Raw genomic sequence first — 134,117 nt, forward strand, 5'->3', positions numbered from 1 at the left:
CTTTTCCTCTTTTGAGGGGATTTTGTTGAAGAAAAGCTGGTATGCCTTAAACATTTGTTTGCTTGGGTATTGCTTTGTGCTCTGCTGTATCACTGAGTTGTCGAGAAGGTGATAGTACTTCTTACAGGCTTGCCTCTCATCTGTTAGGACACTGGTGCTACAGCAACATTACCTCATTAATATAACATTACATTACAAACAAAACACAGAATGAAATGTTCAGCCCTGCTAGTGTCAAGACCAAGGGTCAAGTAGGCTTTTCACATACAGCTTTTAACCCTCATTTTTTACATACTTGGGGCCTGCTCAAAATATAAGCAAACTGACTGGGAGCCAGGACTCAGGGGGAGCTCAGTGACTTCTGAACTCAGTTATACAGATACAAGGGAGGGGTAGCTGTAAGGCATAAAGATGATCCTCTTCCTATTGTCTGAAAACAAAGATGTAACAGAAGATTAAAAGTGTAAGAGCTGAATCGAAGACCAACTTAAGTTTCCAGAGGCAGTCTTAATTTCAGCATTTCCTATCTATGAATGCTTAAATATATAAATAATCTTGTAATACAGTAATTTTTTGTATGCAATTGCCTAGGCTAAGAAGCAAACGAACACTTCTACTTCTGTGTAATTATATTACCCCTGAAGATTATCACATTTTTGTCTCTACCCCATAGACCTTTGCTACTTGAGCAAATAACGTACCTGTGAGATGTCATAAAATCATAGAATTACAGTAGAATCACAGAATCACAGACTGGCTTGGGCTGGAAGGCCATCTAGTTCCAAGTGTCTCTGTGTGCAGGGTTGCCACCCACTAGATCAGGCTGCCCAGGGGCCCACCCAACCTGGCCTTGAACACCTCCTGTGATGAGATGTGTCTCAGCATCAGCAGGCCATGCTCTGGCCTGGGTTTCAGAGGTGTTTGGTGGTAGATGTGTGGTGACAGCATCGATTTCCATCCGTACCCCACATCCAGAGGACTTCCCTTCAGCAAGATCTTTGCATGTTCATTCCCCACCTGTTCCAGCCTTCACCACAGAATATCACGGCACAGATATCTGAACCTTTTCAGAGCTGAGGATTCAGCTCTTTTGTTTCAAACTTATTTTGCCTTACGCACTTATTGCCAAGTAAAACAATGCTCATTTTTGTGATGGCTTCCAGCATGCCCTGCAGAGCCATGCTCACTCTGATGTCCCCTCACAGTGTGCCACACTCTGTCACTGCTGCCTCCCTGCTCTGTCCTTGCCAGGCCGGCCTGAGCCTGAGTAGGCAGCAGGACACCTCCCTTGTACCCACTGCCTGTGGCCACAGAGGTCCAAATGGGCATTTGCAGCTCTTCTTTCCAGGAATTTGGAGCTGGTTGCTATAGTGATAAACAAGTTGGCTTATTAGGGGAAGGAACAAAGCACTAGAGAAAATGATTTCAAAATGGCCTACGTGCATACATAAACATGCAATCTCGTCCTTCATTATCAGCCCAGGCAGCTGGGTTCTTGTTTATGGAACAGCACAGACACCTTATCTGTTATTTTAGCACATCCAGCCTGGTTTCTACTGTCTGTTTTTTTCTGCAATATCTTGTGTGTGAGTGTTGGGGTCCTTCAATTCTGAATTGGAGAATGACATTTCTTGGGGAGTTCGACAACTGGACACCACAGGGAAACGCAATCTGTTAAAGAAAGAGCTGGGTGAAAGATCTAATCTTTCAGAATAAGGCTGAAAGAAATGCAGAGGAACAGATGTGGACAGAAGGAATTACATTTTTGCTGCATCCTGTGCTGTTTCCCCCGTGTTTTTTTTCTTCCCCTCCTGCTGACACCAAGACACCTCTGAGCAGACATACGGGGTGCTGATTTGAACCTGTCAGATGGCAAAACATTACATTCTCTGTAGGAAGTCTGGCTTCAGTGCTGGTCTTCTGGGCCTTTGCTGAAGTGTAATAAACCTGCTCTGATTTAAATGCCTGAGTAGCAACGAGATCAGCCTCGCGCCCTTGGATATGTGGCAGACAGTGTACGCTCTTTGACATTCCTGTGAGGTGCAGCCCTGATGTTCTTTTTTGGCTAATCATGCATTTTGATTGACTGAGCAGTGCCAAAAGGTACAAGTTCAAACACTAAAAATCACACCGCATATATTTAATTTAGATAGGTAGGCCACTTGCATTGCCTGCTACGATTTGAGTCACCTCGTATCTGGTTTTAACTGTCACAGAAACCAAGCTGATGAGCCACCTCTGCATGCCAGAGCTGATTATCCATTTTCATTTATCATCAGTCAACGCTGTTGAAAAACCCCAAAACATTCCAGAGAAATGAACCATCCTTGATTTTAGTCTATTCTATTACAGACATGTGGAATAGGAGCTATTTCACTATATAGGAGCTATATCATGTTTTATCCACGAGTTAAAAATAATGGCCTGTTTTGATATGTTTATCCAACTGTTTTCACTTCTGTTCCTGCAGGACTATAACAGTTGATCAGCTGCAGAACCTACGAAACAATCAATTTTAATAGCCTTGTTTCAAATACTACCCATAACTCTGACTGTCTTTCCAATATCTGAAGAACAGCCTGCAATGTTGTACCTAGCTTGTGCAAATCCTGCTGCTCAGAAATCAAGGAGAAATCCAGATGCTTTGAGCCAGAAGAAGGTTCAGGCAGACAGAAGATTCTGCAGCATGCTCTAATAATTTAGAAAAAAAAAAAAATAAATCAAAAGCCTGTTTGCTCCTGTAAAATAAGATTTCTTCTGTATGCCCATGCATATGGACACAGATACAAACACTGCTTTCTGTCACTGTCAGGCATTCCTCTGCCAGAGCCAGGCATCCTCCGCTGGTAAGAACAGTGCACAAAGTGAGGCAGAGATAGTTTTTATCAAAACAAAAGAAAAATTGCGTGCCAAGTCCTGACACATCTCTGACAAGAATCTTTGGAGAACTGGGGCAGCAGTCAGCAATGTCATAATAGACAAGCCCAGCAATAGAGCACTGCAAACAAACAATACTGGACTGGATCCTGGAGGGACACACCTGCCTCCACGCCATCACACAGCCCAGAATATGCTCTGCACTGCATGTTGTGTGTGAAACCATAGGAACAGCCTGAGTCACACACAGAGATTGGTACCATCCATCACAACTTAGAAACTTGTCCTTTGTTTCAGATTTGCACCTGAGGCCTCAAATTAGATGTGACAATTTTTATATCAACCTGTGCTAAGATGTTCTGCAGAAAAACCTATCTTTGTAGACAGCTTGTCTCCACAAATGGGGTGGTTATTTGATTGGGTTCCTCCAGTTGCCAAAGGAAGAACGTTTTCTTTGCTCATCAAAAACCAAGAGTTAAATAAATAGCAGTTAGCTCATATATAGTACTTGATTATAGCTTACCTGCCCCTCTGATACAATCTGCAGACAAAGCTAACAGAACGATGCTGCTTTATTTGATCTCATACCTGACGTGATTGAATCATGACCTCTGAGTGTCCTGTGGCACACAAAAACATCTCACAGTGGTTCTGGGGTATAAATACCATTGTTGCAATTTGTTATAGGACAGGTGCACATCTCAGATCATCCTGCTACTGATTTGTGCACGGTTAGAAACAGTAAATACATACTAACAAGTGCATGGATGCATACGGCTGCCAGCTCTCAGCAACACAATTAGAGAGATGGGGGAATCAAAGAGTTCATCGGGAATCTGATGAACTACGAAGACAGGCTGAAGGAGCTGGGCTTGTTCAGCCTGGAGAAAAGAAGGCTGCAGGGTGACCTCATTGCAGCATTTCAGTACCTAAAGGGAGCCTCAAACAGGAGGGGAATCAACTCTTTGAAAGGGTAGATAACTGCAGGACGAGGGGAAATGGTTTTAAGTTGAGGGAGAGAAGATTTAGGTTGGATGTCAGGGGGAAGTTCTTTACAGAGAGAGTGGTGAGGTGCTGGAACAGGCTGCCCAGGGAGGCTGTGGATGCCCCGTCCCTGGAGGTGTTCAAGGCCAGGTTGGATGGGGCCCTGGGCAGCCTGGTCTAGTATTAAATGGGGAGGTTGGTGGCCCTGCCTGTAGCAGGGGGGTTGGAGCTTCATGATCCTTGAGGTCCATTCCAACCCTGGCCATTCTGTGATTCTGTGAACCTGCCTGGTGCTGAGTTGGTGTCAGCACTCCTTCCTAACCACCACAATCACACTTGTCTGTCCTTACTGCTACCTTCACTCAGGCTATAAGCCACTAACCATCACACATTCCTGCTAGCCTAAGCTCCAAGTGCATACATGAAGTCCACCAAAGACAGTATTTCTGGCTGAACTGAGAAGAACCTACACACCCTGCGAGGAACATCAGTTACATGCATCCATTTGCACCCTTACTTCCTATGTTCTGACTCAACAGGTTTTTGGGGTGCTGACGCTGTATCTAACAGTTCCTGGCTTTGGATTAACTTTTCCAAATGAGAACAAACAGCAGCTCACTGGTATGTAGCTTTGATACATACACTGTGTTACTTAAATAATTTCTCTCTGTAAATAGGATATTTGAGCAAATGAGAAAACAAGGGTATGCTCAGTCATTGGGGAAAGATGGTATTTAGATTTTTGTCCTTTAGATAAAATGCATCAGAACAACACGGGCGACTGTAATTTCATATCTGAGGTGGTTTTGATTCGGATATATTGAACTATTTATGCTGGCTGCACTGTGCTGCGTTACTCCATAAATCACACAGCGACCCTTCCATCTCCCCACAAACACACTAACTCCCATTACCTCTCAGCCACACAGATGCTCCCTGATTGAGATACTCAGTGCGTGGCCGTGTGCCACCCTCACTTTTGCATGGATTTCAGCCTACGTTACGTCACGTCAGCGCCCTTTGTGTGTGTGAGCCCTGTGGGTTCATACGTCCTTCTGAATAACAAATGGATCGCTCCGTGGGTACGAGGGATTGATGTGCTGCTCTGTCTGTGGTTGTTACACACGTGCCGATGTGAAGGATGCACACAGAGCAGAAAGGAAAGGAGCAGTTTAAAAGGAGGAGGCTGTGTGAAGATGTGATCAACGTCTCTAACCCACACCATTCCCACTGAATATTCAGTGATGAATCACCCCGTTTCTGAACCCAAACAGTCCCCGGGTCGGTGAGCCCACGATTCAGCCTGTGAAAGGGTGAATGTTTTACTCAGAAAATGAAGGAGAACTCGGAAATTGGTAAATACAGGCGCCGTGCCTCTGTGTTGTCGTGCAACACTCAGGTGCTCGGTTCGAGTTGCGCGCAGCTCTTCAGCTATGGCAGCAGAGCGCTCAGAATGCATTGGAAACTTCCTCGGTGAGAAAGCTTTGGTCTGACACGCGCATTCCACGCGCGGCATAACAGTTAATGAACGCTTTCTCCCGAGCAAGGCAAAGGCAGGTGCGTTACTAGCAAATCCTCACGCATTAATGCTTCTGAAAGGAGCTCTCACGCCATTCTGATCCCAGAGAAGCAGCGGTGCTCGGGACGGCGATCCGGGAGCGGGAGGTGCGCGCGGGGTTCCCGGTGCCGCTCCATCGGGCGGCGGCGGAGCGGAGGGCGGCAGCCAGAGCCCCAGACACGCGGATATTTACAACTTCGCACTTCTGCAGCGCTCCGAAATATTCCTCCTCTGGGAATAAAAAAAGAGAAAACGGGGCCGGTTCGCGCGGGCGGAGGTGAGCGGCGCGAGCGCCGCGAACACCCGGGGCCGTCGGGGCGGGATGGAGCGGCGGGCAGCCCGGAGAGGAGCGGGGCGGGGCGGAGCGGGGCGGGACCCCCGGAGCCGCCCGCGGGGACCCTCCCTCCGCCCGCCTCCCGCCTCCGCGCCGCCAGGGGAAGCGGCGGGGAGGAAAGCGGCCGCTCCCCAGAGCCCCCCCCGGCCATGCCGAGGGAGGAGGAGGAAGAGGAGGAGGAGGGAGCGCGGCCGCTGGCGGGATAGAGGCGGGCGGCGGCGGTGCCCCGCGCGGGGCGAGGCGGAGCGGCGGCCCCGCGCCCGTCCATGGGGCGGCGCTGAGGGGCGTTGCGGCGCGGCGGGGCAGCATGAAGGCGCTGCTCCTCAGCCGCTTCCTTCTGCTGCTGCCCTGGGTGCTCGTCGTCGTCATCGTGCTGGACATCGACAGCAGCCGCGCGCCGCCGCCCGCGCCGGGACCCCGCGGCGGAGGGAGCGGCGGCAGCGGCGGCAGCGGCGGCGGAGGGTCCCGGCCGGCGGCGGAGCGGGCGTCCCCCCCGCGGCGCCCCGAGGCCGCGCTGCCCACCATCTATGCCATCACGCCCACGTACAGCCGCCCGGTGCAGAAGGCCGAGCTGACCCGGCTGGCCAACACCCTCCGGCAGGTGGCGCGGCTCCACTGGATCCTGGTGGAGGACGCGGCGACGCGCAGCGAGCTGGTGAGCCGCTTCGTGGCGGGCGCCGGGCTGCCCTGCACGCACCTGCACGTCCCCACGCCGCGCCGCTACAAACGGCCCGGGCTGCCCCGCGCCACCGAGCAGCGCAACGCCGGCCTGGCCTGGCTGAGGCAGCGGCACCAGCACCTGCCGGCCCCCCAGCCCGGCGTGCTCTTCTTCGCCGACGACGACAACACCTACAGCCTGGAGCTCTTCCACGAGGTGCGTGCGGGCGGGCCGCGGGCTCCCCTCAGCGCCGGCCGTCGGCGCTTCCCTCCGGCGCCCGAGCTCGGTCCGGGCGGGCACCCCGCGACGTCCCGGTCCCCGCCCCGCCGGGATGCGGCGCCTCGCTGGGGTTCCCCGCAGCCCTGCGGACTTGTGACGGCTTTCCCGTTTCCCTGCCGAGCGAGGCGGGTTTGGGGATTATGTAACGGGTGAGAGCCGCGACGGACCGCGCTGACCGCCCCGCCTATGCCAGGCTGAGCCCCGCGCTCCTTCGGGTGACGCCCCGGCCGCTTTTCCATGGCTCCTCGTGGAGCTGCCCGGGCTGCGCGAAGCCCTCGGTTCCGAGAAGCGGCGGATCGGATCGGATCGCTCCCGCAGCGAGCGAGCAGCCTTCCGGCAGTCCCTCGGTGCGGGGACGCGCTGTGTCTTTACTTCAGCCCCGTGCTGAGGCGCTCCAGTAAGTGAGGCTCTCTGTTCTCTTTGTGGCCCCCCTCGGCAGGGAGGAGGGCTGTACGATGAGTGGGCCGCCAACAGCAGAAGATGACTGCTGGGGGTGTAACCTCGGCAGGGACACAGCGGGGTCGACGGGCAGATAGGAGCAGGAGGCTGGTGGTGACCAGCGTCCTTCACTGAGGGGAAGGAACTTCGATGCTCGGAAGTCACAAGGGTTCTTTGGATGCCTTAGGACATCACATGAAATTCCCTAGAGCTGGTTGATTTAGAAGAAGCACTTTTGTTTGCTCGTGTTTAGGTGGTAGCGCATCCGTTCCTGTTTTCATCATGCTGGCAGTTATGCGGTCCTGCTGAGCAGGGTGCCCCGCTTGCTTTCTCAGTTTGGCATTCAGCACTGATGCTGCCAGTTTGAGGACCTCGGCCTGGAGACACAATTCCTGTTGTGAGTGATGTCCTGAAAGTCTCATGGCTGTGCTGACAGTGTTGTAATGTCCCAGACCTCCATGGGTGGAAGCGTCTGTTTCTGCTCAAAGATACAAACTAACCTAAGGGGCTCTGTAAATTGATACAGAAAATGCACTAAGAATGGTTTGAGTTGGAATGGACCCAGAATGGTCACATAGTGCAGCTCCCCTGCAGTGAGCAGGAACAACCACAGCTAGATCAAGTTGCTCAGAGCCCTCTCCAGCCTGACTGTGAATGTCTCCAGGGATGGAGCACCCACCACTTATCTGGGCAATCTGTTCCAGTGCTTCACTTAACATAAAAAACCTTTTCCTTATTTCCAGTCTGTGTATCCCCTCTTTTAGTTTGAAACCATTTCCCCATTCCTATTGCAACAAACTGCTTAGAAGTCTGTCCCCTTCTTTCTTACAGCCTCGCTTCAGGTACTGAAAGGCTACTCTCATGTTTCCCTGCAGCCTTCTCTTCTCCAGGCTGAACAGCCCCAGCTCTCTCAGCCAATCCTTGCAGGAGAGGTGTTCCATCCCTTGGATCAGTTTTCTGGCCCTCCTTTGGCTGTGCCCTGACAGGTCCTCGTGTGCTGAGGACTCTACATCAGGGTGTAGTACTCCAGGTGAGGTCTTATCAGAACAGAGCAGAGGGGCAGGATCCCCTCCGTCAGCCTGTTGACCACTCTTCTTTTAGTGTAGCTCAGGTTGCAGTTGCCTTTCTGGGCTGTGAGGGCACATTTGCATGAAAGCAAAGGAATGAAGGTGTGTGGGGCTAACCTAAAGAATTACAGGCATGGCAGAGGATCTATGCTTCCTCTCATTCACAGGAGCAGTGACCTTGCACCTGCAGCCACTCACCCCTGAGACCTCCCTTTCACCAGGCTTAGCTGGTGGGGAAGAGCTGTTTATTTTGTGCCCTGTATTTGCAGGCTGGCCCACGTGCATGAGTGTGTTCTCCCTTGAGATGTAGCAGCTGGAAACCTTCAGTGCAGGAGCAGAGAAAGAGCTTGAGAGAGAGCTTTTTTGCTTCAGGTTCTACCAACTGTTCCCATGGCTGTTTTCTGGCGTCACTGGTGTGTATAGGACAGTCTCTGGGATGCCACCAATAGTCCCACTGGGAGCACCTCATCCACCTGGCAGAGCTAGTGGAAGTCCCCTGGCAGGGTTTGCTGGAGGGTTGTGCCTTCACAGCAAGTGGGAGGTGCGTGAGCAGGGAGATAACAGTCTTGTTGTCAGCAAAGGCACTGCTTGAAATTTTATTTCTTGTTCAAAAAAACCTCTGTGGTTACAGATTCTGACTTGACAGCTTTGTAGTAAATCCTGCTTTCTCCTTCAGGAATTGATTGATTTATGAGGGTAAACTGAGCTTCTCTTTTCCAAGCACGAAGAGAACACTTCAGAATGTGTTGCATGCAGAAGGAATCCAGTAGTAATTCTGCCTGCAAGTGGCACTGAAGGTGCCTGAGAGGGAGGTTTTCTCTGCCTGTTATATGGTACTGTACCAGGAGCCGTCTTCCAGCTCTGCAACTGCCTAATTCCACGTCTGGTCATCTCTCACCCACTGAGGGGAGCAGCATGAATGTGAACAAGGAGAGAGGAGCTCTCAGTTCTGGTCTGAGCTCTGCCCTGTGCTGGCTGAGCAGCCCTCTGCAGGTCATGCCACAGGCCAAGGGACACGAGGGTGGGTTTGAGGTGTGCATTTTGCTGCTAAGTCCTGCAGTCAGAGGGTGTTACTGCAGAGCAGATGTGCCAGGGAGCTGTATGCCAGTGTAAGATTGTGTTCGTGGCAGCTCCTCTGCTGTGGGTTTCCGTGGTGCTGCAGTAGAAGGCAGAGCCTTTTAGCAGAGCCCGCTGTGAGCAGTGGTGTATGAGCAATAGGGCACAATAAAAAAGGAGTGTGCTTTGACATAGGATGCCATGGCACGTTGCTGAGAGCTTTCGATGAGGAAATTCTGATCTTTGTCCAAAGTACTCCTATCTGGTACTTACAGGAATGAGTGCGTTATATTTGATAGGGAGTGAACTATGCAGTGTGTTATGTGGAAATGAGGGGAATAGAAAACAGGAAGAAAAATAACTCTGCAGAGGTGTTTTGCTGAGAAACACTATCTGTGGTATAAAAACTGGAGCTCTCTGTTGCTTTTATAAATGTTTGTGGGGTTGTTTTTTCTTTTTTTTTTTTTTTTTTTGTAGGACGTATAATGGATCATGTGTATAGCTTAGTTTTTTGCTGGCAAGATTATGTCCTGGAAGTCAAACTGGACAGGGGATGAGCAGGTTTAGCAGTAGTTCCTAGGGCATGGTGGAGAGCCTGGGTTGTCTTACTGCTGTTCCAGTGCATTGGTCATCTGCTCAGCTGAACGTTTTGTTGATGAGGTCCCATCTTCCTTATAAAGGCTTTGGAGGAGGACCAGTTGTTCCAGGATGGTAACATTCCTTGGAAGGCTCAAGAAACAGTTGCAGGAGTGGAAGTGTGGCCTTTGAATTATTCCCAGCTCTTTCCACCTGAGAGTATAACAATGCTCAGGTGAAAAATCATGCTTTTAGTTCAGTGCTGCTGGTTCTGGCATATTGTTTTGTCATTTATTCTTTCGGGATGCAGACCTCAGAAGTGATTTATTTTTTCCATGCTCACACATGATGCGTTTGCCTGGAGGTGTCCGTCTGCATCAAAACCAGCAGTCCACTTTCTGAAAACGTCTTTTATCAGCTGAACCTCAGCTGCATTCATAACAAAGCCACCACCAGGCCTGAAATCCCCAATTCAATGCGTGATATGCTTTACGGATGTTTCTATATAAATCATCATAACTTCTGTTTTGTACTGTAGGTCGTTCTTCTTGGAGTGACTCTGTTATAGTTTGTTGCCTTTGTGCTTCATCCTATTCCTGAATGCAAGTTATTGGAATATTGTGACTGATTCATAGCAACTGCTGATTTTATATTTTCAGACATTCTGGAGGAAAATTTAGGTAAGACTCACATTCCACTTTCCTACAGAGGTGTTAGAAACAAGACTCCAGCCCAAGTGCTGGGAACTGCAGATAGACATGGTTGAAATTTCCCTACCCTGAACTCTTCCCCAAACTCTTAGCGAATGTCTTCAGTGTGCCAAAATGTGAGCTTGCTGTAATAAGAAATGCATTGACTTCCGCAGATTCCTCTCTGGATTCTGTCTGCCAGTTTTGCTTGTGTTTTGCTCAGACACTTAAAATGAGATATATTTGAAATGAAAGTGCTTATGTCTAAAGCCATGACCTCCCTTGCTGCCACCCCTGGCCCTTTGGTCACTGCTGTTTAAGATTTCATAGCAAGGTTCACTAGATGCCTAAGGAATGCCAGCACAGCACATACTGGACCAGGCTGCCCAGAGAGGCTGTGGATACCCCATCCCTGGAGCTGTTCAAGGCCAGGTTGGATGAAGCCCTGGGCAGCCTGGTCTAGTATTACATGTGGAGGTTAGCAGCCCTGCCTGCAGCAGGGGGTTGGAGCTTCATGATCCTTGAGGTCCCTTCCAACCCTGGCCATTCTATGACACCGCTGTCATGCCTGAATGTGAGCTTAGGGTTCCTTTAGAGGAACTCATGCTCTACTATGTGTTCTGAATACAGCCCTGCAGAATGGAGTTCAAAGTAAATCACAGCATTAATTCTCATTTCTAAGGAAAAACAAATCCTTTTATTTAGTAGCTCAGCATTTAGCCTAGTTGCTCACTGAGCTGGGGAGCAGAATTCAAATTGCTGTATCTGTTGCCTGCACAAGGGTGCCCTGACTATTATGCTGGAAGGGAAGGAGGGGAAGAGAAAGACCTCCACCCTTTTAGCTTGAATTTGAGGATGTCTTTACAGATAATTCAAAGTTCACAGAGCCACAGAAAATATGAGAATCTGATCAGTGCTTTCTGACTCAGTCAGCAGGGTTGTTCTACACAGGAATAATTTAAACAAACGTTGAATTAACCACAAAATTTCTGGTATTCAGAAAGTATGATAATGCTTAGGTAGTGGCCTAAGTTGTCCAGGCAAGGATCATCCTCAAATCAATCAGATGGGAATGAATCTGATGGCAGGGGGGTTGGAGCTTCATGATCCTTGAGGTCCCTTCCAACCCTGGCAATTCTGTGATTCTGTGAATCATGAAGAAGAGATGAAAAATAATGAAGATTTCTTCTTTGCTAGTAGACATTGATAATTCTCATAGTGGCACTGTAGAGTGGAGTTGTGTGAGTGGTTCAGAACAAAGGGCAAGGAGAAGAAAATGTTTTCATTCTCTCAGGAGGTTTGCATGAAGGTAGCAGACATTCTAACTGTTGCTAGCAGTTAGCAGCTGGAAAAAAAATCCTTATTAGTGAAAGCAGAACCTGTACACATGCAGACACTGTGTGTCACGTAGACATCTGATGGCCAGTACAGGTGTCTGTCAGCCACCATTGGATTCCTTCCTTTCTTGGTGGCTCTCTGTGATGCTGTAGCTTTCTGCTTTGCACTACTGGGGCAGGGTTTCTTCAGTTCATAGCATCATAGCATGGCCTGGGTTGAAAAGGACCATAATGATCATCTAGTTTCAACTCCCTGTGGTGTGCAGGGTCGCCAAGCACCAGACCAGGCTGCCCAGAGCCACATCCAGCCTGGCCTTGAATGCCTCCAGGGATGGGGCATCCACAGCCTCCTTGGGCAACCTGTTCCAGTGTGTCACCACCCTCTGTGTGAAAAACTTCCTCCTAATATCTAACCTAAACCTACTCTGTCTCCTAGATAATGCAGATGGTAGCTCTTTTCAGAGTTAATTTTATACACATTTCAGGGGATGGTTTGTTCTTTGTTAATGGCTTACATTGGTTTGGTTTTGTATAGATGTGGGAGATGGCAGTTTTTGTTTGCTACATTATTCATAGACTTAAACTAGCACCAAAAATTCCAGGGACTTTTGATCTGTTACAACAATCAGAGAAACCTATTTGAGGTTTCTCAAAGAAACCTCAGAGAATTCTCAGAGAATCCTGATTTGAATAGTTTCTGGTTAAAACATAAGTGAAAAGTGACACTGATGTTTGATTTGTCAAAAAATCTCAGTAAAATATTTTGAAAGCAAGGATTAAAATTTCTGCATCTCTGACTCTGTTCACGACTTTTATTCTCTATTAGCAAAAGGTTCTACATATTTTTTTGATTCCTTTTTCTTCTGTTGTTTTTTTTCCCCCTATCAAGGAGACTTCTCACATTAGATAGGGCTTTTATAGGAGTGAACAGTAGGAAACTGAACTTACGCTTTAGTTTTCCCATGATCTTCTTTGTAAAACAGTTTGAAAGCAACTCAGAATAGACAGAAGAGGTGATTATTTCCTACTTATTTCAAATTTAACGAGGGAACGGTTTGTGCTCCTTTGATAGCTTAGTATGGTGGATTAAGAGTAGGACATTTATGTAAAAGTTGACTTCCAGGTAGTTCTTAATGGATATGGTTATGCAAAAGATTTAAAAGTAGTCAAAGTGAATCTGGTTCTCTTTGAAAACACGGAGATCTTCTGTTGGCAAATCAGATTTTTGCCGTCGTCTTAAAAATAACGCTCAGTAGCACAGACAGAATTAAATATTAGCTGGCTGTCATTAGTTATTTGCCTCATAATAAAAAAAAGATCTAAATAAGAGTTAGCAGTGCATTAAATACCTTTCTGGGATATAAATTATTTAAGAATACATGGCAGGTTTTAAATGCACACTGACATTCCCCTTGCACATAGACATGTAATACCTACGCTAAAAAGGTTGAATTAGAAGATACTGGTAGAGAAACAATGACATGGCTTAAAAAATGAGAGGAAACAGTGCCAAAAAGGTTATTTGAAGCGGATTTATCCAAGTGAGGGTCTGTGGATTACAAGGTACCAAACGCTCTCTGTTTCTGTACTTTGACAGCGATCTTCTCCTTCTTACCTGCAGAACTAATACTGTTGCTATGAAATTAATTATGAATTGTCAGCCTCTCTTTAGAGGTGCGTAGCATGATGCAAGAGCACAGCTGAGTGGAATGACAGAAAATGGGATAAGAAAAAGAATTAGTAAGTAGGAGAGCTGAAAGTGTTGTGTTTTGGAAGTCTTCCCAGTGCAGAGATTGGCTCCTAGCTGCAGTAGTTAGGGGTTGGTACAGTTTTCTCCTGTAGGGAAGCAGTGCTGACATTTTACCCAAGGATGCTGATGTCATTTAGGAGCATTAATCAATGTATCCAATATGTAAGATGTTGCTTGAGAGAGGGGAAGTTAATCTGTCTTCCCTATGTGGTGTGGACTGCAAAAACCAGTGGAGGCAATGTAAGGAAAGGTAAATGGAAGAGTATGATGAAGTATGATGAAGCACTGAGTCTCATCACCTGTAAGGGCTGTGGAGCTTCTGTGGAGCTTGATGTTTAAAAACAGATGAGACAAATATTGGTCAGGTTGTATTGAAGTGCCATCTCCCCAGCTGCAGGGCTGGCTAGGGAAGTGACTGCTTTGTGGGCCCTCCCTGTGCATTGTCCAGTGGAGGCACAGACCCTTTGTAGTCAAGTTCACTGACATCACACTTGCTTTTTGAAGGTCCTTTCCCCACAACGTCATAGGCACAGTTTTTCTGTGACTCAGTACCCCTTTGAAGTAGTGTTAGGAGTAGGAGCTCCGTTTCGTGCCTAAGTGAATGGGGAGCAGAGGAGCTGTCCTTCTGACAATGTAAGTTTTGTTGAAACAAATTGGCTGTATGTGACCTGAGAGGAATGCATGATGCCTGTTTTGAGAACTGATAGGGTTGCTGGCTGTGCTCATGTAACCTGTAGCATTTATTTTCTGGGAGAGCTGGAGGAACTCTTTGCCTCTTTGATAACAGTAAATTGGAGTTTTGCATATAGGTGTATTTGAAACTCACTGGAATGGAGTTTGATCCATTCATTCCAACAGCCTGAAGACAGACCAGGATGGATCACACAAGGGCTGAAGCAGTAGGGGACAGAACAGTGCTTACTGCTTGCAGCAGCCAGGTTTGCTTTGCTGGAAACATTGAATCCCAAATAGGAACACATCAACATCAGGCTGCAATAACACTAGGATGGTTGTTTCAGCACTGAAGCCTTTTCGCTGTAAAGAAGTAGGAGTCTACTTCCTTCTCTCTGTCATTTACCTTCTTTCCCCTAAGGCTTCTTTATTTTCTCACTGGCTTGACGTCTTACCCCATCCATCAGTCCAGCACATCCCATTAAGTAGCTTTCCTTGATTGACTGAGATGCTTTTTTTAGCAATGCTTTTAACACTATCTCTTTTATTACTCAGCTACATTTTCTGCATTTTCACTTGTTATTCTTTAGCGGTTCCTGTGTTACTACTATGTCAGCTGCCATGTTGCCATCACCTCGTTGGGATTTCTGCTGTCAGTTGTTAATGCTCTCTCTGTCATTTCCTTACCTACTCCTTCCTAGTTCTCCTCTGCTTCATTTTGGCTTATTCTACCATCTTAGTGTCCTTTTCTCCACCTTCCCCCACCCAGAACTCTGTGTCCCAACCAAATTAAGGGTAGGAAAAAGCATTTCCAGAAGGAGATTCATCCTACCTTAAGGCAGCTGTCTAAGCCAGGTGGGATGAATCACATTGGCACATTTGTATCTCTGCTTGTTAACTATCAAAGTTGAACTAGGATAAACTAGATGCCTGACTTACAGAGAGTTCCCTGTAAGTACGATGAATCTCATTCTTGTACACTGCCAGGACTTAAAAGCACTCAATGATAAGAGAGCATGTGACGCCACATTAAAATGACAGCTAGAAGAGTAATTTGGGAAGCTGTTTGTCATTTATAGGATTTGGATAGTTGTGTAACCCACAGCAGCAAAGCTGTTTAGAATTAGCATGTTTCTGAATCACCTTTTCATTTAATAGTGTCAAATTCCAACTGCAAGCTGACCTTTTAATCCAAATATGGCTTTCACAGAATCATACATAAATACAGCCATAATGCATCAGTATGTTAAATGCAGTAATGCTATTCTCAGAAGATTGAAAGAAATATTCCCACTTCCATCTGCCTAGCACATCCCGAGGCTGCCAGGTATTTCAGAATTAGCATAAATAGTGGTCTAGATGTGCTCTGGCTGTTTGTACTGAAAGGGATTGTTGCATTCTTGACACACGCTTATTTCATTCTCCACAAATGGAACCTGTGAGAATAAGGGAAGTAACACAAGGGCAAAATAAAAAGCTCTGTAAACGTTTACCTATTTTCTTCTGATGTATGGTGGCTTTACTGGCTTAACTTGCAGAAACAGAGACAGACCCAAGGCTATAATAATTCTTGGGTCATTTCGTGCTGATTTCATGAGGTCAGTGAGATACTCTGGAGTAACAAGGTTTTGCTACACTCTTTGTAAGGTGAGATATTAATGTAAATCTGTCTGGCTCTGTTAGCACGAGTGCTGTAGCCAGTATTCACCCAGTGCAGAAGTGTTGTGTGACCTGGCTCAGTTTGCAGCATAGCTACACAAATGTGGGAGAAGACCGAGCTTGGGCTTACTGTGCATGAGCTGCCCTGGTGTAGCTGGGGGCAGTGCTTAGCTGGGGGCACTCCATGCTTGCTGTGGGTGTGGACAGGCAGCTGGCACAGAGCAGCTGGAGCAGTGTAAATCAGTACAGTGATAAGTTGGTCCTGCAGCCATATGCTCAAGTACGCGTTGGTGCTGATAGATAAGAGGTGAGGGGATATCTGTGTTCATCCTGCAGATAGCACCAGCTTAGTGTAGGAGGATGTGTGGCTTGATCATGCCCTGCAAACTTACTGGGAAGTTGGCTGTATAGACAAACCCCACAGGATCATGCATTTTGTCCATATCCCATGGCTTTTGGATGTTACTGTCCATATACCATTAGAAAAAATTGCAGTGTGGATGTATCATTGAAACCAGAGCTAAAATCACGAAGATGCACTGACCCTGACATAGTGGAATTCAGCATCTTACATTGAAGAAACAAGGCAGTAAGTAGGATTGCAACCCTGGACTTGATGAGAGCCAAATTGGACCTCTTCAAGGACCTGCTTGGAGGTATCCCATGGGTTGGAGGTAAGGAAGCCCAAGAGAGTTGGTTGACATTCAAGCACCAGTTCCTCCAGGCTCAAAATTGGTGCATCCCTAACAGTAAGAAATCAGGCGAAGGTGGCAGGAGACCCACATGGATGAGCAGGGAGCTCCCGGGAAAAACTCAAATGGAAGAAGAAAGTCTATGGAATGTAGAAAAGGTTTCTAGCCACTTGAGAGGAACATGGCAGCCTGGTGAGGCCACATTTGGACTACTGTGTCCAATGCTGCGCTCCTCAGTTCAAGAAAGAATGGGAACTTCTAGAGTCCAGCAGAGGGCCACAAAGGTGATGATTGGGCTGAAGCATTTCCTTTATGAGGAAAGGCTGAGGGACCTAGGACTGTTCAGCCTGGAGAAGAGAAAACTGCAAGGGGGTACTATCAATGCTTATAAATATCTAATAGGTCACAGTCAAGTAGATGCAGCCAGGCTCTTTTCAGTTGTGCCCAGTAATGGGAAGAGGGGCAGTGGGCACAAACTGAAACTTCCATGTGTTCTTCAGGCAAAACATCTTTACTTGTAAAGGTGACAGAGCACTGGAACAAGCTGCCCAGAGATGTTGTGGAGTCTGGAGATATCTTCCCTGGAGATATTCAAAACCCACATGGATGCTTTCCCATGTAACCTATTCTAGGAAACCTACTTTGGCAGGAGGGTTGGACTCGGTGCTCTCCAGGGGTTCCTTCCAACCACTATGATTCTGTGAGGTTTGACTGATTTCTGTATCAGAACAGTTGATTGCTAATTTTCCATTTTCTAAATGGAAAAGCGGGAGAGATGGGAAAAATAATCTGAAGCAGGCAGGAGCAATAAAACTGTCAGTGGTTTGGACAAAGAAGATGCACAAAGAGTTGGAAGGAGAGGAGGTGTACAGCTCTCTTCTGTGTGTGCATACATAGCTGATTTCTAAATATATATTTTATGTGCTCCCTATATTCGCTTAAAAATCTGCTAATGTTTCTGACTTAAAAATGCGACCCAGAGTGAAGTGCTTTCTTTGTTGTTGTTTTTTTTTTTTTCTGGTGGATCTCCTGGGAGTCTAGATGATACATATGATAAATCTTTCACCTTGACAGAAAGAGAGGCAAATGTTTAATATTTAACCAAGGTTATCTTTCACTTGAACATCTATCTATAGGGGAGGGCATTACAAATAAGTAAAATGGTATTTGTTTTTGCAAAGATGAGTGCTTGAGAGGAGAAAGGGATCACATTTCCCTAAGGAACAGGCTTCAACTACTCTAGAAGATGAGATTGTTTTAAAAATCAATCAAATTAAGCCTGTGTTACAGTGGGATAGCTTGATACTTGCTTAAAAAGAACCATATTTAAGCACAGTAATTAAGCCAATGTGGTACAGCTGGATAAATTGCAGTGCCTGCGCTGTCCGTTCTGCGCCTGGCTCCTCAGGCCTCACTGCAGGGCAGCACATCAGCGTTTAAGTCATGTTCCCTTCCCATTCACTGCAGAAATCGGGCTGCTAACCAGCGTGCTGAATTCGAAGAACCCCAGTCTGACACACTTGTTGCTAAAGAGTCATTTTCCACTCTCTGCAATCTCCTGAGGGATGGATGAGGCCAGCGTTTATAGAATTACTTCTAGTTATATTGGGAGCAAACTCCCACACTGTCCATGCCATGCCCAGAAACTCAGCAGTTCTTTCTGAAACAACATGTAAATGTTTAAAGGCATGGCCCAAACTTTTTTTTTTTTTTTAATTTTGTATGAGCCTTTAATAAATGTAACCTCTTTTGTACAGATCTGGTGTAGTGCAGGCAGGGGGAGAGTTGCGTGTCACAGTTTAATTGTACATGTCTTAATGAAGTGTGCATTTGCTAATCATTCCTATAATAGTCTATCTCACCGTGCTCCTACACTACATAAGCAATCTATAGAAATATGCTTACTGAAAGAGTGCTGAAAAGAATGATCTCTTACACCACACACCTTTAAAACAAACATGAAAGCAAGTATGGTTTTTTCCATGTCTTTAATTTTTTTTTCTTATGAAAACATGAACAGAGTATTTCTGGTAGGGTGGAGGTGCCTATTGGAAGAGAGCTGAAACTCACAGAAAATGAGTAGGCCTTTGCAGCCTCCAAATGCTTACCCTGTTGGGCTGAAATCTGCAAGCAACCATTGCTTTTAAATGACTCTTACAGAGGATTAACGCGTAGGCTTTCCACCAACACTTACAGAAAAGCTTTCTAGGAATACTGCAGGAAATCACGCTCTGCTCCCCTCTTGCAGATGCGCACAACCCGTAAGGTGTCGGTGTGGCCTGTGGGGCTGGTCGGGGGACGGCGGTACGAGCGCCCGGTCGTGGAGAACGGCAAGGTCGTCGGGTGGTACACAGGATGGAGAGCTGACAGGCCCTTCGCCATCGACATGGCCGGTAAGTGCTAAGCTTCATGCTGTACGAATGATGGAAAGCTCATCGTGCCTATTCTTACATTTTTTTTGTGAGTGGGACAGGAACATACATCCCCGGAGGCATTCAAGGCCAGGCTGGATGTGGCTCTGGGCAGCCTGGTCTGGTGGTTGGCCACCTTGCACATAGCGGGGGGGGTTGAAACTAGGTGATCATTGCGGTCCTTTTCAACCCGGGCCATTCTATGATCTCAGCGTAAGCAGATTTTAAAGCTTCTCAAGCATATCTGCTGTTCATAGTGCAGTAGCATTAAATATCCTAGAAGTCTTTGTTTGCACACCTCATTTAATTAAGTTGCTTCTTGGTGATGGCGCGGCTTACTTTCACTTGCTTGTAATTGCATGTGGCAACTTGGCTTTTATGTTGAATGAATTGTTTTTCTGGAATGAGTTAATTGTAAATCAATTCATCCAGTTAATTTTTGCAGGGAGCCTTGCCTTGCCTTGAGTCATCCATCTACAGCAGGCAGTATAAATGGAGACCCTTCTTAGACCTCATGTTGTAAAACGCTACTTTATCATGACATAATTCATTGTTTTATTGGCTATTTGGAGTGATGGTGATAACTGTAGATGGATATAGTATGAAATGCTGGGCTTAGGGGGAAAAAAATCACTGACAGCTATAGCGTAGCAGAAGGCAGAAAAGCTTCAAAATTGATCTAATCAATCTTCCACTGGGAAGTTAGCACACCATGCAGCTCTGTCTTGCTGTCAGTCCATGCTTAGGCACTCTTTCCTGTATATTCACAACTGCCACATGAATCATCACTGTGCCAGATTTTGATTTCTAGTGCAGCAGCAGCTGGTTTCCCAGCGTGATACAGTATTTGCACTTCAGCAGTTTTGACATAGGTTGCTCTGAAAGTAATGCCTCCTATTTATTTCCATGGAAACTGTAACAGCTGGGAAGAGCACAATAATGCTGTTTGACAGAGTAAATTCTCTGCTGCAAAACAATATTTTTCAACATAGTCACTATCATTAGCTATGCATTTTTGCCAGTGATGAACAAGAGCCTGCATGCTGCACTCACAAACATCTGCGTGGCCAAACAGAATGTGGTTTGTCTTTCATGTTGCTGTCACCACTGCTGAAACGCACCACCCACTTCCTCACTATAGTCACATCCATATTTGGTCTCCATAAATGTTCAGCAGGTGTCAGTGAATGTCACTGGGTGCCATTTTTCCATATGGAGGAATTCAGTGATGCACCTTTGCTTCGTAGGCACTTCCATGTCAGATTCCATGTTTGCTGCTGTCACATGGCAACAACGTGAAACAGAATACTGGTGGGAAGGGTCAACCTCCACTGCCATGCCACCAACATCCACCTCTGACATTGTGGGCTAACATAATAAAATAGGAGGTATTACTTCTGGAGCAGTCTCTGGATATTCATGGAGAAGAGGGATGGGGGAAAATACAGGGACAAGAATGGGATAGAATTAGCCAGCAGTTTTCATTTTTTTGAGACCTTTATGTCTTGGGACAGTGCTTTCCCATCTTGAGGGTTTTCTTTCTTAGCGGGTTGAGGTGTTCGATGAAAAGTGGTAGAAGTATCAGCAGGTGAATTTTTCTACACTGTAGAAACCATTCAGGTTACTGGTATACCTGGCATGGGAACATTGCAGCGTAGAGGTAGAGGTAGTCCTTGGGGGGAGATTGAATTCTGCCTGTCCATACAATCATGCTGCTGTGAGAATAGTCTGCATGTGGATACAGATCCTGTGCTGCAGAAAGGCATTATAAGGATGATAGCACAGTTCATAATTTATTAGCAGCAGGCAAAAAGCCATTATGCTACATTAGCCAAGGGACAAACCCTGATAGGAGGAGATGTGTGGAAAGCTCATGTCATCTTTGCTTAAAGCTTGCAGTTGCTGCTGCAACACTGGCACGAGGGAGGGGCAGCTCCATGAGCATTACCTGCTCCTGTACCTACAGAGGTCTTGTAAGGGAGGGACTACAGAGACAGAGGTACAAGGGCTGAGGGTATCAGAGATCTCTGTAGAACCACAAATAAGGAGGTGCTGCTTTGGAGAGAACTTTATTAGTCCAACAAGTATAACACAAACATTTGAATTACATTTTAGTATCATTATTTCAGTAAAAAGGGAAAATGCATGAAGTTCTAATTCTAGACTTGAAGGTATGGGGCCAAATTTGTATCTCCCATGGGTCATGTGGGGCAGGTTCTGCAGATTTCATGGGGATCAGCTGAGACCTTTGCTAGCCAACTTCTAGATTCTTCTTTGAAATGTCACATTTTATCAGTGAAGAAAACATAGGTTGTTTCTTTCTAGAACTTTGTGGCTGACACAGTTATTCCCCAGTGCTAAATTGCATTCAGAAAGCAGAGTAGCTGTTTCCTGTGTTCCTTATTGTCAGGCAACCACCGGAGCATACAGATTAGTTCTGGTGTTTTTAAAATACCGCCTGAGTTTTAACAGTAGGTGGTTTGCAGAGTGTGAGGAGGAAGGGAGGAAAAGGGAAAGAGATTTGGGTGTTGTAAGCAAAACATAACACGGAGTCTGAGCTAGTAGGAAAAGGGGGTAAGAAATGACTGCAGATGTGTTGAGAGCAATTGGATTTTAGAGCAGAGGGAGTGTGGCCAAGGGGAAGGAGAAGAAAATGAACAGTTTGCCTGGAAAACAGATGTCTGAGTGCACACTCAGAAGAGGAGGAAGGGGAGTGAATAACTTTTTTTGTTGTTGTTCCTCTCAGCTCTGCCCACCAGAAGCAGGGGAGAGAAGGGCTGAAGGGAACAGGATGGAGCTGCAGTTTGCTCTTGCTCCCTGCGAGCCTGACGTCCCCAGAACTCTGGTACCATAAGCACCCCTTGTTTTCCACAACACAGTTAAATGTTTCCTTGCTCAAGCCTGAGTACCAGGGCTGTGTGTCCATGTTTTCAGTTCTGGCTGCAGAAAGCGGGGCTCAGCATCTGCAGCATGAGCTGCTGTCTCTCATCTCTGTGCATCCTCTGCAGCTGATTTAAGGAGCGTCTTCAGTTATATAAAACACAAACCTTAAGTAGGGAGGTTGGTGTGGCAGCAAAGTCAAAGCTATTTTTGAATTCCTAAGGTAAATTCTACCTATTTATTTGTTTTCAAGAGAATGGTAAGCGGTATTTCTTTTTGGCTGAAATTCAACCTTACTTATTGCTTTGGAAACATATTACCTAGATCTGCTGAAGAAATGTTTTTGTAGTTCTCAGTGAAGACAGCACTTGGCTGGATTCTGCAATAAATATTATTGGTGCTTTTAGCTAGGCTATGATAATATTTTATTAAACAGAGCTAAGCAAATTCCGTATCCATTACATGAAAGTAATAGGAGTTGGGCTCTTGTATAACACAAAGAAATTCATTTAAGAAAATGTTCTTTTAGATATAGACAAATATTGCCCAAAGGTTAGAAAGGGAAACAAACTGTCTATTCAAATGTGCAGTCCTAAGGCTTTAAAAGTATTATTAAAATATGTGTTAAACGTGAACTGAGGAAAACTATTAAAAAAAAAAAAAAAGTTTGTTTACTCCCATGTCAGAAAGTAAGAAGAATGGCAGTGAATCATCACTCTGGGCAGATCTTGCTTTGATCTAAGCAAAACATACCTCGAGACACCTTTTCTCACTGCAATTTCTGTCACAGACTGATCAGAATCTGACTCTGATAGCAGTGAAGCATTTTGTTCCTGGTGACTCTAGCCAAGGTGCTCATATTATAGTAGACTGACTAAAAAATAACGTGTCAGACCCCAGCTCAATCCCCTTTTTATGGGAGTGTCATAGTAAAGGAAATGGAACCAACAATAGTTGGTTGCCTTGATGTAGAACTACCTGACAAGGTTAAGCAGATGGAAGATGAATAACTTTAAGCAACAGTTGTTTTCATTGTTTGTTTGGTTAAAAATACACTATACAAATATGGCCAGATAAGTTCATAGAATCATGAGTGGCTTGGGTTGGAAGGGACCTCTAGGATCATCAAGCTCCAACCCCCTGCCACAAGTAGGGCTGCCAACCGCTAGATCAAGTACTAGATCACATTGCCCAGGGCCCCATCCAAATGACCTCAACCACCTTGTTAAATGGGAGTGGTGTATCCCATTTTCCAGTCCCCAGGGATTTTGCCTGACAGCTACGACTTTTCAAATAAGATGGAGAACAGCTTGACAACCAGCTCAGCCAGCTCCCTTAGGATGCTGGGATATGTGTCATACAGTCCCATAGACTTGCACACATTCAGTCTTGTAAGTCAGTCTCTGCTCTGCCCTTACGGTGGGGGGAGAGGGGGAGTTTGCTCCCAGTTCCCAACTGAAGTCAGCCTGCCTATGCTTGTCTTAACCTCAAGCTCTGCAAACACTTACAGTGCCACAAGAACATACAGGAACTCCTTTAGACAGATTCTGGACCTAAACAGCCTGATGCAGATATGAACTCACTCTAATCTGTCATTACACTTTGATATCTGAAGGAATGCAGCCCATAACAAGAACACTTGTAGGCTTTTGGAGAATTTGAAAAATCTCAATGGAGTGTCACACACAGAAACAAAAATGTTCAGGTTATCAGTAGCCACTTGGGCAATTGAAGTGAGTGCACTGTGTTGTTTATTATAGACCTGATTTTAAATCTTCTGTGACACTTATCGATTTACTTATGGCTTGTTCCCAGTGCAAGAATTGTTTCTTTTCTTACCACCCATGAGAACTAGTTGGATCATGAATCTCATAACGTCAGGACTGTTCAAGGAAAAGAGATGTGTGCTTTATATTAGCATTCCAGCAGCTGCTTCAGGCATACAGATTAATCTATACCTGTGAATCACTGGGCAAGCACATTTTGGAGTCATTCATTGTGCTCTGAGTCCCTCTGCTAGGGCCCAAGCAACCACCCGTTCCTTGGATTTAGCAGTAGTATGCCATCTGTATTACATCTCATCTTTCTCATGATTCTTCTCAGAAAAGAAGCTGTCTATTAATGACACTGGAAAACATGGCATATTTTGTCTGAAAAAGCTGCAAGATGGAAGTACAAAGATATTTTGACTGGCTGTGGCAGATGATAAACTCAAAGCCCCCACCCTGACATCAAAGGATGTAAGAACTTCTTCAGAGATTGCTGGGTTTAACATAGACAGTCTCTTTCATGGTAAATTAATTGTCAGCAGAGTCCTCTGTTCTGACATATAAAAACATGTGGCTGAGCACCTCTACTGCACTGCAACTCAAATGGTGCATTACCTGAAGAGGACGGAAGCAGACTTCAAGTCATGGTATGGTTAAGAAGTCAAAGGCAGTATCTTAAACTGCATGGAAACCAGCATATCTGTGTCACCATCAGCACTAAGCGTTAGCGTTTATTCACTCTGGAAATGATAAAGACTCAGTTTCTGGCTTGCCTTCAGCTACTATGCTATCTGGAGCATTCAGGAGGCAAAGCTATTAATCGCAGCAACTAAATTTTGAAAGGCGGTCTAACCGGGTAAAGAAAAATGTTTCCATCATTTAACAGAAGCTGTTAATCCAACACAAATCAAAGTGTGAATTAACAGGTTCCAGAGAAAGCAGCACAGATGTAATCTTTGCTGTGTCTTCGATGCCTCATCCTCCAACAAATTCATTCTTATCTAGGTGGTCATCAGCCAATTAGATTTCATTTACAGCTTTGCATCAAACAGAAACAGCAAAACACTGTGTTACACTTTGGCTATAAACTTGTCCTGTGGTATTTCACGTGATTAAGCTTAGTATGACTTTGTAGAAATAGTGTGTGTAGCACTGTCTGGTTATGCTATACTGGAGACATTACTTCCACCAAGGAATTATGTGAGATTAGAATTCCAAAGTAGCAGTGGCTACCGTCACTGGCCTATTACCATGGGATAATTATCTACTAGGGGAAGTAACTAGTGCTACTGTGGTTAAACCCTTCACCATCTCACCTCTTGTTGATGCCATAATGTTCTGCCTGTGATGGAGTGAACTGGAAGTTGGCACTAGAAAATGGTTTTCATTCAAGTGCTTTGAAAGTTTATCTACATAAATACGTCAATATGTGAAACTGAAGCAGTTGTAAAGCAGAGCTGAAGAACCAGATAGCCAAGGGGAGAGGTCTCCTTGAACTTTTTTTTCAAGTTGCTACTTATTGAAAACCCTAAAGATACACAAAGAATGCATGACCACTGGTTAGGGAAACAAACCTCAGGCCTCAGGCCAGTCAGCGTGCAGTACTCCATGTCCTCATGTACAACAGCTTAATAATTTGACTTTGTTCTGTGCCTGAAAAATGGGGGGATTTTTGGAACCCACATTGTGCCCCTCACAGCCATGTGACAAAGACCTAGACAGCATTGAGGGCCTGTAGCCTGCTGAAGACAAACCCCACTGAGGAAGGGAAGTCCAAATAGCCATTATTCTTCTCCCTGCTGGCCCCTGCTCAGGCACAGAATAGAATCGTACAATCTCAAAGGCTGGATAAGACCCACCGGATCACCCAGTCCAACCATCCACCAATAACTCTCACTTAAACCATGTCTCTCAACACAACGTCCAAATGTTCCTTGAATGCCTCCAGGATCGGTGACTCCACCTCCTCCCTGGTCAGCCCATTCCAGTGCCTAACAGAGAACTGCTGGGTGCAGCACTGCTTCTAGCAGGTGGGGCAGCCTACACTCTATTAGAGGAAGTTATGCTCCTTTTTAATGAGAAAAATCTTAATACTGGCTTTAGAATTAAGTACTCCTGCAGTTTTCCAGAACAGATGTCAAAACTATTGCAAAGGGACAGCTGGAACCACTGTGAACTGACAAAAAAACATTTATTTGGTAGACTTGCTCTTAGATACAAGGCTATACAAATGTAATTTTCCTTTACAAGTGCATCAGGCTGACTTTTGAGTCATCCTTAAAGAAGTTTACACGTGACTGAATCCTGCTGAATAACAACTTCAAATTTCTATAACCAGTGGCAAATTGGAGATTCACAAGAGCTGCTTCAGAAAGGGTGAGCTTGTTCAAATCACTGATTTCTCAATTTAGCTCCCTTTGAGGGACCTAATGTATATTATTTATTAGGGAGAATGCATTGCAAACAAGCACTGATGAGATCCTTTGATACGCTGTGCGACACCCAGATCAGCTACAGACTATCCTGCAGGTGGCCATTTAGATGAATGGTTCAGAAGTCCCCAGTAGCCACAGGGTGTAGAAGGCCACCGTACACCATGTATGAATTGCCTTTCATCAGCAACGTTAAAAATCTCTAGAGACAACAGTTGCTTTGTCTAAGTAACATTCTAATCCTTCTTCTTCCTGATTCTCACCCTAAAACCAAGAAATACTTTCTCAGTGTGGATTCCATACATCTTATTTTAGTTAAAATTCAGTTTTATTTCTTAATTAGAAGGAGAAAGGGAAGATTAAGAAAAATTCTCTTGATGATAGGAAATTCGTAAAATGTTGAAAATCTGAGTGCATCTTCAGGGTAAAAGAAAACAATGCAGGCTGTCCTATCCTACCAAACGCTGCCTACTCATATAATCAAACTTAAACATTTTTAAAAGGTGCGTAGAGTTTCGTAGGCTAAGTGTAACTTGCCTACAAAAAAACTATGCTTTTTCTTAACCATTTTGTTCTTCTTTTCTTCAAGGATTTGCTGTGAGCCTTCAGGTGATTCTGTCACATCCAAAGGCTGTATTCAAGCGTCGCGGTTCTCAGCCAGGAATGCAAGAATCTGATTTTCTGAAACAGATAACAACAGTGGAGGAACTGGAGCCAAAAGCAAGTAACTGCACAAAGGTACCCATTTATTTTCTAAAAAGGTTCTCAATGGTCTTTGTAGATGACCGTACTAACAAAGTGTTATTTTGTAGGTTCTTGTATGGCACACACGAACAGAAAAGGTCAATCTAGCTAATGAGCCAAAATATCATCTGGACACAGTCAACATTGAGGTATGATCCTGAGACGAGTCACACAGTGCAGCGGATGTGTTTGCAAAGTGCTCCAATTCAGCCTCTGTAACAGCCTACAGGTGTGAGATTTTTAGCTTACCCGGTGGACTTCTGTGGAAACAAAAGAAAGTTGTCAGATATTCTATTAAGCAAATCAAATGGGTGTGCTTTGTTCTAACTTGTTTGCATGCATTTCTGAACTCATCTTAATAAACTGACACTTACCTTTGCTGTAAGGCTGTTTCCACATAGTAAAAACAATCAATCAATCAATCGAAACATGACTGCAATGGAATATTGTCAAAATCATCATGTATGTATATAGTTTTTGTATTTATCCAGCTTAGTGGTATAATTATAAACTGATTTTCAATCATGAACTGTTGATCTAAATATTTGCATAAATAGATCCTCCAAATGCTTTCCTTCATTAAAATCAGACTTAAAGAAACAGCTGTCAAATAGTTATGCAATAATGAAATAAAAACCCACAATCATTTACGGATTCATCTTTTTAATATAGGGAAATAACATTTTATCATTATGAGGCACCATAAAATGTAAACACAATCACTGTCATAAACCTGGATATTTCTGCAAGGAAGATAGATCTGTTCACACCAAGTTATCTTGTATGCATACCAGTTCTCAGCATTAATACTGCGTACATGCCTCGTGAGCCCGCTTGGGTGCTTTAGCACAGGAAACTCAAATGGATCAAATGCTCATTTTTAAAAGAATAGACTATTAATTTGTAGGACTAGAGTAACATCCAGGTTTATCTTCCTTTCAATGATCATATTCCCTGTTATGCACACCATAATAACATCACAGTGAAATGCATGATGAAACAAAATCTGTTTGGTACACTAGAAAACATTGCTGTGATACATTTACATTCTATTTATATATGATTAAATATTTGTTCATACAGTACCTTCTACAGGATTACTGGGTAATTTTGGGGGGGATCGGGGTTTATATTTTTGGATATTACTAACATGATAGCTACGTCCCTTAAATGCAAACCATTTGATCTAGAATTTTGAGGGGAAAAAAACAATACGTGGTTAAGCAGCTTCTTAAATACATGGTCTATGAAATCATATGCATTGTATGAAAACGTTGCCAGTGATATATAAATGTGTTCTTGATCTGCTTTTCACTACATCAAATTTAAATCAATACAGACCACAACACGGTCAGTCAGTTATATTCTTAATCTGAACAGCCTGGGAAAAAGAAAAAGTATGTACATGGAGAGAACAGCGGAAGTAAATGCATTTGGACAAGGAATGTTAGGTGGCTCTTCTGGGTTAAACTTCTATTGCAACGTTCATTTCCACAGTTGTGTGCTGAGAGTCTGACCCGAGGAGCTTCCAGTCCATCCCGCCACTGTGCTGGGGGGCTGCCCAAAGCCCATCACGTTGCTGGAGCTGCTGAGGTTCATTCCAGCCATCTGCTGATTCATCTGTGAAGCATACAAGAGTCTAGTGAGCACCGGAGCTGAGAGGCAACACTGTTAGCCAAAAAGCAGTACTACCTCCTAAACCAGCAACTCAGTTAAAAGATACTGTCCTAAAATTAGTATTTCTTATTAAATAAAAATATTGACTCTAGGAAGACATCTAAATATCTTTCAGGGTACCAGCTCTTCTAGATCCAGTTTCTGTTCAGGTGATCGCTGTGATACAGCAGCTGACTGGCAGTCTATGAGAAGGCTGTATCAGCATTCAACTAGTGAATTCTACTAGTGAATACAGAGCTTGTGACAAGGGAGCCTGATGTACTTCTGCTGATAGGAGCTCTCTTTCAACTTTCAAAGGTAACCAACAGAATTTTGGCAATTATACTGAAGAAACATCCAAGCAAGTAGCAAAGCCTTGTCTACATTTGCAACTCCAGATGATAGTTTTTGTTTCAGCAGTATTTCTTTGGAGACCTCAATATCTTGACTGCACCACTATTTTGTGTTGTTTTGTTTTATATTAATTGTCCATTTAGTCAGTAACCAGTGACACAGACTTATAAACTTGACTACTATCTATAAATAGAGGCATATTTTGCTAAAGAAGCTGCTCAAGATACTGTAACTTTTTAAAATGAGTCAAACAGTTCACATGAAATTAAGAAAGATAACTAATTAAAGTTTGGAAACAGTTCAGAATTCACGTTCATTTTAAGGAGGATGCTAAAATACTTTTGCTCTCAGAAAACATTATGAATTTGCTGTAAATTTCAGTGCTCAGCATAAAAATCTTAAAATAACTGCCTGTTATCTTCTAAAACACAAATGCAGATAAGCCAAAAACCAATCTGCATAGACAGAATAAAGATGTCCAAATTCTTAAGGAATCTGAGAGTGAAATCAGTTGGCAAACACAGATGTTCCAGTTGTATAGGCAATATTAGATTGAAGATTGCATTAGCTAAAAACGAGAATTCATCTAAACAGGATTGCACGATACCAGGGTACAAAAGGAAACTGTGAAACAACTAGTGAAAAAGTTGTTAAATGACCTGCAAAGTAATATTTCAGAATCAACACTGTGCTTTCATACATGTGAAAAGGCTGCACTAATGACAGCCACAGCCTGGACATGGAGATTAAAAATGCTTCACCTAGTTGTTTATCTCTTCTGGAGCAAAATTCTGAAGGAGCAGAGTACATAAAGCAAGCTGTTCTGGGAAGTAAATACACTCTCCCACCTAAGAATTGAAGCATGCTTCCCCTAGCAACTGTGGGATAGCAGCATAATTATAATGTTATCTGATATGCAAGTAGTACAGAAATGTTTAAGAGTTTGTCTTATGAGCCAGCTTTTAATATACACATAACAAGCAAGATTTTTATTTATGGGACCTTTTTAAAGTTAGACACCTTTAAAAAGATCTGTGGACTACTGTCCACAGATATTTTTCATGTGACGTTTTGAAATTCTCACCTTTAAGAAACTACTTTCCAAAGTGGATGACAGTCTGTGTTTTGAAAGAGAGGGTAATTTATCTATGTAAGAACCCACACAACTGCTCACACCACAAGTCTTAATTAGTATAGTTAAATCTAAGTAAGTCATTAAGGTACATTTCATGAATCACTAGAGTAAGCAGCATGCAATTATTGTGTGGTTCTTCTAATGAAAAAATATGAAGAAAATCATTGCTCAAGTTAACTTTTTAAAAAATAAGCTCCCAACTACATGATTTTAGGATCTTTCCTTGGATAATGTATCAATATAGTACTAAGCATACACTAACGCTTCTAGAGAACCTTTTAAACATGTTTAAGAAATAAAAGCGTGGAAATGCTACAGATAAATAATAGATGACTCCAAGCAGATTATCTACAGTAGCACATCACAGTGCAGAAAACTGCACATTCCACTGAAATTTATCTTGAAGCTTGGAAATGAAAGTATTAATTGTTAATAGCTATCCTCGAGCCATTCAATTCTGCTCTTAGTTACACTGCTGTGTTTACACTTTGGTGTGGCATAACTAAAGCATAGCTGTTTCTTTACCTAATTCAGATGCCAGGATAAGACTGGCTACAGCAGCAGAAAACTGAGTTTGGTCTCTCTCAGCAGAGTTTATTCTGTGCTTATATGTTGGTTATCTTTAATTTATTTCTTCATTGATTTTCTTCCTTGCGTGTCTGAGCAATTCATAGTCCAGCAGTCTGTAACTTGGCTCCACTGCAGCTTTCCTCCTACAGCTAAGCAGTTTGTATCTGAAAAGGAGATGTTTTTTCAAACACCCTGATCTGAGAATAACGAGCATTTACCTGGGTGAGGCTCCACTGAGCTTGCTGATTTTGTTGCAATCCATACTTATTTTGTGGAGTAACCATTTGTCCCACCATTCCACCTTGAGGTCCAACGACATTCTGAGGAAGTCCCATCACACCAGTTTGTGTCGTACCAGTAAATCCATTGGGCATTCCCATTCCTACCATCACCCCTGTGCTCTGCCCCATGACTGGCACCGATTGTCCCATCATGCTTCCCATCATCCCGGTGGCTGCAGGCACAGGAACTCCCATGGCTGGGAAACCTTGAAAATGAGTCGATGGCTGTGTGGTAAATGGCATAGAGGAGGAGCCCATGAACATACCTGGATCAGAAAAAGGAAGACTTCAGAGAAAGTGCTTTGTGATCTTCTCCCTCCGCCCCAAAAGCATTAGGTGTATCAAAACAACTGTAAAGGATAACTTTGTCCAGCTGTATGTCAGTGCTGTTAGTTTAGTTCCTGTATAATCTCTCACAGGAAAAGGACTCACCACCATAGAGAGAGTTTGGCAAATCCCTGAGATGAGTGGGTCTTTAATCACTGTACTAGAAGTCTGTTTTCCTACAAACACCACAGAAATCAAACCTGACAGCTCTGCACTCACCCCAGCAGCCTGCTGCAGAAGCTCAGACCCTAAGCAATGAGTCAGACAGCAGGAGCTGAATTCACAGATCTGTCAGTCAAATGCACACTTGATTAAATAATCACACACCGTTTTGTTCTATAGCTTTGGTATTAACGTTTCAGTAACCTTCCCATGTTTGTAACGGTAAAAATACAGTTCCTCATTTGAATACAGTGGCAGGGTGCCCCACCTTTGTCTTACACTTGTAGGAGATGATGGTATGCTGGGTGAAGCTCAAAATAGAATTGCATCATAAACATGTGCCAAATGATTTACCTGGTGCACTCTGCTGTTGCATGGTTCCTGTGCCATACAGTGACAAGATGGAGTCCTTAGAGAGCTGTTTCTTTGCCGACTCTTCTGATTTTGTTGTTTGCTCAGTGAACAGATCGAGATCTCCTGCTGCTGCAGACAAGGTGGCAGCTGCTGGTTTGGCAGAAGTGCTCTGGGAATTAAAGGTCAGGACAGAAAGCTGAGGGAAACCAGCAACATTGTTACGTTAAGTATTTACTGTACACCTCATTCCAGAACCACACAAAAACCCATTCATTTACTGAAAATAAATTTAAGTGGATGAGGATCTACCAAGATGCAGTATCACCTAAGACAGCAGCACATACAATAGGGAAAGAACAGAACACTGGGCTGAGGTTACAGAACCAAATTAAAGCCCTGACCAACTCCAGGGACTACATACAGGTTGTTCCTTCCTGCTGCTCCTACATCTTTTATCAGTGAGCAGCAAAAATCCTGAGCTGTAGCCAGATTATGGAAAATAATTAGGAAATCAACAAGGAGATTACAATTCACATCTCATTAATCCTCTCATAAGCAGAATAAATGAGAGAGGAGCTAACACAAAAGATGCAGTGTTTTAGACACTTCAGCTAAGTGGATAATATTTTTGGAGAAAAGGCAGAAGTAAAATTTCAGCTGATAAAGTAAACAACTTCTAAAATACAATGTAATTGGCTTAGAGGTCTGTAAGCACACTTGTTTTATTAGGAAAACGTGATGATCTCCAGCTTACTGCTGCTGCCAGGACTGAGCAACTACAATACACTCAGGCTGTCAGGATCTCTATTGCTCTTTCAGCACTTGTTTTATAACCAAACTGCATCCAACATTTGTCTGCTGCTGATACACATACACTTTCATAGTGCTTAGATAAAGAAGCAGTACACTGTATTCCTGTGATATTCCTTGAAACAAATGAGTCTTGTTACCCGTGGGAACTTCCAATACAAACCAACCTGAGGTGCAGGGAGAGTTATGGCCTACCTAAACAGTGCCACCTGGCTGGGGACATGGTTAGTGGGCATGGTGGTGTTTAGGTTAACAACAGAGGAGAAAACTCTGCATGAAACCACAATGAGGAGTCTGGCTCTACAGCCAGATCCACCTCTTTGCTGCCATCCTACAGCAATGCCATCAGACCAAAAGCCACCCCGAAACACACAGCTCTCTAGCACACCTCTGCTCCTGCTTACAGCAACAGCCTCGCTGCTCTGTTTGGTTCACATGCTCAGAAAGCTACTGCCTCTTGCTTAGTACTGACAAAAATTCTGATTGCAAATGGAAAAGAATTGGTTTTAGCGGGTAGTAGGAAGCCCACTCAAACTGAGAGAACTCTCATTCTGGCAGAATCTTTTTGAAAATAGCAGAGATGGATTTCAATTCATATTCAGGTAAAAGCCCACCCTTGGTGCTTAGATTTGTTTTTTCCATAGCTACACCCAGAAGTCCCAGTACTGAACTGTTATACATTCTCCTAGTAATGCATCAGCCACTGTACAACAGATGTGTTCAGAGAAAGACACTGAAACAGCAGAAGTGAGCTAAGACAGGCAGCTCCTCTCTGCTGCTCATATTGCAGTAAGGAGGAGGTTTGATTTTTCTAGAAGGGATAACAGTAGATGTGTCTGTGGGTTTTTTTTTTCCTGTTTTTGTTCTTTTTTTTTTTTTTTTTCCCTTGTTCTGTTTTCATGTATGGTTGGTTTGTTTTCTAAATTAACAGCATCAGACTGCTCTTCTCTGGATACATGAAATGCTGTTACCTTTAGGTGCATTAGTGAAATAAAGCACATCATACTTGCACGTACTTCACAAAGAAGAAGGGGCAGCTGAAGGCCCAGGGGACAGATGATAAACAGTTACCATGTTTACGTCATGACATTAAACGTCCATTTAATATCTGTTAATTCAGTTTATTTTAGGAATATTCTAAGAAGATTCAAAGGCACCGAAGAAAGCACTCCCTCAAGTGTTCAACAGCTAAATAAATGGCAGATAATGCAAACTGCATGGCAAGAAAACAGAGGGTGGCATTCAAGTTAAAGACGGACATGATTTTCACATGCCTCCAATTCTCATGCTATCCAAGACGCTGTGAAAGTATGTCTTGAATACAAACAACATTATGCCCTTAAGAAAAAGCTGTGTGCAATGCCCTCCATCACTGCACCAAAGCTCAACACTCATCGGGTAGTTAGGAAATATGAAACAGTTCAGCAGCGTATAATGGAACTTATCAGAACTACTAGCAGTTATCTCAAATATGTTTCATGTTTGAACATACATTGGTTTCATCACTGACAGCTTATTTATTGCCTGTAAAGCATAATACCTAAGAAAAAGAAATTTTTACCATAAATTATCAGCCATATGTGCCAGGGCCATAAATATGGTGGTTGAATCCATCACATTTAACCATCTGGCCATAACAACTGCACATGGCTGACAGCAGAAGTTTAGGTTAACACAGGAGACTAAAAATTACTATTTTGATTTTGGCTTTAAATTCCCTAAATATTACAAAATAGTAAATAAAGTTCATGGCATCCTGAATATTTTAAGTTAGTCTTAAAACACTGCTGTAGCAGTCCAGATGGCCTTTGGAAATCTTTGAGGAGGTGATTCCACAATGTCTCTGGGCAGTGTATGCCAGTGCTCCGTCACCCACACAGTACAGAAGTGCTCTTGGTGATCAGAGCATTCCAGTTTGTGCCCACTGCCTCCTGTCCTGGCACTGTCCTTTTGTACCCTTCCTTCAGGTATTCACGGGCACAGATGAGATCTCTCTGAGCCTCCTCTTTTCCAGGCTCTCAGCCTCTCCTACTAGCAGAGATGCTACAGTCTGTTAAATCAACATACTGGCCCCATTGCTGGACTCTCTCTAGTCTGTCTGTCCGTGTCTCTTTTGTACTGGGGAGCCCTGAACTGGACACAGTATTCACAGTGCGGCCTTACCAATGCTGAGCAGAGGTGAAGGATCACCTCCCTAGACCTGGCAATGTTCTACCTAATGAATTCCAGAATCCATTCGTTTTCTTGGTAGCATGGGCCCACTGCTGGCTCAAGTTCACCTTGGTGCCCACCAGGACACCCAGGACCTTTTCTGCCAGACCGCTTTCTAGTGGCACCAACCACGTCCTGGTGCCTGGGATTGCTGCTCCCCAGGTGCAGGACTCTGAAATTCCCCTTGTTGAACCTCATAAAGATTCCGCCAGCCCAGCTCTCCAGCCTGTCCAGGTTCTTCTGAATGGCAGCACAGCCTTCTGATGTGCCAGCCACTCCTCCCAGCTTTATGTTATTTCCAAACTTGCTGAGGGTGCACTCTGCCCCATCATCCAGATCGTATGAAGATGTTCAAGAGGACTGAATTTTCTCTCTGCTTTGGTTTCCAAGGTTTTGAACAAATCAAATACTTCTGAAGTCTAGCAAGTACACAGCTGTTTTTGTCTCAGTTCTTTGGCTAACTCTCAGCTGAATCCTTCCACCAGCTTTAACATCCACCTTAAATTCTTTCAAATACTACTCCTTTTGATCATCCTGAAACTTTCCTTTCATCCTTGTTAACTTTGCTCTCCAGGAAGACTGTTCGTATGAAGCAGTTGGACAAATAAGCTCCATCTGTCCCCAGCTTTTCAGGCAGAGGACAGAATTTTCTCCTTACCTTAATAAATTCACATTTTTCAGTAATGGGTTAGGAGAAACAAAACAACTAAGAGCAGAGCACACAACTGACCTGTATGGAGACCAAAACAAATTATGTGCTATTTTGTCACATCTACATAATTCATCCATCAGACCGTAAGCCTCTTAGCACTGTCACCTCCACTCCAAACTCTGTGAGCATTCATACTATTAGAACAGCTTTTTAAGAGCTGTTTTAGATTCTTTCTCTTCCACCAGTCTCAGAGTGATGCAGATCCCAGTACTGCAACATCAACCATATTTACATTTCAGCTCTTTTCAGCATTAGCCTGTTCTGGCTTCTGCAATACACAATGTCTTTACTCACTATGGTCCAGTTATGGCAGTCTGGAGAAACTTCCTAATGCTTACAAATTTTTAGCATGCAGAAATAGTTCCTATAGAACACCTTCTACTTTTCACTCCCTCTGTCAAGCCTCTTTATCTGGACCACATCTTTAGGAAACATAGATGAACGTGGATGAAGATTCTAGTTTGTATATTACAGCCAAGGAAGACAGTGCAATGCATCTTAAAATGCACAGATTGCAGTATTACAGAAACCATCATTCTGGAAGCTCCCCAGGAAGAAGAGACATCACACTACTGCAGACTGTCTTCTCTGAAGCACTACGTTCTTTAGAAGTAATACCACAGAAGCACAGGGAGTACTTACAACTGAATGTCTCCATATAGCTTGAAGCAATCTTTTTCATCAAGAATCTAACATATAATAAGAGAAAGCACACTCTTGCCACTCAGTGTGAGAAAAATCGAGACTCATATCAGAAGTTACAAGAATTTAAAACTGAAAGAGGCCCCAGAACTGAAAAAAGGCCTACACCAAAGAGGAGAAATTCAACACTTGGGAGATGTCAAAACAATTAAAATCTTGTGCATCAGTGATTCCAGCAATATTTGAATTACCACAACTTGCACACATATGAAAAAAAGGAACATAGGACCAGAATTAACCAATGTTAAAACACACTGAACTTATTCTAAACTATGCAGAAGTCCTCTTCAGCTTCTTCAAGAGGTAAGGAAGCAGCCACTGATCAAAAACAAATAGTTTAATAATTTACCAATCACTGAACCCCTTCTAAGTTCCACAGTCTCAACACTGACACCAAATTCTGAACAATGTGGTGAAGCAGGTCCAGGAGCAGTGCAGCACTGGGGAATTCCAATGACCGACTCCCAAACCTGAGCAGCTTCCATTTGTGCATACAGTTGGAAATACAGAGGATGGCTGCTCTGGATACTGAGTGGAAGTGTACAGTGACTACCTGAATAAGAAGTTTCAATGTGACCCCTATGCCCAGCCTGCCACCAAATCCTGGCATTTGTCCACAGACTTCCCAGGCTCTCAGACTGTCTCAATGATGATAAACTGAGCAAATCCAAGCAGACAAGTCATTAGGAAACGAGAACACTTCCTACGATTAGGAGATAGATTTGATAAGCTTGGCAGTAACCAATTACAGTTACCATGAACAGAGTCAATCCACGTCCTCTACATTCAGATGAAGGAATAAACTTATCTTTCACATGCCTCAAAATCTAAAAAGGGATAAAATAAACACAAGAAGAAGCTATAAACAACTCAATGGATCACATAAAAATAGGACTCAATAGCTCCCCAGCAAGACCCCACATAGATAACACTCACAGCACAGCAAGCTTTTGAACAAATCATTTTTTTGCACAAAAACTAAGGACCTGGAAACATTCTCATCACCACAGCTTGTTGAAAAGCTGAAGTTCATCTGCTGATCTACAGCAGTCACATAGGTACATACACCTCTGGGAAAAATGAGTATCTGAGAACATGGAGTTATCTAAAACATATTACTGCTTTAAATGAAAGTTTGTCTTGAAACAGATGTGATAATATAAAGCATCTGTACCAAAGTGTATTTTTGTAGCCCCCAAACCAACTCTCAGTTCCCAATACAATGCAAAACACGCATACAAAAAAAAAAAAAAAAACAAAAACATTGAAGTGTAATCTCAGTGGATTTTAACATCCTGCCTTTGGAAAGCATCAGTGCTTCAGTGAATAAGTACTTTCAAATTTCATACCTCACTGTTCCCCCCTTCTCTCCTTCCCTGCAAGTTTCAGCAGAGAATGAAGATCACTTTTTTTGCTGGAAGATACACCCATACAAAATCTGAAACTAATATCTGTCCAAAATAATTTAGGAAATTGGTTAATTACAGCTAAGAATTACACACCTTTGTTTGGTTCCTATACAATGTTTGGTAACAAAAAACATAGTACTAATACTTACAGTTTAGCTATGCTCACTTCAATTTTAAAAGTGTACACTCACTAAATACAGAAATGCATCATTTTTTCCTTCTTCTTGTCCATGAACACTGCATAACTGGTCATTTTCTAGCATATGCCCTTTCTCTAGCTTTACAGTAAGAGCTGGTTAAGGTACTTTTAAACCCCTGGAACTTGCTAATAGGCAAAATTCTAGAAAAAGCATGCAATTCCATTGTTTTTTAGCAGTCCTTTACAAACGCAACATTTTTGTTAGTATCCTGCAATAGAGAATAATAAGAAGAAATATTTGAAGTATTTTTGAAAACCGTAATGAAGACATCTGAAAGGAGAGCTAAAAAATCAACAGAATGCTGAATGCTCAAGTCACCTTTGAGAATGAAAAATAAATACTTCTCTTTTCATTTAAAATCATGTATTGGCTACATCAGCTGTCATGATTCCTAAGGTTTTTGGATATCACTGCCCTTCATCCTCATAACAAAACATTCAAATAGTACACCTCTGTGCTCCACAGAATACGAATCCTAACCTAATATTAAATCCTATTCTGAAGGCTTAAACTGAAAAAGAAAAACAATCCTGTGAGCAATGAACAATTTAGGGTTGTTTCTGCCAATCTATTTGAGGAACAGCATCAAATTCCCTTCTCTTTTGATGTTCACAAATCTACTGTGTTTATCCCCACTTTCCCATTTGCTTTCTCATAGAAAATAATGAAAGAACATGATCATATAACTTCTTTACTTCAGTAAGTTAAACAGAGTGAATCCTTAAAATCTCTCATTACCAAGAATGGTTTCCAGTCTCCAGTATCTTCCTGACTCTTTTCTGAATCCCATCCAACTTGTATCTGGATTATAAGTGAAAGATAATGCAAACTACTCATGTCACTGACAAATGAGAGGCACCATCAACTACCTTCCTGAAGTGGAGCCCAGACCAGGTACCACCATCCAGATCTACAAGGCTGCTTTGGATGTAGAAGAAAAAGGAATATTAACTCTGTCCCAGTTTGCAAAGCAACCTATTTAATCATCACTCCCTGCTACCTCCATTTCCCTGTGTCTAAACTGGGAAAATTATCTATTTACATTACATATTCTTTGAAATTACTGATTAAAAAAGGAACATAGCCAAGAATTCTATCTTGCATGATGCTGTATCTTTGATAAAAATTCTATTCACCACTCCTGATTATGGCACTGAGAAAAAAGCAAATTATCAACACAAATCTTGACTGGTTTGTTAACTGCAAGTAAAGTTCAGGCTTTAGAGAACACAATCAAGGTGATACCAAATATTGAGATTAATATTTTCCATTTTTTTAATGGTTCCTTTTGTATTTACTTAGTGCTACACCTGTTCTAGAAACTTGTACAATAAACGATAAACTACACATTTCAGAACATTTCACCCACACACAGAAGTCCCAGGGCCAATCTTTATCACAGAAATGTATTTTAGACAATTTGTTTTGTTCAACTACTAATACGTACCATTCAGTTCACTGTAGCCATCCCACTATTTAATCCATGAGCAATCATCACCACCCAGACAATTATGTCAACAAGTGATTGGCTGGGTGGTGCTGAGCTGCTGGCCAGGTTAAACCACAACACCTTTTCGATTCCCTGTACTCTCCAGCTAAATCACTTGTTTAGCCAGCAGGTCACATCACTTGCTCACAGAATCGAATCAAGAGAAAGCTGACATTCTGAAAGCTCTCTGAAAAGATTGATTGGGCAACATGGACTGTACCCCCAGAGCCTTTTGTCCTGAACCAACAGTAACCACATTCAGAGAGAACCACTTTCAGTATCAGAAAGGGAGGAAAAAGTGAAAACCAGAAGTCAATCTTTTCCACTACATGTGTTACTATCACCGGTCCATTTATTATAGGGTTGAGTGGAAACCTCATGATTCTAGATTTCAATTTACCCAATCTACAATAAAATTGGATACATTAAACAGTTCAGTGAAGCTGGAAATGGCTTACTGCTTTTCACATCTAGCTCTATAGGTGGATTTATCTAGATCAATTTTGACATAAAGCAGTAGAATAGTAGGACAACATGCACTTAGTGTTCTTTCTGGTACTTTGAACACAGACATCCACAAGAGCCAAGAAAATCCATACCAACAATTTCCTTTGCAATCTTAGCTAACACACTCGAACCACTCATTTCCCTCATCATTTACAAGTGGCTGAAGGCATGCAGGGAAGCTTGCCTTATGTGTAGCTTTTATGTTTAAAAAGAGGTGTGATTTCAGTCCCTACCTAGCATTTTTCACAAAGTTGGTCCTCAGAAGCCAGTAGGTAAGAGGAGAGTAAAAGATAAAGAATAAAAACTGCAGTCAAATCTTGCAACAATGGCAATATGCCTTGAGTTGACCGCAGTGATAAATTGAACACTTGAAACAAAATTACGATACGCCAGTTGAATTAGAATTACTTTCTATCATCATCCCTTCCGTTTTTTACATCAGAACTGCTGGATAAGGAAAAATCAGTACAGATCATAGGTCCCAAGCCATAAATTCAAGAATGCATAAGGTCCTTCCTACTTCAACTGGGCGAGACAGAAAGCCTTCTGCAAGTGTAAGCCTCAAAACTACCTTAAAAGGGCTCCACAGGTGGGACAAAGCCTCCCTCTCAGAAGCTGCTCTGAGGATGAAAGTCAGTGCAAGTGCGTTCTCATCTGTATCAGCCAAGTTCAGCACCAATACATTATTCTCTCAGGCTGAAAGTTGCCCTTCTTAGCTACAGCAGACCGGGCAATGGGGCCTCTTTCAAACTGTCATCACTCTATGAAAGAGAGTGGGCCACGTGCAGGGTTATGCTACCTCTTCTTCGAGGAAGGTATGACATACAAGTTTCCAAGATGAAACAAAAGCCAGATCAGCCCCAGAAAAAATATTAGATTTTCTAGATACTCATTCCTGATTTTGAATAAGGTTTTCTTTGAATAAGGAATCTGCTTGAGATTCCAAATCTCCAGGAGGTCTAAGAAAGAAGCATCTGCTGTATTATGTCCTAACTATTAGTATTACAATGCAATAATAATCATAGAAACATAGAATGGTTTGGGTTGGAAGGGATGTTTAATATCATCTAGTTCCAATCCCCCTGCTATTAGCAAGGGCAAGAAGTCCAGAAATAGTATTACTTAAAGCTCAATGATCTGAGGACAAGTAGTAAAAAATACATTGAGAATACTTAAAAAAAAAAAAAAAAACAGAGAGAGAGAGAGAAGAAAAAGAAGACAACATAAACTAGAAGAAACTACGACTACCATCAAACAAGGAAAAGACAGAAAATAATTCAGCTGAGTAATCAGGAGGAATCAGAAAAGAAGACCAGAGTACATCCAAGTATCAGAGATACTACATCCAAGTATCAGAGTCCTACATCCAAGTATCAGAGAAGCCCAATGAGATGAGAAAAATATAGGCATTACAGCTGGAGTCTCTAGACGCAAGCATTTAGAAGCATGGTTTTTTTCTCTCTAAATCCCCACATGAACAGTTTCTTGAAGGGAAATATGTGCATGCACATGCATATTTACACAAAGATATAACTAAATAACATTTACCTGAGCGGGAGGTACAGCAGCTGCTGGTAAAGGATTAGAGATCATTGGGCCAAAGATATCCAAGTCATCATTCAATGCTGTGGCGGCAGCAGCAGTGCCTCCATTTGCAACTGATGTTTCAGCTGGACCATCTTGAAAAGACAACAGAATTGTATTTAAAAATGAAAACTGGAAGGTGTTTTATGAGTAATAAATAATTAAAAAATAATTTATGCTGCCTACCACACCACCACCACCTTCATATTCCATTTCTAATAAATGATTGTTCTCATTATTCAAAGTTTCTGTAAAGTAAATTTTAACTTACCTAGGATTCTAATTAAAAAAACAAATGATAATCAAATCGTTTAAATCACCCATACACGTGCAGCTAATTTCAAATATATCTGTAAGAATTAAGAATCTGTAAGAAGCTTCCAAAATACATTTACAGACTAACATACTAGTATATTCCAAATCTAAAACAAAGAATACAGATCATCATTTCTCAACTTCAAAAAGCATCAAGGATCTTCAAAAACAGCTGATTAATATTAAAGAAAAAACAATCACTTCTTTCTTGTATTAAGCTATAAGAACTTATTTTCCAGTGTTTGATGAACACTTAATGAAAGGATCTATTTCCAGAGCAGAGGTTGATCATTAACAGCCATGCATGAACATTCTAGTAATAACACACTAAACATTCATTACTACCACTGAGGAAAGTGTGAGGCATAGACAGATGTGAGGTTTTAGTAACTAAAACATTCTGGAACTCTAACTGGAACAGAGAAGTGGTCTGATTAGTAAAGATCATGGCTGAGATGCAAAGTTTAATTAAATGCAAATCATAAGAATCTTCCAACATTTATAATACAATAATACAATACAATTCTATCTCTGAAACAACTGCAGCATTCTATACTGTCTGGCAAAGAACAAACACAGAAGAACTTCTATTTATATTTTATTTAAGGAAAAAACACAGAAGAGTAAATGTATTACTTAGAAGTAAGATCTTCCTTTTGCTTCTCTACTTTTCTATTTAAGAACGCAACTAACTGGCAGACTATAGCAAGATCTGTCAGCTTGCATGTAGAATATTATCATTTTTCATTACTTTGTTCAGTCACATGTAAACTCACTGCAGTTCCAGCAGCTGGAGACTGCCCTTCCCGGTAGCCCAGGATACTGACAGGTTGGAACAAAAGAGCCTCACAGCACCACCAGACACTTCATCAGCTTGGAAATCACTTGACTGAGGAAACCATCACAGAAGATCTGCCAGGACTTTCAGCTGTTGGCTCATACCAGAAGGCACTGCACTCTGAAACAATCAGTCCAAAACATCCCCACCCAAAAATGCCTTCTTATTTTATCCTTCCACCACACTGTGATGGAAATTGAACCCCTCCACTTTGGCTGCCTTGAATGTATTTATTCTAAAGACACAGGCTGCTACTACTATAAACTTGAAAAGTTAACACCGACGTCATGAAAGTCAAAATCTGATAATGTGGTACATATCAGAAGTAATGATACTTGTATTGTCTTACTGTATAGATACTAACCCATGTGCCTTAGGAGGCACAACTATAGTTCCTATAGAAACTGCAATTCTGAATTGATTTTGGTATACATAAAACCCCAGAAGGTTTTTACAGCATCTTTTTCATACAGAGAATTAAGAAACAGCCAGGTGGAAGGGTGCTGGTCTGCAAGTCTTTAGAGACTTCTTCAGACACACAAAATGATTTTGTAATTTGATTTAGCATCAGTCAGGATCACAAGTAGCTTGGTATTCGCCAACTCACAAATCCTCTCCCTGTCAATGTGAAATGCAGACCAAACTGTGCACACTAGCAAAGGCATGCAGATCCAGTGACAAAACACCTTGAAGGCAGGGATACAAAGACAGACGCACGTAGCATTCACAAGAAATGAAACCTCAGCATGTGTGTTTCTTGCTTCAAGTTCCCCAAAGCTTGTCAGGATAATTATACTGTCTGCAAGGACTAAGACAGACCAAGGAACTCCACAAAGGCAAAATGGCCAGAGGAACGGCTTCAAATTATTAGATCTCATATGCTAAAAGTAAACAATGAACTGAACAATGACAAGGATTAAAGCAATTTGTCCAGCTCTGCTCAGCACTGGTGCAGCCTCACCTTGAGTACCACGTGCATTGCTGGGCGCCACAACATAAGAATGTCATAAAACAGTTAGAAAGTGTTCAAAGGAGGGTTACAAAGATGGTGAAGGTTCTAGAGTGCAAGGTGGCTGAGGAGTGGCTGAGGTCCCTGTGTTTGCTCAGCACAGAGCAGAGGAGCTGAGGAGAGGCCCGATGGCGGCTGCAGCTCCTCACAGGAAGCGGAGGACAGCGCTGAGCTCTGCTCTGTGTGACAGCGGCAGGGCCCGAGGGAACGGCATGGAGCTGTCAGGGGAGGGCAGCTGGGGGTTCGCAAAATGTTCTTCACCAGATGGCTGTGGGCATGGAACAGGGTGCCCATGGCAGTGGACAAGGCCCTGAGCTGCCAGAGTTCATAGAGCGTTTGGACAGCGCTCTCAGACACAGCGTTTGAACTGAAGTTGGACTTGTGATCCTCATGGGCACCTTCTAACTGGGGATATTCTGTGATTCTATGATTTTAAAAGCCACATCAGTCAATTTAATTCCTATGTCAGCATTTGACTTTTCTGGGAGATTTTCAACAGTATTGAAGAACGAGGTCATCTACGATTATGGCATATCTGTTTATACCTTAGCTATGAAGGTCTCCTCCTTCTCCTATTTCTGTTCTGATGACTTGAAGCCAGTGGACACTGTAAGTATAATCTGATCCATCATTCTGCCCGCAACAGTGCTTTAAGATGCATGCAAATAAGTGTATTGTCAAGCAAGTAATGAGCTTCTGGTAGTTCAAAGTACTCTATTCATTTGAGGTCATTCTGCAGGCAGGCAGTTCCAAAAACATCTCCCAAAAGGTTGGCTGCTTCAGATAAATTTAGGAATGAATAGTGCATAATTTTCATGCAAATGGATTGTCTGGAATTAATAATTTAATGTTTTCATTTTCTCAGGGAGTCATATGGATTAGAAAAAGTCTTACATTCCAAAAGTGGTTCAGGTTCCCTCAATCTAAAAATGTTTATCATCTAAGACTTTAAATATACACATAATAATTTAGTAAAACAAGCATTTCTCATATGTAAAACATTCACGGTAGAACACAATTGTTATAAGAGAATGGAATTTTTCAAGCAGTTAATATGCTGGTTATAAATTAATATTATGAAACCCGGGTTTTTGCTAGATCAGTCCAAAGCTGTTTTAACAGCTATACGTATTCTCTAAGAATAACACTTGATAATGCTTTCAACCTTTTACTAAATTCTACATTAAAAATTTCTGCCTGCATCAGGGCAGAAATGAGACATTCTGAATGACTCCTTACAACACAGTTTCAGCTCTGCAGGAGTAATATTAATAGGAGATCCTGTCTTACTCCTTTCTCAAAAATGCTGCAGTTGGAATATTAGGCAAATCCTGCAACATTTTTTTTCCACCATGAAACTGGAAGATTCCAGAACAAGATAAATTTCAGAATGTAGAAAAAAAAACCTGTTTTCAATCTTGTTTATCACTTGTAGAAATGTTAGTATAGTTATAAAAATGTAAGTGTGCAGGCATACACAAACTTGTGTTTCAGTGTAATTGTTTACACATTTATAGAGATCATGGATATTCCCAACTACAGCATACCAAGCCACTGATTAGAAGCATTTCCTCTTTTCTCTCCTTCTTTACTTTTTTAGCCTATGAAAGATGCTCCAGATGAGTTCTGAATTCTAATATTCTAAAAATGTTACTTTTCATTCAGCTTTTACTGTCTACCAATAAAAACTGACAACAAGAAAGAGAAATAAACATGCCTGCAGTCTTTCTGGCAATTAGCCAAAACCAGATGAAGTTATACATATATTTTGAGAAATGTATAGCTTTAACCAACATATGTGTTAGGAAGATGATCACAGAGTTACTCTGAAACTATTTCTAATGAACAGTACTACCATCACCTTAGGAGAGAATACACCAGTAGCTAAGGATGAAGGACAAGATGGGCACAACCCCTGCAACATGAGCATATCACAGGCAGAAGTGTCACACGAAGGTGGAAAAGGTCATGAAGAAAGTCATCAGGTGCTGGCTTTTGTTGCTCTTCCTATATCCAGAAGTCCTAAACCCTTACTTTTTACCCTTACAGTGATATGACAGGTAAATATGCAACTTCTATCTGCCATACTATGCAACAGCAGATATTGCTTATGCTTTCATTACAAGAAATCCTTTTTAAATTTGTTAGCAGAAACAAAAGGTATTTTACCAGGATATGCGTAGTAAGTAAAGAGTTCTAGTAATGTTTACCATTATAGCTTTTCTGCGTATAGTTTATTAATTTCTGACAATACAATTTCTAATTCAGTGCTTCCTTTTGTTGTGAAAACTTTAATACACAGCATTAATATGTGGTACATTTCTCTGCACTAGTGGTGAGTGACCAATATAAGAGATGTAAAGGCATGGCAAGAAAGAGAAGCAGTAAGAAAGACCTATTCCTTGTATTACATTTCTGAAATTAATTGTAAAGGAGCAAACTATTTACAAGACTTAGCATCTAAGCTGTGTTTTTATACACATGGCAGTCACACTAAAACTTGCAGTAGAGGAGATATTTTGAATATGTAAGTATTTACTGCACCAAATTACTAAAAAGACAGAACAAAGAAAAACAGTTGAACACTTTAAACAAAATCTGTGACAGAGATACAAACAAGAATCCAAATGATGGAATAATTATTTACTGCATTACCAAAATTTTACTTACTGCCAAAATCTTTGTAGAACTACTCATTTGAAGGTCTTTGCTGCATAAAATTTCTAAAATAAAATCTGGGGAACCAGAAAGCTAGCAAAGCTACATGCACCAAGTGGTTATGTATATTTTCATTTGGGATGGACACACTGTATACCAACCTAAGCACAATCAATATATCAGCAATACTATATAATTCCTACTATCCTACATAAATACGATTTCTTTTTTACAAATGTTTTTTAAAGCTATCTTTCCTTCATCAGTCTGACATAAGTGGAATCACATAACTTGTAAGAGAAAACCCCAAGCTACCAAGCAGCACAGAGGATTAGCAGGATTAACACTGCCGAGACGGAGAGAGCCCTGACAATGACTTAAATGGCAAAGAACTTTGGTTCACATGCTGTGACTTTCAAACAGAAAAAAGTTTCTTATAATACCCCCATTAAAAATTAATGTTATAAAATCCCATATTACCAATTTTTGCATTAACATCCTCACATTCTCAGCAGTACACTCTCTCAGTATGGGGAAGATCCAACTAATTGTAGAGATCATTAAAAAACAGCGTTGTCAGTGTTAGCCTAAAGAAATAAACTGTGATTTCTCATAGCTTGGGAAGCGAGGGAAAAATGTGGGGCCTCACAGTATGAACATTAAGTAACACCACTGTTTGTGGAGAACAGAAGAATATTTAGCTTGTGCACATTTGTTTCCCAAATTTTTGTATCTGTGGATTATTGAACTAAAAGGTACTCTGAAAAAGAAGGCCAAAAAGCACAAATATTTACGTAGCTTGACCACGAAAAAAATGAATTTCCAAACACTACCTCAGTAACAACCACTCTGCAAAGGAACCCAAAGGAACTATACATATCAATTTTCAAAGGCTCAGCAGAAACTCTAACATGGCAGCACAGTCACCAATGACAGCCTCTGCTACTATTACAAGTTTTGAAGATACAAATTGTTAAACATACTACTTTGAGAATGTTGCATTTAGTAGAGAAAAATAAAAAACAATTTATTTTCAGAAAATCACTGAGTCCAGTTACAAGTGCTACTTGTTTTTTAAGGGTAAGTCTTGTTTCACAGTTCATTTACCTTCTGATGAGGTCAATATTAAAACCCAGCAGAGACACATACACACAAAAGGTTATGTTAAATTCATACCCCAAAAAAGTTAACTTCATACTCAAAGCTAGCACAGATGTATTCTAAAGAAAACAAGAGGCTGGGCTGTTTAAAAAGCCAGAATTCTTCCAGCATGAGTTGCAATCCATTAAAATTACCTAATTTGCTATTACAAATGACTCTGATCCACCCTCGTAAAAACTACCGTTGTTCTCAATTTGCAGAAATGAAGACCTGAGAATGAATTATTGTCATTAGAAATACGTCCACTCAGTAAGAAGAATGAGCCATACCATCATATCCATTCTAAAATTGTTTGATATGGCATATATATAGCATTGAAGAGATCTTTCTTTTAAAACTATCTGAATCAACAAAGTAATAACAAGCAGCCCTACCGCGAGAATTAATTACAAGATAACTCCAAATGAATTATGCAGGTCTGGTCTCATTAATCCATCTCGTTTGCAGCTCAGTGGATTCCAAGTGATGCTAGCTCATTACACTGCCTTTCAATTTATTTTGAAGTTCTTAACACTCCCTCCTCTAACATCATTTTTTGCTACAATTATAAACTTTGCCCTTTGTATATCCCACCCTGTTTATTTACACTGAAGAACCTCAAACGTTGAACACAATTATAATCTTTCTATTGTACATTATATTTTGACATAATCCGAGTTCATTATCATATCATAAAATGGTATTACCAAGATTTTTTTTCAAACCATAACTAACAAACTATGGAAGTCTGACAATTTCAGAACCACATACTGATTAAATCTCAATGCTTAATTAGGATGTCAGTCAGGTAAAGGAAAATAAGAAAGAACTGGCCTTCCATGAAGCTTGAGTTACTTTTGTTTTTAACAGGTTCATTCTATATCCACGATCTAACTTTTCCTGTTAATTAAGTTTTGCTTGCCTATGGTAACATACTGCTTGAGATATGGACTGCGACACATACACAGCCAGTATTTTACAGCCATTTTGCATACAGAGGGAAAATAAATTGCATTCTGACTGACAGCATGAATTGTGAAACAGGGACAATACTATTTGCCCTGCTGCAACATTATCATCTTAAAATGAAAACAAAACAAATCATTTTCAGACAAATTCCAATTGGTACTACGGGCTAAAAAAGTACATTTAAAAGACTTATCTGCCTCCTTCAATGAACTGTCAATACTATGGCAAAATCTAGAATAACCAGTGTATCAATAAGCATTCTAATATCCACTCCCAATATGTAGAGAAACTTTCTAACGTTACACAATAAAAGAGATTAAAAATAATTATTGCAATATTTTGTTTTCCTATCTTCTGTTTCTATCCAATGGGCAAACACACTTGTAGATTATACAAACATAAACTTCAACAAGCAAAGAAAAAGTATAATAACACTACTGTATAGGCAGATGGTGCAAATGAAATGACTGGAGTCCAAAACAGTTTATTTACACAACAAATAGATGGTTACCTGCCAGAGAAGAAAACAAAATGTGCAGAAGGTAAAACTGAATGACTGTCACAGTCAGTTCACAAGACTGCAACACTCAGTGTTTACATTTTACAAGATATTGGTCAGCTACAGTCAGACACTTCGTTGTTCTTTTAACTAAAATAGAGATTTTATCATATAAGGCATTTTAGAGAAATACAATTCAGATTACCTCCGCATTTCAACTAAAAAATATGCCAGTACCATAAACATTGAAATATCACAATCCACAAGCCCTTTGAAGATCACTTTGATAACTTCCCCTTCCCACAGGAGCTCATTACTCTCCCTAGCAAAATGCAAGTATTGATATACACAGATCCCCATGGCATTTTCCTTTGTAGTTTTAAATTCATAGACTCAGTGTCATGGTTTTCAAATTCAGCTAACAATGTCAGTAAGCACAGAGAAAATGAAAACATATTTATTAAAATTTAAAATGATGTGCACAAGTTCCATAGAAAAACAGGTAATTATTTATTGCTTACCAAGCCCTAAGAGGTCAATAGTGGGTTCTGATGACTTTTTTGGACTTCCTTTGGCTTCTAATTGCTGATCCTCTTTCTTCTGCGGCTTTAGAGGGAAAAAAAAAAAAAAATCACAGTTAACTTTTTTGAAAAGGATATGAGGCTTAAAAAATTCCCATTACAGATGCTAAGCCAACATCAAAAATAAAAGCCCTTTTCTGTATTTGCTTATTGTAATGAATTTGATTTGTAACGAGACAAATTGCAGTTGTGATCATAAAGGACGAGGCATATTACTGTAAAACATAATCCTTAATCCTTTGCTGATATGTAATCAATTTTTAAATGAGAGTTGCAGAATAAATTAGAAAAAAAAGTTGAAATCTTATACTGAGCCACTGCTTATCACGCACTAGGCAGAAATCCGTCTGTAATCTGATTGACTAGCTTCAGCCTCCAAACTATACTGTTCTGCAGCATTAAGAAGGTTCAGGTTTTCAAAAGCTTGCATTAAAAAATGAGCAGCAGACTAGTGACACAATTTACCCTTCTTGAAAACAGTATCAGCAGAACGTGCAGACTTTGTGGATGCTAAGCACAGAAGGACATAATCGGTTTTTTTGGTCTTTCTTTCTAGCCTGAAGGCAAGGGGCATTGACATGAAATCTAATTATGAAAATGACTTCATAAATCTATTTATAGTTCATGTCACACCAATATCTGGTTGGTCATCCTAACTCATCTGAACATCATGTTTTAAAATAAACTGGTTTACAACATTGACACGGCAAACATATTCTCTTTTGCACGTGCACAAGACATGCATTTACTCCAGAAAATCACAGACAGGTGAAGTGGACTGGTCGACCAGTGAGCACAGCAGTTAAGTAGAAGTGACGACTGAGTAATGGTAGAAGAGCACTGTCAGGCTGGGCACTGGGCTGAGACCAAGAGAATCTACTTTACTCCCACCATTATCATTCCTATAACCTGGCTTTCACAGTTCCTGAGGTTGCTCTAGTCACTAAATCTTAGTATTAAGAGAATTTTACGCAACATACTTCAGCATGTGGGTATGAAGTTATTAAGCAGTCCCTTACTTTCTTCTACTGCAAACTCAGGACAGAGTCATGAGATTGGTGTTTGTGAAAGCACTTGAAAGCACTGACAAAACTCAAGAGTACTCAAAGATGGCTCTAGTGAACAGCCTAATTTACCAACACCCCTCTTAGATGAGAAAGCACCCATTGATATCCTCTGGGAAATATCTGCAATGAAAGAAACTCCATTTCTGCAGTGACGGGGAATGGGAACCTGAACACTTAAACTCATCTTTGTTCATCTTTTAGAGACATATTTCCTCGCGCTTGCAAAAAATCCTTTTGTTGACTCTGTGCACTTCGCTCAAGAATAAATGGGAAGCTGCTGCTGGAAAAATATTCCATGGCTTCTCCAATTCGAAAGTGTCTTACAAGTACCGTGTTTGAACACATTATTTGAAGAACAGCAAACATTTTGAACACTTCTCAATACTGCAGATAAGTATTTCTGGTTATGAGAAAAAAGTATTTCTGAAAGCAAACTTTTGCACATCAGTGATTTTTAAGAACTGATCATTCAAAAACAAGGTTTTCTACAGCTGAGCATATGTCTGAAAAGATACCACAGAACTTAAATTACTGTCACAAATATTAATCAGATTTTACAAAAAATATTTCAGAACAGAGTTTATCATAGAAATTTGTCCACTTTGTTCTCCTCCAACTCCGTACAGAACACCATGGATCACTGAGGATGTAAAAAAAAGTGTTTCTGACTTTTTGCCTGAATTCATAAGACTGATTTTTTCTTTGAACAGTTTAACATTTCTGAGTATAGAACAACAGCTTCTTTAAACTGAAAAGCAAAAGTGTTAGAATTACACTAAATATGTAAGTTCTCATAACTCCAGATGAGGTTTATGGTAACTATTTGATTGTGTAAGTTTGTAATAAATTAAAGCTTAACAGGGTTGGTTTAGAGGGCAAACTTCTCACAGAAAACAAATCAGCTTTGCATACGTTAGTAAATCCGAACAGATGGCATTGAAATAGCAGTTTCTTTTGTTTAGTACTTATTATTGTAGCAAAATAATCTTTTAATAAATCTAAATATAAAAAATACAGTACTAATCATGTACTTGAGTCATCTTCTTTGTTAAATGAACTTTCTCAATAATCATTAATTGCCTATTTAGAATCTGATAAGACAATGAATGTACAATGTATAGAAATTATGTAAGATTCTCTAAGGCACCTTTTCCCAGTATTGTTCTATTTCTTGATCAGCAATTTCTTTCTTATTTTACTCCCTCACCAATATCTAAAGAATAGGTTTTCAGATTACTTCATAGCTAGCTACACTAGGAGACTGCTAAGTTATTCGCATGCTTGTTAATACTGCAAATATTTATTGTAATTTCTTTGAGGGAGATTCTCAAAGCGTTATTCAGTTTCTCCTGTATATATATATATAGCCAGTTTTCACCAAGACTAACTTTCAGTCTGAAGAAAAAACCCACCCCTATCCATCAACTTACATTTTATCAATACTCACTAGCAATACTCAGCAGCAATCTAGAATAATAACACTATTTCATCTGAACATTCTCCTATTCTTAATTTTAGCAGCGATGCTACATCGCTTCCTCCTCTTCCTACCCTCCATTCCCTGACCACAACAAACGCCAGCTGCTGGAGTTTACTATTCTCCTGTTTGAGAGTTTTTTTTTTTTTTTTTTAAATAAAATAACCTCCAAAACAAAAATTAAAGTATAAGACGCTGCATGCCATAAGGGCTCTTGTGCAAATTCAGAAGACATTTAGTTTGGTGCATAACGTCTACCATGACTGGAAGAGGACCTATCTGAAATAACCTATGCTTAGGCATAAATTAAGCAAGGATGGCACTGCTGGGCAGAAAGGGAAAAAAGAAACCTGCATACACACAATTACTCTTAAGAATACCTAAATAAAATGCTCTTTGATGGCCTGAGACAGTTCTCTCTTTGCCCCCTGGATTTTGGGCTGCCTGACTGCACTGTGATCTACCCAAAGAAGGTACAATGAAAATACAATGAAAAGCAGTACCTTACTAAAGTGATCTACAGGAGAGATATTGGCATATTTCTGAGGCTGGAGCAGAAGACCAGCACAGATCCCTTCCAACCTATATAATTCTGGCACAGATAGGCATTGAAATTTCCAGAAAAGAACAATCACATCAGAGCCATTTGAAAGTTTTATTCCAAATCCTCAAGGGAAATGTGATGTTTAATTTCTGTTTAGTAGCTTTGATCCAACAGGACTCACACATGACTAAGCTTTATGTAGAGAGTGCTATTCAGAGATGTTAAAGCTAAATGCTGCGCACAGCGAGCACAGAAGCATGCAAAAAAAAACAAACCCTACATAACAAGGCAGTGACATTTTGTTAACTTACTGTTTAATTCAGTGCTTTATCTAAAAATTACTGTATTTTGCAGCAGTGCTATGCTGCAATAGTACTGACAAAGTACTATGACAAAAATCCGCTTGTGATTTCTGCTGCACTAAGATTCCTTTTGGTTTCTGTCCTAAGAAAAACTAAGCCTGTTTTAGAGAGTGCTAGAATAATCCCACTGAAGTTATCACATCTTCAGCTAGGTACTGCATTCCTTTATACAGCTCTTCAGATTGGCAAATCTTGGAAGTTCTTGTATTTTCACTAATAAGGTAAGCCTCCTAAGCAGTAAAGCAGGAAAATACTTTCTCATTACCAAGCCCCAGAATGGACATCATCATTGCACAGATGATACCTAGTTCAAACACAGTCACTTTTAATTGCTTTTTCCCCACCAAAGCTATCCTTTTAACCTTTTATTTAAGTATTTCTCCTGAGCCTGGAGAGAAGGGGAGGCTCAAGAGAAGCTCATCTGTGTCCATAAATACCTGAAAGAACGGTAACAGAGGACAGAGTCAGACTCTGTCCAGTGATGGCCAGTGTGAGACCAGGAGGCAATAAGCACGAACTGGAGCACAGGAGGTTCCCTCTGAACAGCAGGTGGAATTCTGTGTTGTGTGGGTAATGGAGTACTGGCACGGGCTGCCTAGAGAGGCTGTGGAGTCTCCCAGCTTAGAGAAGGTGAAAACTATCTGGAGTGACTCTTGAACCACAGGCTGAGCAAGATGACCTCCAGAGGTCCCTTTCAACCTCAATCATTCTGTGATTCTGCCAAGTGATACAGCACATAGAAATTGTTAGCTACAGCATTCAGGCTGAATTTAGCATTCAAGGCTGAAGAACTTCCATACTTTCAGGTACACTAACAATGTTTTAACTTTTCAGTGGAAGGGGCTGAAGCAGTCTACTATGGAAGACTGTGGGCAATGCAGTTCCAGCACCAAACACTGAGTAATTTTTAAGGCACTCATCTATCTTGACTGCTTATAACATCAAATGCATGGAAATCACTGTTAAGAATTGGTTTATAGCCTATTCTTGAAGCTCTGAGAGATAATTTTAGTAACATTTCTTATGATTGCTTCAGAAGTAAAAGCATCTACTGTAGAAATATTATGTGATGTTCATATTCCATACGTTAAAGAAAACTGGGAAAAAACAAGGTTCTACTGCAGCAGAGGCTACAGTTATGAGCATCCCTACAGACATGCCAGTGTGTATGGGATGGCATGGAAAGGCACATACTTAACAGGACCTAAATAACAATAGACTAAGAGTAGCTGTTTTTTCTCCATTGTCTAAATAGAATTTCCCTATATTATTTTTCTAAGAAGAATATGTGTGTTATGCGAGACTAATACAAATTCAACTCCTTCATAAAATATCTGAACAGAAAGCAGACTAATTGCCAGAACCTTAATCGCAAGAGCCGTAGAGTCTGCATTTTATTAAAGTAAGATAAACAAACTTGTGTAATTAAAATTGATAAAAGTTGCTGTCATGGAAACAATTCCCTCTTTAAGTTTTTGCTCTGGTTCTATTTTCTATTTACTACCCAGTGATATCTCACTGAATCCTAATTTTATACCCCATTGAAGCTCCACAATACAATAAAACATACTGTGACAACATAACACTAAAACCTCATCCATAAGAAGTACTTAGATAATATGATATATTATAGGATTTAAAGAGAAGACATTTAAAAGTAGAAACCTCTCCTAACTTTAACAAATGAAATGAACAGGTCAGAGAGTATCTTCTACAAATAGGAAGAAACACCTCTTTCCTTGTAACGTGAAATGGAAATACAGAAATGATTATATGAATTTTAATTTCCTCACACCTTTACTGGAAGTTAATTGTCTTAAATTCAGCAGACGAGCATTAAATGCTGGCAATCTGCACATACCTGTACACTGTAACTTGGTCAATGTTAACATTTTGTGCTAAGAAGCCATCCAAACAGAATTCTTGCCCTAACTGCTGTAAAAAGCAATCAACTGTGGATAAAATCAGGCCATCTGTAATATATTACACTCTTTAAGCAAGTACATAAGCCTGCTTAAATAGTTTTATGTAATGTAATTTTTCTAAAGGCCCACACTGAGTTTATGTTTTCATTATGATGAGTGCACTCACCAGTCTGCTTCTAATCCACTAGGTATTACATAGTCAAAAACCACTTACTGATCTTGTTCATTTCCCAACATTTCATGGTTAAGATAATTTTTAAAATTTGAATATAAGGCAAAGATTTGATTTTTATTTTGTTCAAATTCTGACTACATTCTTCCAGAATTAAAATAGCATAATTCTAGAAAACCAATTTCTCTATTTTCATAGGATGTGCAAGTTTGCCACTGCGTCATGAAAGACTAACTTATAATTCAACAAGCTACATTTAATGTTGCACTGCTGTTTTCTTTCCTGTTTCTTTACTCATTGTGTGAGATAATAAAAGTGATCTGAGATTTAATTTGAAAAACAGGATTTGTAAGAATACTAGTTTAGACCAGCCAAAAATAAAGGTTTTATTTGTCCCTACTAAGTTTCAATTAAAAAAAAAAAAAACAATGCTCAATATTACTCTCACAATTAATTGCTTTAGATATAACACCATTCTGGTTCAATCTAATTTATGTGAAACACTTCTTAAATCAGTTAAAACCAAATAAATCAGCAAGTAACAACCTTAATTACTCTATTTACACATCAAGGTGTATGGTTGATTTTATAGATTTGTTTCTCCCTCACACGTTCATCTAAAGCAAATCTCCTAGAAATTAAGAATGCGCCTTTGACAAGGACAAGAGAACTGAACCACAGAATACTCAGAGTAGGAAGGGACCTCTGAAGGCCATCTAGTCCAACTCCCCTGCAATGAACAGGGAACATCCACAGCTAGATCAGGTTGCCCAAGGCCTGATCCAGCCTCACCCTGAAAGCCTCCAGGGACGGGGCATCAACTACATCTCTCCAGGCAACCTGTTCCAGTGCCTCATCACCCACACTGTAAAAGACTTTTTCATTATATTCAACTTAAACCTACCATCTTTAAACTTGAAACTATTTCCCCTTGTTCTATCACAACAGACCCTGCTAAAGAGTCTGTCCTCTTCTTTCCTGTAGCTCTCCCTTTTAGATACTCAAACATTTCTGTGAGGTCATCATGGAGCGTTCTCCTCTCCAGGCTGAACAGCTACAGCTCTCTCAGCCTGTCCTTGTAGAAGAGACATTCCATTCCATGGATCATTTTTCTGGCCTTCCTCTGAACGCACTCCAACAAGTTGATGTCTCTCCTGTACTGAAGACTCAACATCTGGGTGCAGTTCTCTGGGTGAGGTCTCATCAGCACAGAGCAGAGGGGCAGGATCACCTGCTGGCCACGCTTCTTTTTATGCAGTCCAGGATACGGCTGGTTTTCTGGGCTACAAAGGCACACTGCTGGCTCATGTCCAGCTTCCCATCCACCAGTACTCCAGGCCTTTTTTGGCAGGGCCGTGCTCAAGCTTTTCATCCCCCAGCTTGTACTAGTAGTGGATGTTGCCATGACCAAGGTGCAAGGCCTTGCGCTTGGATTTGTTAAACCTCATGAGTTTCACCGATCTTTTGTCCCCCATTTTGCTCATCCAGCCATTAGGCTTGGGGTAGGCGAGATGCTAAGAGGGGACACAGATGGGGCAGCTTACTGAAATGACCATATGATGTCCTGTTTTGAATTTCACCCCATCAGCATAGGTAATAACTACCTAATATTCCCTGTCTCTATCATGCTACAGACTTTGTCAAGCAGATACAAGGAGCAATTTTGGTCACATAAATCTCCTGCTTCTGGAACTCAGCCTACAAGTCACAGTGAAATCTCAAGTTCTGTTCTCCCATTGAAGCTCAGTATATATAAAACCCTTAAATCCCTGAATCACAGCATTACAGTTTTGCAGCAGACTCAACCAGAAGTCCACTCCTTCTTCCCTGGAATGGGTAGCCATGCTTTCTTCCAGAGTTTTACAAAGCAAGTCTGCAATGCCTGAAGCATAAGCTGCATGCTGTAGAGAGTCCAGTGTCCCAGTCAGGCATTTCATCAGATTTTGTTCAGCCAGCTATTTCTGAAGATAACCGCTGAATGAATAATTCATTGTCTCATCAGAGAAAAGAGAAATAATGAAAGCATTGCCAAGTCAATCCTCTTCCTTCCTCTGCACAAAGATTACGGAACAGCGCCTATGATGTTGTCTACACGGGATACAGTTATCTCATGGACAAGACAAGAAGGAAGGTCAAGGCCACCATGACTGACAGCCACACATCTACTAAATTCACATGCATAAGAGGATACTATGAGGTCTGCTGCTGATGTTATCCATGCCACCAGCTTGTGTTTCCCTGACTCTCAGCACAGTGCCCACACACGCTTGGTTACAAGATGCAGAAGACAAGTAGAGGAACGGGAAATGGCAAGTTGGATATACAGACAACATGAGGCCCTCCAACATCAGTTAAATGAAAAAAAACAAACATTAATATTCAGATGTAGCGGCAATTCCATAATCTCCAGTTATATTCATCCTTTCCTTTTTAATCATTACTGTAATAACACAGGAAATTAATCCAAGCTTGTGAAGTGATTTAAGAACACTACCCATATGCTGCAGTCCTTTCAGACCATTTTCAAATATCACCATGCACTCCAGAGTCTACAGGCCAGTCTGAGCTCTGCATTTATGAGACACTTGTTTGTACCTTCCCATCTACCAGATAACCCTCCTGTGACAGAGGCAGCTGGGGACATTTTGCCCAGGAAATGACAATGATGAAACAAACTTGTTTGGTAAGGGTAGGTTCAGAAGTGTCAGCATGCAGAGAACATACTGAGGTTATTTTTCATTATAAATGAGTGACTCTGGGACAAAAGAATAATGCTAGCTAATTCAAGTGCCGATTTTCTGCTTTTCTAACATTATGCCAGTAATCTATGTATGTACAAACTATGGGTTTAACAGTTCTAGAAGGCAAAGGATATCCAACATAAATGCAAAACAAAATACTTTAAAAAAAACAAGCGGAACTTCTGCTAATTCACTACCATAAGATGCTCGTGCAAACGATTGAGGAGATTTCAGCAACAGCATTTAAGATTAACATTAGGGTTGGACTTGATCTCTTAAGGTCCCTCCCTTTCAACCCATGCAATTCTGTGATTCTGTTTACCTTATTCTTTTTGCATTAGCTGTGAATTAGTAGGAGGAGTAGCATACATGGTTCAAGACATGACCAGTAGCTCTCAAGTTTCAAGTAGGAGCATTTGTAAATTACTATCATGAATACCTCTCCTACTCTGGAGTAATCAATCACTGTCAAAGATCTGTTCCATCAGCTGTCCAATCCAACTATCTGCTTCTATTTTCATACTGAAATATTATACAGAAAAAATGCCTCTCTGAACATTTTCCTCAATTTCATACTTGAATGAAAAATTCACATGAATCTATAATTTAGTCTGTTTCACACACATCAGATCTACTCAAGCATTTATTTCTTTACCGTACTGTAGCTCCAAGAAGCTTTATGAAAGCTAGAAGATCCATCAAATAATGTAGTGAAAATCATTCCTAACCTACTTAAAAGCAATTTCCAGTTTACTCACTAGAGCTTACAGATGCTTCTGTGCTTACTGAAGTCCTTCTCTGCTCTTTATTAGGTAGGGACTTCATGCGTTGTGCATAAAGTAATTGGATTCCTTCCCTCTTCATTACCTGCTTGCAATATAACTTTTGAGGGCAGCATAAACAGTGGAGAATTCCCATATGAGAAATTAATGTTAGTCATTTACCATAAGATTGCAGTAGGTCTATAGATATGATTTTTCCTGACAGCTTATATACTTTCACTACACAAGTTAGTTTAGTTTAGCTAGTATCTATTTAAAGCATTATTCACAGGTGTTATAGAATTTTTAAAGAACATTTTTCAGCTCTAGGACCTGACAGGTAAATAAATTAAAACTAATTCTTCCATAGTAATAAATTTGATTCAAGTTAAAGAAAATGTGTTGTTCTGCTTACCTTCCTGTAAGATATTAGTACTTTTCTCAAGCTTTTAACTAAATGTAAAAAAATGCAGATTGATTCTTTAAAACTCAGGATATTTTCAGCAAAAGATGAACTTCCATTTCACCTAAATTGCAAAAAGAGCCAGAAAAGTAGCATACTGCATCGAACCACAAGATACCCAACTGTAAGAGATTATTATTTTGCATCATCATTGTCTCAAAGCTTGCTGAGGACACAGACGAACAAGTTCAGGCAAGTCCTGGTCAGGGGTTGAGAGACCTTTTGTCTGGAGAAGTTTGATGGACAAGTCTTGGGCAAGGATTGCGAAATCTTTTGTCCGAGGGTGACAGATGGACTGGGCCGGGGGCAACGAGAGAGAGATAAGCTGCAGATTAATAGCTGTGAAGTGGTCTTTTGTGTGGGCTTATCTCAAGGAAGATGGCCATCTCGGGAAGTACTCGCAGGACTCCTGCTCAAGCACCCAGGGATGTCACGTAGGCAGGAGAAGGAGAAGGATAAAAAGAGGAATCGAAAACCATGAGAGGTTGAAGGTTTTCTGCCATCAGATTCCTCACCACGGAACTCCTGCATGCTGACGGACTCTCCTGGGCCTGCTACCTGAATCCTGCTGCTGCTTCCTCCTGGATTGGCTCTGCGACTTCTTCCTGCTACCTGTTGCTGCCCCAGGCCTTCCATGCTGCTGCTCTCCCCCCCGCTGCTTCTGCCTCGGACCTTCGGAACGTCGTGCAACGGGACCGCCGCTGGATCCTGGTGGTGACTATCCCCGCTTCACGGCATTCTTGCTTTTTCCTAGCTTTTCTATCGCACTCCTTCCGTTCCCCGTCTCCCTAATTAGACTTGTAATAAACTGGTTGGACTAACATATGAACCGTTGTTTCTTAATCTCACACCGGGTATACAGATATTAAAAGAACCACAGCTCCCTCCTATAAATTGGAGCATGACACCAACAGCGATATCGCTATGAGGCCGTACCGATTACAGTATCTCAGCATGCAAAATCTGATGCATTTCTAATCAAGACAAAAAACACTGCACATCAACAAAAAAAAAAGCTGCAACTCTTATTGAAACTAGAGTTACCTCAAACAAGCAGCTCACATCAGGGGGAAAATTTAAATTTGTTATTTAAGAATCTACTGCAATTATTCTAATTAATCACTCTCTGACACTGAACTGCTCACACTGATGTACATAAATTAAATTAGGCCATTTATACCAAACAAATCAACAATACAGAATCAATTTTTTTTTAAATAGGTATCTGTACACAAAAAGCCATTTAGTTCAAACGTTTCTAAAGGCAAACATTTTTAAGGTATCCTCAATCTAAACTTTCACTCTAAATACCAAAGTATTTGGATTTCATTAAATGTTCACAGCTAAGGCAAAGCACTTGCCCTGGTTTTGGCCAAGAGAATTTTCTCCAAAGTAGCTGGAATGGTGCTGTGTTTTGGATTTTTGATGAAAATAATGTTGGTAACAGCAATTTTCAGTTGTTGCAGAACAGTGCTCACACTAAGACAGGTATGTTTCAAGTTCTCGTGCTGTCCTGCCATCAAGGAGCTGGGTGAGCACAAAGAGCTGGGAGGGGACAGAACCAGGACAGCTGACCCAAATGAACTAAAGGGATATCCCACACCATGTACAAATACACAACAGTGTCTGAAATAAAGGGATGAGTTCTTTATCCTAAGAGTTTGGCACATGCAATCTTTTGGTGCTTTCCTCCACGTCCAGTAGGTAACAGTCACAACAAGAAGCAGGAAACTGGAGCTAGAGATGACAAGACTGCTGAGAAGGACAGGCCTGCAGCCTGCATGCAGAGGTAACAATATTTGCTACAGATTCTGGAGGTAAAGATTCGAGCAGAGCTTGCTGCAGCTGAGAATCCTTAAAATGACTGCATTTGAATCTCGAAGCAAGGACCCACTTACAAGGACACAACAGGAACAAGGGAAAAGCTGTTTATCAACCCTTTTCCTATTTTGTCTTATCTGGTCATGAAAATTGATCAGATAAAACCAAAGTATTCTACTTCTAATCCAATAAAGCCTGTTTTTAAAATCCTAGAGAAGTCATTTTAGAGGAGAAAAATCTAGACATTTCCATCTTAAAGCTATGCTCATGCAGCATCCCATTACAGTGCAGCTCCATTTGCAAGCTGCGAAATGCAATACATGTGGTTTGTATTTCTGCAAAGTTGTCTTAAACATCTTCAGTGTTAGAATCACAGAAGCTGAGTTCATAAAACAAGAATAAGTATTTCTCCTATGCTTACACTCAGCTAATTAGCCTGGACAATATGACAGTAATACAGCTACGTTTGCTCCAGTTCTTTAGCACATTTACAACCATGTGGCACTGCAATATGTTTTGAAAACACATCCTGGAAAGGATAACAAGACCCTACACACACAGGTAGTCACAGGCTCGGAGCATGGATCTTTCCAGATGCTGGTATCCTATTCATTGGCTAATTCAGCTCAAAATGTACTGTTACACACACATGCGAGCACACCGTGGGTGCCTCCAATAGCTGGTCATAGATATGCTGCCTTTGCAATAAGCAGCTTCTAGATGCTCATCTCTCCACCTGCTGACCCACAGGCTCCTCTGACCTCTTTCCTTCCAGTGATTGGCACAAACCTCTTATCCTACTCGTCTGATACTTTGTTATGTACCTACCCTGTAAACTGAGGATTTAAATATTTAAGACAAAATCTACACGTTCTCTTGAACGAAAGTTACATTTATACACAGTATAAAATGCACTATTTGCCTAGTAGACAAGCCTGCAGTAACTTATTTTGACACAAACTACAACATCCTCGAGATGAGAAATGCACTTGCTGAACAATGAGATGCAGAGATTTATTTTGCAACAGTACACTGACAGCCAGGATGAGGACCAACTGCAGAATGGTCCCATTTTCTAGCTGTGGATGCCAACTTTATAAAGGCAAAATTTCAGGTAAGACAGACAGATTTATCCAGCTGTAATCTTTTTGTTATCAGAGATGGAAGGCAACTGATTGCAGATGGGTTAACAGTGTTGACTGTCATAAAAGGAATTCAGCATTAAAAAGACATTTTATATCTGAACAGCTAGTTAACGAGTGACTCAACTTCAGGAAATTTTGCAAGATTCACAGTATGAAGTGAGAAACTTGTCCATTTCCTTCAAATTGCATTAAAAACTCCTGTCTCTGCCTTGTCCTGCTTATATCACTTAGAGTGATATCTCCCAAAAGCCTTTCAATGAATTGTGAAAAAATAATAAGGTAATAGGATTGACATCAGAGCAGTAAGGATTTTTACACATTGTTCTACTGCAATGAGCAACTACCAAAACACAATGATCAACATTTTAAATACTCTAATTCTTCTAATAAAAAGACACAGAATCAACATCTATGTCAGTTAAACTGTAAGACACTGAAAGTTTCACGACAGCCTGAATTTGAAAGCTACCAAACATTTTTTCTTTCTTTTTTTAAAGAAATTACTAACAGCTTAAACTAATGCTGGAGGTTTTACAATTGCCTGTAGCATCTGAAATTATCTTTCACGAAAAATGAATCTTTACTCTTAAGTACCATTTGTACATGTGACAGTTATTGCTGCTATCCAGCTGCTATATCTTGATGCTCACACACTGAAGTGGGGTACCTCTCCTGAGGGGTTTAAGCACGTTCTAGCCTAACCATGGTAAAATGAAAGGGAACGCACAAAGACCCCTGACTGCTTTGCTCTTGATCCAATAAATGTAATTATGTTATGCTTCCTTTGTTTTCATATTATTCAAAATGTGGTAAGATTATTATTTTGAGCAACATTACTTAAATTTCTTGCTCCTGTTCTCAACTTCATATCCGTATCCTTCTTCATATTCAACTCCATATATCAGTACGACTTCTGTAAAGATATCATACTATTTTGTTCTTGCACATTTCATTGATTGTTTACAATCTAACTAGTGCTGTAATTTTTATAAAATCTTTTATTTGAGATTGCATATATGTGCTTTCAATCATGTGTGTTCCTATTTTTTCAAAGGCCTCAAAATGCTTAAGTCTTGGCCTCTGATTAAAACTGATTTAGTTCAAAACAATTTCAATGCACCCACTTTTCATTTTATTAAATATGTAACTATATATTGTTGTAGGAGTCAAATTCTATAAACAGACTAAAAGCAGAACTAACATACCTCAGCACAGATATTAACATTTTAAAATGAAGCATAGAAATGAAAGCTGTAGCATAACTTACTCTGGCAACTCCGCAGAGTTGCCTACTCAATTTTTTCAAATTCATGTGGGAAAAAGCTGATTCTTATCAGATGTAAGCAGGAGAAATCTGAAAATACCATTTGTTAGTAGCTATTACCAACTCAAAAAGCAGGTCTGATTTAGTATTTGACTCTGTACAGAGGAAAAACATAACTGAGGTTCATGTAGAACTAAGCACACCTAACAACACCTTTTTGTTAAAGATAGTTTAGCAAGTAAAACAAAGACAAATTTAACCAAAGCAACCCAAACCCAAGCTTGTTTTCATAGGTTTAAGATTCCATTTATTTAGAATTAATAAAAAACAAACCTGAAAATAATATTCTGACACAGAGCACAGTTGATAGAATCAAGCAGATACAGAGAATGCAGACTGGACTGGGGAAAAAAAATGTGATACCGTTCTTACGGCCTCACTCTTTTTCTGAAACTTAAAAGACAAATATCCTTTTTCCTCCCATCTAACAAATAAGGTTTTCTATTACTTCTACCTGCAATATTTATTTCCTAATATCTTTGTCTACAGCTCTAATAGGTAATAAGACCCACGGCAGATTACTTTCATGAGATTAGAAGTTTCAAAGCAACCCCTAAACACAAGGAATCCTTTGTTACCTGCACAAAGAATGAATTACACAGCTCTGGGAAGGAGAATCTCACTTCTTATGCTAATCTGTAGAAGGGCATAGGACAAAACCTCAAAAATAATCTGGTCTCTTCCAAAACATGGAAAAGATAGTATTAGAAACAGAAAACCAGGCTGCACAGGTCTGTAAGAAGCAAATTAAAAGAACAAGCCTGAAATACACCCTTGACGGAGGTAGGAGGCAAGGAAACAGGCTGTCCTATATTTTAATCACATAGTCCTGAATGCTGAGCTTTAACTCAGATCTACTTCCCATTAATTTATGCAAACAAGGACTAAGTATATAAATAAGATTATGTATGCAATCACAGTGAAAAACTTATTTTTCAGTTCCTCTGGTAAATACTCAATTATATATTAACATCAAATTTTTATAACATTTTATGTAAGATTATAAGAAAAAAAACATTAAAAATGAAATCATTCAGGAAAGTAAAATTATGCTTACAGTTTTAAGAGAACATGCACATGATCTCATGTGATTTAGCAGACCTCATCAATCATAAAACAATCAAATATAGAATTACATTACAGATATTCTAAATGTTGAACTTATAATTCAGGTCTGCATTTGCTGAGTCGACTTATTCTTACAGTTTAAAAGTAAAACACCTCAGTAAACCATTTCCAAACTGGTGCTTAAGTATACGCCAAAATTTTAGCTACTTTTCTTTCTTCCAACCAATAGAGACCAATGCTCCTTTTGCCTCACTTGCCCAGACAGGTTGATCTTTTGTAGGAGTTTACTTCTTAAGTTCTTTACAGAGAGAGTGGTGAGGTGCTGGAACAGGCTGCCCAAAGAGATTGTGGATGCCCTGTCCCTGGAGGTGTTCAAGGCCAGGCTGGATGGGGCCCTGGGCAGCCTGGTCTGGTATTAAATGGGGAGGTTGGTGGCCCTGCATGTGGAAGGGGGGTTGGAGCTTCATGATCCTTGAGGTTCCTTCCAACCCTGGCCATTCTGTGATTCTCTTTAGGGGCAAAGAGAACATCACAGCAATTTCTTCATCTTTGGTAAATGAATGTTAGACACTGTTTTGTCTACAGGAAAAGCTGCTAATATAAAGTCCCCACTTCTACTTGAGGGGTTTGCTAGTACTTTCTAAAAGGGCAAATAAATTTATGTCAGTACCTCCATAACACTGGCCATCTGGTGCAGGTTGGTAACAATGTGGACAGAGTCAGCACATCACTGTTATCACTGAGTTTAAGCGGGCAATTTAGTCCACAGTTTGAGGAAGAAAAACAGCCTTTGATATACTGCCACTGGAAGATAACCTCTAACTGACCCATTCCTGTCACCTAAATCAACTTTATACATAAACAAGAGCCAGTTTCAAATTCAAGATGCAATATAATAAAACAAATTCAACTTACAGTGTCAAAGAGTACTTCAGTTAATCAAGTTAACTGCTGCACTCCTTTAAAAACATTCATCATCCTGATATGTTCAGGAGAAAAATCTTAACTTTGAATGTCAAAATTAGTTTGCAAAAGCACAGATAGTTCGTGAAGACAAAAAACAGCTTGCTCTTTACATCCCGACCATTTAACTTTACTGTCCAAATACAACAAAGTCTGTTTTTGCAGGGCCCATTTAAAAAAAGAAAAAGGAGATGTAGTTTCATGGTAATTACAACGCTTAGTAAGCAATATTTTACAGTGGAACTATCAGAACGAACCATGAAAGTCTTCAACTTTCAAAGTCTTCCAAGTCCCTAAGGTAAACACCATAAAAAGCTATACAATGCTGAATGAAAACACTTCCAAAGCATTACGTGCCCAGGACTTATCTGAACTTTCTAATTTTACAATCAGAAATACATGTTAAGTTCACTGAGGATGGCTTTCTAAATCACTTCTGGCTTAATTCCGGATTACTAGCACATCAGATTTCCTATATTTAACAGCTAAAGCTATATATAGAACTGAATCCTGCCACATCTGAACATTTTAGGCATATGGGTTTTCTCCTCCCTACTTCTCCAAGTGATGCAGAAGCAATTGCTCACCACCTCTCGACTAATGTCTACCAAGCCCCCTGAGCAGTGGAGGACAGCAAGATTCACTCCCACCCCATTCAAAACTCCCTTCATATAATAACATATGGCATGGAATACCCCTTTAGCCACTTTAAGTCAGTCATCCTCATTCTGTTCCCTCTCAGCTCCTTGGGGACCTCACTGAGAATAGTCTTAGCTCTATACAACATTGCTTAGCAGGCAACTATAAACGCTGGTGTGCTATCAACATTGTTTTTCTCCTAGAACAAAACCACAGCATCATACCAGACACTCTGAAGAAAACAATTCCATCCCAGCTGAAACTAAGACATGCTGTGCAGCTTTAACGATCAAACTGCATCCCATCCTTTCCTTCGGTGGAAAACTGGTATAAGACTGACAGGGTGCACATTGCATGGAGCAACTTACCTGAGTGCTCCTTTGTGCAAGGAGCAGACACTCTACACAAAAAGAATGAACAGCTTAAGTTTGAATTCCAGAAACTACCGTAAGGCTTTGCTAACTCCCTTACGCAGTAGTAGAATATGTAGGCTACATGTTCTTTTGAAAGTTGCCAAACGACTGTAAATTGAGCACATTCAATTTCCTGAGGAGTAAGAGGTCTTTCTCAGTAGAAATACTAGAAATAAATAGGAGTTCAGTGTTTCACTTTGCTCTTGAATGAAGAACCAGTTCAATCAGTCTTAGCAGAAAACAAAAACATAGAAAATCATGTCTGATTTGGGAAAGTTCACCAACCTCAACTATGCAAAGGACTAATAAGAAAGAAAAACTACTCAGCAGTTGATGAGAGGGTGGGCAGGGTGACGAATCTTTTAAGATGGTTGTTGAAATTTTATCCATTTTTTCTTGCCAAGAATTTAATAATTTTCAGATGTAATCATCAATGAAATAGACAGGAGGCGGCAGACTATAGACTCCCCCTCCCCACAACCCCAAACTCGTTATAAGCATCAGAGTTTTGGGTTGTTTTTTACCAAATTTAAAATCTTAGTTGTAATTGTGTGTACAAAACATCTAAAAATTGCCTAGATTGCATGATAGTCTCTCTTGCATTATTACTCTTCCTGTTGGCCCTTAGGAAGCATTATGAAGCATGTGAGTGGCCTCACTTGTTTATTTTTGCAACTCAACACATTATGTATTCCTAGAATTGTATTTCAGTTGTTTGCGAACTACCTGGGCTTTGGCTCCAATTTTCATGTTGTAAAAATCTGTCTAGTAATTGTTCCAGCAGTTCTCATGCAATCTTTTCTCAAAGTAACTCTAAATGTAAGGTTATCTTAAGCATGAGAAAAAAAAGAAAACAAGATCTGTAATTGTGGAAATGGCACAAAGAAGTACCCTGGGTTTCTCAGAGACGAGGGCTTTCACTTAATGAGTGCTGTTGGTGCACTGGAGATGCTGGAGTCTGGTCCCTGCCAACTCCAGAAAATGTTAATGGGGGACCTCAAAACTGAAAATTGATGAGTGCCTGAAGACCTTTCAAGGAAGACCTTGAAAATATGAGTTACTGAATACTGAGAGTAATGCGGCTCTCGGTAATGAGTGCGATAATTCTACTTTAGAATCATAGAGTCACAAGGTTGGAAAGGACCTACAAGATCATCTAGTCCAACCGTCCTCCCACCACACTGCTGCCACAAGCAATCTTTTATCCTTATGGTATTGTCTTACTTATTCTGAGCAGGATTAAGGAGACAGTGTAGGAAAGAAAAAGAGAATGCAAGAATATCTGCAGAATTCAGACCTCACTAGGTCAATTGCTCCTAGAATAAGCTGGCAGATTCCTGAAGAGAATTCCTTTGGTAGCTTAGGTCCCTGTATGCTTACTAGGCATTTAATTATTGCATTCTTCTAGAGAATTTGCTTTTTTCAAACAAAATGGGGAGATTTTACTTCCCCATTCCTTACAAATGTTAGTTCAAGAGCTTTATTCCTCATGCTCCAATTCTCTGTCCATTCTGATACAGAAGGATTACTTCCCCTTAACATTTACCTAAAATCGGGATCTGAATTTATGAAATGAATGTGCTGAAAAAGCAGCACCCATCTCAGTCTAATAGTATGATCTGTCAATAGTTATAAGCTTACAAGAACTTCAAGTCACTTGTAATTTCCTATTTTAAACTTATGTAAGAGTCTTCTGTGCTTTAGAGGCTCTAGCTCTCAATTACTAACTTAAAATATGAAAATATTTAATTGAAAATTAAGATAATTTGTTCTTGGAAGGTGTCATCTTAAAGTAAAAAAAAATGCTTGAAATGTAAACAGATTCACCCACATTTCATCTTTCATCTTCCCAAAGGGCACTAAGAATTCTATTTTAACTGTTTATGTAAGAGTTTCTCAAGAAATGTAGTTTGTCAAACCTTGTGCAGATGACCTAAAAGAGGCAACAAAACCCCACAATCTGTAGTTCTGATATCCAAGGAAATAAATGCATCCATTTTACTGGTTAATTTGCTATAATTTAAAGTACAACTCTGAATCCTGACAGATTCCCATACCAGCCCTATTATAAATATTCAGCCCACAGTAGAAAGTCTAAAATGAAATATGAAATTCTAGTTTTCTGACATGATATGTTAATGATATTTTAACAAGATATGTTAATATATAATTATGTGCTCACTGAGCATTTAGTATACCATTTATTATACTGTTTTCCTGGAAAAACTGAAGCACGTTGACACTGAATGCTCCATAGTCTGATCTGGTAGCTGGTTATATTATGGCAACTCTTACATGTCATCTTGTAATGGCACAAGCTACTAGTGAATCAATGAAATCTTCAATACATATTTTCTTATCTAAAGGTTACAAGAAACTTGCTGCACATATGTAGGAACAGTTTTATCAGCCGAGATCCATATTAACTACTGTACAGTACTTCAGGATCAAATCAGTGCTTACATGGCAGGAAAGCTAACTCCCTGTCTTATCTGACCACTGTCAGCCCATTACCAACATGAAAAACAAAACGGACCACTGGAACATGCTTTACAAATCACCAGAAGCTATAATTACTAACAGTGAAATTTCAGTGCTATTCCATAAGACTCCATGAGCTCTCAAATAGAAGAAAAAAAAAAGCATTACAACTGCCAGTAGCTTAGCAATATCACTATTTTATTTTTATAGAATACTGCAGGATCTGATGTGGAACACCACACTGTTGGCTACTCCCAATAAAACATTAATCACTGTAGCTGACCGTCAATATGTAGCTGGTCTTGTTATAATACAAATTGCACAGTAATCTGTAATTGTAATCACAGAAATCAGAACAACCCTGAAAACCTGAGACCAAGCAAGTATCCTTACTTCCCACTGTTCTGCAGCAGATCTCACCTGGACCTTGTGGAAACTCTATTCTGCATCTGAAATTGCTGTCTCCAACAAGAACTTTCCTGAAGACTGATTCCCATGGGAACTGCCTCAAGGACATGGTGATTCTTACTAAAAAGCCCACCAGCATTTAATCCATTAAAGTATACATTTCTGTCATTTTCACTTATAAAAGCACGCTAGCCAACAAAGACTTACACAATAATCACCTGACACAATAACATACCGTTGGAATAATGCACTTTACTAAACACATGTTATAAGCTTTGAAAATGCAAAATAAACAGTGCTAAACAGTCAGCTTGTTAAAGGTTAAAGATCAGCCAGTCACCAGTAAAGGGCTTTTAGCCAAACGTAGGTGCAGATTTTGTTCTTTGAACTAGAGACCAGAATATAAGTATTGAATGTGAACATTTTGCTGTTGGGTTTTCTAAGATACTTTTCTTTCTTATGTTTCAAAAGCTAACAAGCTCAGAATAAGATATAAAATAGAAGGCACTGAGAACGTAAGACTCATACGTGACATTGCTAAAGTTCTCTGTAGTTTTATATAGCTTCATTTTAAACTTTTTGCTAGTTTAAAGCCTGCTTTTCTTTTACATCTTCATTGATTCTTCTGTAGGATAGACAAAACATTGACTGAATTACCTTAATAAACAAAATTCCTTTAAAACTGACAATAGCGTGGTTACATATCTTTAATAAATTTTCAAGCCTAGAAGGTATACACTGGTGATATACTATGTCTGCATGAAGGAGCAGTGACCTCACATATGAAGAATCCTTCAAGTCTGTTTCCTTCTTCAGGACGCTCAATACTGGGATAAATAACTGTCTGCTCCTTGTTGTGGTGTTGGAAATATGGTATTGTGGTCAAGATGCCAGCATTCCCCTAGTGATTCAATATGCAATATTTAAGATACCCTACAGACAGTCTTCACCAGGACATTAAGTCCATCATTATTAGTTAAACTAAGAAGAACATCACTGTGTGTAATATTTTCAAGCAGAATCGCAGCATAAAAACAGCAAAGTACAACTCCATCTGCATAACTAGAACCTTTTCATTCTCTATCCCACCAGTACTTCTCCAGTGGAAACACAAGAATTCAATACAGGTCTCACTTGGATTCTAGAAAGTGACTGATTTTAAAGTTTATAAGTAGTGTCTAAAAGTAGTGTACTTTCAACAATCCTTGAAAACCTTGAAAAGCCCCAGCTTAAATAATATATTAAATAAAAAAGATGACACACAGACAAGTCTCATTTGAGCAATCAGTGCTGATGTATTAATAATGAAATAAAACACGCTGCATGCTCAAACATTCTCCAGCTGTTACAACACTGTGACCTAGTGCAGATGTATTTATGGAATTACGCATTTTGTACTACAAGCATTTAAAATGAAAACACTTTCTTGCTCAATCATTTAACTGGCATTACATTTCAAATGGAAGTCTAATCTGAGGCTAATTTGATGTGGGCTTTATATCAAGCATTAGGGTAGATCCTCAGCTGTAATGGCGCAATGCAGTCCCTTCTCTCTCAGTGAAGTTGTCCTAGCCATGTGACAAGGCCGAGTCACCCCTGCAATAAAAACTCCTTTCTCCTCCCAGCCAACACTAGACTTCTGGGCTTTACAAACTACAGCAACATTTTTAGCCTATGTGACTATATTATATTGTTTTGATCACAACACTTAATTTGGCTGGAAGTAAAAAAAACTGTGCCCTTGCAGAGCTTCAATAATCAAGAACATTAATATTTATCTTACCACTAATAAACATGCTTTGACCTCCTACCATATGTATAAGGATATCCTTTTTCCACTAGGCTATTGAAGCAATCCAAATTGTCATCACGATGTGTTGGCTTTGTAATTCTAAAACTGCTTTCCAATTCCACACACACAAAATAACTCGTACTGGGGAGGGTTATTGTTTCCCATCCACATACGCATATATTTTTGTATCTCTTTATTATGCAAAATAAAGAAAACTGAAATTTGAAAACTGAACTAGAAATACATCTGCAATCATAGGGCATGAATATTCAATATTTTTCATAATTGTAACAGAACATTATTGAGGAATTAAACGACAGATGGGGACACCAATGCATTTTGTGGACTACGATGCAGATAAGAACATACTTGATATAAGAACATAATTGGAGTCATATAATTGGCAAGAGGACACCTGTCTCAGAACAAACTACTGCATTTAAAACTTAAATTATCCATTCCATTTTTCTTTAATATTAACTCTACAAGCAGTGTAGATCAGTATACATGAAATTTTAAATGTTCCTACGTTGCTAAAGCTGCCTTCTTATGCTTTAATATAACTGCTTAAAGACGGTGCTTAAGCTGGTTTGCCTGTCACATTTTGTGACACGTTCTAGTTGAATACTTACAGGTTATCCAGATAGGAGTTATTAATTCAACTCTGCAGATTAAACACTTATTTTAAAAATGGATTAATTTAAGAAAGATATCACTAAATGATCATATGGCACTCAATAAAGCTGAAAATCTATGTAAGAATGGTAATGGTACCTCTTAAAAACCTTAATCATCTGAGTTTATATTTTAACAAATCCAAACTCACCTTCCTGCAACCTCATATGGAAATAACAACACACATAGTTAGTAAGCCATTTGTGTGGATTATCCAGATTGTGTGTGTGTGTTTTATTTTCCCCACAGCTACAAATTTCATTTTTTAAAATTCTTGAACATGACCAACACTACATTTTTAAATAACTGAGAAAAAGAAAATATTCTTACCTTTTCAACTGCTACTTGTTTTGATGTTTTTTCTGTTTCTCTCTCTCTCTTTTTCTCTTCTTTCTTTTTTTCTTTTTCCTTCTGAGGAAAATAAAATAAAAGCATTAGCTGATACTCAATAACAATGCATTTGCAAACACACTGAAGGTATTTAGACCTGCATACAGTCACACAGAAGAAAGATCTTCAGTTAGTCCCTTTGAATTCAGAACTTATGCTCCTACCTGCACTGCTTCCAGAAGTGATCTGTTTTGCTCAAATAGTACTACTAAAAATATTAAATTTTATTTCGCAAATTTAAGAAAATACTATTTTGTCTTCTCACCTGCATTTCCACATACAAGCAGAAAGAAAAACATACCATTGTTGTTTTTTTCCTAAGAAAAGATCCGAAGAGAAAAAGTATCTACAACTGGACACAGAATACAGTTGAGGTGAGGACACACACAAAAATAGCTTACTGAAGTTTATTTCATTCATATCATATGATCTAGCTGCTCTACACCACCTTCTGAAGTCTTCTCACGATCCACAAGAACTCTGGTTTTGACACTTGCTTTTAATATCCACTAGCATCTCTCTAACAACACTGAAATCCCACGAAGAACAGAAAGAAACAAGTGTGTCATCTTTGACTAGTATCAAAGATTACCACAAAAGAACTGTTTCCCCTGCATCATCCATTGCTTTCGAAGTCAAAACAGAAACCGTCTTGAATTTCTGCATCAGGGATCACTTCTTTGTCTTCCAGTACAATAATAAGTGGCTATCAAAGGCAGCATAGAAGATTCAAAATAAAAGGAGACTATTTTCTACACATGCTGTAACTAAGCTGTGGAATTCCTTGCTGCAGGTCACTCAATTGTTAGGAGTTGATGTGGTTTGAGGGGCAATCAGAAAATTTCAAAAAAACACCATAGTTTAGGTTTTGCTGGATTCAGCAACACTTGACATCATAAGATGAGTTACAGAGGGAAGTTCTGAAACCTTCAGTTTCAGCTTTGCAGTTCTTTTGTTCTGTCATTTAAGTAAGGTGACAAAGGGTAAACAACAGATCAAGTGGTGAGGAGTAAAAGGAAAGGGGATTTGTGGCGTCTACCATGGAAGGAGTGGAAAGTAATCCACTGACTGATAACCTCTCTCACTCATACAGCTTCCAGCCTGACCAAAGAACTGTAAGACAACATGCATGTAACCTTAACCTTCTGCAGAGTTACCAGTTTTTAAAGGCCGATTGAGTAGTGTTAGAAACATAATACTCTTGCAGAATGTTGACTTTGGTCATATGAAAGACTTAGTGAGTCATATGACAATAGGTTGACCCAGAAAGTAAACGAGAGCTGTTTCCTCTGAAAGAATCGTAGCAATGCTACAGAAGTTGTTTATTAATTCAAAACTACACAGGTCTAACATGACCAAAGAACACTCCTCCAAGCTCCTGCTCATAACATACAGAAGATGGGATCTCTTCAGGCATCAGGAGCCACTGTTACAACACAGGTGAGGGATGCGAAAAGAGGGAATCTGTGCAAGTTCTCTGACGAGATGAAACCAACTGAGGCCTCGCAGCAACTGAAGAACCAAGACAAACAGCACTGAGTTGCAGCCATTGATGATACTCCCCTCAGTGGAAGGAAGCCTTGCAGGCTTACTGAACTAACATTGCAAACGCACAGCCATGCTTTTCAAATGAAGCTTAGCCCTTCTGTCATTATCGTACCACCAATTCTAATATCGACTTGAATTCTAAATACTCCCCAAATGTTGTGACTGTAATCATGTATTGTGCACACATACACTGCTGGAGAATACTTTTTCCAGAAGTTGTTTATCCCTTTCCTCCCTCCCTACTTTTTCAAGTTGAATAATTTAAGTACACTTGATCTCTTCTCCTGTAGATTCTCTTCTAGGACTTACACAACTATTTGTCTTCTCTCCCACTCGAAAAGTTTGTTCTAAATGTTAAAACAGTACTTGCTTCTCAGATACAATGCTAGACTACATTCAAATGAACACAGAATTAGAGGTTTTTGCATATTATCTTCAAGATGTCTCGATCTCCAGTTTGATTTTGACATATATAATTGTTAAATATATTTTACTAGAGAAACCTCACTTCTAGAGGAAAAATCAGGAAATTTAAATTCTTTGGACTTCAAGAAGGCATACAGTAAGTTTCATACAGCAGACACATCACAAAAGTGACAAAGCCCAAACAAGAAATGCCTCTCAACAAACCCCAAACTGGAGTGGAGATGCAAAGACAAACTGTTCATCAGTGTTTTTCACCTCACAAATCCTAAGGATCTTTTGAAAAAGGATCTTTTTCAATTCCCAGAGACTTTACTTTCACTCACTCCTTTTCCGATGCGGACTTAAAAACCTGTAACTCCTTCATCTTCACACTTCACAAGTTCAATATACAAGCTTTCTGCTTCAGCTCCCTTAGATAAAAATGAATACAGACTAAATAAAAGCACTTCTCAGAAGGTGTATTCATGCCAGAACTTCAACTCAAGTGTTTCATTTCTTGTAAAATTAGTCAGAAAGCACTATCAAGACCATTAAATAAAATTATACTGCTAGCAACAATCTTTCATTTTTCCCCAAAATTGTTTCCAACAGTATGGCATACTAGTTATACAGCAGAATTGATAAATTTGAATGCAAAATGAGAAGGTTGAGAAATAAATGGTGAATTTAATTATAGAGCAGCTGTTGAGATTCCTGCTACATCTTCAAAAGCACATCAAATTCACAAAGGCTTGTGGTCTAGTCTATGAACACTAACTCAGATTTTAATTCATGTTAAATATAGCTAAACTAAAATAATTTATAACGTCTGGAAATATTCTCTATATTTCAAAGAAAAAAGATTATTTATGTTTAGATAATAACTTTTTCATAGGCTGTATGCAGTCTCAAGTTAAAGTGAAGTGTTCATACAGAAGAACCTAATATTGAACGTCTGCATTTTAAAGCGTTCCATTCTTATTACACATTGTAACATTTACTGAAAGTTCATATAAATGATGCCTCATCCTCTTCTTGTTTGTGAAACTTTTCGAAGGCCTTTCTAAACGTTAAGTGTAAATTCAGTACATGTACACATGCCTCAGGTAGAAGGGATATTGTAACAGTACAAATTAAAAGAAACACAGAATTAATTTAGTGACACTTATCTCCAAGGAGACTGAAGTAAGTGACTGGAATAATACTGATGATTCTGAAACAAGTAATATGGAAAAGATGTCAAAAATTATTCTTGAAGAGAAAGGCCAAAGTCACTCATGCCCATTAATTTGGAATGAAGAATTGTTTTCACACAGCTCTGAGACACCAACTGTATCAATTCCTTTGCACCCAGTCATGGAAGCAAGGAGGAGAACGCCTGAATGATTATTAACAGTTCAAATTCTCCAGTTAACTTGGTGAAATTACCCTATAGCAATGCAAACACCCGTGCAAAGCAGCAGATTAGATAATTTGAAAGAAGTTAGACCAGAAAGATATACCTCCACTTTGCTCTTCTCAGCAGCAGCCTGGAGAGAAGGAGAGGATGCCAAAGGTTGAGCAGTATCAGAAGAGGATATCTGTGCAAAATAGGAAAGAAATGAGAAGGAAAATAAGCAAGAAAAAATTGGAAAAGGGGTGGAGAGGAGCAGAGGCAGCTAAGATGTGATTTTTATTCTTTTTCAGTAATTGTTAAAGTGTGGGAAAAAAAACACATAACACAGAAAAAGCAAAAGGAGTAGACAAAGTATTTGCATTTAATGTCTTAAGTTTTATCTGCATGAATTCTAACGGAACTCTGTCAAGCAAGAATGAGAGACCTACAACAGAATTCTCTGGAACAGTATACAAGCAAATGAATCTGGACAAAATCATATCACAGGCCTAAGATAGATCTGTTTCATTTGTTTTTCATTTTTTCCAATGTGACCACTGAAATATTAATGTCCCAAAGCACAAAGTCATATTGTCCCCATAGGAGTTTGAGAGAAGAATGCCTTTGTTCTTGTTCACCACAACAGTATTTTTTGTAAAAACAATGCAAAAAATCTCAGAGTTATACATTAATTGAAATTCTAATTAACTGTTCCTCTAAGATCACTCCAAAGGAGTGAGGAGCTTAGGGTTTATGAAGCATATACATAAAGCAACATTCTAGAGGTAGAGCTCCAGATCTTCTAGTCAGGTGAATCTTCTCTTCTATGAACCAGTATATAAAATCATTATCTTTTTGTTATCCTTACTACAAAAATACAACTGAATTACTTTCAACAAACACACAGTAGATCCTCAGAGCTATAAAGTTGACACTTCTACAGTGTCTTGTATCATCTCTACTATCTATGATAAAAACTTATAAGTAAAGGAAGCTACTGCAAAGCAGGTCATTACGTTGGATCAAAATAGCCAATTCAGATGACGTGTTTTTGCTGAAGTTAAAGAAAAATAACTACAGAAAAAAACCCTACCTCATGCCCCATATTTCCAATCCTGCAAGTATCATAGATGGATATTCATAAAGCGTATATAATGAGGGTTTTTTTCCCCATAAACTCAGTAATTACACACACACACATATATATATATATATAAAAAAAATATAAGGTATACTCTGTAATAGTCCCTCTCAATCTGCATATCATCTTCATAAATTAAGGGAATATGTAATCCAGGATAAGGAAATCTTATGAAGTCCTGAAATTATTGTAGCTTTGCAAATCTAAAGAGAAGCATACAAGCTGTAAGCAGACAGACAGGGAAAAGCAGTTGCAAGTCTGCCTGTGCTATGGAACAGGATGTATGAGGTGAGAAAAATACAAATGGTTTGAAGACACAAAGCAGAAATGCATTCACTTTAGGCTAAACTCCAGCACTTCAACACACGCCTGACATATGCAAATACTGAACTAAGCAGGAGTACAAAAGGTGCATGACTGAATATAATTTCTAAGAGAAGACACATTACAATGTATAAAGAACTGATTACATTTATATAATGAAAGTAATGAAAGGAGTTTGGGCTGCTGAACAGTTTTATCATCCACTGCATCATGTTAAATTTGTTATCTTCTTTGCTGCACCAGATAAGGACATCTGAATGAAAAAAAATCCAATCAAGTTAAATTGAGTGGCAGGATAAAGTTAAGCATAAAACAGGATTAAAAGACAGACTGATACAGTCCATTGTGGAGTTGATCAGGCTACCAGAGAAGCCTGGAGAATTATCTGCCACTGGGAATGTGTCTCAGTGACAGCTGCCCAGCATCCTGCTCCCTACTGGCACTGAGCAAGCTAGCTCCTGAACTCAAAGCTGTCCAGTCAGCCACAGATGCAGAGAAGCCTTACATGCAGAGAAGCCTTACACAGATGCAGAGCAAACCAGCTAGCATTAAGTCCCAGTAGTTCCAGCTCTTATGGTCCTTGTCCATACTCAGGTGTTTCATTGTGTCAGGTCTACATACCAGAATTTAACAAACATCACAGCTTTTATTTTCCATCCAGCTGCCCCCCCAGCTATTACTTAGAAAGGTTGTGGCATGTTTTTTTCTTTCCAAAGCAGAGCACACTTTACAGATACGATGTATAGCAAAAACCACACTAATAATCTTTAATAGCATAAATCATCCTCAAGCAGCACCGACACTATCCTGATGACTTAGCTGCAAAAAGACAGACTGATCATTCAAACTTAGCATTAATAGCTTCTCCATGCCATCTCCACCATTGAAACAGCCTGGGCCCCTATAGGTCACATCAGACAGAAGAAATAAAATACTGATAAGGAGCAGTTGCTGACAAGCTGTGCGTTGCTCTTACAGCTTTGCTTAATCTTCGTTTTTAAAATTATTACCATGATAAGGTAGCTCATAAAACTGTCCCAGTTTGCTGGCAAGCTAATGAATTTCATTTGACTAACAAATGGCAACTGAGAAAGCATATGCTCAATGACCTACTTCTACGTCTGTAACAATACTGTTGGGCAGTCAGCAGTGGGAGCACCAAGGTTGAAGCTAACTCCCAGACCCAGCCACTTGGGACAGGTACACACACCCAGTCCCAAAACATGCTACGTTCCATGCTGGTGAGCCTGCCTTTCATGAATTGAAAGCCACAAATGCACCTTAAGTGTTTATAGCTGATCACCACTCAGGATTGCCAACCAAGGTTTTTAATGATAAACTGAAAACCTTTTTAGTAGACTGAGGTCATCGAAAAGGAACACTACATAATTCCCTCTCCAAGTAATACATGTGTTTTCCATTCAGTATTTATCAGCCTTTCTTGACACTGATTTGCCCCTGTAAGACTGATCAGAAGCATCAGGAAGGAAGATCAACTCCAATCCTGAGAGCAAGTTTAAGGACCTGAAAATGCTGTTGACCGCAAGCAGACATCCCCCCTCTTTTGAGCAGCAAAAACAATCTGCTTTGCACAACTACTATTCCATAAGCAATACTTCTGTTACTATTCTTCTGATCTTCCAGTTCTTAAACTCCAAAAAGAAAGTTATTTTAAAATACAGGCTAATACTGACACCAGTAATGAAGTCTGAAGAGCAGCAGCAGGAGAGGTAGAAAATATCTTTGTACTCATTTAATAGATCTAATAGAAAAAGACATTTGGACAAGTAGATGACAGGGGTGAGATCTGTCACCAAGGCTATTAAAGACAACCCAAAACTCTCCCCCTTGTGATCACATGTATAAAACAACAAATCTATCTAGATCTCTATGCCAAAAAAAGCAAGAAGTGGTTTCTAGCCATTTTCCAGAATTCAAATCAAGAAGCACAAAATGATACACTCCGACAACATGTGCTACCACAGTGCTCTGAGATGCTATGAACAAAAGCTGATTACTGGCACTTCAAAGCAAAAGGCAAAACCAATGGCAACCCCTACAACCATCCGTACATGCTGCTAAGAATAAAGCCGATGTGTTTGCATGCATTAAAAATGTATTATGAACAGACAAGTATCATCTGAATATTTCATTTAGTTTTTAATCGAATAATAGTTGGGACTTTTAATTAAGAAGTGAATTCAGATTTGGCTAAAAGAGGAAATGAAGTACAGAGCTCTTGAAGTCTCTGTATTTATACTCTTAAGATCATAAATTTTCGATCAAGTTTGAGACCAAAAAACTTGTCATCTGATTTTAGCAATTTTTTAATCTCTTTGCATTATTTGTTTTAGGAAAGCTGATATAGCAAAAATGACTATTTTGTACAATGAAACTCAGTGCAGACTTTAAAAGCTTTGATATTCAGTGCAGAACAAGAGAATACATGTTATACATATACATGTTATGTAAGACTTCATTTTCACCTATCATCTATAAGAGACTGTGATTCATAAAATAAAAAAGAATGGATCTGCAAGCTTATAACATTTTTCCAATTCTCTGGCTTCCCTACCAGGAGATCACAGAATCACAGAATGACCAAGGTTGGAAAAGACCTCCAAGATCATCTAATCCAACCATCCATCCACCACCAATATTTCCCCCACTGAACATGTTAGTTCTTTGCAATGATGCTATCCAGATACACGCTATTTTAGTAGTTAATGTAGAAGCATCAATACAAACGTTATTTGCCCAATGGCTTTGATGCAGTCTATTCACCAGATACTATTTCTGTGAAAAGTAAGGTTAAAAGAAACACTGAATGAAGCTATCAGAGAACACACACAAAAACCAGTAAATGATTTCACTGTAGTTAACTTTTTAATAACATATTTGATATTAGGCAACAATCATAGAATCACCAAGGTTGGAAAAGACTTCTAAGATTATTTAAGTCCAACCGCCTACCTATCACTAACAGTGCACACTTAATCATTTCCCTAAGTAGCAAGACCACACACTTCTTGAACACCTCCATGGAAGAATATTCCACCACTTCTTTAGGCAGGCTGTTACACTGCCCAACCACTCTTTTGGAAAACAAGATTTTCCTAATATCCAACCTGAACCTCTCTGGCACAACTTGAAGCCATTCCCTCTTGTCCGACTGCCTACCTAGAAGTAGAAGCAGACCCCCACCTCACCACAGCGTCCTGTCAAGTAGATCATGCAAACATGAATGGGTGTTAAGGTCAACGTATTAGAAATTTTCATGAATTGTTATTTTTAGCTTTTCTAAAACCTCGCTCTTTATATAATGCAATTTGCTACCTAGCCTTTTATTAAAGAGTTCAAGCTGAGGCGTTAGAAACCTGCATAAAGCTTCCATTAAATATGAAATTTACAGTGCTATCATTCACAAGATTTGAGAGATTAAAAATGAGTGCATTATGAAACCAGGTCAATATACTCAGGAAGTTAGGAGCTGAACCAAATACAAAGGTGCCCTCGAGTGGCCAATTTAAATGCACACGATATACAGGGAAATAATCTAAATCAAGAGGTCTACTCCATACTCATTTGACAGGTTTTAAGTTCAGCTACTAGATATGCTTTTCATTGCCTTTATTACAGCACATCTCCAATGCATGCCGACAAAATTAAATTAGTATTTTATTTTAAAGCAGCACTTGTAATAAATGCACATACACACAACCAATAGCTTACCACTTTTAAACGTCTGCTCTTGAAATACTGAAAGCAGCATACGAATGCTGATGCACTATTTCCAGCACTTATGTCTGAAAATCTCCAGAAGTTCATTAGCCTAACTGGTTAGGCTTTTTAGTTATTAAAACACTGATATTCAGTGCTCAGATTGCTGGACAAACACTACAGAAAAAAGATGCAGGGACCCACGTTTGAATGTGCTCACCTCTCCTCCATTCTTTTTTGAGTGCTCATATCTCATTTCAGGAATACAATGAAGCTTGTGCAAAACCTAGCTATAGTTCTGTATATGTGCAGAAGTACAGACATTCATAAAATTTTCATTGAGTAGACATGCAATGAATATTCTGGGAGATTTTTTTTTCCAACAGCATTTGATTTTGATGCTATATTTATTATCCAACTCTAAGAGCATCCTTATGTACTGCTGCCTACTCTTTGGGGGGTCACTCAGCTTCTCCTTTAAACGTCCACATCTTGGGATGCTAGTGAGAATCACATTAGCTTAATTAAAGACTGACACTGGATAAACAGATGCTTTTAATCTCTTACTCAAGTGCTCTCCACTTCCTATGTCCAATCTAAGAGTTGTTTTCAATCTGCATTTGTTCCAGGGAAAACTGTCTTTAATAGAGCTTCTCAACACTTCAGAACACCTTTCTTCTCCAAAGTGGCAACACCTTCTCCACCGCATACCAAGATAACATACATTTTCATGATTGACACTGAACTGGCAATCACTATGGATTTCAGCTTTCACAGAATTTTTGTCTGCATTGATATAGTAACCTGTAGTTAGGTCAGTCCACTCATGTTTACTCCTCATGGAAAGTAATTGATTCCCTTTGGAAGTGGGGAAAATAAGACCCTGCTTCTTATATCAAATAACTCACTTAATCACTACTGGGCAAAGTCTAAGTTCAAGACAAAAGTCAGTAGTGGTATACTCAGGTGTTGATTCTGGGGCCAAGCCTGCTTAACTGCTTCACTGATGACACAGTGGGACAGTTCATCATATCAAGTCTGAAGATGATACAAAATCAGGAGGAGTAGATGTAGTATGTAGGCATGTTGCCATTCAAAGCAACATTGCAGGATAGCCCAACAGGAACCACATGGAATTCAAAGGGGAGCAGCAAGTCCTGCATCTGGGGAAGAAAAACTTCATCCATCAGTCCAGGCTTGGGGTCAACTGACTGGAAAGAAGCTGTGCAGTAGAGAATCCAGAGGTCATGGAAGACAAGCTGGATGTGTGTCAGCAGCATGTCCAGTTCTGGGCTCCCCAGCACGAGACAGACATAGGCCAGCAGGAGGAAGTCCAACAAAAGAATTCTAAAATGATTAAGGGATCGAAGCATCTTTCAGACACTGAGAGGCTTAGTGAGTTGAGAACTGTTTAGTGCAGAGAAGAAAAAGCTAATGCAGAAGGAAAGAAATAGGGAGAAAAAAAATCCCAGTGTGTATAAATACCTGGTAGCAGGGAACTAGGAAGTCTGAAGCAAAATGCTGCCTATGATATTCAGATATTTAGTAAAAGGACCAAGAGACATTTATCAAATTGAATCGAAGGAAATTCCACTGGAACAAACATTTTAAATAAGGGTTGTTGAATATTGGAACAAGTTGCCATGAGAGGTTGTGGAGTCTTCATCCCTGGAGGTTCTCAAAACCCAAGGAACACAGCTCTAAGTAGACTGTTCTAGCTGAGCTGCCTTGAGCAGACTGGATATCTCTAGGGGCTCCTCCAAGCTACTGTGTGATTCTTAATCTAACTCATTCCACCAGCATGATCATACAAACAATTTTAGCCAACTTTCACTATCCTTGCCCTCAAATCATAGTTTTTGTATGGTATTATCGCACTTCCTTTTAATACCTATCTTTATTAGTGTATTTCAAATATACTTATTACTTGATTCAAAATTTTTTCCATAGACCACTTAGGAAAAACACTACGGTTCTTGTAATATTAGGAGAGGGGTTTGGCTTGTTTTTTAAGCCATCAGTAACATCTCCCCACACCACTGACTGAATGTTTCTCAATGCTAGCTACTGTACAGCTACTTTTCACCAATCCTATCATACCCAAATTTTTACATCTTAAATTGCTCACGTGGCATATTTTACACAACACATTTGCTGCACTAATCTCCTTTTAGACAACTTTCTGGAAAATGTGTCATCACAGTCTTTAAATTCACATCACATTTTATCCAGTTGCCTGTCTAATTTCAACCCTCTTAAATTATACATAGTGTTTTAAAGCATGGAAAATGTAGATCCATTATTCTTTTCTTTCCATGAACTTAAGAGTTTCACAGAGCTTCTCCTGCATACATAATTCACACTTTTTTTTTAAATATAGAAAATTTGTTTATTATTCTCTGAATACCATCAGTACATGATAATATATTCACACTACACGTAGTGGAATAGCTGGTGCCATATCATTCTTTCTGAGGCTGAAAGTACCTAGAATGAGCTGGAGATGATTCACTATCCACTATGAGCAATGCAGTTTCCATATGCATTCTGAGAAACTGTTTTCTTCTTTTATACTTTTTTAAATTAAAAACTGCAGAGATTGCTTGCGAGAATACCTACATCATTTATCTTTAGGTACAACCAACAGCTACTTCACTACTTCTCCATTTTACACCTATGACATAAAAGTCATTGTTGCTTTTTTTTTTTTTAATATCAAAGTTAGGGTACTATTTTATTTTATGTTAGACAATATGGTGGCTTCAAACTTGACTTCCTAAAACTCTGTGAAACTTAAGTAATTTCTCTCGGCCATTGCATGTCTAAAGACATGGCCTTATTAACAACTTGCCCTCTGCCTTATCAGTTATATACATTTGATTACAGGTATCTGGAACTCAGTACAGAGATAATCAGTCAAAATGAATAGTTCCTTCAGAAAAAGCTTTAAACAACATTTTACAGATGCAGAACACTGTTTGCCTTCTTTCCTGAGTGAACAAAGGGTCGAACCAAGTCACCCCTTGAGCACTTCACTTTTCTATGTATAGTCATAGCATTATTTTATTTTTGCAAAAAAAAAAAGAAATAAAAAAAATAAAATAAAAAATAAAAAAATCAGGCAAGCTACGCCTGTCCAAAAATCCAATCAATGTACTTTCATTAGCTCTGTTCAGACATTTACTAAGCTTTAGCATCAGCAAAATTGTTCTCTTGAGAAAGATGATATTCATATTCCTACACAACCAGACACTGTCTTCACATCAGTTAAGCAGATTATGCTTATTTGTTTCTTAGGATACAAATACGGAGAAGAAGCAAAACAAGTTTAACAGTTACAGTTATTAATACTCTAAGACTGATCTTCAAACTTCTTCCAGACTAGAAAGTGATCTCTGAAAGCAATCTCCTAATTTTCAGTTCTGGATTCAAGTACTTAGTCCTCAGATTGGTTAGAGAATCAAGGGAAAAAAAATAAGGCAAAAATGTGCACTTGTCAAATAAATGCTTTGTCTCAATAGTCACAAAAGTAAGTTAATGCTTTAAGTGTGCTCTCTTTCTCTGGGTAAAAAAGTCAGCCCTCTAGCATTTGTTGTAATATTCTAAACAGATTCTAGAAAAACATACTCATCCTGTTTTCAAACTAAGCTGTATATCATCTCTTTTTGGTATTATACAAATGTTTTGAAGGAATCAAAAGTTGTGACAGTTCAACTAAAAAGACCATTAGCTTTAAATAGATTAGGATATTTTTCAACACTACTTCTATTGATGAACTGCATATGTTCCATTTTCAAGTCATTAAAATCTCTTGCATCAGCTGGTAGTGGTAGAAAGTCTATGGTAAATATGGTTTCTGCAATACAAGTAACAAAAAAGGGAAAGAGAACCTGATCTAAAAGTCAAGAATAGCTTGATCTGCCATAGTATCACTAGAAGAAATAAAGTTAAAAAATAATTAAAAAAAATCCCCTTGCACAACAAGCACACAGGCTGTGATAGCTACAGTCTTCAGCTGGAATTCTCATCAACTTTCTTCTGGCTCTGCATCACTGCACATATCTATGGCTTTCTTGAAAGCAGTATGGCAAAGTAAGAGAATAAGTTATCCAGAAACATACCAATATATCCCAGACAAAAATAGCAAAACACTGAAGAAACAAAAGTATTGTTGCAATTGTGCTAAGGTCTGGTGAGAGGAACAGAGGAGGAAAAGCCCGAATAGAAAAAAAACCCTGAAGTCTGAGGGTGTTAATGCAGCCGCCTGCCTCGCCCATACAGTATTTTTCCACTTGGGAGTCCCCTCTGTATACCCAGCTTTAGAACTACACAAGCCTTCTCTTCTCAGTCTCCTAAAAATAATGATAATTTTATACCTTGTTATCTCAGAACACGCCTTATGTCCCTGATTAAACTTTCATTTGCTCTGCTTATATTTACTACAACACTTCTGTTAAGTCCTTCAGGTTATTTATTCAAGCATCCAGGTTCAGATTCTTGGGGAAAGGTATCTGGGAAGCTGCAGGCTGTGCTGCTTGAAAAGCGCTTTGGGAGAAAACAAAGAACAAGAAGTTTAATGGAAACCCAAAGCAAACAACAGATTTACTAAGCAAGAGTTTTTACAACTCAGATTGTAAGAGAAAGAACTGCTCTGCATGCTTTAGCACTCAGTTCTTGCACGGTTGTGTACAAAAGCAGCACATAAATACAAGATCTGCCTATGCTTAAAAGTGAAACTCAGGAGTAAGCCTGAAGTGGAATGATGTTACTGAACAGCTTCATATTAGCACCCACATAAAGAAAAGTTTTAACATACACAATTACCTGATATCTCTGATACGTGTGTCTGTAGTTGATTGCAGAAGTGATGGAAGCAGTAAGCTGCAAGTCAAACACCACAGCATATTGCACAGAAAGATGTTTGTGCCACTGTACCTTAGATCATAAAGGCCCTTTATTCTTCCATTTTGTGAATTTTGTTTTAACATATTCTATGCTGTATGTTACATTTTTTCATAGCTTACATATTGCAAAAAAAAAAAAAAAGAGGGCTTGGCAGAAAGTAAATTTTAGGAGGACAACAGTATTCTGTGAGTATTTCAAATCAATCGACTTGTTGCTGCTCTCAAGGTGGTTATTCAATAAGAAAAAATGCCCACTATTAGCAATAATAAGTCAGATGAGGTTTTCACAGCACAGAGATGACATATATCCCCAAGTAATACAGACAGCTTCACATTTTTACTTGTAGTATTCCTCAATTCTTTTGAATTCAAGCATCCATAAAAAAGTACAATGAACACTAATTCCTGCACGTTTCAAAATCACATCATATCAAAAAGCAAAACAGGAAGGTAGCTGGCCAGACTGAGAGACTTCAGCAGTTGGTTGGTAGAAGTTTTGACAAATCGAAGTTCCACCACAGTATGACTGCAAATATGACTGCAAACGACTTTCTTTTATACCACTGTGACTCTTACTGATGTTGTAAGAGAATTATGATAGGCACTGGCCTGAGAAATACTACTTCTAACTGTCACAGGCTACACTGCTTAACTGGAATGTACTTTAATAATAAGTATGCATTTTCCTAAACATAATAAATACCGGATAGCTGCTTGCAAAGTCATAGCCATAATATCAGAACCCTACAATTGTATGTAAGCAGTTACAGATTATTACAGCCATATGATACTTTCAGAAGTTACAACCTTTCCATTCTTTGGGCTGGCTAAAAGGTAATTGATTCTGTGAATAAAATAGCATGTCTGCCTTAAAGGGCTTCCTTGAGGATTACATTTCCCTAAAATACACCTTAACTTTTTTTTTTTTAAAAAAAGGATACTCCTGCTTATCAAGCTTGATATAAATTGGGCTGACTGGCACTTACAGAGGTTATAGCCTCATTCCACACTTGTTGCTCATCCCCTGCATCAGGCCAGATTTTGAATAACTGATACACAGAGGAGATACAGCTCACAGCTGTGCAAAGTCAGCAGCATGTTACAATAGTCATTCAGTACATCTGTCTGAAGATACTCCCGCTAGGTACAAAAAGTGTAATACCTGCTTCATTTGGTACAGTCATTTATTTACCGTTCTTTTTCTCTGCGTACATCAGAATAAAACTTTAACAAATCAAATACTGCACCTATAGCAGCAGTTAAATTAGAAAAATAATCCATGAAAAAGTAATCATTAATCTGGAAATAAATTCTTTCTACAAATGCAACGTTAGATGTTTTTTCTAAATCCTTTTCTCCTTGTATTACAGTATAATGAAGCAGCAAACACAAAGTTCAAATTTTTGAATTATTAGAATGTTTCAAATTTAAGTATTAGAAATAAAATGAAAGACACTCAGAACTCATCCACATTACCTTACTCCTTAAATTGTCAGATTGATTTTAACTGTATTTTTCCTCAAGATTTTTTTCATGGCTTTTCTTCCCCCCCACCTTGATTTATTCAAATTGCATTGCTTACTCTGAACTAGAGTTACTGCTCTTTGGTTTCACCTAAAGTATACATGAAAGTAAACTTAAGAAAAGGAACAAGCTTAGCATGATCACCTTCGTAAGCTCTTTACTTTGCTAACATGATATAGCGCCTCACTTTGAAGACCAGGGTCTACCATTCATGCAGCATTCCAAGATTTTTCTCAAGGAAAAAAGCTTAAGACCTTAGTTTAGGATTAGCCCTAATGGATATTAGGCTGTGTCCCACCGCTGAATGAAACAAAATCAGTACCACCACCCCCAAAACCACACATCCCGCTGTTTAAAAGGATGTCAGGCTCTGAATTCTCAAGCCTCTATATTGTGTCTAAGCAAGAAAACAAGCAACTGTATACCAGTAATCCAACTTCAAAGTGCTGAGTAAATTATTCCACTCATTTAGTTTTTAACATTGATACAGAAATCAGTATTTCTCATATCCCCTGTACAGAAAACTGAAATCCATGCATTTTAAATTATATTTTAAAGTCAGAAATTAGAAAAACTTATAATGCTGAGTCTATTTGATTTCTGCTGAAATGCATTTTTCTGTTTAAAATGTAACTAGCCAATAAAATGTAATGCTATAGCTTTATCCCGCATTACTTTTCAGTTTTCTTGACCGAAAAAAACCATAATTTACTTTTCATACATGCTTATTTTGAGCCTGCATATCTGAAAGCCCTGCTGGCCAATGGGTAACTTTATTTTCACGATAAGGGCCTCTCAAAACCAAATTCATCATTGAGCAGTTTTGTCAGAAAAGACACCTCCACTAATTGCATTTTGATACAAGAAACCCGCGCATTGTGGAATCAGGAACTGAACCTGACATATATGCTCCTGACTTCAACAGGGAGAAATATATTAACACAGACATTGCACTGTGAGACAAACCTAAAAAGCTTACGATCTTGTCGAAATTAATCTAAGAAAAACAGCATATGGTTTTGAACATTTTTTCTCAAAGTGTACAATTTTTAGGCAACTTTCAGCTTTTATCACAAGCACCTTGAATAGTAAGGCCAGATCTGGGAACATCACCTTTGAGGTTTTCAGTACCACTTCAGCAAAATTACTGGATTTAGATCAGATATTAGAAGGAAGTTTTTCACACAGAGAGCGGTGATGCACTGGAACAGGTTGCCCAAGGAGGTTGTGGATGCCCCATCCCTGGAGGCATTCAAGGCCAGGCTGGATGTGGCTCTGGGCAGCCTGGTCTAGTAGTTAGCAACCCTGCACATAACAGAGGGTTGAAATTAGATGGTCATTGTGGTCCTTTTCAACCCAGGCCATTCCATGATTCTATGATTAAGGAAAGCAACCTCAAGGCCTAGTGAGCCTGCTTTTGCATCTGTTTGACTTGTTTACAGAAATAACAGTACACACACACACACACACACACCCCACAGAACCACAGGGGTTGTAAGGAACCTCTAGAGATCATCAAGTTCAATCCTCCTGCTAAAACAGGCTCCCTACAGTATGTTGCACAGGAAGATGTGTCCAATCAAGTCTTGAATATCTCCAGAGAAGACGACTCCACAGCCTCTCTAGGTAGACTGTTCCAATGCCTCATCACCCCCGCAACAAAGGGGTTTCTCCTCATGTTCAGATGAAACCTCCTATGTTCTGGTTTGTGCCCACAGATGCCTGTTCTGTCACTTTGCTTCCTCACTGACTAATGTACCCAGGAGAAGGAAAGAAGCATACTGGACATGCCAAAAGAACACCCACCTCCACCTTTTCTTCCTCTTTCCTGTCAATCCAAGGCTCACTCAAAAGATAATCACAGAACAACATAGAAATACAAGTGCATAAGAGCTGGGCTGAGAGCCAAGGAGAACCGATGAAAACAAGTAGCAGGTTGGGAGGCAGGCACTGCACTTGTGTGAATTTGCAGGGCTCATCTATTGTTTAATTATTTCATAATCAGATTGTGTTCCTATATCAGACAAATTATGCAATTTACATAAGTTAGTGAAAGAAAAGCCCAGGCAAGATGAAATAAAATGCTGTTTCCTACTCAGCAGTAACATTCATCTCTCCAGCTTTTCTGGATTCTGTTCTTAATTTGTCCTTATATTAGTCTGCAGTACCATAAGCAAAATCTGATTACACATTCAAATATACTAAAGCAGAAGTAGATTGTCACACTAAACAGCTAGACTCACTGTTTAGGACGACCTTGCAAGTCTTTTAAAGAAACATGGGAACAAATCATTTAAAATCATCTTCTACTTCAGAATCAAAGTAAACAGCAGTAAACTGTAGCTTACGCGAAGTAACCTTCCCTCTACTTCAATAGAGCTTAATGAAATTGACTTCTCTAGTTTGCAGGCTGTTCAAACCTTCCAAAATAAAAATATCATTCAAAGATCTACTTTCTCGGATGGCAAAGGTAGGATAAATACCCAGTCTCTACTCCCATCCTGATATTCATTCTCTAACAGAGGTCACTCAGTAGTCAGGTTGACCAGTAAGTTCTGTGTTAGGCCATAGTTAAATAATGCTGTGACATACAAGAGTTTAAGCATACATGTACGTATATAAAAATTCAGAAACATGAACTAGATTGTACACTCCATAAACAGCTGTATCAAGAAAAAACAGTAAGACTCTACTTCATTAAAATCATCTTGAGTGAGATAACACAGCACGTGTGGAAAAACCAGGGGATCAGGCCCAGGCAGCATAGGTTCATGAAAGGCAGGTCCTGCTTGACCAACCTGATCTCCTTCTATGATCTAGTGACCCGCCTGGTGGATGAGGGAAAGGCTGTTGATGTAGTCTACCTAGACTTCAGCAAGGCCTTTGACACCGTCTTCCACAGTACATTCTCCTGGGAAGTTGGCAGCTGGAATGGGCTGCCCAGAGAGGCAGTTGAGTCACCATTCCTAGAAGCATTAAAGAAACATTTAGATGTTGTACTAAAGGCCACAGTTTAGCAGGGAAATATTGAAGGTAAGTGGACAGTTGAACTAGATGATCTTTAAGGCCTCTTTAAGCCTTTGTGATTCTATGAAAGGCTTACATTTTAAATGACTTTCTTACAAAGCAATTTTATCAGTTTACTGTGGCAAATGCACAGCTATTGGATTAAACAGCCAGTATGTCTTATTGGCCATGTTTGCTGTCACAGAATCACAGAATGGCCAGGGTTGGAAGGAACCCCTCAAGGATCATGAAGCTCCAACCCCCCTGCCACATGCAGGGCCACCAACCTCCTCTTTTAACTAGACCAGGCTGCTCAGGGCCCCATCCAATCTGGCCTTGAACACTTCCAGGGACACTTGAACACTTCCTGCCACAGTACACCTCACTGGAAGCAAAGTTTTAGCATTTAGCAGAGTGACAAGACCCACAGAATAGGGACCTACAACATCTTAAGATCTCTTATCATGGTAATACAAAGAATGAGGAAAGAAAGACAAGAGGAACAGTAATCCCATTTTATTCCTGTAACACAGTAAGAGATGCACAGAAAGAACTCCCAAGTATACTGCTGAAGAACTATCCATCACTAAAAGAACAGAACACCACAATATGCAAGTTCTGAAGGAAGCTATTTCTTGGGTCATAATGGTTTGCTGTTACAAATGTAATAGACAGTGTACATTGTACTTGAAGGATGTAGGAATCAAATTTCAACAGATAAAATAAAGCATTTATTACTGTATCAAAAAGTTTTTTTTACCACAAAGGACATTTTAACACATGTAATGTTTTCTATATTTCTTTCATGCAACTTTCAAGTAACAAAAGTGACAGAATTCTTAGCAGAAGTGTTTACTTACATTGAAGGCATTAGCTGCATTTTTATCATAATACTTCTTCTTTTCATACTTATCCCTGATGAAAAATTCCACGGCTCTGAAAACAGCTAGTTTAAGGAAAATGTGCATTCAGAAAACAGCACCAGTCACCTAAAAAGCAGACAGGTTATTCAAATCAAAGAACCACAGCAGGTTCTGTTCACTCAATCATTTTAAAACAATAAAACAGAAAGCACTCTACAGAAAAGTTACTACTTCATCATCAAAAAAGTGCATCCTTCCACTGCAGAAAATTAATCAGTTTAATCTTGTAATGAAACAATATCAGAAGGATATACTAGAAGTAGCCAAGTGTTCCACAGCCATGATATTTGCAGTTAGTATTTATAAGCAACAGCACTGCAAAAACTTGCAACAAAGGTACTCATGTAGAGCAAGTAATTAAAGCACAGTTTATGATCATAACTTGGAAAAAATACTTGCTCTTCAGAAAAAATTTTATATAGCTGTTTTTCAATTTGAACAGAGGACATCTCTGTGGGAGGGAAAGGAAACTAAAGCAATATTAATCAAAATATATCGAACGAAAGGTGAAAAACAGCAGCAAGCATAGTAACACTGAAACCAGAACATACAACTCATTAGCTCAAACACAGATAGGGCACTAGCTATTTTCTTTAAGCATTATCTCAGCCCAATAAAGCAGCTCATCCAAAATAGAGTGAATATTTTAACTTCACTAACGCTGACTCTGCAGTACCTGTAGAATAAATCTTAACTAATCTGTTCAGCAATATCATCCAATTTTGAAATCAAAGTTTCAACTACGGAAGCAGAGGTTCATTGCACTTTTAACTTCCTTTAACTTCCAGATCAGGGAAAAATACTTTAGTTCCATTCACAATCTCTCAAGATAAGCAGGGAGCTCACTCAGTTCCTTCCTTCTGCACACCAAATTTTATCTTCAACAATAACAGTTTCAAATGGTATGCAAGCACCACCTAAACACCTGCCGCATAAAAAGCTGCAATAACAAACTATTCTTTCTGTTCTGCTTATGAAGAAACAAAATTGCACAGAGTATGCAATACCCGTGATTTTTCATATTTAGTTAAGAATAAACAGAATTACCTCAGAAATTTTATTTTCAATTTGCATTACAAATTACTTGCTGCAATGCATAAACTAAGTGTGAGAACAAGAGGGAGAAAAATTTTTTTTTTCCAGTTTCCCAGACTGAACACTTGATATTTGGGGCAGTCATAAAATCTGAATTTTAAAAGTATTAACACAATCAGAAGTCTTCAAGATTCACAAGGTTTATTTTTTTCAAGATGCCATTACTCTGGGGTATTCAGTTGTGTATTTTGTATTCAAGGTAACCCACATCAACATACATGAATTTTTGAACCACGACAAAGTTTCTGTTGGTCAGTAACCTCCTGAGCTCTTATTAGCAGAATTTAACACAGATGCCAAATCTGATTTCACAGGCAAAAAAGAATGAAGAGACCAAAAGAAAAGATTTAACCTGCTCTTGGAACAAAAACACTTTCAAACAAGACAATGTTTTTTATGTGGGCACTAGTTTCAAGATGATTCTCAGAGATTGCTTCTAGGCCAGATTCCTGCCAGACACAAGAGAAGATGAAAACATGCCCAGAAAGGGCAATCTTGTGGTCAAGAAGTAGAAGTGATTGGGGGATTTTTATCAGAGATTTCCCTCCTCTAAGTTTCTTGATGCCTCCATTCAGCTTCCTAGAAAGCAGGAGTACATCCCAGTACTACAGGAAGTTAAAAGCTAGAGCGGAATAATATATACAAATTCAATCAATATATAGCAGTGCGTTTTCACAGTTCACCCAAAAGGTGATTCAGAATATTACAAATATTAACAAGCAGAATACTTGTAAGACAATGATGATTTTGTTCTGATACATAACATCAAAAATGAATGGCGCAAAGAAGTCCGTAACACAGCAGCTTGTCACCAATGTCAAGCAGCTATACAGCTGCCAAAACTGAAGGGAAGAAAGTTAAACCAGAAAATGTCACCATCCTCTTTCCCAATACGGTATTTTTTAATAAAGAGGACACGTGAAATTAAATAAATTCAGTTTAAAATGTCACCGTTTAGAAACTGACAAAAGACTAAATTATTATCTCCAGTGTCAACAAAAAGTTTTAAATAAGCCTAGAAAGGCAAAAGTGATCATTTTCTCAGTTGCATGAGATTTACTGTGCAACAAAACTACTTTTGGCTTTACTCAAAACAAAAGCTTCAAGCATAGCATTATTAGTTCTCCTGCAATAACACCATTACATTCAAGTTAGCTGCAGTACAAAATGTACACCTTCATGGTCAAGTTTTAAGTAAGTTTTAATCTAAGCACTTCAGTCTTACGATGGATATCAAGTTTTACAGTACTAAAGTTGGAAAACTACTGTGCTATGTAGTTCCAGGTTTGTTTGTTTTAATTATGCTTAGGCACACTTAACTCAAAAGCTACTGGAATATCAGAAACTCGTCAGATTTGCTCAAATGCACATTAGAATTATGCCCATAACCATTTAAAAGAAAATCTGCTGATACATAGCATGTCAAGCATACTATATAATAAACAGAAGAATCAAAATTGCTTTTTTATAGAGATGGAGAAAATTCAGATCCAGTTAAAACTAAGTCGGTTTATCAGCCTCCATAGCCTATATTAGACTTAAGAGAGCAAGGAAAAGATTCAGCCCGATTAACAGTAAGGTTTAAGATCTCATTATAATTAAGAGTAAGATCAAGTGAAGCAAATCCTACCTGTGGAGTACCATCACTAAATCAGAAGCCAATTCAAATCTAAATTAATACTACTATAAGTTTTACAATGGATTTCATACATTTAAGAAATACGATTTTTGAAGAAAATGAATTATTTGTGGCAGATAATTTTTACTCCAACCCCTCCTCTTCCAAATACCTGGTAATAAACACACACCAGCACAAGTGGTGGCTGACAGACGCCTGGTTTATTCAGAAATTCCCATGCTAATCATGTGTTCATACAGTTCACAGAGTACATACACTTCAACTTCAGAAAGCCGTACAGTTAATCTGGAGAAAGAAATCTGTACTTCACTTGTGTAAGATCCAGTGACTTATTCTACATTACCATTCAGCTTATTATATCTTGTTCAAATTCTTCTAACTTTAGCTGGCAGTTATTCAAGACAAAGATAGAATTGAGAGCTCTCTGGTATCACTCCAACTTCCTACATATATGGAATTTATGCAGTCACTTTTTTTGACAGTAAAAATAAATGAGGCTTGCCAAATCTCATTGCAAAGTAGATTTGCTATAACTGCAGCAATTTAAACCTTTTCTGAACTGTTCCCAACTTCTACTGCTTTTTCTTACGTGCCAATATCAATGAAATAATGAGTTGCCAAATGGAGAATTTTCTTGAAATAGTAATAACATCTAAATTGCATTTAAAATAATTTCAATATGAAAACTAAAGGAAAAAGGATACTGATCTGTTTGAGGTCTTCGAAAGTTCTCTGGTAGATTTGCTTCATAGAGTAGTCTTGCTTTAGTATTTCCCATTTCTTGCATGCACTAAGGAAATGTTGTAGAAAACAGTTAATTCATGACCATTGCATATTTCCAAGTATCTACCTGATACAGTCAGAATGCTAAAGGTGTGATTAAATGACCCTGCAGGCTTTAAAGTACTTTACTGTCCCACAATTATTGCACTTAACAAGCTTCAGTTTCTCAAACTCATTCAGCATACCATAGATTCTTATGAACATGAGTATTTCTGATCCCACACTTGAGAGGAGTTCAAATTATGTAACAAAATTATTCACAAAACTGTTTAAATAATATATTAGGTATTTGTGAATAGGTTATAGCTGACTAAAATCTGTTCAGTCCCGTGGAATGAAACCTGAAAAATCTTTTGCACGATCTATAAAGGACATCCTCTGCTTACAATCAGAAGATTTAAAGAGTACATGCAATACTTTATTAATATAGAACCACATTTGAAAGATTCAAAGTAAGGGAAGGTAGAATACTCTTAAATACATCTCCTAAAAACCAAAGGTATCTTTTTTTGATCATGTAATTTTCCTGTCTGTGCAGAGGTACTAAGTTATCTTGTTGAACAGTTGCCCTAAAACATTTGAAAATCACTGTATATCTCCTGTCTCTATTCTTTGCTTGTAAAACATGATAAACTCAATCCTTTCAAAAGTATTCCTAGAATTCCTTCCAATTTGAAAACACATCAGCATTTTACCTGTATTTGCTCTGGTGTCCACTGGTCCAAGTTGACAGATTTGACTCTTGATATATGGACCCCAAGATTTCGATGTATTCCAGCACATCTGATGCAAATAAAAACACCAGTGTTCCATGAAGCCCATCGTGGACCTAAGGGAAATGTGGAAACATATTAGTTAATTTCAAAATTCCATGTACTGTGAAGATTTTCTTTTGCATTATTCTATTCTAAGCAAAAGGACATCTGAATAAAGGCTGACAGCTCTTTCTCCAAGACAACTAATTACTTCTAATGTGCTCAGCCATTTTATTTATGACTTTCTACTTAAAACTGGTATTATATAACATTTCAGTTAGCTGGGAAACACATCCCAAAGAAACTTTTAGAAGCTGGCTTATGAGTAGCAGTAAGATTTCGCTTACACTTCGAATAATGCTTTATGGCTACGCATCAAATGCAAAGATCAGCAAAAATCAGTAGAAGATACCCCTTTCTCTCCAATTAAAAATCTCCTAAGAAAAGCATCTGTAACTAGCTTGAAATTAAACACAGAGTAATCTTACATTAGCGAAACAAATCCTTTAATACCTATATATGCATGGACTCCAAAACACTAGCATGCAAGCTCTTATGGAACAATTATACAGACATTTACAAAGTCAAACCCATGATATATTCCAGCATCCAGACAATTTATGAACTTTATCATTGTTTCTCAGCTGTGTTAGCATGAGACAGACTTACATACAGCATGCTGTCCTGAAATCCCAAACACACTTGTAAGAGAATCAAGTCTAACTCCACTTGGGTTATTTAACTGTAGTAATTTCAAGTCAAATGCTCTTTAAAATTCTCTTTAATGTTTTTATGAGTGCAATTTATGACTCAAGACTCAAATGCATATTAAATAAAATTGTAGATGATACTAAGGTAGGAGGAGCTGTTGTCTCCCTTGAGGGAGGAGATACCTTGCAGAGAGATCTTGACAAAACAGAGGGCTTGGCAATCACCAACTGCATGAACTTTTAACAAGAGCCTCTGCTATGCACTGTGTGGCCTCAACTTGAGTGCTGTGTGAAAGTTTGGGCACCACAATATGAGAACGACATAAAACTATCAGAGAGCATCCAATGGAGGGCTACAGAGATGGTGAGAGGTCTGGAGGGGAAAATATATGAGGAGCACTGAGGTCCTGGGTTTGCTCAGCCCAGAGCAGAGGAGCTGAGGGGAGGCCTCATGGCAACTGCAGCTCCTCACAGGGAGCAGAGGGGCAGCGACAGGGCCTGAGGGAACGGCATGGAGTTGTGTCGGGGAAGGGGCAGCTGTGGGTCAGGGAAACGTTCTGCACCAGAGGTTGGTGGGCACAGAACAGGCTGTCCAGGGCAGTGGGCACGGCTCTGAGCTGCCAGAGTTCAATCAGCGTTTGGACAAAGCTCTCAGACACAGGGTTTGATTTTGGGTGGTGCTGTGTGGAGCAGGAGTTGGACTCGGTGATCCTTTTGGATCCTTTCTAACTCGGGATATTCTGTGATTCTATGGCTCTTATTATTTTTTTTTTTTTTAATCTCACTCTCAACACCACCAGCCCTAAAGGCACTGCTTTAAACTCTCGCCAAGACTTTTCCCTTCCTGTCTTCCTCCTCTCAAGTGAGAGGGGTGAACGGACAAGAATTCAGACTTAATCAAGTTCTGAACACTAAGGAATAAAGTGATTAAATAATTAACTGTCAGAAGCAGGAAAGCACACTGAAAAAGATGGAAAGTGTTTAGAGCAATTATCTTCCCCCTTGGTAAGACAGATGCACATCCAGACCACTACCATAACTGCAGCACTTTGTGTTATTATAATTAACACAGTACATAAATACTTTCCTTGCTCCTAGAAAATCATGCCTCCTTCTCCTATCTTTAGCTTAGGACTGGCTGGAATCAATCCATAACAGACAGCCTAACACAGGGCTGCTTGCTCACTCTTCTCTTCCATGATACAGAACGAAGGTAGAGGAAAAGTGAGAAAACTTACAGATAATGACAGTTCAGCAGGTGCAATCAAAGCTGTGTGCACAAGCAAAGCAGGAAGAGGAATTTACTCATTATTTCCCATCAGCAGGTAAAAGGTTAGCCACCTGCTGGAAAGCAGGGCTTCAGCATAACAGCTGCTTTGGAAAGTAACACCATGAACACCAACGTCCCTGCTTCCTTCTCTTATCCTTGAACTTTTAATGCACAACACAACACTGGTAATGGAATAGTTAGTGTCAGCAGATACGTCTCCTCTCAGTTTCTTGTCCATTCACCCCTCTCACCTGAGAGAAGGAAGACAGGAAGGGAAAAGTCTTGGCAATGCACAAGCATTGTTCAGCATTAGCAAAAACAAGGAAGAACAAAGTCCTTTCAGTTAGCCTCCGTTCTTTGGAATTGTTGTACAAAATCCCAACATACATTCACACAGCCCTCTCTTTACTGCAGAAGGCTTTCCACGTAATAGTTATATTTTGGGTAGACAGTTTGCTTTTAATTTGTCTTGTTCATCATCTCATCAAGTCAAACTACCTTATGTTCACTGTTTGACCTCCAAAATCATAAGTATTAAGATGACTGGCAGTTTTAGAAGTAATTGCTACCATTGTAAAGTTAGATTTCAGGGGTCAAGAGAGCTAACAATTACTCACTGAAACTAATGTTGACAAACCACACTTCAATGGAGAAACTGACTCTAGTTAGGTAAAAACTATCAGTAAAACTATTTGGAATATTAGAACAGCACAAAAACCAGCAACCTCTTGATCTGTCATTTCCCCCACCCCACCAAGGACTACATACATAGAGCACAGGAAAACCCCATGATCACCACACAGTACTCCAGTTTTAGCATACTAGAATGGAGTTTTGCAGGGTACCTGCCTCAAAATATTAATCGAGTTCCAGCTAAAGTTGTTGAATACAGCAAAAAAATTTACTCTACATACTTCCTTAGCCTCCCCAATATAGATAACGTAACTTTGTTTACGCAGGTGCTTAACACAGTCAAGAGAATTTAAAAACAAACACAGCAAGGTCTTGTGCACCCAGCAGCTTGTCCAGTGTGGAGAAAATGGATGGCTTACCCTCAGGTGATAAAGAAGAAAGCCAGTTCTCACTGTGTTACTACAATGACAGGAGACATTTATCTGTAGTATCTATGCATTGTATTTTTTATCTGTAACGTATCATGTTTGTGCTCCTCACAGTGTTCACACTGCTACTATAATTGTATTTATTTTTAAACGTGGCAGGACTAATACAACTACATATCCCATCAGTCTCTGAGCTAGGCATTGCTCTTTAGGCCAACTGTCTGGTTCCCTATTCCTCAGATTTTTTCAGCTATCACATCCCGTATGCATACATTCTCCTTTGATAAGACACAGTCAGAATGGGGGCTCTACATGTCTGAAGTCTATTATAATAAATTGGGACAAAGATTGCTAACCTGAAACCAAACAGCGAAATCATAACATACCAGTTATTATTGTCTTAGAAAGGAACAGTTTTATTATTCTCGGATGTTCATTAACTTTATTTATGAAATAACTTAATGAAATAAAACTCTTTAAAGCAACAGAGTAGCAGTCTAAGTAGTGCAACAGCACTGACAATCCTGAGGTCAAACAGAAGTATATACATGTAATCTCTGAATTTATTTCAGACTAACAATAAATGTGCAATATTAAACATTTCAAATAATAATTAATGCAAGTCAATTGTGGCCATTGTAAGCAGTAGGTAGAAGAAATTATAAAATTCTTCTGCATGGGCATCAAAACGCTGGTTGAATACACAGTGTGACAGCCTGTGAACAAAAAGAACTCCTAGGTCATAAGCAAGCAACAGCAGCTGATGTTCCCAAGTACATACTTTACATTAGCTTTGCTCAACACTCTGCAAACATTCTGTGTCAGCAGTAAAGCTTCCTTGCCTGCCAAGAACTGCCATCATACAGTGCAACTCCAGTTGGCCAACGTTGGCACAAAATGTTGTTTGACATAAGTTTTAATACAACATTTTATTCTTTTGAAAGTTATTTGAATAGAAGCTTTTTACTAGAACAACCGAGCTGCATGTTAGCAGCTTGCTGCACTGCTTCAGTGTGCCATTCCTGATATAAAATCCACTTCAAGTAACTTCATCGTTGGCTAAAGATAACATTAGGAAAAGAGCCACAGGACTTGCACTTGTCCTGAAAATAATTGGTAAGTTTACATCTGTTCTAGCAGTCCAAGCAGTCTCTGAAACACTATCTTTTCCAAAGACAGATTGCTACCTCAAAGATGAAAATCTTGTTTGTTTCATCTGAACTTTTCCTTTTCTACATTGTCTACTAATTAGACTTAAGTTTAATTTTCAGTTCTTAATAGAACATTTGGCACTCTTCACCAGGACACTAACAATTTAAATAACCATTAAATAACTAATACCAAATAAAAGCACATTAGGCTTATTGTGCATATGTCGTCATATTTGCAGCAGTAATTCAGTTATCTTAAAGCAAAAAAATGACTAAACTTCTTTCTTCCCAGCAGCCCTGCAGCTGTCAGTGTCACATTATACGCCGTACTACATTGTGTTCAGCAGTAAAATCCCAGGGTGAAGAGGAGAAACCCATGGTTACATAGCCTTGAGTTCCAGATCCCTAATTGTGACACATTTGAGTATTTAAGGGACCATCTAGGCTTCAAAATGAAAGACACAGCCACAAGACTCAGCATTTTCTGGCGTATCTTCAGCATTCAGAATTGCCAGATAACTTGTAAATTTAAGAAACATGCTGAAGAGAGGTTTTTTTCCCCACTTACAGTAAACTTCCCTGTCACTACCGTTATTGTGCAGAACATTCTCCCTATTTGCAAAAATATCTCCAGCTACTGAAAAGATGAGAACATCTCAAAATCAGATTTCAGCTTTTTTAAGCCTAAGCATAAAGACCTTGAAAGTCCATGACAAATTTTAAACACAAGTCTTCACAGAAGCTGATTTAAATCCAATTTTTAAACTGCTGAAAAAGTTATCCATCTTCACACAGTGCTCTTGTATTACAAAATGCATTTCAGAGTGTGAATTTTGTGATCAGTAAGCATCATTTTTGGATATTCGGTTGAACTACACGCTCTTCTCTAAACAGATTTGCACTTTTCCCTTTTTGGAATATCGCTTTTGATATTTCTCCCCATATTATTTAAACTGGACTAGCTCCTTGCATGTCTTTAATGTGCGCCTTGCATCTCTTTCTTCCCTATTCCCACAACTCACTTTGGGCAAAACGCTCTTCTCCTTTATATGAGAAAGTAGATCAAGAAGGCAGCAATAAAAATTCCAGTATTGCTCCTTGTTAATGTAACTAAATGTAACTGCAACTTATAGATACAAGTTTTTGTGGGTACAGCTAATCTAACTCTTCAGGCAACAATAACAGCAGCAATGACAATGCTGAGTCTGGCTTAGTGCATCATAGAAGAAAACACAAGCCAAAGTACATCTGTTCCAGGAAGCCCAAGGTTTAAGTTTCCTCCCCTTCACCACATTACCTGCTCAGCTGCTGGAGCAGCAGGTTAACACAGAAGCATTTATTTGGCTGCAGCAGAGGTGCTGCCCACACTTACTGAACATCTCAACTTACAAAGAGCAAAGAGGCGAGAACTGCAGTAAAACACATAAGGACATGGCCTTACATTTTTATATTGACTGTCAAAGGGAAGGTGGCTGTTTCACATCTCAACAAGCTACTCTAAATCCTTTGGACTATGTGCATTTAAATAGGTAGCATGGAAATTAATAAGTTTTCCTTATTTAAAACTTAATGTCAATGACGAAAGCTTGTCCAGGCTTTCACTTTAAATGAGATTTAGAATCACAGAATCATAGAATCGTTCAGGTTGGAAAAGACCTTAAATATCATCAAGTCCAACCACAACCTAACCATACTACCCTAACTCTAACAATCCTCTGCTAAATCATATCCCTGAGCACCACATCCAAGTGGTTTTTGTTGTACACTTCAGTTTGCTTATGCTCTACATCCCTACAGATGTACAGAGTAGCAATTCTACAAGGAAAGAAGCCAATTACACATAACAGTGCACTCAGTGCTTTGCTTTCTCAAAATAATCTGTAGCAAACTTATCTGGGGCCAACATCACCTACATCTTCTGCCAGACACAATTCTGTCATTTATCCTTTCACCAGGAAAGCCAGGGAAGTAACTTTAATTCCATTCTCTTTTGCCAAACAGGAGGAACACCGGCTGACACTTTATTTGTCGAATAGCTGGCTCCATCTTGTGGAAAAGCGAGTTAACTGCAAGAAGATTTACAGGTCTCCTCATGGTTGCCAGCCAATTCCTACAAAAGTCACCTTTTTGCCAAAGATATACCAAAATCTCAGAGGCTGTATCAGCGTATGGACATGCAGTGCTCTCTCTGCATTACTTCTCAGTGCCATTCAGACAGCATTAGCACCCTTCTACTAGACACTTTAATAAAGTTATCAATGTTTTCCAGAAACATTTATCCAAGCTGAGTTCCAGATAAAGATCACGAACAGAAGGCAAGCATTCTTATACACCAGATACAGAGAAGGAAAGGAAAGCAAACAGGCAGCTGTGTTTAGCAGAGCTCAACAAGCATTGGGACAATACTCACAGAAACAGAGTTTGATTTTTGAGTAGTCATATGTGCAACCAGGATTGATCCTTCAGGTCCCTTCCAACTCGGGACAGCCTATGATTTCATGAAAAAGAATGGCTAACACGAGTTCCACAGGGCACACAAGGAAGAACAAAAGCACAAGGCAGAACCAAAGCGACTCCTCTGAATACCTCCTGTCAAAACAGCACTAGAGACAGAGATTAGGTCAAGGGGAGACTAAGATGCTCAAAAGCTATGCAGTCATGTATTTTCAGTACAATCCTGCTGTTTCAAAGATCTTTCACCAGCTTCACTGGAAGCTGCTCAGTTCTCCTTAAAAGAAGTGGAATCCTACTCACCATCTCCTACTGTTTGTAACCCAGATTGCCACACGTGTCAAAAACAAACAGCAAGAAAAAAACACCCCAGCACAAACAAACAAAAACCTTAACTGCAATGTTAATAAGGTCTACTGAATCAGTTAAGTCTTCAAAACAGGAGGAAGAAGCTAGGAAGAAAAATGTCAGATTTAATGAATTAAAAACTAGACCTTCTTAGAAAGAATATGTGAGGTCTTCAAGATTTTTAAAGATCTTTCAGTTAAAAAACTGTGCAAGAACTACACTACAAGAATCTTTACTCTCAAATAAAACGTTCTTCAAAGACCTTGAGTCTTTGGTCTTTAGAAAGTACTGATATGAGACTATTTACCTACTGTCTGCTCCACTCATTTAGTTTCTGATTTTCATCTGAAGCACATTTTTATGTCACATTGTTTCCCCACATTAAGCTCATTTTTTTCCTATGCAATGGAGGAATTATTCATTCCTTACCTCCATGCTTTATCCAAGTACAGCCTTCATGTGCCTTTGAGATGTGAACATCTACATACACAATAAAATGTTCTTTTATATAAAAAGGCAACAAATATCTGTAGCTTGAACAAATATGCAGAACCACAGAATGATTTGGGTCAGAAGGAACCTTAAAGATCATCTCATTTAAAGTAGTTAGTAGAAATCTCCTGCTCTTCTCCGAAGTGGAATTCTTCCCAAAACAAGATTTTCAGCTATTTTGTCACACAATCAAGGCCAGAATTTAAGAAGAAACTTAGAACTTGCTACATCAAGAAAAGCCTGGGGGTATTTCCAACACAAGGAACAGCTTTTGGTAGTTTTAAATAAAATTGAACTCAGCAATATGAAGTCGTGCTGAAGGTCAGCAATAAAAGCAATTACACACTGCTAAACAGCTCGGCTTGGTAATGGCTGAGAATTGCACAGCTCAGGATTTATTGCAAGAACACTGGAAAAACAAGACTTGGATGCATAACATGGCTATTTTTAGCCAAAATCTGGTAACTGCTGTAGAGTTTCAAGGACAGAATTCCCACAACTTTGTCTCTTCCATCTGAACAACCAATTTTCATGAAAGCCATCAGCAAAGCAATTAAGCCCAGCCCTACTTTTAACTGCAAAAGCCACACAGAAGTATTGTCTCCCTGCACAGGCTGTCCTTTCCCCTGGAACTCAATGAAACCCCAATCAGCCAGTTCCATTCAGCCCTTCAGCCCACTAACACCTCACTACTTCAATAGCAGCAATAATAGTTTAATGTGTTTCAAATACAGTCAGTACTCTATTTCTACAACTGTATAAAGCCGTAGCTAGAATGGAAGTTCTTTCAGTTCTGTTTAAGTCACAAAATTTAGTATAAACAGGTGATTTACTTGATAATCATATACAGCTTCAACAACAACAACAACAAATTCAAATCCAAATTATAACTACTTTAACTCTGGGATATATTCAAGTAATACAATAAGGACACAACAGATGGAACCAAAATATTTCAGCCTCGCTAACAGTCACACATTAGAAACATGAGTTTGACTGAATAAGACTGTGGGATGTTTGCTTTTCCAAGATTAAAAAAAAATTTAAAAAATTACCAAAGATTGGGTGATCACATGACGACATGAAATCTAAGTTATCAAACAATAAAAATACAGTACTTCCAAGCTCAGTGTGAACTAATACACATACACACATCCCATACATCACTGATTCAAGTAATATTAGGAAAAAAGTGAGATCAAGATGGCCTTTTCAAGAATTTGCTCCCCAAAATATCACAAGGTCTCCTATTCATCCTATCTATAAAATGACAATATTTTCATTAGGAATGCTTTTAATACTTTTTAAAAATAACAAATGTCATTTTTACCTCATTGAATTGTCATAAATCTTCCTTTAAAGCATCACTTTCCAATCTCAGTACATCCCATCACAGATTTCCCCAATCACTCTCACCATCTCCAGGAAAGCAGGCCCATAACCAGCTATCAGAACTGACAGAGCTACCATGCCTGCCAGCTCGAGCTCCTCAGCCAGCACATACGGAGAGCATAAGCAGAATACATGGGATGTTTCTACAGCAGTGCTCTCAGTCTGGCAGAATGGTAGCACACCACAGCATACCCTTTGGAAAGTAAAGTCACAGCTCTTTCACATCAGAAATGTCACAGGTGCCAACCTGGTCATATTCAACAAGCTAGCAGCCTTAGGAATCAAATCTGGATTTGGCTAAGGAGCAGAGCTCTGATTTCATTCAGCCTGTTGGCTCAAAGAGAAAGCACTGCTCATGTCAGAGTTCAAGCTGCAAGAAAAGAAGTGTGCTCACTCACTTCCTCTTAGCTAGCAGCATCTGGTATTTTCTGTAAAGACAAGGTTATGTTGTGCTTTCACATTTCAATAAAAGGCTTCTGGAACTGGTCTTGACTACAGTTTTTCCCTTGTCAGCAAGGAATTACTGAAAGACTTACTGTTTTTAAGTGAACAACTTATATTCCTTTCATATGCAGGAATAAAAGGAAAATGTAGGGAACTGTGACTTTACAAAAATGTTTTCATAAGTTAATAGCTAAGCATTGAAAGTACTACATATACATATAAATACACATACACACATATATGTAAATCTGTGCTACTCTGTTGGGACACAGCGAGTGCCTCCTGCAGCCAGCACAACACAAAGGTCCCACAAGCACCTGCTGCAAAGCCCTCAGCCAGCAACTGAAGTTCTTCCTTTAATCATGACAAAAACCTCAGAAATAATACTTGCTTGCAGCACAAGTTTATAATATAGTCTGCCATAATGTTATAAACAAACAAGAGTGAAAAATAAACTTTATCTACCAGATTATCTGTAGTTGTATTAATTAGCTCCTCTCTACCATTTTTACTCAAATACAACTGAAAAGGAAACTATCTAGAAAGCATCCCCCGAACTACACAAGCTCTGCACAGACTTCAGGCACTGGAGATGCTCTCCCTCCTATATCCTGCACTACAAAGCCAGTGAATGCACCACCATAACCTCTCCACGTGAACCTCTATTTTGTCTCTGCACTGTTTCATAGTAAGAGACTGAAGTTTGTAGATACAAAGCAGAGTGCCAAATTCAAGCCTCCAGACTGGCCGCTCTCTTGTACCAATTTTCTCCAGTGTACTGATTTTCTTCATTGCACATCTGGTGCTACTGTTTTGGATTTGACAAAACAGTGTTGATAACACATTGATGTTTGAGTTGTGTCAGAGGTCTTTTCTATTTCTTGTGCTGCCCTGCCACTAAGGAGGCTGCAGGATTAAAAGAGTTTGTGTGGGAACAGGTACAGGACAGCTCACCCAAACAGACCAAGGATATTCCTATACCATATGAAATCAGCTCAGCAATAAAAGCTGAGGAAAGGAGGAGAAAGTTGGGGGATATTTGTGACTGTGGCATCTGTCTTCCAAGTAACCATCACATTTGAAATCCTGCTTTCCAAGAAATGGCTAAGCAACTGCCAGCCAACAGGAAGTAGCAAATAAATACCTTATTTTATGATAGAACAGTTCAATTGGAAGGGATTTCCAAAGATCATCTAAGTCCAACTGCCTGACCATTTCATGGCTAACCAGAAGTTTAAGCATATTATTGAGGGCATTACTCAAATGCCTCTTGAACATTGTCAGGAATGGGGCCATCTTTTTCTAGAGAGCAGAGTGCAGCACATCCCTCTGCTTCCCCTCCTCAGGGAGCTGCAGAGAGCAGTAAGGTCACCTCTCAGCCTCTTCTCTCCAGACCAGACACACAACCTAAATGCTCTCAGCCTCTCCTCACAGGAGGGACATGCCAGCCCTTCTACCAGCTTTGGTGCCTTCCCTAAATGCTTTCAAGGACCATAACATCATTTTTATGTTGTGGAGACCAGAACTGAATTCAATATTAAAGATGAGGTCATACCAACATATAAGTGGGAGAATCACCCCTTTGACCAGCTGGTTTAACACACTCCAAAATGTGGTTTACCCTCTTGACTGCCAGAGCACAATGCTGGTTCATGTTGAACCTGCTGTCACCAGCACCCTTCAGATCTCTCCCTGCCGAGTTGCCTTCCAGCCACTCATCTCCCATTCTGTACCTGCAACCATCATTACTCCATGTCAGGTGCAGATCCCAGCATTTGTTGAACTTCATGCTGTTGCTGACTGTCAATGATCCAAGGTATCTAGATTCCTCTGCAAGTTCTCTTGTTATTCAAGGAAGTTAACAGCATCTCCTAGTTTAGTATCATCAGCAAACTTGCTGAGGATGTATTCCATTTTTTCAACACTGATAAGAACACTGAACAGAATTGGCAATTGTACTGAGCCCTAGGGAACACCACTATCCAGAAGGCAGATGTAGCCCCATGTACTACAGCCCTTTGGGTTCTGAGATTCAGCCAGTTCATCAGCCTGCACAGCATTAATTTGTTCAAATCACATTTTGACAATTTGACCAGAAGGATACTGTGAGGGTCTGAAATCCAGAAAGATCACATCTACTACCTGCTCTTCATCTATCAAGCAGGTGACTACTATAGGAAGTCAGATTACTAAGGCAGAACTTTCCCTTGATGAACTCATGTTGCCTACACTAGATAACAGCTCTGTTCTTAAATTACCCTTTCAATATCCCCCAGGACAAACTTCCCTATTTTTTCAGTGACTTTGCCTTGTCTGCATATGAAGCTTTTGCTTTATATGTTAAGCCACCTTTGTCCATGAGTATTCTCACTTCTACCCTTCTCGTTCTCTCATCCATCCCACCAAGGGGCAACAAGCAAGTAGCTGAGCCCATAACATCCGTTCACCACAACAGTATACTCACCAACCTTCCTCCCCACATACGTACCTTTTTTTTTTTTTGCTCACCTCCTCTGCAGGTTAAACAAAGTATGCGGATAGAAATGCTGCACCACTCACTCTTATTTTCTACTGAGCTACTGTAGGGGGCCACAGTAACACACTGTAGTTCAGGCACAGGAATTTCTTACTAGATAAATGCCATCTCACTCTTTGATAATCCCCAAATTCTCCTGTAAGATTACTAACCTCCAGAGCAGCACTTACTGTGCACTTCAAGGTATAAACTTAAGGAAAGAACAAGGGAAGATAAAGTTGAATACAGAACCAAGCTTTTCTGGGGACCAACCCACAAAACGTGAGGTACAAATACTGCTCTACGAGGCGCTTAAGAACCTGCTGCTCTACGAGACGCTTAAGATCCAGCTGCTGTATTTGCTCAGCCAGTGAATGAAAATCAAAGTAATTTAGGTGAAAATTAGGAATAAACCTCATGAGGTCCTTCAGACCAGCCCGATGCTCCAAGCAGATCTAATTAGATCAGGCTAGTCAGGACTTTGTTCAGTTGTCTTAAACTCCTCTAAGGTATGTTTCCACAACCTTTGAACAACTTGGTATTTGACCACCTCATGGTTAACCAAACCAAAAAAGAGAAAACTTATTTTTATATAATCAGAACATATCACCCCAGATAAAGCTGAAATGAGCTTTGCATTTTCTCTCAAGGTATCTTCTTGTTTCGTGAATCTATGGAGTTTCCTCTCTGAGATGACATTAGATGAAATACAATTCAAATGAATTTGGCAAAATGATTGTCTGTCATGCTGGAACATCAACACACAAACGCACCATGTTATCAGCTAAATTTGAGAGGAAGGAAATTTCCTTTTAAGCAGTGTTCCTTGCTATCACCAGATTTATGTGACACAAGAGAAAAACTCCTCTTTTTTTTTTTTCTAAAGAGCTTATTTAACATTATTACTACGTCCCAGTAACCACTTGCTACCTCACATTGAATCTACCTGCAAGTCCCAGCGCACTCAGGAAGGACAGATTACACACGGTGAATCATTTCCACTTCCTTCTGCAGAAATTCCTATAGGACTACTACAGCCTTTCATCCTACTAAGGCAGTCCTATGCCATAAAGCTTTAACTGTTTAAGTACTTCACTAAAATCGCATAAGAAATTCCTGTTCCCTTCTGCTTAAAAAAAGAGCTAGTATACAAGAAGGGCATGGCAATCAATAACCAAACACGGATCAAATAAAAAACCAAAATCATTTTCCCAGCCGTGCAAGAAGGTACAGCTCCTCAGTCCTCATCAGCATATCCATTTTCTTCCACAAAAATCAGAGACAGGCACAGCTCTGAGAAACAGAACCGTTTTTACCAAATCCCAGCTGCACTTAGTTGCTTGGCAACACTGCCCCTCAGCATCAACCTCCTGTCCAGGTTCTGCTCTGACAAGGGCTAAGCAACCCGCCAAATGTCAGAACAGTCTGCAGGAAGCAAATACCTTTCCTCAAGAGACAAAGGACAACTGAAGGTCTGGGTTAACTGAGACAATCAGCATGCTGACCTGGGCAATTTTTCACATCCCCCATAAAGCATGTCACCATATCTGTGAGCAACAGAATTAGTGCTCTCAATGCCCAAAGCTAGAACAGACTTGAAGCACTAGGATGCTCTCTGAACCTCTAAGTTCCTCCTCCTCTTCACACAGTGACCCCACAGCACAAAAGCAACCAGCTCCTCTGATGGGATGATCACAGATCAACTCTTATGTGTTTTGGCTAAGGTGGAAACAAAATAGGAGCCCAGGTACTCTTGACCAGCTCAAATACAGTGTCAGCAAGCAGGACTACTTGGCATACATACTCATACATACGAGTAACACCTAATGGAAAGCAACAGTGAACAGAGCAAGAGCAGAGCATAAATAAGGGTTAGTTCTATACCACATGATCAGACCACAAAGACAAGTATGAAATTAGATACCCATTCAAATCTAAGTTGACTGAGTCTTCACAACTAAGATAAAACTGCTTTATGGCAAGCAAAGTTATTCAAGAAAAAAAAACTACAAAATCCCAGAATGGTTTAGGCTGAGAGAGACCTAAAGACCACGCAGTTCCAACTCCCTGCCATGGGGACAGTTGTCACCCATTAGATCAGCTGCCCAGGGCCCCATCCAACCTAGACTTGAATGGCTTCCAGGGGATGGGGCATCCACAACTTCCTTAGATAACCTCTCCAGTCCCTCTTCACCATTTACATAAAGATTTTTTTCCTAATGTCTAATCTAAATCTCTTCTTTTAGTTTAAAGACATTACCATCTGTTTTATCACTACACTCCCTGACAAAGAGCCTTTCCCCATCTTTCTTGTAGGCCCCTTCTAGGAACTGTAAGGCTGCAATGAGGTCTCCCCAAAACCTTCTCTCTTCAGGCTGATCAAGGCCAGCTCCCTCAGCCTGTCTTCATAGGAGAGGTGTTCCTGCCTTCTGATGGCCTTCATGGTCCTCTGCTGGACGCATTTTAATAGGTCCAATGCCATTCCTATGCTAGAGGCTCCAAAGGGGAATGCAGAAGAGTAATATATCTCAAATCCTCAGCAGACATTAATCAGGTAAGAATCAGGGGAATAGGAAGTCTGAAAGTAGTTTCTATTTTGCTTCTAGTCCACCAGGGGGCATCATTTTTAATCATAACAGAGATCCAACGAGCAATTAAAAGATCCAGGGAGATTTCTTACACAGAAGGGATCCATGAAAGCAAGTCTTACTAGTGAAGACCAAAATAAGGAAGCCTTTTCCGTATCTCTTACCTCCAGTTGCCCTGCTCCATTCCATAGAAGGTCCACACACTCTCTAGCCTTCTTTCTGCTGCTAATGCATCTGCAAAAGTCCTTCCTGTTGTGCTTCAGGTTCCTTACCAGATTCAACTCCAAGCAGATTTTTCTTTTCCTCACTAACACCATTCCTGCATGCTTCAACAGTCCCTCTATATTCTGTCTAGATCACCTGTCTCAGCTTTCACCTCTTACATTACTTCCTTTGTCTGAGGTTTGCCAGGAGCAACTTGCTCATTTAGGCTCCCTGCTGCTTTTGCTTGATTTCCTGCTCACTGTGATGTGCTCCTCTACAGCAAAAAGAAGTGACCCTAAGAAATAAAAAATAACATTAAAAACACTGAAAACCAGCTCCCCTGGGCCCCTCTCTTTCCTAGACCCCACCACTCAAATAATTCTTCCAAGCATACCTATCCCTGAACAGGCCCAAGTCTCATCTCCTGAAGTGCACAGTTAGAATTCTGCTCTTTGCTTTGTTCCCTCTTCTTTGGACCCTAAAATCTTCCATCTCACAGCCACTGCAGCCAAGACCATCCCCAGCCTTTACATCTTCAACCTGCCTTTCCTTTGCCGGTAGCAGGTCAGTCAGGTCCATCTGAGCACCTAACTTGACAAACCACTTGACTCAACCACTTGTAATGAAAAATGACACTTCTAAGTTCACAGGGCGACACTTCTAAGAACCTCCCAGATTGCCTGCTCCCTGCTATGCTGTCCCTATGGCAATTCTCATTGTGGTTCAAGTCCCCTGCAAACACCACAGCTTGTGAATGTCAGGCCTCTTCAAATTCTCTGAAGAAGGCTGTGGTGGTTTCACACTGACAACAAGCCAAAGTCCACCACACTGCTCTCTCACTCCCCCTCCTCAGAAGAACAGGAAGGAAAAATATGATGAAAAAAGGCTCAAGGGTTGAGCAAAGGACAGGGAGATCACTCATCATCACAGGCAAAACAGACTCAGCATAAGGGAGAATAACATAATTTATTGCCTATTGCTAATAACGGATTACAGTAGTGGGAATGGAGAGCAATACACCTTCCTCCCACTCATCCTCTTCCTCCTTCTCCCTCCAGCAGCACAGGGAACAAGTGCAGCAGTCAGTCAATAATGTTTTGTCTCCGCCTCTCCTTCATGGTCACTTCTTCAGAAGAAGTGTCCCCCTGCTCCACATGGGGTACCTCCCACCAGATGCCATCCTTCCCAAACTCATCCTACAAGGGATTCCCACAGGCTGTAGCTCTCCAAGCACTGCTTCAACATGGTTCTGTACCACAGGGCCCATCCCTCAGGAGGTGCTTCACACAGGTCCCTATGGACAGCAGCTCCCTCAGCCCTCCCGCCCCATCATGGGCTCCTGTTCATGGGCTGCAGCTCCAGAACAGGGCTCCTGAGGGATATCTCCATGGGCTGCAGCTCCTTCAGGCCTCATCCACCGCTGCACCGTGGCCTTCTCCATGGCTGCATGAGGAGATCTGCTCCATGTGGTGTCCATGGGGTGCAGAAGGACAGTATGCTCCACCACAGGCCTCTCCTGGGCTGAAGGGAGCTTCTCCTCCATGTCTGGAGCCCCTCCTGCCCTCCTTCTTCACTGACTTTGGTGCCTACAAGGCTGCTTCTCTCACATTCTCACTCCTTTCTCCCAGTAGCTATGCAGCAGTTTTCCCTTCCCCAAATCTGTTCTCCCAGAGCACACCCAGCACCACTCATGGCTCAGCTCTGGCAGCAGTGGGTCCCTTTTGGAGCTGTCTCTGACCTGACATGGGGCAGCTGCTGTGCTCCTCACCAAGTTAACCCCGTGCAGCCTCCTTGCTACCAAAACTTTGCCACATAAGCACAATACAGGAAGGCTTCATTCCTACTTTTTCCTGATCCTGTAGTTAGGAGCAGACACCTACACCATCACCCATACTAGCCTGCCTTCTAGCCCTGACCCATAAGCTCTTAAGCTCATCATCCACCTCTGAGCAAAGCTGCACACACAAGCCCACCGCTCTGACAGAATGCGGCTACTCTCCATCCTCACCAAGCACCTATATCTACCTCTTGCTTGCAAAACTGGAAAACTGCAATCTCACTATTTCTCTGTGATACAGTAAAATCATAGCTCAGCTAACTCATATTTACTCTTCCACACTATCTGAAAACTGTTGCTGCCAGCATGGGGAAGCTGAATTCAAGTAGTTACAAATATAGCAGTGTTGCTCTTAAAGCACCTCAACATTACAATAAGGATATCACTGTACATTACCTGTTCACAGAGCAACCTCATTAAATTTTAGGGAATTTACCTGTGGCCTTCTGGGAGAACAGTTCAAAGCATCTAAGTTAGTAAAGCTGAATCATGCCACACCAGTGAGCTAGCTGAGGAAGATGTGACACTTGCGCTCAATTAATTTTGACTACTCTCTGAGCAATATCTACTGACTCTTTATTAATCCCCTTAGGAAATCTAGATTAAAGAGGGAACCACCCCTACAAGACAGGTACCTCCCTAAAAGTCTTCTTATCACATACATGTACCTAGTTGTTTCCTCACTGCTGTTGACAAGAACTTCCTAGGACTGCATCAAAGCTGCTTCCTCCACAGTGTCCAGGCCAAGAAAGACGATCCACAAGACAGCACCAATCTCAGTTGCACAAAAAGAGATCCAGGTGCAAAGCAAAGCTTAATATCTGCCACCAGAAACATCCTGCAGCAACACCTTTTTCACCTCTCTGAGGAGTGTCAAAGCCACAGCTTAGGCCTCATTAGGAGAGAGACACCAGTAGCTCCTGGCCAAAGTAGGATGCCCTGCACTTAGGCACACGGTCTCATCAGTACTATCAATCACTCTTTCGTAATCTGCCCTCCAATCTGCTTCAATTGCCAAAGCCTGTACTTCTGAGAGTCGGGCTGAAAACTAAGGTAAGGATTTCTGTATCTATGTAATCTACCCCTGTTTATCTAAAAGGTTATAATAAATATAAATAAACAAAGCAAACAAAAAATGCACCACACCCAACAACCACATAAGTCCTGCAAACATTTGTACTGGAAGTCAAAGAAAGTAGCAAGGAATCTCCAAAGGTCATCTAGCCCAATCACCTAACCAGACTACAGCATGCCACTTGCAATCTCATCCAATCTAGGCCTGCTATGTCCTGAAGAATGCAGTTTCCACACAAAAATATCACGTTGAAAGCTTTGGTAAAAAACTTTCAGGCAGCATAAAGAAACAGGAATGTGCATTTGCAACAAAGTGCTTCACAAGTTAAATAGATTTTCTCTGGCTTATTTCAGAATATTTTCCCAAACTGTGAGAGACAATAGACAGAAACAAATCCCTTCCTTTGAAAGACTCCCCCACTAGGTCACCCAGTACTTAACCTCACTGCCCCATTCCACCTGCTTACAAGTTCTCAGCTAAATCCACTGCATTTCTCCCAGCTGGAAAGTAAATGGACTGGTGTCAATAAAAAGGGGAGAGGCTCTTTTCAGTGATGCCCAGTGACAGGACAAGGGGCAACAGGTCCAAAGAGCAACACAGGAAATTCCATCTGAATATGAGAAAGAACTTCTCTGCCATGAGGGTGACAGAGTACTGGAATGAACCACACAGAGAGGCTGTGGAGTCTCCTTCTCTGGAGATATTCAAAACCCACCTGGATGCTTCCCCATATAGGGAACTGCATTAGCAGGAGATTGGATGAGATCTCCAGAGGTCCCTTCCATCTCCTGTGATTTACTTTTGAGACAAGCAGGTTATTAGGCAGAGATGATTGCCAAGCTGCTTTTCACCATTTATCTGCATTCCTGGTCAACTGGAGAGGTCCCAGAGGACTGGAGGCTTGCCACTGGGATTCCCATCTACAAGAGGAGTTGGAAGGAGGATCTAGGGAACTGCAGTCCTATCAGCCTGATCTTGGTGCCAGGAACAGTTATGGAGCAGATCATCTTGATGGAGATCATACAGCATGTCCAGGACAACCAGGAGATCAGGCCCAGTCAGCATAGATTCATGAAAGGCAGGTCCTGCTTGACCAACCTGAAATCCTTCTATGATCTAGTGACCTGCCTGGTGGATGAGGGAAAGACTGTTGATGTAGTCTACCTAGACTTCAGCAAAGCTTTTGACACTGCCTCCCACAGTATCCTCCTGCAGAAGCTGGCATCCCATGGCTTGGACAGGTACACTCTGTACTGGGTGAAAGACTTGCTGGAGGGTTGGCCCTCAAGAGCAGCAGTGAATGGGATTAAATCCAGCTGGTGACCAGTCACCAGTGGCGTTCCTCAAGAGTCAGCACTGGGGCCTGTTAGGTTCAGTATCTTTACTGATGACCTGGACTAGGGGATTGAGCGAACCCTCAGTAAGTTGCAGTTAACATCAAGTTAGCAGGAAGTGTCAATCTGCCCAGTGGTGGGAGGGAGGGGGGAGAAGGCCCTACAGAGGGATCTAGACAGGCTGGATTGCTGGGCCAAGGCCAATGGGATGAAGTTCAACAAGACCAAGTGCCGAGTTCTGCACTTTGGCCACAACAACCCCAAGCAACACTACAGGCTTGGGGCAGAGTGGCTGGAAGACCACGTGGAGGAAACAGACATGGGGGTAGTGATTGATGCTCAGCTGAACATGAGAGAACAATGTTGCCCAGGTGGCCAAAAAGGCAGTATCATCCTGGCTTGTATGAGAAATAGTGTCACCAGCAGGAACAGAGAAGCAATCTCCCCTCTATACTCAGCACTAGTAAGGCCACATCCTGAGTACTGCGTTCAGTTTTGGGCCCCTCACTACAGGAAAGACACTGAGGCCCTGGAGTGTGTCCAGAGAATGGCAACAAAGCTGGTGAGGGGTCTGGAGCACAAGCCTTAAGGGGAGCAGCTGAGGGAACTGGGATTGTTTAGCTTGGAGAAGACAAGGCTCAGGGGAGACCTTATTGCTCCTTACAACCCCCTACAACTACCTGTATGGAGGCTGTGGCAAAGTGGATGTTGGTCTCTTCTGCTGGGGAGCTAATGACACTAGAGGGAATGGCCTCAAGCTGCACCAGGAGAGACTGAGGTTGAATATTAGGAAAAATTTCTCCTCTGAAAGAGTGGTCAGGCACTGGCCCAGGGAGGCGGTTGAGCAACTGCCCCTGGAGGTGTTCAGGAACTGTTCAGATGTTGTAGTAAAGAACATGGCTTAGTAGGGAAGTATGGGTGGTATGTGGATGGTTGGACCAGATGATCTTTACCAACAAGGTGATTCTATGATTCTATTAGGAAAATGAAAATCAGGTTTCCTTACAGCCAAGTTTGCAATAATTGGCTTTGACTACACAAGTTTCAGCACTGCAATTTTTCTCGTTCAGCCTCTCCTCACATTTCTACTTTTTGAGCTTCACATAGAGGAGATCAAGTCGCCAGTCAGATATCTAAGAATTGTATAGTATAACTAACAATTATTGAAAATATTTCCATTGGATACTGTAAACTAATTTTTTATCTAATTTAACAAGCAACAGTGCCAATATGTCATTTTACCACAATTCTGGTAAGAGATCGCTTAGCCAGACTTCATGCCTCATAGCACTTGAGGCAAAGAAACCCAACAAAAAAAAGAAACAAGCCTGCAAAACTCCTAACAGTGATTTATTCACTTTATCTGACGGTCCAAAAGATCTGCAAGCTTCCAATCACGTTTGTAACTGCTACAGTTTAAAAAAAATCTAAAGCAGTTGACAACTTAGGTAATTGCCTTCTTGATAGGGATGTGAATTCATCAGCAGTCTTCAGTAGACAATATGTTTGTATTAAAGTCAACATTCAAATGCAATGCATAACATACAGAAAACAACTGTTTGGGTTTTGAACATATGCCTTACACTTGAATATGGTTAGAAACAGTGATCAGATTCTTACAGTCCCTATTTGTGGAGATGGTAGACCAAGATGCATTGCTCCCAGTTTACATTACAGAATGGCCAGGGTTGGAAGGGACCTCAAGGATCATAAAGCTCCAACCCCTCCACCTCAGGCAAGGCCACCAGCTTCCACATTTAATACTCGACCAGGCTGCCCAGGGCCCTGTCCAACATGGCCTTGAACACCTCCAGGGATGGGGCATCCACAACCTCTCTAAGCAGCCTGTTCCAGCACCTCACCACTCTCTCTGTAAAGAACTTCCCCCTGACATCCAATCTAAATCTCCCTTCCCTCAACTTCAAACCATTTTCCCTTGTCCTGCAGTTATCAACCCTTTCAAAGAGTTGATTCCTCTCCTGTTTGTAGGCTCCCTTTAGGTACTGAAAGGCTGCAATGAGGTCACCCTGCAGCCTTCTTTTCTCCAGACTGAACAAGCCCAGCTCCCTCAGCCTGTCCTCATAGGGGAGGTGCTCCAGTCCCCTGATCATCTTCGTGGCCCTCCTCTGGACCCTCTCCAACAGCTCCTTGTCTTTCTTGTACTGGGGGCTCCAGACCTGGACAAAGTACTCCAGATGGGGCCTCACAAGAGCAGAGTAGAGAGGGATAATCACCTCCCTGTCTCTGCTGGCCACACCTCTTCTAATGGAGTCCAGGATACCGTTTGCTTCCCAAGCTGCAAGAGCACACTGCTGGCTTTTGTTAAGTTTTTCATCCATCAGGACCAGGTCCTCGTCTGCAAGGCTACGAGAGAAGGACTGCTCCTTCCAGTCTGTATATATGCTTGCTTGCTCTGATGGCGAGTCCTTCCCTGCTGCTGAACATCTTGACCCTTTTCAAAAAAGCATCTCCTTTTGTGCTTTGTCACACTCTTCAAATTGCAAGCACTCTTCGCTACTATTTAACATCAGTGCCCGAGTAATACCAGTCTTGCTGCCAAGCAGTAACACAAGCCTAGAATACTTGGAACACATTGTAATTAGGTACTAAGTACATAGAATTAGCAAGCTGTGAGCCTCAATAGTCAAAAGGGCTGCTGACTAACCTTGATGGCTTTTGACTTCAGTTCTATTTGATAAATCCATATGAGGTATTATTTCTTAAAAGATTCAAATATTAGCACAAATAATGATAAAAATGCATTTAGTCTCCCTACACTATGAAAGAAAAAAAAATAAAAGTCAGGTGCTTCAAGATGGCTGTCAGTACAGTCTGCACACCAGACTGACAGACAGATCTATAACTATTTTTCTCTCCTGCAGCCTTCCAGTCCCTGCTAGTTTTACTTACACACAGAAAAGGACACGAAGAGCTGCACCATAAGGCTATACACAAGAAGGAATTTCAGTTGCCTGCCTTTTTCAAAAAGCCAGCATCACTAAAGCTACTGCCTACATACCTTAGTGTTTCTTACGAATATTAGGAATAAGGGAACAAGTAGTGTAACACTAGGAAGACATTTACTGCCTCACATAGACAGCTGTTCAGATAGGGATGTAAAGATGGGATGTACGCAGACAAGCACTGCACCATCAAATGTCATCCTTCACTCCTCCAAAAACCCAACTGATTGTAAAGACAGTTCCAGAGCCTTTGATTTTTTAGGCTTCCTGCCTGAAGACATGACATCTGTGAGTGTGGCCCTACAGCAGGTTGCTTCCAGTGTATTTCAGCAGCAGCCGTCAGATTCATGACTGCTATTCCAACAATTAAAAGGCAAATAAGGAATAAAAAGCACTTCCACAAACCGTACCCAAAGTCAGCAATCCTAATGACTGCTGCCTGCCTACTCTGGCAGATGTGTCCTTAGCTGTATTCTCCACCTTCCAAAAGGTTTGCAGAACAAAGCAGCAAAGAGTCATAACTCCACATACGATACATGTTAAAAAGCAGACAAGAAACCTACGGATGGATTTGCCCTTCCTATTAATATTCACCATTAATAATATTTGTCTTTCTGAAAATAATAACTCATTAAAAAAAAACAAACAACCTCCTACAAAAGCAAGCATGTAATAACATAACTTCCTTATAGGCAATGCAGATGGTCCTTGGATAGCGAGAACAAGGAGAGCCAGCTCAGTGATTGTGGAGTGAATCAGCAGTAGGACAAGAGCAAGTGCTGAAGATCCCTCTTTTGATGCGAGATGTAAAAGCCAGAAGGTATTAAAGGTAGATATGATCAAAGCAATGAGCGATAAAAAAGCAAGTGGGACCACATAAAGTTTGTTAAGGTCAAAAGGATATTTACAAGATTCCAGATGATATCTAGCTACCTACAAATTTCCAGGGCCTCAAAGAGCTGCAGTTAATACAGATACACAACCACGGTATGTGAGGTTTCAACATCCCTCAGATGTGACAACATGAACAGATGCCTAGGGGAAATGTAATAGCTCAGGTCTGTGAACAAAAGGAGGGACTCCAACATCTCTGGTGAGAAGAAGGGATCTGTGATGACAACCTCTTAGCTTCAGTTAAGGGCTCATCCTGAATTTGGGCCAATGCTAGTCATCTGCAAGATCACACGAGAAGCAAAGGTTTTAAAGACTGAAGAGTAAGAACCAAAACGCAAGCACAGTTCCTTGTACCCTGAAGGTAACATCATCTAACAAGGAGGTGAACAGTAAGGAAGCAGAACTCAGGGAATCCTAGCAAACAGGGAGGAGGATGACAGACAAGAACTCAAAGCTTGCATTAAAGAAGCTAACAGAAGCTAAAGAGACAATAAAGAGACAATAGTTTAAAGAAAAAAAAGAATCAGTAACACCAAAAGAAAATACAGGTTCTCTGACAGAAGTGAGCCCTAGTTTGGAAGTCCTACATGTCTGTCATGAACAATTTCACAAGACATTTTCTGGAAGACAGGCCTAAGAAGATCTCTAGTGAAACTGACAGGACGGAACTCCAGCCTGGTTTTTTTGTTTGTTTTTTTGTAATTACAGGTACATGCAGAGACAAAATCACAGATGTTCTGATGCAAGCAGAGAAGTTGACTGTCAGCATCTGGGGGAAGCCATGCATGTAGACAGCTCCCAGACCTGGGATCCCAGCAGAGACATCTTGAGGAATCACTGCCTCAGCCATCGCTGTGTGTCATGACTAACACAACCAGAACTTCATCAGACACCAGCAAGCTGTTAGTGCTCAGCCAGCATGGGTTAGGCATGAAACATATTAGGAGGAAAAAATAAATAAATCTGGCTGTAACTGGAAGAAATAGCCTCTATTCTTCCTCTTCTGTTAGCCAACAAGTTTCAACAAGGGAATGATATGACAGGGCATTATTTTTTCATGGCAGGCAAAGGCTTGATACTCAACTAGGGAATCAACTTTGCTTTTTCTTCTGAACCACATCTTCTGGAAGTACACAGATATCCAGGCTCTGGGATATAATGCAGTGGCAACCTAATGCTGTTCACACAGCTCTCCTACAGAACAAACTTCCAAAGGTTAGAAAAGAAATCTACGCAGCCTGCCCATCCCATCACTTCCCAGACAGGTGCCCCTAGAACAGCCAGCACTAACTCAGCTTGCTGTTCCACCACCTCCTCTCCAACCACCAGAAAACCACATGTGTAACTACAGGAGTATGAGCAAAGGCAGACGACAGCAAGAAGCTAATAAGACATGAGAAAATAAGAAATGCCAGAACAGGATGAGACACACATAAATTAAGCTTGAGGGAAGAAAACAATAAAACCTCAATCAGTTTTTTTGTGGGGGGAAGGGTGAGAGCAAGCCATACTATTAGCGCATAGAAAGACAGCATGGGAGGAAGAGGTTTTGGCAAAAGAGAAAATAGAGAAGACTTTAGAAGTGCAGTCAGATTGTAGATAAGGCAGCTAAGTAGAACAATTTATTACAAAGAAGGAAACTGAATTACAGGTTCACTTGGAAGCAGAAGATGGGTTGGACAACAGAGTGGCAGCTGCTCCAAGAACTGAACAGAAAAAAACAACACACTAAAGGTCAGAGCTTGCTGCCACTTCAAGCTTTGAGTTGTGACAGAAGAGAGGTATGGAAGTTTCACACAGAAATATGTGCACACAGTGCACAGAAGTATTCAGTAACGCAAATAGGAACACAAGGCTGGATGTGTCAGTACTGTTGAACTGAAGCAGCAGAAGACACCAAGCAAGGACGACAGAGACTAAGCAACACTCTGCCCAGGTGATGGCTGGAAAAAGGGAACTCAGAAAAGACGACAAAACTGAGTTGGAGAATTTGAGACACTTCTGTTGAGCAGCCAAGCTCTGAGGCCTGTGCTGCTAACAGCTCAGGTGTGAGACTCAGCAAACGGCTCAACATGGGAATGCCAGTCACACACAAAGCACACAGGCATGACTTTTCCAGAACCCCCCGGGTTGCAGTGTGTCTCTAACACGGTCACAAGAAGCTGGGATAGCTGTACCATCAAACCATAAGAAGACTTAGTTGCAAGTCACAAGGGTCTGTTATCTTCAGTGTAATCCACATTATATAATACTTACGTCCATACAGAAGGAACATAAGAGCTGGTTTCTTCCTTCCTGACGTATCAAACACCGCCATCACACATGGCACTGCTCGAGTCCCCTCGCTGGGCAAAGCAGCAGCCTGCCAAGGGGGCTCGGCAGCAGCACGGGGCCTCACCCCAGCAACGCTGAGCCGGAGCACGGCGCTGCGTGCACCTGGCTGTCACACAGGAAGCATCAGATTTAGAACAATAAATTGCCGTGCAATCATCCCAGCCGGGGTAACATCTCCACGAAGCGATTCTAAACGAAAGAGGGACACGCCACATTTCGTCCACGTCACAGCCACACAACCCAAAGCAAACACAGCCGCACACCGTACCTCCTCCAGCGCGGCACGGAGCCACCTGACCGAGCGCAGATAACAGCTCGGGAACCCCTCGCACCGCTCCAGGCCCGGGCGGCCGCCTCCCGGCCGGGGCTCGCTCCGCTCGGTGCCGGCGGGGCACGAAGCGGCCGCGCTCGCGGGGCTCCGGCGAGGGGCAGCGCCCGGCCCCCACCTCGGCAGCGCGGCCGGGCGGAGGAGCGCCGCGGGGCGAGGCCGCCGCCGCCCCAGGCCCCGCCGCTCCCCTCCCCGCGCCCGCCCGACGGCCGTACCCTTGGCCTCGCAGTCGGCGCAGTACTTGTTGTCCTCCTCGCGCAGCAGCTTGGCCAGGATGGCCTGGTGCTGCTCGTTCTGCTTCTGCGCCTTCTCGCGGCACGAGCGGGTGGCCATGGCGGCGGCGAGCGGCTCCCCGCGGGCGAAGCGGCGGCGCGAGGCTGGGCCGGGCACCGCCGGAGTCACGGCGCTGCCGCCCTGGCGCGGAACCGGCTGCCGCCAGCACCCACTTCCTCGACCGGAACTACTTGCGGACTCGTCCGCCCGCGCACCCCGCCTCGGCGGCCGAGGCGCCGCGACAAATAGTGCGGCGGGTCCTAGCGCCGTCACGGGCGGACGGGAGGGCGCCGCGGGGCTCGGCCCACGGGACGCGGCTGCTCGGCGGGATCCACCCGCCGCGTGGCAGCCGGGGCGGGGCCCCTCCCGGATGCCCTGAGGGCCGCGCGGGGCCGGCGGGAAGCGGGGGTCTGTGGGGGGCTGAGAGCCGGTGCGCAGCCGGGTGGCCCCGCCTGGACGGGGCTCCCACAGAGCAGAGCCCGTGCCCGCCCTCAGCGTGCCTGTTGAATCTGCTACTAGGGAACGTTTTCTCTGACAGTTTTTTCCAAGCTTCTTTCTTTTTTCTTTCTTTCTTTCTTTCTTTCTTTCTTTTTTTTTTTTTTTAATGTAACCCTTCTGGAAAGAGCTGAAGCCTATATATAGCCTGTAAAATACTGGAGTGAGGCAGATGGAAATTCAGGTCTCTTCTCCTTCTGCCATTAAATTACTGAATCGTGCTGTATATCTTTTGCACAAATCCTGTGGTTAACTAATTATCCCCTAAATTTGGAAAAGTTACAGCAGGAAAAACTGAGAAAACTGCACATAGGAATAATTAGTAAAGTTTTCCCTAACATGAGATAATGCACGTGGATCTCCCTCAAATAAAGGCAGTTCAGGTCAATTCATACGCTATGTGGGTGCCCTGGCTGAGGGGCATAAGTCTGCAAAATGGGAATGTGGAATTGAAGCGTGATCCCAAGAGGTGGATCAGCATCCTATGGCTGCCTTTCTGTGGTGCCAAAATCTGAAGATAACTGCACCAGAAAACGTGTAAAAACAAACAAAAACAAGAAGAAAAGAAAAAAAAAACATCATGCTTTGCTAGGGCCTTGATCACTGGGGTGCAATAGTGCTGGCTATTTAAACATGACATTAAGCAGTGGTGAATATTCAACTGAATATTTTACCTAACTAGCATACGGTCCTTTTCAAGTCCGAAGTGTCTTTACTGTGTCTTTTGTAGAGAAAAAATGCTTCGGCCATAAGGGCAAAGAGTATCTCCTCCCCTCACCTCGTCCCAGGGCTCAGGAAGAGAATGATTTCAGAAAATCAAGAACTCTGGGTATGAATTTCCTGAGAGAGGAGAGAAAATGAGCTTGCACCTTAGATGCTGGGTGAGCTCCTCTTGGGTTCTTATACCAAAGGACTGTGGCAGCAGCACTGCCAGAAGAAGATAATGTTTGCTTTCATATTTTGTGTTGAATTCAACCTGTACATTAAATACACTCTGAAAACATCTCCTGCAGTGCCTGAAGGTATTGAGTTAAGCAATCAGCTTAAATTAACATACATCAGTTTCTCTGATCCTAAAATGGACACAGTGATACTTAACTGTGAAAAGTGGCTATTGATTCAGTGTCTGTGTTTGAAAAACCTACAGAAGTGAAGAGTAAATGTAAGTGCTTCAGTGCCTTAAAACGTGGCCTGGTTGTTTGTCTCCTGGGTCTAACTCACAGAATAACAGAATTGCAGGAGTTGGAAGGGACCTCAAGAGATCATCGAGTCCAACTCCTCTGCTAAAGCAGGCACTCTACAGTAGGTTGCTCAGGCACGCATCCAGATGGGTCTTAAATATCTCTATAGAAGTAGACTCCACAACCTCTCTGGGCAACCTGTTCCAGGGCTCCATCACCCTTACCATAAAGTTTTTCCACGTGTTAGTATGGAACTTCCTAAGTTCAAGTTTTAGGCCATTTCTCCTTGTCCTATCACTACATACCACTAAGAAGAGCCTGGCCTCATCCGTTTGCCTCCCACTTTCCTGTAGATATTTATAAACATTTATCAGTTCCCCCTAGTCTTCTTTTCCCCAGGCTGAACAGACCTGTGTCTCTCAAAACTCCCACTCTGCATGCATGCTTGGGTGGATGGGTGTGAAGTATCCTCTTCAACTGTTGAGCATTAAGGTCTGCCTCTTGTGTTCAACTCTTACAATTTTTCTTTCCTTCAGAGAACTTATCCATGCTTCTATAAAGCAGTGGAAACACAAAATTACCCACTTCACTAAGGGACTGAGAGGAATGAGTTATTAATATTTTAATAGATAATGCTTTGAAAACAGCGTGCTGTAAATGCATTATTAGGTATTTCCTAAAGAGCTTAAATGAACGTAAAGGTAACAAAAATATATCCCCTCCATGCCTTTGTTGCTTTATCGAGACCCTAAGCGAAGCAGAGTGTTGCATATATGCTGTTCTAGCCAGAAGCATTTTTCAGAGGGAAAATAAAAGGAAAGAAATGATGTCTTTAGGATGTGGCATGCTTTTTAGAAAATGTAAGTTCTGCTCAGACTAGGCAGTGAAATGTAGCACATGGAGGCCAGAGATGTCACCACCTATGGCTCTTCCAGAAAGATGAGATACGCAGTTGACTTGCTGAGGATGTCAGCTTGGTGCCCTTTGCTTCATCTTTCCTAAAGCCCTGTTAGAGCACAGCCTATACAATCCAGTCTGGGAATCATTTCAGTACGTACTCGTGTGTTTCAAGGCCCGTATCTCCAGAGGAGGGTGAGTTTGACATGGCTGAGTTTTCTATGAAGTAACAAGTACTGGAGTTCTACAGTCCCCAGTGCTAGAGACTGTGTTGTGTTCAGTGGCAACACAGATTTACCTTGCACTGAAAAGCCTTCTCCCTGCTTCTCATCCTGAAGGCAGCTCCACTACTCTGTACAGATACTTAATAATAACTTTTGAAGTTTATGTTGTCCTATCATCTGAGAGCTGAAATTCACTGAATATAATCTTCCTGGCTAAAATTCATTAAATCTACATACCTACCTTATTCTGAAATCTCCCTATAAACCAACTTGAAATAGTATTTGCTAATCAGAACTGTATTAGCATAAATTTGACTTAATGGGGGAGAATTCATCAGATGCAGAGTTATTAACTGAAATGAAACCAGGTGTTAAAATAGCTGTGTTTTCCTAATGCCTCATCCTCAAATATCAGAGTCCAGAAATAAACAGGGTTTCAGTTACAGAGTTTTTGAATTTGAGAATTTCTGATTCATAAGAAACCTCACTGCTTCAGACATTTTCCTGCTCTGATGGGGAAGAAAAATAGGTACATATAGCTCTCTGGGAAATGGACATTTCAGTAATGTTTCTGAAACTCAATTCTCTGAAGATAGCTCCTCAGGCTGCAGAGCTTGAGATGCTCACAGACACAGATGATGTAGTAGCTACAGTCCTTGGCTGTCAGAGAATGGCAGAACCGGGAAAGTGAATCTTAACCAGTGTGTCTCAAAAGGCACTTTAGATGGAATTTGTGTCACAAACTTGAGATACTTAAGAAAATGCTTAACTCACAAGCTAGCCACCTTTCATCTCCATTGGAGGGAAACAGACATTCCAGAAGGGGACTCCTCTTGTTCTGAGACAGGTGTGTAGCTTCGGAGAAGCTGCATTACCATCTGGAGGAGCCTGTTAAGGAGGAGGTGAATTGCTTTCTGCATCATTTGTGTCTCCCCATTGACTGTAAGGAGTAGGGAGTGTCTCATACCCCAGTGTACAAAAGTGTCATTTAAGAAATGAATTCTCAGTGTTGTTTTTAATTAAGATATTTTCAGCAGTGTACTTTGCACAAGAAAATGCCTGCCCAGCTCTAGTTCTGAGATCTCCAATCAAAAAAAGAGAGGAAGCAGTAGTCTCATTAGAACCACAGAGTGGCTTGGGTTGGAAGGGACCTCAAAGATCATCAGGTTCCAACCCCCTGCTGCCAGGTCATGTACTAGATCAGACAGTAACTTCATGCTAAGTGAAGTAACTGGTGTACCCTTCTACACTTATACCAGGGAATTTTATTACTTTCCTTCTTTGCTTATAAAGAAGAACACAACCCACAAAAAAATTCAACAGAGTGTTAGAAGGTACAGTCTTATAAGAAAAAAAAAAACAACAACAACAAAGACAGAAAAATAAAAGTAACCAACCAACCAAAAAAACCTTTGATCATCTGGAGGTTTAGATTTTATTTTCAAAACAAAATATTAATTCTGCTTAAATACACCTTTTTAATATTAATATTAAAATTTTAACACAAACCTCATTTATATTTCAACTTAATACTTGTATTAAGTTATGGTTTACAAAATGTTAACAGTACAGATGTCTCGATATTAAAATAAATTTGTTGTGCAGTGCAAAAATGACTAGGACAAGGTTGTCTAAATTGTAGCTGAATATACTATGTAGATAGGAGCAACAAGTTGCTGTCTCTTCTTCCCCCCAAATAGGTATTAAATATTTGATAGCCTTACATGCTCACTGCAGTTGGAAGTCAGCTCTACAGCCATCATGCACTTGCCCCAGGAGTGGCTTGAGTAGCTTATCCCTTCAGTTTCAGCACTTAACATCTGCCTTGTGGAGTGAGTGGTAATGATGTCACACCCAAGTTGGTTAAAAAATACCAAAGAAGCAGGATTTATAGGTGGGGCAGTGTTTTCAATGACCTCTTGTTTCTGTATGGCTACTTCTGTATGCACAGATGAGATATTAGAGGTGATGCATTTTTCTTCCAGTTTCTTGATTCTTCATCTACTTCTGTGCACAGAGACTGAACACTTGGTGCTAAATGGACATTGTGGTATCACACATAGTGCAGTCTAAATTCTGTCAGTGCTGAGCATTTGAAATACACTGAAATCTAAAGACTGTGTTTTGTTTGCACTTCTGAAGATTAAGACAACAATTCTCAAAACTAGAAAGGGATCTCTGTCTTTTATTAAGTGGCATCATTTAGTGGCATCCCAGCACATGATGACACATCACAGTGTTGTGTTCTTGAGGGTTATTAGTAAGTCTGCATTGTAACTGCAAATACAAATGAGCACCTGACAGGTAACTATAAATTAAATAGATGGATGCAAATGACCAAACACATTTTAATGAGCTTTGCTGTCAATCATAAATTGTGTAAGCACAGAAAAAAAACCTACCATGCTGTACAGCTAATAGGCACATATGCAGTTATGATTCAAACCACTGCATATATTTGGCCATGGTATTCTAAAGTGGAATGTAGTGCAGAGTAGTGTAGGTGTAGAACAGAAGGAAATGGAAGCTCCATTCGGTTCCAGTACAAGCACAGAAGATATCTTAAAAATGAAAAGGTTTGCACTTCCCAAACTCTCTGTGTATTTTCAGCTATTCAAAGTTATATGTATGTTTCAGCCTGAGTCTTTTCATTTCAATTTATCTCATTCTAAGATGAAAATTTTTGAATGGAAACTCAAAAGGAGAGACTACTCAAAGCTGTGTGAGTCATGCATTCGGCTCGCTCAGGCTTTGAGGATAAGAATACCAGCCTTAGGTATCTGTAGTTCTTGATATCCAGCCAAGAAGAGCAATAATCAGACGTAAAATCTGTTGCAAAATCTTGAGTTTGAAAGATTAGGGAGAGCTATGAAAAGCAAATATGAAATGGGATGGCTGAGCTCCATTGTCCCTGCTTCATGCACTACTGTGCAAAAGGTATCTCAGCCTTACAAACCATCGTGCTGACTGGGGAAACTACAGACCTTAAGGCTCGGAAAGTTTTGGCTTCACATGGAACAAAAGTCAGTTTTAGTTCTTTAACAAGAAGAACTATGGTTCCTGTAGCCTTTTCTTTTCCCCCAGCCCTTTGAAGTCTTGGACTTGCAGGGTGTGCAGGATAAAGAACTGCTGAGGAATAGTGAGCTTTGGGCTGCTGCAAACAAAGCAATCTATCTGTGCCTACTTTTTGAGATGGATTACCCTTTGTAGCAGCATCTTTCCCCTGCTCTTTTCCGTAGCACCATTTAAATATTAGCATAGATATAAGTGTTTATCTTTTCAGTGCCCTTTTTAATGAGGAGCAATTAGTAATTGCATGTTACCTATTTGAAAGTCTGCAGTGCGCCTGCCAATGCTACCTGTTTTATCTTACTGTAGGAGCATAATTCTCCTCAAGGAACTGGAAATGCTAGGGAGAAACATATTAAATACATTCACTTCACTTTCTCTTTCAAAATAATTTCTTGCTGGGAGAGACTGAAGTGGTGGGGTCACAGCCTTGGCTAAGCAAATTATATGGGCTTCTGGATTTCTCTGAAGTCCCAAGATGCTGAAGAAGTATCATTCCTACTTCAAAAGTTGGTTATTTTTAGTGAGCAGCGAGTCTTTTATCAGCAAAAGAATGTTCCTAGCACTCACAGGCTGAGCTCATATCTGCATTAAAACACGTTTTTCTTCAGCCATTGGATACTCAAGAAATGAGAAAAGTGATTTGCTGTAAGAAAAATAGTCGCTTCCTTCAGCCCTCTGTGATGGATCACTTGAGAACCACACTTGGATGAGTTTGCAGTGTAGTGTCTATATCTGACAGCTAAAAAAATCAGCTGGGTGACAGCATCTCAAAGCATGCACAAGTCAGTGGCGGCTCCTGCATTGTTTTCCTTGTTTCATATACAGCGTAACACTGAGTTATACTGTACAGAGAGCCAGTATATAAATATATCTATATCACCAGGCAGGAGAAAGCCTGAGTCCAAGAATGTGCAACTCTGGAAGGTCTGTGTGGCCCTAAGGGACGTGCAAGAGAACAGGATCTTTCTGGAACCTAACTGGGATTCCTCCCACCTCACTTAGTTCTCTTCAGAGTTTGTACTGCCCCCAGACAGAGTGAGTCTGGAACTCCCTTGAGATCATGTTTCCACAGAATAGGGAAGTTTTGGTGGAAAGCCCCCTTCTAATGGCTTTTCAGCAAGGGTTTTTCTCTCCATACAGATCCTATGTTACTCTTTGCCTCACAGCTCTTTCTTTCAGTGTTCAGATGTGTGGCACTGGTCACCAGGCTCCTTTGTCTTTACTGATGCAGGTCTGCATAGATATGACATATAATAAGAAAGTAAAATTACCATCGCAGTGTCTGTATTTTTATTACTACAACATTCTCGACATCAAGGTCCTGCTCAAAATATTAATACAGCAAAGCAACAAGGATTTTCTAAAGCCAGTATTACTTTGATTTTTTAAAGATAGACTCCTAGCACTATAAAGTATATTGGATTTTCTCCTTTATGGTTTAATGATTTGCTGTTATGACAGACTTAATCAATCCGATGAGTCCATGTTCAATGTTCTGGCAAACATAATCAGCTCTGGGGTGTTTTCTTACTCCCCAGAGGCGCATTGCTTCTGTGTTTATTTCATTCTGATGTTTTATCTGGAACGCATATTTCTTTTTCTTGAAGAAAAGTGCACAGTTGTGAGGCATGCAGGGAAAGCCATGTGTTTAATTTACTGAGTATGAAATGATCTTTTTACTTAGGGAGTGAATGGAAAAGGTTATAGAACAAAAGGTTCAGCCAGCAATTGGGTGCACAAGTTAAAGGGAGGCAAGAGAGAAACATTGATCATATAAAAGTCATGGGGCAGATTTAAAGGCACTTTGTAGCAATAAGAGAGACTGTTACAGATTCCAAGACAAATCCTGTGTCTCATTTCTAAAAATGTTCTACACAATGTCCATTTGTTTGAGTCCAAGATTAAGATCTACTTTCCATAACTCATTTTGTTCTTCTGAATCTTCATTTTCTGTTCTTTAATGTTACTTTTCTGCCAGATTACTGTGGAGCCTTTGAAGTTCAGGAAGATGGTCTGTTTCAAGCGTTACTCCCATGCAGAGTTCCAGGATGTGCTGCTGGTCTTTGGGGGAAGCAGCTCATGATACTGTGAAAACAGAAGTAAGCACATGGAGCAGTAGAACTACTGCTTCTGTTCCTCAGGAAGTGCAGTTCAGAGCCTATTGTATGGAGTGGTGTGTAGGCAAGAAAAGTTTCAAGTGATGCTGTAACAACTGCTGCTTTGTACCAGTAGCTTCACTTCATTGCCAGCCCCTGCTCACACTCATGCATGCTGTGCAAAAGGGCCCAGCTGCAGCAACAAAGTGAAACGTGCAGGCTATTGGAGTGTCCAGTGTAACACTGAATACTTTGTGCATCAGCATAGTTGAGACTGAGAGCTCTGTTTAAATGTTTTGCTTTGGCAGCACACTTAATAACACTTTAGTGCTAGGTGGGACATGATTATTTGTTCTGTAATGGAGTAAGTGACGTTAATTGTGTTAAAGTACATGGCTTTAACAAACATTATATCTTAACTAACTACAACAGGTCTTAAATCTTGCAAGTATGCAAATGGAGACATGACTTATTTGCATCCTTTTGACAGACTACTCAATAGAAATCCAAACTGGAGGGCTTAGGATGTCCTTCTGGAGTTCTATGGCCTTTCAACTCAGTCAGTGCAGACTAGTTAGGATTGTATTACTTTTATTTTACATTTTTCCACTGGTTAAAAACGGAGTAAATTGTAGCTGGTGAAAATGTGTTGTTGGACATGGAGAGGGTATTTCTTAGTTTGATTAGACTTGGATGTTAATAGTCAGTTTCATTTTTACTATGGGACAGTTTTCTGTGAAATCTCTCAAGATTAGCAGTGGGATTTTCTGTCTCCCTGATGATTCTGAAGTCCCCTGTGAATAAAAACAGTGTGAGCAGTCCACAGCTTCCTCTGATAACAGATGAATCTCACTGGCTGTGCCCCACATAGCCAAAGAGCAAATTTCCCTGGATGCCACACCAGTACTGAAATTAATCATGTCTGTGTTATACAAGTTCCCTGTATTTTTTGTCACTTTCTTACTTTGCATTTCATAAAGACTAAGCTTCATGACCTTCGAGCTGTAGCTTTCAGAGACATGACACGCTAACTGAGCTCTGTAAGTGGTTCTCTGCTTTCAGGGTGGTTTGCATGACACTGATGGTGTAATTTTAAACTACAATACCTACCTTGTTCATCTTGGTTGTAGCACGCATTTCTGTTACCTATTTGTATTGGATAAAAGAAAAGAAAAAAATAATTTCCTGGTTTTTTTTGTTGTTTTTTTGTGGGTTTTTTGGAGTTTTTTTTGTTTTGTTTTGTACTGGGCATTTAACTTAACTGGTACCAATTGCATCAACCTTACTTTTGCACTACATAACTTTGTAAACTGGGAAATTCCTCAACACGTGTAGTGTGGGTTTTGTACTTTCCTTTGCCATACCTAGTGGTTGTAGTCCCAGGTAGCATTTTTGCCTGGATGAAATCTGTCTGATCCAACATGGACTGAGCTAGGTCTCGTTTTGGCCAAAACCACCTCCAATGGCTTTGTTTCCCTATCTATAAGATGAGGATAAAGCACTGGCCTGCTTCTAAAAGTTATTTCAGATTTACAGAAGTGAACAACATGTTCTTTACCAGTAGCATTTAGTAAGTGTTGCACCTCTGGAGCTTGGATAAAGGTGAAAATGTTTTCCCTGTGCTCATTTGTTCTTCTGAAATATCTACCTGCTTTGTATTTATTTTTAGAAGAGAGCATGGATTTTGAGGTTCAACAAAGCACTTCCTTCCTGCCCTTGAGAACAGCTGTCTGATTTCGATGACCCTTTAAGGCACCAAGCTGTCCCAAATACAGAAGAGTTTCTTGCATGACTCATCCTGGAATCTCAGCTCCCAGGAATATGCACTGGGGAGTGAACTGTAAGGTAAGTACGTTTTGCCACTTCTGACCCCATTTCTCGCTGAGGCTGAGGACATGTCTTAGATTCTACCTTTATTATGCTGAAGAACAGAGTACTCCATGTACCTCGTTCACAGACCAGTTTGGGAGAATTAGAAAATGGCCTGCTGTGTATGCATCAATTGCTCTGTGAGAAATGCCTGTGTCCAGCTGAGTGAAGCAGTTAGCCTTGAAAACACTGGGTGCTGTGTGCCTTGCCTTAGCTGTGCAGAGGTACAGTCTGCTGGTTTAGCCCTGAGGCCGTCCTCTTGCAGCTGTGGTCAAAATGAAAAGGGCAAGTTTTCTGAAGTGGAAAAGCCCTTTCTTAGTAAAATAAAAGTAGAGAACAATTTTTTTTTTTTTTTTATTACTATTAACTATATTAATATAAATGTAAATGAAGAAAAACATTTAGAAATATATAGAAATATATGAGATGAAATCTACATAGTTGGTAGAATCTGAAGAGTTATTATTGCTGTGAGGGGTCTTTTCCTGTAAATTTTCAAAGACAAACAACTTTTACAGAGGCAATTTGTTTGAATAAAACCATTTTTAGAATAAATGCTATAACAAATATTGGCTATTACTACAGAAATGAAGAACTTGGTAGTAAACTGAAATTAAGAAGAAATTGAGTTTCTCCTCCATCAAATAACCTGACTTTAATGGTAATGAAACCCTGACATACAGACGCAAAAAAAAGGCAGAATAGATGAAGAATAAAAACTTAGAGAAAAATATTGAGTGTTAAAGAAAAAAATGACACTGAAGTGGATAAAAGAGCCCAAGGTTTTGCATAATCACTGCTGAAGTTGCTCCTTCAGAGACTAAGCTGTATTCCAGTTGTACGCAGAGATATTCATTCTGAGAAAAACACTTTAGGACTGGCAAAGTACCTCTACTCTGCAGACAGACTGAATGTGACATATGTGATTTGGAGTGGCTTTATCTCATGTTTCCAGGAGGTCACTTGCTGGAGGACAGCATGTGTTTGTTTTCACCTCAGTGTAACTGATGCAAAGATGCAGCTTATCGATCTCCTCCCATGTTTCTCTCTGTGTGGTCTCTGGTGTAGCCCAGGTGCTGTATGGAATAGCCAGCAGGTGCTGACTGCTAGGGAGGCTGTGAAACAGACTTCCACAGACTCCTTCACAAAGGGCTGACCTTCACCTGGCTGAACAGCACTATCTCAGGTTTTGTTTGGAACGTCTCCAGCACTTGTGAAAACTGTTGTTGACTTTGTGTGTCATCATAGCCAAGATATTTGCTTTCATCATTGATTCTCTTTGTGTATTTCAGCATGTGTTGTCTTGTACACACACTGGAAATTATCCTTTCTTCTTACTATAACAACAGTTTCTCCAGAATTCTGCTAGTATCTCTTTCATACTTGAGGAAGAGGACAGACCTACATTAGTGTGACAAGAGACAAATGGCAAAAGAAGAATGGGACTTTATCACTTAGTTTTTGCTCTGATACTTTTTCAGTCTACCTCACTGTATACACGTGTATGTGCCTTTAAAGATATCTCACGTTGGTGTCTGAGAGTATCAACACTTGTACAGTCCTATGGAGATGTAAATATGTGAATACACTGCCTTTGAGTTGTGACCCTTCAACAGACATTAAACTAGAGTGCATCTGTAGGAAGAAGGGTATGAGTACAAACATATTTCCAATGAAGTTCTTCCATTTACACATACATTATTCATTCTTGTGAACTCTTCTTTGCTATTCTTGTTCTTAACCGCCCCTCAGCCACAACTGGCACACAGTTTTGTTCACATGACAGAGTACTTGGAGCCACTCTGTCAATAGGCTCTACATGTTTTCCAAATTCTTCTCACTGTTTAGTGATGATGTTAAGGAAGCGTTCTGTGCCAATTCTGTGATGACTGCAGGACATTATCTGCCTACAAGTAGATGAGCAAACAACACGAGGTGCAGGAGCTGGACAAGCCTCAGCTGGAGAAGAGGATAAGTATGAGTTATATTTGGCCAGGAATTGGGTTTTAATGTCAGGGGATACAGTGAACTTTGCATGCCTGAGGAAAAATCAAGAACAACAACTTGTTTTGGCACATACGATTGGAGGGCAGGATCCAAGTCATGGAAATCAGATGCTGTTTGTATTAGAATTTCAGGTAGAAGGAGAAGTTGGAAAAATTACATGTAAATAGGACTGAACATACTTTGCCATATGACCAAAAGGCAAAAGTGTTAAGCTAGGATTGTAAATTTTGAAAGCAAAACTAAGCAAAAGACTGATGTACCCAGAGAGGTTTCTCCACTGAGAAATATGACATATCTGACATGTGAAATATCTGACAGCGTTTCAAATTTTGTTCTCATTACTCTGAAAGCATAATGACAGCACCGTTACAAACCAGAAATTCCAACATACCTTGTCACAGCTTCTGTTGAAGATCTGTGGAGAAAAAAAAAAATCCTTATTCACATTGAATTCAGTCTCACATCCACTGAAGTCAGTATAAACATGACAGTTTATCGTGTCTCTAGTATCTTAAATGTATCCTCAATATTTCTTTTTTGATCTTCATCTTTCTATTGAACTTTTTAACTTTGGAAACACTGGAAGGCTTCCTCACTAATCACATTACAAGATAAACTGTAAGAAACAATCCCAAAGAAGCTGATTGAACAGCTCCTTAAATCTTTTCCAAAGCTGATTTATACTTTTGGATACCAGTCCTGTCTCTTGTTGATATATTTTGTGTGCAAGATGCAGGCCTGTTTGATAAATGTGGGTCCTGAAAAGAAAATTGTACTTTAAACTATGTATGCTTAAAAGCTGAACTGTAAGACCACGGTAAGATGTAATGGAAGAGTGATTGTCCCACTGTCATCCCACAGTGCGTGCTATGAAGGGACTTCTACCAAAGCACCTGGTGACACCTCTGTCCATCTGAGGAAGGCTACAGGCCTAGCCAGACTTTGGGTATGCTTCCAACAGATATTGTCATGTTCTTTATTTTTCCCCACGACTTAGTGTGTCCTGTGAAGATTCCCCTTTCACGATTACAAAAATGTGCATCTGGTAAACACATTTTCACTTGAGAAGGTGAGATGTCAGTATTTACATTTTATTCCAGTTACTTCTTCAGTTTTCAAACTCATATAAAATATGAATAAACTAATTAAGCTCCAGAAGGAAAACTATTAGCTGTAGTTTTACTACATAAAATACTTTCTTATACTTTTTAACTATCAAATTTTGATTCATTGTGGCTTCATGAAGTGACAATCTCCCATACAAGCATGAAATCTACAAACATATCTGTATGTCTGTGTAGATCACAGTCTAGAAATGGTTATAGACTTCAATTGCAGCTCTGTGTGGGAAGCTGTTATTGAAAGAATTTCCTTCCAAGGAGAAGAACAACATATGTATTTTGTCTTGCCAAGAAGACCGGACAGGAGAACTGCACGTCTACTGCTTAGCATGAAATGACAAGAGTGCAGATTGCTACTTGCACCGTGGCTGAGAGCACTCAGGT

The 134,117-nt window shown here is 40.5% G+C and overlaps 2 protein-coding genes and 1 long non-coding RNA gene across 8 annotated transcripts; 1 reads left to right on the plus strand and 2 right to left on the minus strand.

Moving 5' to 3' along the window:
- Nucleotides 1–5,994: 5,994 nt before the first annotated feature.
- B3GAT2 (beta-1,3-glucuronyltransferase 2) lies at nt 5,995–27,424 on the plus strand. Its single transcript, XM_031611142.2, has 4 exons — nt 5,995–6,627; nt 18,875–19,019; nt 26,708–26,856; nt 26,931–27,424. Exons 1-4 carry the CDS (start codon nt 6,061–6,063, stop codon nt 27,015–27,017), a joined length of 948 nt encoding a protein of 315 aa, XP_031467002.1. The 5' UTR covers nt 5,995–6,060; the 3' UTR covers nt 27,018–27,424.
- Nucleotides 27,425–27,508: 84 nt separating this feature from the next.
- Nucleotides 27,509–121,016, minus strand: SMAP1 (small ArfGAP 1). Of its 6 annotated transcripts, none has more exons than XM_090136189.1 (11): nt 120,714–121,016; nt 95,048–95,181; nt 94,274–94,359; nt 90,773–90,848; nt 75,421–75,498; nt 71,906–71,983; nt 49,275–49,359; nt 41,290–41,420; nt 31,702–31,897; nt 30,796–31,124; nt 27,509–28,482 (listed from the first exon to the last, which is right to left on the minus strand). In XM_090136189.1, the coding sequence occupies exons 1-11, from the start codon at nt 120,829–120,831 to the stop codon at nt 28,348–28,350; spliced, it is 1,446 nt and encodes a 481-aa protein (XP_089992315.1). In that variant the 5' UTR covers nt 120,832–121,016; the 3' UTR covers nt 27,509–28,347. The 6 variants fall into 6 exon arrangements, with proteins under 6 accessions (XP_089992315.1, XP_089992314.1, XP_031467003.2 ...); XM_090136188.1 differs by having other exon boundaries at nt 71,906–71,986; nt 120,714–121,015; XM_031611143.2 differs by having other exon boundaries at nt 31,702–31,870; nt 71,906–71,986; nt 120,714–120,982.
- A 7,622-nt stretch (nt 121,017–128,638) lies between these two features.
- Nucleotides 128,639–133,771, minus strand: LOC149919145 (uncharacterized). Its single transcript, XR_016464471.1, has 3 exons — nt 133,004–133,771; nt 129,847–129,882; nt 128,639–128,725 (listed from the first exon to the last, which is right to left on the minus strand). It is a non-coding gene; the product is annotated as an uncharacterized LOC149919145 (long non-coding RNA).
- Nucleotides 133,772–134,117: the final 346 nt, after the last annotated feature.

The sequence above is a fragment of the Phasianus colchicus genome, chromosome 2 (assembly GCF_987193195.1).
Source record: "Phasianus colchicus chromosome 2, bPhaCol1.hap1.1, whole genome shotgun sequence".
NCBI lineage: Eukaryota > Metazoa > Chordata > Aves > Galliformes > Phasianidae > Phasianus > Phasianus colchicus.

Bases quoted from the DNA above. Each gene is read 5' to 3' on its own strand.
- B3GAT2 (XM_031611142.2), top strand. From the start codon at position 6,061: ATGAAGGCGCTGCTCCTCAGCCGCTTCCTTCTGCTGCTGCCCTGGGTG. The intron at 6,628-18,874 runs GTGCGTGCGGGC...CCCCTCTTGCAG, and splicing joins GCCTGGAGCTCTTCCACGAG to ATGCGCACAACCCGTAAGGT. The intron at 19,020-26,707 runs GTAAGTGCTAAG...CTTTTCTTCAAG, and splicing joins CTTCGCCATCGACATGGCCG to GATTTGCTGTGAGCCTTCAG.
- SMAP1 (XM_090136188.1), bottom strand. From the start codon at position 120,831: ATGGCCACCCGCTCGTGCCGCGAGAAGGCGCAGAAGCAGAACGAGCAG. The intron at 90,849-94,273 runs GTATCCTTTTTC...AGCTGTTTTCAG, and splicing joins CGAAGACCTCAAACAGATCA to AGCCGTGGAATTTTTCATCA. The intron at 71,987-75,420 runs GTATATCTTTCT...TATTTTCCTCAG, and splicing joins CTGAGAAGAGCAAAGTGGAG to AAGGAAAAAGAAAAAAAGAA.